General features: G+C 45.8%; 6 protein-coding genes across 16 annotated transcripts in view; 4 read left to right on the top strand and 2 right to left on the bottom strand.

Annotated features, from left to right (window-relative positions):
* Nucleotides 1–25772, bottom strand: part of RILPL1 (Rab interacting lysosomal protein like 1) — a 42740-nt gene extending 16968 nt beyond the window's left edge. For 2 of the 7 annotated variants that reach the window (XM_035016845.1, XM_035016846.1), the window contains exons 1-4: nucleotides 25274–25760; nucleotides 18872–19022; nucleotides 3829–3947; nucleotides 2958–3179 (exon numbers count right to left, since the gene is read on the bottom strand). In XM_035016845.1, coding sequence (XP_034872736.1) covers nucleotides 2958–3179; nucleotides 3829–3947; nucleotides 18872–19022; nucleotides 25274–25582 — 801 coding nt within the window. In that variant the 5' untranslated portion in view covers nucleotides 25583–25760. Of the gene's footprint in view, nucleotides 1–2957; nucleotides 3180–3828; nucleotides 3948–18871; nucleotides 19023–25273 lie in introns of all 7 variants that reach the window. The other 5 variants (XM_035016844.1, XM_035016842.1, XM_035016848.1 and 2 more) reach the window with 4 other exon arrangements.
* A 22877-nt stretch (nucleotides 25773–48649) lies between these two features.
* Nucleotides 48650–58954, top strand: TMED2 (transmembrane p24 trafficking protein 2). 2 transcript variants are annotated; one of them, XM_035016857.1, is made up of 5 exons: nucleotides 48650–48929; nucleotides 50406–50598; nucleotides 51001–51021; nucleotides 53823–53930; nucleotides 57427–58954. In XM_035016857.1, exons 1-5 carry the CDS (start codon nucleotides 48750–48752, stop codon nucleotides 57549–57551), a joined length of 627 nt encoding a protein of 208 aa, XP_034872748.1. In that variant the 5' UTR covers nucleotides 48650–48749; the 3' UTR covers nucleotides 57552–58954. The 2 variants fall into 2 exon arrangements, with proteins under 2 accessions (XP_034872748.1, XP_034872749.1); XM_035016858.1 differs by lacking the exon at nucleotides 51001–51021 and having other exon boundaries at nucleotides 48653–48929.
* Nucleotides 58955–60524: 1570 nt separating this feature from the next.
* On the top strand, nucleotides 60525–74506 carry DDX55 (DEAD-box helicase 55). Of its 3 annotated transcripts, none has more exons than XM_035016835.1 (14): nucleotides 60526–60708; nucleotides 63048–63098; nucleotides 63192–63278; nucleotides 64139–64230; nucleotides 64309–64371; nucleotides 67194–67343; nucleotides 67906–68095; nucleotides 69285–69367; nucleotides 70145–70276; nucleotides 71253–71345; nucleotides 72204–72318; nucleotides 72778–72946; nucleotides 73250–73542; nucleotides 73759–74506. In XM_035016835.1, the coding sequence occupies exons 1-14, from the start codon at nucleotides 60601–60603 to the stop codon at nucleotides 73933–73935; spliced, it is 1803 nt and encodes a 600-aa protein (XP_034872726.1). In that variant the 5' UTR covers nucleotides 60526–60600; the 3' UTR covers nucleotides 73936–74506. The 3 variants fall into 3 exon arrangements, with proteins under 3 accessions (XP_034872727.1, XP_034872726.1, XP_034872728.1); XM_035016837.1 differs by lacking the exon at nucleotides 60526–60708 and adding an exon at nucleotides 60731–62800 and having other exon boundaries at nucleotides 73759–74046; XM_035016836.1 differs by lacking the exon at nucleotides 71253–71345 and having other exon boundaries at nucleotides 60525–60708; nucleotides 73759–74046.
* On the bottom strand, nucleotides 72184–84793 carry EIF2B1 (eukaryotic translation initiation factor 2B subunit alpha). Of its 2 annotated transcripts, none has more exons than XM_035016853.1 (10): nucleotides 84651–84793; nucleotides 83033–83134; nucleotides 81649–81785; nucleotides 81423–81539; nucleotides 79528–79640; nucleotides 78895–78963; nucleotides 77638–77713; nucleotides 76448–76573; nucleotides 75480–75692; nucleotides 72184–72270 (listed from the first exon to the last, which is right to left on the bottom strand). In XM_035016853.1, exons 1-9 carry the CDS (start codon nucleotides 84661–84663, stop codon nucleotides 75528–75530), a joined length of 918 nt encoding a protein of 305 aa, XP_034872744.1. In that variant the 5' UTR covers nucleotides 84664–84793; the 3' UTR covers nucleotides 72184–72270; nucleotides 75480–75527. The 2 variants fall into 2 exon arrangements, with proteins under 2 accessions (XP_034872744.1, XP_034872745.1); XM_035016854.1 differs by lacking the exon at nucleotides 72184–72270 and adding an exon at nucleotides 74618–75068.
* A 73-nt stretch (nucleotides 84794–84866) lies between these two features.
* On the top strand, nucleotides 84867–111407 carry GTF2H3 (general transcription factor IIH subunit 3). Its single transcript, XM_035016852.1, has 13 exons — nucleotides 84867–84952; nucleotides 87635–87714; nucleotides 97566–97672; nucleotides 99503–99669; nucleotides 102207–102269; nucleotides 103547–103576; nucleotides 103724–103752; nucleotides 105866–105940; nucleotides 107179–107232; nucleotides 110268–110336; nucleotides 110713–110848; nucleotides 110956–110992; nucleotides 111078–111407. The coding sequence occupies exons 1-13, from the start codon at nucleotides 84940–84942 to the stop codon at nucleotides 111145–111147; spliced, it is 930 nt and encodes a 309-aa protein (XP_034872743.1). The 5' UTR covers nucleotides 84867–84939; the 3' UTR covers nucleotides 111148–111407.
* Nucleotides 111408–116192: 4785 nt separating this feature from the next.
* On the top strand, nucleotides 116193–139180 carry TCTN2 (tectonic family member 2). Its single transcript, XM_035016859.1, has 18 exons — nucleotides 116193–116363; nucleotides 116508–116615; nucleotides 117097–117185; nucleotides 118006–118201; nucleotides 121490–121590; nucleotides 124194–124390; nucleotides 124855–124981; nucleotides 125764–125905; nucleotides 127136–127201; nucleotides 127963–128097; nucleotides 128352–128429; nucleotides 130926–131006; nucleotides 131823–131934; nucleotides 134428–134534; nucleotides 137155–137308; nucleotides 138054–138179; nucleotides 138330–138418; nucleotides 138650–139180. The coding sequence occupies exons 1-18, from the start codon at nucleotides 116282–116284 to the stop codon at nucleotides 138751–138753; spliced, it is 2094 nt and encodes a 697-aa protein (XP_034872750.1). The 5' UTR covers nucleotides 116193–116281; the 3' UTR covers nucleotides 138754–139180.
* The last annotated feature ends 805 nt before the right edge of the window (nucleotides 139181–139985 follow it).

The following is a 139985-nucleotide window of genomic DNA, read 5'->3' as shown; positions in this document are numbered from 1 at the left end:
ACCTGCCCTGCCCTCGCTTCCCACTGAGAATTCATTGTGCCCTCCTCCAATCCCACGGCCCTTGATCCCAGCCACACTATTTGATCTACTGAACCAAGTCAAGCTCATTCCCCTCACTTATCAGACAGGAAGCTGAGCACCAAAATGATGCATGAGCCCCAGGTCACACAGCTGCAGGTGGAAAGCCACCATGGCCTGCGGCTTCCCTGTTTGAGTGACAAGCACCTTGAACTCCACCCAGCTCTGAGGGCGGGAGTCAAACCCAGCAAAGGCGCCCTGAGGTTGGGAACAGACTCTGCAAAGCAGCTCAGTGGGTTAATTGTAACTGCTACCTGACTTTACTCCTCCATTTCTGTGCCCCCCCGCCCTCCTCTTTCCAGCAAGAGAAACTGAAACAGACAGGCAGGCGGGCCAAGGAGGTATGACATGTCCCTGTCCTTGTTGCTAAGTAGAGTGTTGTGGCTGGGGTAGTGTCCTCAGGACCTGGGTTTCAACCGAGCCCCTACTGCCCAGGAGCAGACAGGCCTGCGTTCTCATGGGGCACAAGAGGTTGGAAGGGGTACACCAGGGGAGGAGAGGAGTAACTGTGCCAAGCTGCCTAGCGGCTGTTTTTGGCAGCTGCCTCATCCCCTGCATCCCACTGCCATAGATTTGGGTCAGCCCTTGACTTTCTTGCCTGGATTATTGCAAAGGGCTCCCAACAGCCATGTTCTGCCATCAGCAACCTCCTTGTTCAAACTGTCCTCCATAAACTCAGAGCCGATCCCATTACTCCCCTGCCGAAGCCTGTGGAGGGATCCACATTCCGCATGGCCCAGAGCTGCGTGTGTGGCATTCCGGGCACTGTAGGCAACAGCTGCGTCTCTGCCTGCCCTGCATCTGTTTCCGTACTTCTCGGGGCTGAGTCCTTGCAGCTGTCCTCTGGAGAAACTCCCCTAGCCCCACTCTCAGCACACGAGGCATGGATGGGCACCACGAGGGGTAGCCATATGACTCAGGAATGGACACCATGCATATTCTAGACCTCAGGCCACCGTGACTGGTTCAGTGATGGGCTGAGGAGAGGGTTTCCTGAGACTTGCTGGGAATTTGGGAAAGAGGCAACTTCTTTTCACTGGGGTTGCAAAGCTGATAAGAGTACCAAGGGCCACGATATGGCATAGCCTACCTGAGAACACCAACACAGAGGAAAGCAAAGCTGAGACATCTGATAGCATCATTTGGGCACCTGGAACCAGCTATACCTGAAGCCATTCTTAACTCAAAAGTTTTTAGCTATACAACCAAAAATTCTTTTTTTAAATCCTTAAACCCATTTTAATTTAGGCTTCTGTCATTTTTGGCCAAAAACTAGCCCTAACCTCTCCCTTTTAAGACTTCGTTCCCTTACCTCCCTAACTGTATCCCAGGTTCCTGTCCTTCAGAGAACCTAGAAGTGTCTGGCCTGAAAGATTCCTACTGACTGTGCTGGCACTTGGACCAACCTGATGGTGAGCTCATCTGTCTTACCTCCCCGACCTGTAACCAGGAAACTAGCACAGTGCCTGCAAACTGGAAACAGTCAATAAATATTTGCTGGAAGAAAGAGTAAGCCCCGACCTCTTCCCTAAGAGTCCACTATGCTTTTCTGAAGCAGCATATCCATCATCTTCATCTACCTCTCAAAATCTTAGCATTGTGAACACTGACATCCAGCTGAAGGGACAGCTCTTCCATGAAACTGCACACCACCCCCATCAGGATTAACTGTTCTACTTCTGCGTTGCTGGCACCCACCCCTGGGGGGCACATCTTTGGGGGAGACACCTCTGGCACCCCATGTCGCAGCCCTGGGCCCATGTGGATTTTCGCTACAGCTGTGGTGTAGTCCCACCCATGCGGATGGGGCCCCGCCTCAAGCACACACTGCATGTTTTCCCACTCATGCCCTGAGATCTGCTCTGTAAGTTCCACCCAGGAATATCAGGGAGATAACACCCCCGGGGGCTACCCTCAGCTACTGGGGGCAGGTGCAGGCAGATAAATTTATGTTCCAAGCCTTTCTCCTCCAGAAAGACGGTTCTGGGACATGATCTATGTGCTTCTCAGAGGTCCCAGCAGGACTGAGCTCCCACCGCAGCCCCAATAACACACACTCAAATTCACTTTTCCTTCTCCCCTGTCTCACGCCTCTGATCTCCTGCCCATTTTCCTTTTCTCAAGCTCTGCTTCAAGGGAACCCAGACGAAGACAATCTCTTACCACTAAGACAGTCCCCTCCCACCTTAAGTGTGATGCCACTTGGAGGTGCCCAAGTCTGTCTCCTACACTGGGTTGTAAGCTCTTTGAAGCTCCACAGTACTCAGCACAGTGCTCTCAGGTAGAAGACCAAACTCCACTCTGTGGCCTACCTGGCCCGCAGGACTGACCCCTACCTATCTCTCTGACCTCACTCAGACCTTCTTCCTCCTCCTCCCCCTGCATACCAGCCACCCTCGCCTTCTTACCCTTTCTCGATTCCATTGCAATTTCTCCTGCCACAGGGCCTTTGCATGTGCCACCCCCCTGCCTGGAACTCACTCTCCATTCACTTGTTTCCTCTCATTCTTTTAGTCACTTCCTTCGAAAAGTTCTGACTCCTCCAGATGATTGTGGCAGCTGACACTTTAAATGAACTAACTCATTTAGTTCTCATAATAATCTGGCGCTAAGTACTATTATTATTCCCATTTTAGACTCGAAGAAACTGAGCCACAGAAAGGCTAAATAACTTATCCAAGGTCATGGAGGTAGTAACAGGCTAGACTGAACTGAAGCAGACCAGCTCTAGCATCCACAGTTAGCTACACACCATAGCTCCTCCCAGGTTCCTCCCATTTCCCTCAAGCGTAATGGGGAAAGCAAGGCAGCCTTGCCCACCTCAAGCCAGCTCACAGACCTACCTTCCCATCTGCTTCAGTGGCTGGCTTCCCACTTACCTCGGGCTCCTCCCCTCCATTCTGGCTGAGTTCGCCCTGCAGCCTCTCTCGCAGCTTCCCGAGCTCTGCCCGTAGGCTGCCCATCTCCTGTTCCTTGGTTTGCAGATCTGCCTCTAGTTCTACCTTCTGTTCAATCAGGGCCTTCCCCTGGGCCTCCACCACTGTGACACGGTGCCGGAGGTCATGGTTGATCTTCATCAACCGGGTCTGCTGTTGTTGCAGCTGGAGAAAGAGGAAGGCCATTTATGGGGCTGCCACATACAGTAGCTCATGTTGTGTACTACACAAGGGCAAATCCTCTACAGGCGTGCCATCATATTGAAGACATCCTCACTCGTTTGAAGTTTGTTCATATTCTTACAACTGTTGATGCCAGAGATGGGCAATTTGTATATTTACTATGATAATTTTATGACAGATGGAAGGTAAGTGTTTTGTCAGTATATCATGATGATTTCCCAACAGATGGAAGTAACATGCCTTAAGAAAGGGGTATCTTTCTAATTCAGGTGGAGACACCGTATGGGTTCCTGGAGCAGCCTGAACCATGCTGGCCTGCTCATAGAGGGGCACGAAGAGGGTGGGCTGGAGGAAGCCTCAGGGTCAGAACAAAGCCAGGCTGGGCCTCGGCAGCTCCCGAGGGCGTGGGAGCAGCAGGTCACCAGGCAGTGCCACGTTCCCTCCTGCTGTTACAATGCGGACCCGGCTGAGGGTCCTCCCCACAGCTGCGGCCTCAGGCAGGACCCCCGCCCCACAGAGCCCCCAGCATGAGCCCAAGGGAGAAAAGGGGAACCGCCTGCGGGGAGGATCCAGTCTCCCGTTGTATCGGCTGGCCGGGAGGGTGGACATGGGGTAAGGGCTCGTCACTTACAGCCTCCACATCCTCATTCTTCAGACCGAGCTCCCTGTCCTTGGCACGGATCTCGTCGCGTTGCTTGTCCACCACCTCCTTCAGCTTCTTCATCACTTGCCGCTCACGCTCTGACATGCCTGGGGTGGGGCGAGCGAGACCAGCAGGTGAGCCTCCCCCTCCGCCTCCCTGGCTTAACCCACCTGCAGCTTCCTACGGAGATGCCGAGATGCTGCTGGCCCCGAGCCTTCTCCGTGCCCCGTTCCCCGGAGCCAGCGCCTGCTTCCTGTCCCTGGGTCCCTCCGAGCTCATCCCCACCTCAGGACGCCGGGCTGGCATGTTCCTCTCTTCCAACGTCTGGACTGGCTCCCCTCGTTGTTCAGGCCTCAGCTCAACCGTCCCCTCCCCACAGAGGCCCTTCCTTCCCTGCCCCCCTCAACGACCCTCCCACCCCGTCTACTACCTTCACCTCACTTGTTACAACTACCGTCTCACAGGTCTTATCATCTAACAAAAGATGATTCAGAGCAGAGGTTCTGAGCGCACACACCGGGCTCTCCCATTTATGGTCTGCGTGGCTTCAGACCAGCCTCTCTGTGCCTCAGTTTCCATATCTACAAGATGGGAATAACAGAACCCTACCCCATACGGCTGCTGTGAGGATTGATTGAGTGAATACACAGGAAGCATATGGAAGATGATGCCTGGCACAGAGCCAAGGAGTGGTGTCTGTTACTTGCTTGTTCATCCTCTGTCCCTCCTGCCCCCGGCCCCCAAGTATACTGTCGGCCCCAGGAGGCAGGGCCTTGACTGACCTACTCACTGTGTACTGCCTTGGCTAGCACAGTGCCTGGCACACGGTAGGTGCTTGCTAAGCGGGCCCGGCACACGGTAGGTGCTTGCTCAGTGGTCTGGTGAGTTAGTGAACTGTGCTAGTTTTACATGTGGCTGATATAGCAAATGACCAACCAAATCTGATAGCTTAACACATCAGAAATTTTTTTTCTCATAGTTCTGGAAGCCAGAAGTTTAAAATCAGTCCAAAGTCAAGATGTTGCCAGAGCTGTGCTCCCTCTGGAGGTTTTAGGGGAGAATGAGTCCTTTCCTCTTCCAGCTTCTGGTGGCTGCTAGTGTTCCTTGGCTTGTGGCCTCATCACTCCAGTCCTTGCCTCCGTGGTCCCATGGCCTCCTCCTCTTCTGTCTGTCAGACCTCTCTGTGCCCCCCTCTTATAAAGACACCTTGATTGCATTTAGGACCCGAAAAATTCAGGATAACCTCCCCATCTCAAGATCTTAAATGAAATCACATCTGTAAAGATTTTACCGTATAAGGCAACATCCACAGGTTTCAGGGATTAGGGCCTGATATTATGGGGGACCATTATTCGGCCCCCTCCAGGCACTGGGGCAGACAGCTAATCCTTGCTTCCCAGGAGCAGTGGTGGTCAGGCTCAACCACAGGCTAACCTGGTTCTCCTGTGTTCGGGGGGCACGTGGCTGATGGACCAGGTGTCTGAGAAGAGTAGTTTCTTCTGTGTGTGACCCCTCTACCGTTCTCCCGACATGACTCCCTCGTCCAAGTTGCTCCATCCCATCTGAATCTCTCCTCTCCCCTGTCCTAGATATTCCCAAGCAGGTGGTCACCACCAAGAACAAGCATTTGTGTGTCCAGAACGGTGTGTGATGCTGCCGGGCCACAAACCCAGATAAGACGTGGGTCCCTGCCCTTGAAGAGTCCGAGATTTTATGTGACAGGCACAAACGCGGATGTCCCAGAGGGCGGCCATGCTGCCCCAACCGTCTGTATGTTAGGGTTCCCACATGGGAGACGCTCCAGGCTGATGGAACGGGGACCGACTCCCCCCCCAGACATGCACATTCCCAGAGCGCAACTCACTCCCGCTAAGCCCATGAAGGACAAACTGCTTTACATCCCTGACCCTATTTTATTTTATTTATTTATTTATTTTTTTTTAAGATTTTACTATTTATTTGACAGAGAGAGACACAGCGAGAGAGGGAACACAAGCAGGGGGAGTGGGAGAGGGAGAAGCAGGCCTCCCGCGGAGCAGGGAGCCCGATGTGGGGCTCGATCCCAGGACCCTGGGATCAGGACCTGAGCCGAAGGCAGACGCTTAACGACTGAGCCACCCAGGCGCCCCTCCCTGACTCTATTTTAGTGTCGTTTCCAGCCACTGGGAATGGGTATTATTACTGTTGGTTTTTTGTGTTTTTTTTAAAGATTTTATTTATTTATTTGAGAGAGAGACTGAGAGAGCGAGCACATGAGAGGGGGGAGGGTCAGGAGGGTCAGAGGGGGAAGCAGACTCCCCGCCGAGCAGGGAGCCCGACGCAGGACTCGATCCCGGGACTCCAGGATCATGACCTGAGTCGAAGGCAGTCGCTTAACCAACTGAGCCACCCAGGCGCCCCTATTACTGTTGGTTTTTAACATCTGTCCCATCTTACAGAACCAGAAAACTGAGGCCCAGAGACAGACTCGTTCAAAGACATACAGCCAAGTGCTGGCAGAGCCAGGACTCCAACCCTGGTTTTCAGACTCTTACGTCCCATGTCCTTTCCCTGATGCCACACTGCCTTCCCACTGCAGGACAAGACTCAGAGGCTCTGCTAAGGTCACTAGAAAGTGTCACCATGGGGCAGACTCTAGTCCATACTTTCTCTGACGGGCCCACCTGCTTGGAGCGCCCTCACATCTTTTTGCACATATGTGCATGCACACATGCACACGCATACACACACACATGCAGTGTTCATGGAGCGTCTGCTGTGTACTTGGCACTGACCTAGAATCACTGGGATCGTGATGGTCAATAAATGAAACACATTTTTGCTCTGACTGACTCACAGACATCAGACAGAGATGGTGTCGTTACAGACCGAGATAAGTGACAGGGCAGATGTAACAGGGCCTGTAGAACATCTCGAGGGGACCCACTGGAGAGGGGACCCACTGGAGACGGTGGGAGCAGAAAGCCCTCTCACAAGAGCCATTTACACTGAGACCTGAAGGACCAGAGGGTGGGCAGGTGACGAGGATAAGCATTGCAGGCGAGCACCAGCAGGTGCAGAGACCCTGGGGGAAGACACTGCGAGTCTGGAGAGCTGAAGCACAATACTGGTGGCCAAAGCTAGTAGCCAAAGCACAGCGGGCCAGGGGCGGCGGGAGCTTGAGCCGCAAGCAAGCCTAGACCACGTGGGACCTCAATGGCCAGGAAGGAGGTTGGATTTTCGCCTAAAGAGGCAATAAGAGCCTCAGGATTCTGTAGGGCCTGCAGGAAGCAGAAGGAGGGAGACCAGGGAGACCAGGGAGGGGGAGCCAGAGAAGAAAGGTTGCCGGAGGGCAGGTGTGCAGGATGCAAATGAGACAGGCCAGAGGGAAAGGAATTATAACAAAGACGCTGATGGCCAAGTGACCCGGGAGGCTCCAGAGAGTAAGAGAAAGATGAGCTGGAACGTCTAGGTTCTGGTTCCGACACAACATGTAACTACTGGCTTTTTTTTTTTTTTTTTTTTTTTTAGATTTTATTTATTTATTTGAGAGAGCATGAGAAGGGAGACAGTCAGAGGGTGAAGCAGACTCCCCGCTGAGCAGGGAGCCCGATGTGGGACTCGATCCCAGGACTCCAGGATCACGACCTGAGCCGAAGGCAGTCACTTAACCAACTGAACCACCCAGGCGCCCCTAACTACTGGCTTTTAAAGCAACATTAACCTCTCTGAGACTTCACGTGTTCATCTGCACGTTTTCTACCTTCCTACCTCTCCAACAAGGCTGTGCATACAAAGTGCAGGAGGAAATCACACAAGCCGGTGAAACAGAATCCTTTCCTACGGGCGGGCCTGGGACCGAGACCAGCACTCAGCCTCCTCCTTGACCTGCCGGGGCGTCCTAAGTGATGCGGCTGAGAGGCGCAGAGGTGCCAGGCCGGGCTGGGGTGGGGAGGGGAAGCAGGGATGGAAAGAAGGGGCAGGCATCCCGACAGAATGGCTAGAACGGAAAGTCCTGAGTGCTGAGTGCTGGGGAGCAGGTGGGGCCGCGGGAGCGCGCGTGCATCGCTGCTCGGAGCGGCTTCGGGACGTGGGCGTTACCGACCACGGCTGATGCACATGCCGTAGGCACCAGCAGCCGCCTCCCGGGTATGCGCCCGACAGGTGCAGGGCGGCTCCATAAACGGCTGCACAGCCAGACACTAGGAGGCTAATCGAGGCTGAGACACGCTGGTGAGTGAAGAAGGAAAGTGACAATGTCTACGGCACAAGACGCGTACAAAAACGTGCACGGGAGCTTTAGGCGGAACAGCCCCAGCCTGGAAACAACTGAAATGCCCATTAATAGAAGACAGAGAGAAAGCGGTGTACTAGCGTGCAGAGGACTACAACACAGCAGGAAGGACAAGCCACGAGCTCCGCGTGGAGCTCACAAAGTCGGTGACTTCTCAGGCTCTCCTCCTCCTTCAGCGCGGCGTCAGCCTAGAAGCTGCAGGCCGCCCCCCGCCGTACCCCTGGTGGGGTGTCACAAGGCCATCTGGAGGTCCTGGGCATGGGCGCGTGCCCCTAACATCCCTCAGCCACTGCTGCAAGGCAGGGCCTGGGCTCTGCCGGCGGGACAAGAGGACACCCTGGAACTTGACCTGAGCCGAAGGCAGTCTCCCGGAAAGGCGTTCCTCAGACACATGTGCATGTGCACGCGTGTATACACGTATGTGTGCATGCATGCTGGGGCTGAAGTCAGGTGGCAGCAGAATCTGAAAAAGCCACGAACACGTTGCTGTTTGCTCTCTGAGCACCTGTCCTGCTACAGGCTCTGGGCCAGGGCGTCAAGGGCTGAGCTCATTTAATCCTTGGTGGTGGCAAGTTGTGGGGACAGATTCCGCTCCTGGAGAAACTGGGTGGGAAGAACGGTGTGGGGGATGGGGGAGTGTGGGTCCGGAGAAAAGAAACCTGGATCCGTAACCCAGCTAGCTCGTTCACCTTGGGGGCGCCCGGGCTTTAACCCGAGGCTGGAGAACAAAGTGGTCAAGAGCTTGGGGTCTGAAGCCAGATTTCCTGGACTCATTCCCTGCTTTGCCATTTATCTTCCGTTGACCTTGGGCCCATTTTCTCCCTTGCAAGGTGGGATCATGGGCAGCCCCGACCTGAGGCCGGGGGGGGGGGCTCTTGTGAGGTTAGAGGGGTTAATCTATGTAAAGTGCTCACAACAGGCCTCAGTGTTAGCTGCCATTTTATCCACAAAATGGAAATGTTAGTCCTCCTTGTTCCAAAGGTTGCTGCTCAGATAAAGTCCAAGAGTCATTACAAAAGTGCCTGGAGAACTTAAAAGAAGGTGGTATGTTTTTAACAGACCCACAGACCTTGTTAAAAGCTGGAAGAGGGCTGAGGAAATGTAGCCACCTGGCAATTTAGGATTCCTGGATCTAGATTTAAAGGTGCATTTGAGCAAGTGCAGGAAGAAACAAGTCCAAGGTTGGTCACAGGAGCAAAGAAATGGTTAAACACACAAGGACCTTCCTTCCACACCACGGATAACCGGCCAAAAGGCTGAGATACAACGGTTAAGTCAAAAAGGCAAGCGACAAAGTCACAGCAGTACTATTCATAACGGCCCAAAGGTGGAAAGAGCCCGAATGTCCATCAATAGCTGAATGGATAAACCAATTGTGGTCTATCTACACGATGGAATATTAACCACCCATACAGAAGAATGACTGACACCTGCTATAATGTGATTAACCTTGAAAACAGGAAGCTAAGTGAGAGAGGCCAGACATAAAAGGCCACACGGTGTATGATTCCATTTACAGGACATGTCCAGAATACAGACAGAAAGAGACTGGTGGCTGCCGGAGGCTGGGGGAACAGACAGGTGGGTGGACTGGGGACTGACCACTGATGGGTGCGGGGTCTCCTTCGGGGGCAGTGAAAATATACTGGAACCAAACAGAGGTGATGGTTGCCTAATGGTGTGAGTAAATTATGTACTAAATGCTGCTGAACTGTATATTTAAAAATTGTTCCTCTTATGTTATGTGAATTTCACCTCAATTTTTTAAAAAAGGCAACCCAAAGAACACATAATTTTAATTTGTAAAAAAAAAAAAAAAAGGCAAGTGACAATCCATACGGCACAATCCCTTTAATTTGAAAAACTAAATACATGTTTCCCTGCAATGTCTGAATTGCAGCAGCTTTGGCTCATTAAAAAAAAAAAACAAACAGGCATGGACTCCGTATGTAGATGCATAAAAAGGGATGGTTTTACCTCTGCTAAGTGCCGTGAGAATGAGGCAGAGGGAATTCTCATGCATTTCTTGAGTTTTGTTACAATCTTTCACGGTATCAATGCATGCATTAGGTTATTATTATTTTTTTAAAGATTTTATTTATTTATTTGAGAGAGAGAATGAGATAGAGAGAGCATGAGATGGGGGAGGATCAGAGGGAGAAGCAGACTCCCCGCTGAGCAGGGAGCCTGATGCGGGACTTGATCCTGGGACTCCAGGATCATGACCTGAGCCGAAGGCAGTCGCTTAACCAACTGAGCCACCCAGGCGCCCTAGGTTATTTTTTTTAAGACCAAACAACCACCACCCACATACCCATACTGTCTGCACCCCTTGATCACTAAAGACAAAAATGTCCCAAGAAGACTGAGCCACTTGCCCCAAACCTCACTGCTCGTCAGTAGCCATGTGGGGGGAGCTGCAATGCAGGTGTCCTGATACCAGACCGATGTGCTCTTGACCCCATCAGAACCAGAAAGGTGCCTTCCATACGGGATGAGGACGAAAAGGACAGCTAACATTTACTGAGCGCCTGCCGCAGGCAGTGACGGGGCTGAGTGCTTGTGGCGGGGACGATTATGGTGCGCCAATGCCCTTGGGTCCCTATGTCCACCCGCACCCCTTTTCAATGTGCCTTCGCCACTGACCAGGCACTGGGGGCCACTAGGCTGGCGGGCTCGAAGGGCAGGAAAGTTAGTGTCACACTCCAGAGCTCACAGCCCTCCGGAGGCTCTGCCCAAGTCCCACCCTTGCTGCGTGCTTCCCCCCACTTCCCTATCCTACTTCCTCGACCCCCCAACGGTCTCCTCTGGGGGTGCTCCCTTCAGAAATCACGGGCACAGGAATCCTGACATCAGAGTCTCCTTCTAGAAGAATCTGATCTACACTGTACTTAGCTCCTTTTATCCTCGGAATGCCTTCTGCAATGGGATTCCTGTTGTCCCCACTGTAGAACCAAAGCAACCCGAGGTATTCAAAGGCTGGTAGACTCACGCCAGGCCACACGGCTGGTCAGTGGCGCTACGGGACTCAAACGCAGGCAGTCTTGGCTGCAGAGCCCCCCACTCTTGCAAACCACTGCCACACTGCTGGCCTCCCACGGCCCACGATCCTTATGTTATCGGCAAGTGGACTGGGTAGAAGAGCATTCCCCCAAACTTAGGTCCGTCTGGAACCTCAGAATGTGATCTTGTGTGAAAACAGGGTCCCTGCAGGTAAGATGAGGTCATGCTGCGTGAGGGTGGGCCCCACATCCTAACACTGGTGTCCTCATAAGAGAAAGGAGAGGGCGCTTCAGAACAGAGGAGGCCAGAGACACTGTGACTGTGGTGAGGCTGGGGGGGGGGACACAGCCGTAAGTCAAGGAACCCCGGGTGCTCCAGCAGCTGAACAAAGCAAGGCAGGATCCTCCCCTAGAGCCTTTGGACCGAGCGCAGCCCTGAGGACACCTTGATTTTGGACTTCTGGCCTCCAGATCTGTGAGCGAGCACATTTCTGTGGCTTTAAGCCCCCCAGTTTGGGGTGCTTTGTTACATTAGCCCGAGAAAACTACTCCAGCCAGCTTATGGAGGAAGGCCCAGCGAGGGCGCGCAGCCGGTTTTTTTATGGAGCTAAAATTCATACCAGTCACTCTTGGCTTCCATGTACGGTTCGACGGGTAGCACAAAATCAACGTCACTGCCCTCAGGGACGTGCCTTACTGGACAGCTGCGAGGCTGATGCTGTATATACTTTCTCTCAACGATCCTGGGAGTCCGGAGTTGCCGTTCCCATGTCACGGGTGAGGAACCTGAGGGTGGGAACGGTCGGTCCCCCTTCCCCAGGTGACCCAGCTGGGAAGGGTGGGGCTGGGACTTGAACTCAGGTGCGCCTCACTCCACTGCACGTTCTCCTTACAGAGGGCTGCTCCATCCAGCAGTCCCTGAGAACACACTGCCTTGTATTTTTCGGGACACTGCAGTTCTAGGCTGCCCTTCAGAAAGTGGTTATGGGGTCAGTCTTCCTCCTGACTTCCGGTGACAAAGCTGTTTGTCTGGAGCCCGAGAACTGTTTCCAGATCCTACGCCTGCGTGTCCCCGGTCCAATGGCTTCGATCCCTGTAATTCATCTCCACGGGCACTAAGGAGTAGCGTTTCTCGTTGCCCTCCAGCAGACAAGGCGGATTTCCAAAAACAAGGGACAGAGGCGTGCTTTTCAACCTGGAGACTTCCAGGGAGCAGGAGACAGCAGAGTGTTGAGGTGGCTCTGAGTGCAGTGCCCCCGTGCCCCATATTGGTCTGTTAATCACTGCTGCACGTAGGGTCGGCTCCCCTAAATAGGCTTTCCCATCCCACTCACGCCACATCTCACAACGGCGCCCCTAAATCTGCAGTCAGCCCCTAGGCCTTGCCATGCTGCTCACGGTGGTGCCTGGCACACAGTCCAACTTCGCAGGCTCCACCTCCCCAAAGGGACCCCTGTGCCCGACGTCTGTTCCTCTCGCAGGTGGAAGAAATGCTTTGTCTTTGCTGTGTTCCCATGGTTTCCCGTGCAAAATAAAAATAACCGTGAAAGGCATGCCTGGCATCTGCCTGGTCTCTCCACTCGGGGCGGGGAAGGGGGTTGGTGCTGCCTGGAAAGCCCAGGCCTCCCCGAGCTAACCCTTTGGGAGCCGGACCCACGCTAGATGCCAGTTAAGTGTGTCAGATGGTGCCCGTGTGGGCTGTTTCATGGTAAGCCAGCAGGGATGTGGAGAGCCGAGGCAAAGCTCTCCCACACGGGGTGAGCTGCACGCACACAGATGCCTTGATGTGCAGAGGAGCGGCCCTGGGCATTTGGGGCCACGGCCTGCGGCCCCCGAGGCCCCTGTGGTGGCACCAGGGCCGGCAAGGGAGGTCCCCGGTCCCCCTCAGAGGCCTCACGGTGCCCTGCAGAAGCCCCACGCGCAGAAAGATGGCTGTGGCTTCTTCAAGAAATCCAACGTAGTTCCCCTACGACCCGGCAATTCAACTCCCAGGTCTACACCCCAAAGCACCGAAAACACACGTCTGCACAAAAACTTGGAATGTTCATAGCAGCACTATTCACAATGGCCAAACGCTGGAAACAACCCAAGTGTCCATCAACAGATGAATGGATAAACAAAAAACAGGGGCCCGTCCGCATCATGGGACGTTGTTTGGCCACAAAAATGAATGACGCACTGACGCACTGCTACAATGTGGATGAGCCTTGAGGACGCCCGTTCGGTGGAAGACGAGACACAGAAGGCCACGTTAGCCGAGTCCACGTCCACAAAATGTCCAGAGCAGGCAAATCTCCAGAGGCAGAGAGTAAGTCAGAGGTTGCTTGTGGCTGGGGGTGGGATGAAGTGGGAGGGGTTGGCAGTGGTAGTTAAAAGGATACAGTGTCTCTTTTTTTTTTTTTTGAAGATTTTATTTATTTGTCAGAGAGTGAGCACAAGCAGGGGGGAGTGGCAGGCGGAGGGAGAAGCAGACTCCCCGCTGAGCAGGGAGCCTGATGCAGGACTCAATCCCAGGACCCTGGGATCATGACTCGAGCAGAAGGCAGACGCTCAACGACTGAGCCACCCAGGTGCCCCATGGTGTCTCTTTTTAAGGTGACAAAAACATTCTAAAATTGTGGTGCTGGCTGCACAACTCCGAATCTACTAAAAGCCACTGAAAGGTAGACTCTAAGTGGGCGAATCGACATCTCCATGAAGCTGTTACAAAACAAATAGTAGCAAATGTTTCTCTAGTGCTTACTAGATAAGCACTTGACATGTATTAACTCATTTAATCCTCATAATAATATTCACATTTTACAAATGAGGAAATCAATCTACGTAAAGGTCATTAATCTGGCCACAGGTGGAATCCAGTGGAGCTCAGATTCGGACTCAGGCAATCTGGCCTCTGAGTTCATGGTCTTAACTCCTATGCTCTACTGGCTTCATGTTCTTTTTAAAAAATTAATTAATTAATTAATTAGTTTACTTAGAGAGAGTGCACGCATAAGTGGGGGGGAGGGGCAGAGGGAGAGGTAGAGAGAGAACACTAAGCTGACTCCATGCCCGGCACAGAGCCCAATGCGGCTTGATCTCAGGACCTTGAGATCATGACCTGAGCTAAACTCAAGAGTCGGACACTTAACTCACTGAGCCACTGAGCCATGCCTTACTGTTCCTAAAAGAAAGAAACAGATCTATACAGATAGGGAAATTCTGCAAGATACAGTAAGCGAAAGAAATCAAGGTGCGCTATATCCAACGTGGCATCCCGGACTGGATCCTGGAACAGAAAAAGGACATTCACCTAAAATCTGGTGAAATCCAGATAAATTCTGGGGGTTGGTTAATAGTATCATACCAATGTGGGTTCCTTAGTTGTGACCCATGACCGTGGTAACATGTCCCTATTAGGGGATACTGCGAGGGGCACTGTGGGAACCTTCTGTACTATCTTTGTAACTTTTTTGTAAATCTAAAATTATTCCAAAATAAAAATGTATCTTTTTTTTTTTTAAAGATTTTATTTATTTGCGAGAGAGAGAATGAGAGACAGAGAGCACGAGAGGGAGGAGGGTCAGAGGGAGAAGCAGACTCCCCGCTGAGCAGGGAGCCCAATGCGGGACTCGATCCAGGGACTCCAGGATCATGACCTGAGCTGAAGGCAGTCGCTTAAGCGACTGAGCCACCCAGGCGCCCAATAAAAATGTATCTTAAAACAGTAAAACAAAAACAAAACACCCAACAACCAAGGTGCCTAACTGTCTAGAATATGTTACCATTTGTGAGGAAGCGGAAAAGGATATTCTCCTCCTTCATTGGGTAACTATGTACATTTGAAGTGCATAGAAAATCTGCAGAGAGAGTAAGGGGTTTCCTGCTCTAGGCAGACTGCTTGGGAACAGGAATCAGGAGAGGAAGGGAGACCAAGTTTTTCACCATTAACACTTTTGCGTTGTCTGATTAAAAAAATAATAATATGCGTGCATTTTTTTTTTTTACTTTGGAAAATGATTTTTCTTTTTTTCTAGGAAGTAAAACATTGGAAAAACTGCCATCCGTGTCCTCAAGTCTTGAGGCTGGACACTGGGGCTTCAGTTGTAGAACTCCTCAGGCTCAGGTCTCCTTTGACAGGAAATGTTAACCAAGGCGCCCAAGCAATTTTCTGCTATTCAGCTTTCCAGCTGTATGCCATTTTTTAGCGAAGAAACTCAAATTTTACCTCCACCTCTGTCTAGTTCTGGGGCCCCCTGGGCAGGTGTTCCATATGTGCAACCATCTTCATCTGCTTATGCCCACCTGCTGGAGAAGGATCATCCCTCTAGACGGTCTGTCTGCCTTGCATCTCCCTGGGCTCACTGGGCCAGGAGCTGCGGGGCTGGGGCTGGCCTCTCCTCCCCTCACACATGGACGTGGACATGGCTCTACTAACCTACTGATCATATTCTTGATATTTACTGGTTTTTTTTCCTGCTTATTCTATCAATCACTAAGAGAAACATGTTAAAATCTACCACTATGATTGTGGATATGTTTTTATTTCTGCCCACTTTTTAAATTAGTATATGTAAAGTGTACAATTTGGTGGGTTTTAATATGTTCACAAAGTTGTGCAACCATCACTGCTATGTTTTCTTCACCCCCAAAAGAAACCTCATACCCATTAGCCATCACTCCTCCTTCCTCACCTCCTTCCAGCCCCTGGCACCCCACTAATCTACTTTCTGTCTATAGATCTGCCTACTCTGGACATATTTCTGTTCACTTTTGCTTTATAAACTTTGAGGACAAGTTATTAGGTGTGCAGAAATTGCAAATCCATTTTCCTGATAAATGGAACTTTTTTCATTACAGAGTGATCTTGGCCTTAAAGTCTATTTTCTTTTGTAAAGTCTTACATTCATATAACCACACCAGCTTTCTTTTGGTTAGTGTTTGCACGGTCTATCTTTTCTCAGCCTTTTACTTTCAACCTTTACGAGAGGTCTCTTAGAAACAACATGTAGTTGAATTTTTAAACTCTTTTTTGATAGTCTTTATCTAGAACTTTTAGTCCATTTACATCTAATATAACCTCCAGTATAACTGGTTTAAATCTCCCATCCTATAATCTACTCCTTTTCTGCTTTGTTATACTTGTTCTGCTTGTTTTTTGCCTCCATTCAAGGGACTGAGTGTGTACCATTATGCCATCAAGGTACTGTAATGTGATAATATATATTTATATATAATAAAATAATTATATATAATACACATAATTGAAAATATGTAATATATATATTTTGGTCTTTGACCTCCATTCTTGGCACAGAGTTCCTAAAACTCTTGTGATTTCCTAATAGAGGTGAGAGGAGTGTCTTTTGTTGTCATTACAAGCCCCTTTCCATCATACCTGAGTTTATGATAATGAGGTGACTCTTGGTGGTCCCCCTAGAGAGCTTCAGGATGGGGTCTGGTTGCCAGAAAACCAACCACGTGATTCGTGATTAGAGGGTTAGAACTTTCAGCCCTAACCCCTCACCTCTGGGCGAGGGAAGAAGGAGCTGGAGGTTGAGCTAATCACCAAAGGCCAATGATTTAATCATTCGTGCCTACATAACGGAACCTCCATTAGTCTCTGGGGTTCAGGGAGCTTCCAGTTGATGAATAAATATATCCATGTGCACAAAGGGTGGTGGCGTGCCCCAACTCCACTGGGACAGAAATCTCTGAGCTTGGAACCCTTCCAGAGACCTCACCCAATGTACCTTTCTTCATCTGGCCGTTCATCTGTATTCTTTATAATATCCTCTGTATCCTTTGTAAGCCAGTAATCGTGTTTCTCTGAGTTTTATGAGCCATTCCAGAAAGTATTCAGCTTGTTGCAGGGTGGGGGTATGTGTGGGAACCTCTGACTTTGTAGCCAAGTTAGACAGAAGTGAGTATCCTGGGGACCCATTACCTGCCAACTGACACCTGAAGTCAGGGCAGTCTCGTTGGACTGATCCCTTAACCTGTGGAGCCTGATGCTAACTCCAGGGTAGACAGTGTCATAACTGGATTAAATTATTGGTGCCTGGAGAGTTGGAAAATTGGTTGATGGGGGGGGGGGACTGCGCACAGTTGGTATCAGTGTGTTGTAATCAGAAAAATAGTTTTCCTTTAGCCAAGCTCTTCTGCCATCATGGAATGGAGATTCAGGCCCTAGCATGTGCCTCTCAGCCTCCAACCTGGCAGTCCAAGCGCCAGGCCGTCAGTGATAAATGAGTTTACAAAGCGTCAATGAATGAGCGGTGTTCTGTCCGGAATCATTAGCGCTTGGGCACTAGAATATCACAGTGGCCCATTTGGTGGCCCCAGATCAAGGGGTCCCAGAGAGAAACGAGCCTTTCTTCAGGGGGCTGATTTCAGCCAACCTGAGCTCCAGTCCTGACTTCGCCACTAGCTTGCTGTGTGACCCTGGGCACCTCGCTGCACCTCCCTCAGCCTCATTTTTTCTCATCTGTTCGATAGGGAGGCTGGACTAGGTAACCAAAAGCTCAGTAATAATAGCTAACACTTGCTGTGTGTACGTACCAGGTACTATTCTAAGCGATCTGCAGATATTAATTCATCGAATCCTCACCACAAACTTATGAGCAACCTACGGTTACTTCTCTCACTTTTACTCGGGGAGCAACTTAGGCACACAAAGGTCAAGTGACTTGATCAAGGTCACTTAGGAGGTAAGTATTGGGTTAGGATTCACACCTGGGCAGTCTGGCTCTGGAGCCAATGCTTACAACCACTAAGACTTCTGCATCCATTGCCCAGATCACATGCCAACAAAGGAAACCCAAGGAAAACAGAATTCCAGCACTTGGATCAAAATTTCCTCTTTTCTCAGGCCCTACAGTCCTTATTAGGGTGCTACTTTAGTCTCACAGAAGTGTAACTATGGTTCTGAACTTCAGCCTCCATGCAAGCCCATCTCTCACCCCATCCAGGAGGAGGGGGCTTGTGTGGAGACCCAGGGAGTTTCTTCCAACAGAAGAGAGAGGTCTGAGATTCCCGGAGCAAGAGGCAGCCTCTGATTGGGAAGGAGGCTGTGGGGGACAACAGAGCTGATACAGCCCATAGGGCCCACACCAAATCCCATCTCTGTTTTTGCTTTCCCAAAACCAGCAGAGGGCCTAGAGTGAACGTTCTAGATAACTGTTTGCAGGATGAATGACAGTTCGGGGGCTCCAGGGCCATTCCGATCTGGCTTACTATCCTGGGTTGCTCATTGTTCAATGCATGCCTCTGGCAGGAGTCAATCTCTTCCCAGCACACTTAGAATAAAATCCAAACCCTGCTCTCTAAGGGGTATGTGATCTGACCCCTCTGACCTCATCTTTAACCACCTTTGGCCTCGATCATCTTGTCCCGTTATACTGGCCTTCCCTGGCTTTCTATAAAACTCATGCCCCAGGGCCTTTGAACTTGCTTCTCTCCCAAGATACGTGGCTCACTCCATCACTTCATTAGGGCTCAAATGTCACCTTGTCAGAGAGGCCTTCCTTGATCACTGTATCTAAAGAAGCCCCGCCCCCCCACACCTCCATCATACCCCCCAGTTTGGGTTCTTCCAGAGCACTGGTCGCCGTCCGGAACCATGCCATCTATCTGTTTACACATCCATCATCCTGCTCCTCCACGCTAGAACCTAAGCTTCACGAGGGCTTTGTCCTGTCCACTGCATGTCCCCCGTGCCTATGATCACCGCGGGAGCAGCCTTCTCCCGACCTCCCAGGCCGGCCCCTCCCCTTACCTTCGTGCTTCTGGAACTCCTCCTCAGAGAAGCTGGTATCTTTGTGCGAGAGGTTGGTCATGAGCTGCTTGTTCTCCTCCTGCAGCTGGGCGATCTGAGAAAGGAGGTCCTGCGCCTCCCCCCGCCACACGTCCTCCACCAGCTCCAACTCCTGCGAAGGCGACGGGCCGGCGTGGGGTCACAGCTGCCCAGGCAGCAGCCTCATATCCACCACCCCCCACCCTCGGCAGCGGCTCGGGCCTGCCAGGGCTCCCCCTGAGGGCAGGCGCACCGAGAACAGGGCCACCACTAGGCCACACGGCAACTCTGCAAGAAACAGAAGGTGCCCTTATTCTGGGCAAGGCCTGCATTTGTGCTTTAGGACTCGGCCGGGTTTAGAATGGCCTCAAGAGCCGCAACTGTACCTCATGACTATCTAGACGGAGAGAGCACGCGGATGAGCAGCCCTGCACCACGGGGACCCTGACATTCCCAACCTCTCTGGGGAGGTCACGGCCCTGAGCTGTGGACAGACCCTGAGTCAGGACCCACCTGTCTCCAAGGGACCAAGGGGCAGCAAAGACCCCGGGGATGCCACCTGGCCCAGTGCTCCTTATATGTCTGATACTGGCATCTCTTCAAGGGATCTTGGGCAACCAATTCACTTTACAACTCTGAGCCTCAGTTTCCCTTAGCCGGGGAGCCAAATATAAAGATTCAAGGGGCTGATGTGTGGATAACTAAGATTAGTCTATTAAAATCATTTTGTGGATGGCTGTAATCAAAGAAACAGAAAGATTGACAAGGATGTGAAAAAATGGGAAGCCTCAGGCCCTGCTGGTACAACCACCGTGGGAAACAGCCCGGCAGCCCCTTAGTAAGTTAAACAATTACCACGTGACCAGCAATTCCAATCCAAGGATCTGCCCAAGAGAAATGAAAACACAACGTCCACACAAAAATCTGTATGTGAGTGTTCACAGCGGCATCATCCACAAGAGCCAACACATAGAAACCACCCAGATGTCCGTCAACTGACGAACAACGTGGATCAACCTTGAAAACATGATGCTAAGTGAAAGTAGGCCGCACAGTGCATGACTCCACTGATGGGAAATATCCAGAACAGGGAAACCCATAGACACAGAAAGCAGATGGGCGCTTGTCTAGGGCTGGAGGGTTGGTGGGGGAATGAGGAGTGACTGCTCATTGGGTATGGGTTTTCTTTCCCAAGTAATGAAAATGTCTAAAATTGGTTCTGGGGGCTCCTGGGTTGCTCCGTCGGTGAAGCTTTTGCTGTCAGCTCAGGTCCTGATCCCAAGGTCCTGGGATCGAGCCCCGCGTCGGGCTCCCTGCTCCGCGGGAAGCCTGCTTCTCCCTCTCCCCCTGCTCGTGCTCTCTTTCTCACTCTCCCTCAAATAAATAAATAAAATCTTTAAAAAAATAAAAATAAAAACAATTCTGGTGGAAGTTACACAACTGTTGAATAGACCAAAAACCACTGAATTAGACACTTTAAATGGGTGAACTATATGGTATGCGAATCATATTCAATAAAGCTGTAACCAAAAAAAAGATCTTTTGTAAAACCAGAAACTAAACATAGCACAATCGCTGTTGCGGGGACACAATGCTGGTTTAAAAAGCAAAGATACTGGGGCCTGTTGACCCAAGTTTGAATCCTGTCTCCGCCACATAGTAGCTGATCCCGGAGAAGTTACTCGACCTTTGGGTGCCTCGGAAATGTGGAAAATAGTGTGATATCTACCTCTGAGGGCTGTCATGAGGCTGATGTCAATGTCTGGAAGAGTGCCCAGCACCCAGAAAGTGCTGAAGATGTGTTTGCTGGTTTCTGTTCCTCCTACAGGCTGTCACCAGCTGGCCCAAGTGGCCGGATAAACACGGCCTCCGTTCATCTTTTAAATACATCCCTAAATCCCCATCTCCTTTGTCAGGAAGCCTGCCGCAGCAGGGAAGTGAGAGGTAATAACTAAGTATTCACCCAGCTGGTTCAAGGTCACCAGGCGAGGTGAAGGACAGGGCCAGACGGCAGACTGAGGGAGCAGGCATGGGGCCTTCCCATGCGCAGGTGTGGGCTGGAAGCAGAGGGAGGCTCTCCCATGCTCTCTCTCTGCTCCCACCTGGCGCAGGCTGAGCACAGAGGCCCCCGGGGGCAATGGTCAAGTGTACCTGACTGTGCATCCCGCTCCCTGGGTTGGGGAGAGTCTCCTGGGTTATCCTGGGGGGCCCAATGTAATCACAAGGGTCCTCCTCGGTGAAAGAGGGAGGGAGGGGGGTCAGAGTGGGAGACAATGTGTTGACAGAAGCAGAGGTCAGAGTTAGAGATCCGGTTGTCTGCCGGCTGTGAGGATGGAGGAAGGGGCCAAAACGCGAGGCGTGCAGGTGGCCTCCGGAAGCTGGAAAAGGCAAGGAAGTGGATTCTCCCCTAGAGCTGCCAGAAGGAATGAATTTCCTGACATCTTGATTTTAACCCACTGAAACCCATGTGTGATTTTTGACCTCCAGAATTTTATGCAGTATTATCCATATTGATATGACCCATAAATATCCAACTCTGTATTATCATAATAAATTCGTGTTACTTCCAGCCAGTAAGTTGTGGTAACTTGTCAGGGCAGCAATAGGAGATGAATACAGACTTTAACCATCAGCGTTTTTTTCCCCCCTTTCCTAAAGGGGGTGGGAGGGGGTATGGTTTTTGCCTCTGAGCTGACCACGGCGAATTTAATCTAGCCTCCATACCAGCTAAAAGGCTTTTCCAGGAAATCACCCCTGATTGATTACTTCCTTTGCCATCTTGAAATTCCATATGCTGGCCTACAAGGCCCAGTATAATCAGACCCCTGCATCTCCCTGATCTCACTTCCCACCTCTATTCCTTACTCGCTCTGTTCTAGCCACATGGGCCTTCTTTGTGTTGTTTTTTGACAGAGAGAGCGAGCGAGCAAATGAGCACAAGCAGGGGGAGCAACAGAGGGAGAGGGAGAAGCAGATTCTCCACTGAGCAGGGAGCCCAATTCGGGGCTGGATCCCAGGACCCTGGGATCATGACCTGAGCCGAAGGCAGACGCTTAATGACTGAGCCACCCAGGTGCCCCCTCCATTGTGTTCCTTGAACACACCCATTCCTACCTCAGGGCCTTTGCACTTGCAGTGGCATCTGCCTTGAATGCCCCACCCCACCTCACCCACACTTGATTCGGATCTCAGCTCAGATGTCACCTCCTCTGGGAAGCCTTCCTGACTGCTCCATCTATATTAGATCCCCATCCTGGCCAGTCTCTTTCATATCGCCCTGTTTTATTTTCTTCATGTCACTTATTATAAGCTAAAAATTTAAAAACTTAAAAAAAAAATCTCCTCACACTAGAACTGCACCATCCAACAGAGTAGCCACAAGCCACATGGGGCTGCTGAGCACTTGTTAAATATGCACCAGATTTCAAAGACATAGGGGAAAAAAATGCAAAATACTTCTTTTTTTAAAAATTTTTGGGGTAACTATGTGAGGTGATGGATGGTAACTAACTTTACTGTGGTGATCACTTCACAATATACACAAATATCAAATCATGATGCTGTACACCTAAAACTAATACAATGTCATGTATTAATCAGATCTCAATAAAAAAAATTTTTTTTATTGTGTGCTATTATCATCCCCATTTTACGTTGATTACATATAGAAATAGTATTTTGCATAGGTGGGGTTTGATAGGATATGTTATTAAAATTAACCTCGTCTGTGTCTTTTTATTAATAGAGAGACAAGCCACATAATTTTTCTATGGGACAGCACTGCAGTAGAAAGTCAGGCCCATGAGGGCAAAAACCTCATCTGTTGTGGTCACTGCTGTCTCCCCAGTGCCTAGAACAGTAGGTGCTCAATAAACACATGTGTTGAATGAGTAAATGAACAATATACACTGTTAACATTATAGACAACTGTATCTGCATAGCCATCACTTTCTAATCCTATTTGTATTTTCCTGTCTTCCCAGTTACCCACCCACTGCCTGAGATGAGGATCCAGCTTCCCCTGTCTCTGCACTGCCCACGTCACCCAGGAGGGCACCTTGCATGCCGTGGCCCATCCACAGGGTTGCAGACTGAGTAAGCAGATCGAACATGTTAAGACTGTGGCCTGAGTCTGTGTGATGAGCAGAACTGACTGAGTTTGGGGGTGTGCTTGGGGGAAGGGTTGGTGGAAGACCGGGTGCATGCTTTACTGGAGCCACGTGTGCTGAGAGAGAAAAGAGTGTGTGGGGGGGGCAGGCAAAGGAAGGAAGGAGGAATGAACAGACAAACCGATAAGACCAAGGACATGCTCAGAAGATTTTTGTGGAAATAGCACCGTGAAGAGCCTTTGAGATTACAAGTAAAAAAAAAATCAGATGAGTCTCTATTGATCCTAAGAATACAGAGAAAAGGGGACCAGGGCTGGGATGGGAAAAGGGTTTTGTCCTCTGATTTATGAGAAATCATCCTCAGTGTTTACAACAAGCCCCGGCTCTGAGCACGCTGGGGTTTACTTCCTGGCTGATAGCGTTCCAGAAGTGACAAGTGCAGCTGGTTGGGAATTCCATCTGACTCCAGGCCTAGTGGCCTCCGATGGCTCCCAAGGGTGTCTCCCAGCCCAGTTGCTGCAGAACTCAAACGCCAAGGGTGGGGACACAGGTGCCAGGACTTCTGAGTGACCTGGGCTAAGCTCCTAGGCCCCGGTTAATAAGAGGCAGCCACATGACAGGATTTCAAAGATCCCTTCCCCCAACTCTCTAAGAGAGATGGGGGGGGTGAGGGTGTGGGGTAGGAGGAGCGGTGCCGGAGATGGGGGTAGGGTCTCTATGAACACCTCCCTGAAAGCCTCTCCAGGACTAAGGACAACAGTTAACACTTGTAAGGCCCTCATAATGGGCCAGACTCTGTCCCAAACCAACCCTTTCCACCACAACCCCATGAGATGTGTGCTATTATCATCCCCATTTTACAGCTGAGGAAACAGGCACTGAGAAGCGAGGTGACTTGCCTAAGATCACACCATGGCAAGGTTTGAAACCAGGCCGTGTAGCTCCAAAGTCCCTGCTCTGGGGAATTTGACATTAATTACAGGGCCGGGGCATTTTCAAGCTCTCAGTGTGATCTTGGAAATGTTGCCTAACACTTGGGAGCCTGAGTTTCTTTCTTGACCTCAGGGCATAAGGACCTGTGAGGACAAACACCGTCAAACCTCACAAACACTAGTGCTCTTAACCACTCACAGCTCTGCCCCCAGATTAAGACACAGCCACCGATAGGGCTATTTTCCTTGAAACACAATAGGTTATGGCTTGCCAGGGAGGTTCAGAGAGGCCAAGTGTATTTCCTGAGGCCACACAGCAAGCCAGAGCCCACTCAGGCACCCTGATTCCTCCAAGGAAAGGCGTTTCCTCCTATTCTCTGTCCAAAGGGTCTGACAGAATCTTCCTCGGGCTGAGGTTGGGGCAGGAAACCACACATCTCCCACTTCCTTTTCCCCAGGCACCTTGTCTAGACTCCCAGCCCAGTAGAGACGCCCTGATTCATGTTCTTGGAGGGATTCTTGTTCATAGGGCAGAGGCTTAGCTTTAAAGCTGCCCCAAACCATGTCCATCCCCCAAATCAGGGAAGAAGCACTAGAGTTACCTCTATTGGGGCTGGGATTCTCTCAGCACTAATGTGGGACAAATTCCACCCCCCCCCAATTTTCTTCATCTGTAAAATGAAGATAGTTCCTGCCTCACAGAGTTCTGTGAAGATTAAAGATAAAACCAAGGAGAGAAAAGCACTTCAGGTTATTAAACTAGAAGAAACCCTGGGAAACAATTTGCAAATAGAATTCCAGAGATTGGGGGGTCAATGAGCTCCGTGGCTGGAGGTCATATCCCCTTTGCTCTGGGGGGTTTTGGGGTGAGAAGAAGAGAGGGGCTTGATGTCAGATCTTCTTGGGTAACACTGAAGGGCAGAGGGCTTATTTCATTTCTGGAATATAATATTACCTAAGCACTTTAGATATATCCCACTTAATTCTTATAAGGTGGGTCTTACTACTATCATTATCTGACATGCGAGGAAATAAAGCACAGAGAGGATGAGTAACTTAACTAAGGTCACACCGCTATTACATGGTAAAGGTAGGACTGGAACTCAGGTCTGACTCCAAAGAACTGCCCTTAATCTCTGAAGCGGTATATGCCAGAGAGCGCTGGCTGGACAAAAGAGGGCCGGGGGCCTCCCTCCCTTCGTCTTTCACCCCCAGTCGGGTCCCTTCTCATCTAGTCCCTGCACACACACAGCGTGCACCTACAGCTGCCCGACGCTGAAGGGCCCTTGGGTCCCAGCGGCCCCATTCCCCGGATGGGCAGACTGAGGCCGCTCGCTGCCCACCTTCTGGTGCTTGCGCTCCTTCTCGATGCGGTCCATCCTTTCCAGACGCAGGCGGTCCAGCTCCAGGCGCAGCTCGTCCAGCTCAGGCGCGACGTGGTGGCGGCTGACCAGCACCTCCAGGATCTCCAGGACACGCACGACCTTGGGCATGAGGCGCGCGATGGCCTCGCAGCCGTGCTGGTCGATGACCCGCTCGAACTCGTGGCCCACGAGCGACGCGATGTCGTACACGTCCATGACGGTCAGCTCCGCCACGTTCTTCTCCAGCGCCGACTCGGCCGCCAGCGACGACCCCCGGTCCTCCTCCATGGCGCCCCGCCCGGCCTCTCCCCCACCCCGCAAACTAGTGCAACTCCCAAACTTGCCGCTGCCGAGGGCAGCGCCGGGCCGGGCCCACCTCGCGCCGCCGCCGGCGGTCCGCGCTCAGCCGGCCCTCGGACGAGGGCGCACCGGGCGGCCGGCCGGCGTCCGCATGGGCGGGGGCGGCGGACCGCGAGCCGGAGGGCGGCGCGCGGGGGGCGAGTCTCGGCGCGCGGCTCGGCCCGGAGCCTGCTCCCGGGCGGGGGGGGGAGGAGGAGGAGGAGGAGGAGGCGGCGGCGGCGGCGGCGGCGAGGAAGGCGCGCGTGCGCAGGCCCGCGGCGCCTCCCAAGTTGGGAATCCGAGTTGGGCGCAATGGAGGCGCGGGGTCTAGCCGGAGAGCGGGCCCTGTCGCCCTCGGAAACAGTTCTCGCCCGAGGGGCGCCCCCGCGCCCGCGCCCGGGGAAGGAAGGGCGGCCGCGGCTCCTCCAGGAAACTTTGGTGGCGGCGGCGAGACCGGCTGACCGGCTCCCCCCGCGTGGATGCCGCGCGCCCCGCCCCGATCCCGGCCTGGCGAGGGGCGCGCCCGGCTTCCGCCGCCCGAGGGCGCCCGGGCCCCCGCGGGCCCCGCACCGCGACCCGCAGACTAGGCGGCCCCCCCACCTCCCACCCCCGCCGGGCCTTCCTCCTCGCCGCCCCCTCCTCCGGCCCGGTCCTGGCTCCTCCTCTCCCGGTCCCGCCGGGGAGGGGTCGAGGCTAGCCCGGAGGGGAGGGGGCGGAGGCGGTGGGTGGTGGGGGGCACGCTGGTCTCTGGACGCCTCGCCGAGCCGAGGGGCAGCGTCTGCGTTGGAGAGGAATGGAGGGGTCGCGAGGTGGGCTCGGGGATGGGGCCCATGCGGGGGAGAGAGCGAGGACCAGCCCCCCGCACCCCCACCCCCCAGCCCGCAGACCCCGTCACCGGCGGACCTGGTGGCGCCGGGCCCTGCGTTCCAGTACAGCGGCCCGAGAGGGGCACAAGGAAGGGTGGAGGGGTCCCCTGCCCCCGAAGCCGCCGGGCTGCCCCGCCCGCAGAGCCACGTCCTTTAGCAGTTCCTTGTGACATAAACAGCGCTTCACAGAGGAGGTGAGGCCGGGCTTTGGATCTCGGCACCGCGAGTTTTCTTGTCCAAGCCCCCTGTCCTTTTGACCTGGCTAAACGCCCTAGGCCATCCGACACCCCGCCCCCAGCAGAGTCTTTCCAGAACCCACCAAGTCCTCCCACGCTTCCCACGCGCCACGCAGGGTTTAGGGACCCTCCTCTGCATTCCCACAGTCCGCTGCCTTCTCCCACGGAACTGCCCCTCGCACGCTGGTGACACAGACGCCTCCCCCATGAGACTGGGAGCTCCTTGAAGGCATAAAAAAAAAAAAACTTTAATGCTCTTATAGCCCTAAAGCCCCCACCAACCTGGCACATACTGATAAAAAAAAAAATTAAGTTGAAAATGTATTGGACATCTATTTCATATTTAATTCTAAGTGCTTTACAAATAAATATTGCCTCATTTAATCTGTACTGTATCGGTTCTCAGAGCGTGGCCTAATGACCACTGGGGGTCTCCAATACCCAGAGGGTCTCCGTGAGGTGGTCCCTTTCGCCAGCTTTATATCAGTAGGAGGCAAGATGTTCTTGGCATATTTAACGCAGAACAGCATCTCACAGTAAGATTGAACGTGCAGAAGCAGATGTGAGGATCCTGCTCTCTTCCAATGAGCTAGACATTAAGGAGATTTGCGAAAATGCAAAACAACACCACTGTTCTCAGTGTTTTGTTTGTTTGGGAGCATAGTTACTTGTATTAAAAATAGCATGTTGGGCGCCTGGGTGGCTCAGTTGGTTAAGCGACTGCCTTCGGCTCAGGTCATGATCCCAGGGTCCTAGGATCGAGTCCCGCATCAGGCTCCTGGCTCAGCGGGGAGCCTGCTTCTCCCTCTGACCCTATCCCCTCTCATGCTGTTTCTCTCTCTCTCTCAAATAAATAAATAAATAATTTTAAAAAAATAGCATGTTAAAATGTAATGTATCTGCTTTTGAATTAACAAATATTTTAAAAAAACATCAGTTTAAATTTCTAGTTACAGTAGATATCCATAGATAGAACACACTTAACGAAATCTCTTTAGAGTCTTCAATAGTTTTTGAGAGTGCCCTTGGAGAAGGCTCTCTGAGACCGGGAGGTTTGAGAACAGCTGCGTCACCACATCCTAAAGAGTATTATTATCCCACTTTTACAAATGAGGAAACTGAGTCATGGAGTGCTCAAATAGCTTGCCCAAGGCCGAGCAGCTGGTAAGTGCTAAAACCAGAGGTCAGATCTGTGCACAGCAACCTAATGAGGTGGACATGTGATTATCCCCATCCTAAATCAAGGCCAGTGAGAAATAGGGGCATTTGCTTCCTGTAGCTAATATACCAAGTTGCCACAAACTTGGTGACTTAAAACAATAGAAATGTATTCTCTGACAGTTCAAGAGGCCGGAAGTCTGGAATCAAGGTGTTGGCAGGACCGGGCTCGCTCTGAAAACTCTTGGGAGGATCCTGCCTTGTCTCTTCCAGACTCGGGGATCCTTAGTTTGTGGCCACATCACTCCAGGTTCTGCCTCTGTCTTCAGGTGGCCTTCTCCATGTGTGTCTTCTCTTCTGTGTCTCTTATAAGAACACCTGTCATTGGGGGGGCGCCTGGGTGGCTCAGTTGGTTAAGCGACTGCCTTCGGCTCAGGTCATGATCCTGGAGTCCCGGGACCGAGTCCCGCATCGGGCTCCCTGCTCAACAGGGAGTCTGCTTCTCCCTCTGACCCTTCCCCTTCTCATGCTCTCTCTCTCTATCTCATTCTCTCTCTCAAATAATTAAATAAAATCTTAAAAAAAAAAAAAGAACACCTGTCTTTGGATTTAGAGCCCATCTGCACAATCCATGATGATCTAATCTCAAGATCCTTAACTTAATCACACCTGCAAAGACTCTTTTTTCAAAGAAGGTCTCCAGTTCCGTGATTGGGACAAGGAAGTATCTTTTGGGGCAGGGTGGCACCATCCAACCCACTGCAGGAGGTTAATTAACTCGCTTAAGTTCCCACAGCTGGGAGGGATGGAGCTGAACCCAGTGGGTGCCCATGTTGAACGAAGGAATAAATAATGAATTCCCAGATAGGGGCAGTTTTGCCCTCAAGGCAGCAAAGATGTAATTAGCATTGTTGGCTGAGAGGGACAATGACTGCGGATCTGGAGAGCCGGCCTGAAGCCTGACCTTAAGACCAGGGCAGGAAAGGGTGGGGAGGAGGAGGGAGACAGAAGTCTGAGGTGACCGCAAATGGTGAGCCCAAGTGCTTAGGAGAATGGCTAGTCTTAAGTAAGGAGAGGCAGTCAAGTCCAGAGCTCTAACCCTGGTGCAGTCACTTACCAGGTGTGTGAGCTTGGGCAAGCCAAATGACCTTCGGGGCCTCAACTTCCCACTCTGTTAAGTGGGATCACCAAGGGTAATTGTTATTATTAAATGAATCAACATATGTGCTGGCCTCACCCGGTGCGATAGAACAGTTAGTTTTGGGACGCCTGGGTGGCTCAGTCGTTAAGCGTCTGCCTTCAGCTCAGGTCATGATCCCAGGGTCCTGGGATTGAGTCCCGCATCAGGCTCCCCGCTCTGAGGGGAGCCTGCTTCTCCCTCTGCCTCTGCCTCTCTCTATCATGAATAAATAAATAAAATCTTTAAAAGAACAGTTAGTTTCTATCATCATCACCATCGTCGTTGAAGATAACTGGAGGAGATATCTGGTTTGGGTGTAGACGTCACTGTCTAGTTCACGATTGGAAATGTGGACCTGGGACTCAGGACCAGAGCAATGATAAGACCTCTACTGACATTCATTCATTCAATAAGTATTTAGCTCTTTGTATATGCCAGGTAGTATGCTAACCCTGTGGGATGTGGCGATGTGCAAAAGACAGGATTGCTGCTCTTGTGGGGAACAGACAGGAAACAAGTAAAACCAAAAATAAACTAATTTCAGATAGAACAAGAAAGGGTTGAAAAAGGAGAGGAGAATCAAGAAATTAGTGTGTCTCAGAAACCAGGTGTGTTAGCACGATTCATTTGGAAAAAGAGTCCCACACACTGTATTCTTTCAACTATAAATATTTTATTTTATTTTATTATTTTTTTAAAGATTTTATTTATTTGACAGAGAGAGCACAAGCAGAGGGAGAGAGAGGGAGAAGCAGGTTCCCTGCTGAGCAAGGAGCCTGATGTGGGACTCGATCCTAGGACCCTGGGATCATGACCTGAGCTGGAGGCAGACGCTTAACCGACTGAGCCACCCAGACGCCACCTGAGTTTTAAATATTGGCAGTCAAGTCAACATTTCAAAAAATACTCTGCAAGCCAATTATGAGTCTCCAGTTTTCAGCTTCTGGTAATTGGAGCTCTGCACACAAATGTAACTTCTTTTTTTTTTTTTAAGATTTTATTTGTTTATTTGACAGAGAGAGAGCAAGCACAAGCATGGGGAGAGGCAGGCAGAGGGAGAGGGAGAAACAGGCTCCCCGCTGAGCAAGGAGCCCAAATCAGAGCTCGATTCCAGGACCCTGGGATCATGACCCGGGCCGAAGGCAGCTGCTTAACCGACTGAGCCACCCAGGCATCCCTCAAGTGTAAATATTTTAATCTGTATTTCTGAAACATACTGAAACCATGTATCCATACTACTATCACCCTTGAGAAAGTTAATTTCTTCTTATCAAATATCCACACTGTTCAAAATGTCAATTGTCTCATCAATTTATTTCTTTGCAGTTTTTATTTAACTCAAGATCCAAATAGCATTCACATATTGCAATTAGTTGATATGTCCCTTATTCTCTCTCTTTTTTAAGATTTTATTTATTTATTTGAGAGAGAGAATGAGAGAGAGAGAGAGAGAGAGAGAGAGAGAGAGAGAGAGCATGAGCGGGGGAGGGGCAGAGGGAGAAGTAGACTCCCTGCCGAGCAGAGAGCCCGATGAGGGACTTGATCCTGGGACTCCAGGATCATGACCTGAGCCGAAGTCAGTCGCTTAACCAACTGAGCCAACCAGGCTCCCTCCCTTATTTTCTTTTAATCCTCCATCTTCTTTTTTCTCCTTCCCCTGAAATTTCTTTTTTTTTTTAAAGATTTATTTATTTTAGAGAGAGAGTGGAGGGGAGGGACAGATGGACTCATTTTTTTTTTTAAGATTTATGTATTTGACAGAGAGAGACACAGTGAGAGAGGGAACACAAGCAGGGGGAGTGGGCGAGGGAGAAGCAGGCTTCCCGCTGAGCAGGGAGCCCGATGCAGGGCTCAATCCCAGGACCCTGAGATCATGACCTGAGCTGAAGGCAGACCTTAACCGACTGAGCCACCCAGGCACCCCAGATGGACTCATTTTTAATGTTTATTTAGATATGAATCACATGCAATAATGTTCACCTTTTTCAATGTGTACAATCCAGTGGTTCTTAGTACGTTTACAGGGATCTGTGGCCTTCACCGCTCTCTAATTTCAGAACATTCTCAACAACCTCCCCCTAAAACCTTGTTCCCATTAGCAGTCTCTCTCCATTCCCTCCTGCCCCTGGCCCCTGGCAGCCACTCGTCGGCTTTCTGGGTCCATAGATGTGTCTGTTCTGAACATTTCATATACCATGTGGCCTTTTGTGCCTGGCTTCTTTCACTCAGCATAATGTTTTGAAGGTTTATCCGTGTTGTGGCCGGATGTAATTCCTCTCCGTAGCCTAATAATCTCCTATTGTACCGATGGACCACATTCTGTGTATCCATTCATCCACCGGCAGACTTTTGGGGTGTTTCTACCTTCCCTGTTGTTTTGCCTGTGGAAAAATGGTAATTTTCTTCTGGAAGCTCAGATCACTTCGTAGAAACGTTTCCTCCTCGCCCAACTCCTTGTTTCTGGGAGATGAACCAGGCTCCAGAGGAGGGTAGGAAGGAAAAGGGCAAAGGGCTTTATCTGCCCAGGGAGCTCACAGCCATCGGCACTTTCTGCGGGCCAGGTGAGGCAGGCAGCCCTGCACCCTCCAAAGCCTGCTTTCTGTCTGTAGATTTGCTTCTTCTGGTCATTTCAGATAAGTGGAATCAGACGCTATGGGAGGGGAGAAGAGAAAGCCACAAACCACGTATGTGAGGCCCAGGGGAGGAATAGGCTCTGTTTGTGTGTGAGTCAGCAGACTGACACGGGACTGGATGGGGAACGGTGTGGAATGAAGTTAAAGAGGGCACCAGGGATTGATTGACTGTGGGGTCAAATTCATATCGGATGTAGTGGGGATGTTATGTGACATCCAGCAAGTCATTGCCTCTGACTCTGTCTCGGTCTTTTCATCAGTAAAATGGGAGTAGTGTTAATCCCGTCTCCCTCTAGGAGGTTTGTGGAGATTAAATGAGTGAAGCTATGTTTAATGTTTAGAACGGAGGCTGGCTCATGGTAAGGGCTACACTAACGTTAACTGTTGCTATTCTTACTGTCCAGGTGGTGCTACTCTTGTTACCACTGAAACATCCCATTCCGAGCAATGGCATCATGAAATCAAAGCTGACGTCTGGCTGTGGTGTGAGGAGCTATTAGACGAATTAGGAATTAGGGCCACCAAGTCCCTTCAATTCTTTTTTTTTAAGATTTTATTTATTTATTTTTGAGAGATAGAGAGTGGGGGGGGCAGAGGGAGAGGGAGACAGAGAATCTCAAGCAGGCTCCATGCTTGGTGTGGAGCCTGATGCGGGGCTCGATTTCACGACCCTGAGATCACAACCTGAGCCGAAATGAAGAGTCGGACGTTCAACTGACGGAGCCACCCAGGCGCCCCTCTTCTCCCTTCTAATCTCTTTTCTGCACAGCAGAAATTTTGCACAGCCAGTAAGTAAGTTTGCATTTTATCCCGCCAGGTATCAACGCCAGGCTACAATAAAGCCCAGAGCCCTTACTGTGGCCGACCCAGACTTTCATAGTCTGATCTATGTCTACTTCATCTCACACATAAACACCCGCCACCTGCTATTCCTTGAGGTCTCCTGTGTGCCACAGTGCATCTCCAAACTCAAATCTCTGGTGAGAGCGTCCAAAGTGATCAGCTGGTGTCACAGCCCAATCCCGGAGATCAGGGAAGGCAAACATTTAACTTTTTCAGCTCCTGTAGAAGGAACAGAATTCTACTTTCAGGGCGCCTGGGTGGCTCAGTCGTTAAGCATCTGCCTTCGGCTCAGGTCATGATCCCAGGGTCCTGGAATCGAGCCCCGCATCGGGCCCCCTGCTCTGCGGGAAGCCTGCTTCTCCCTCTCCTGCTCCCCCTGCTTGTGTTCCCTCTCTCACTGTGTCTCGCGCTGTCAAAAAAAGAATTCTACTTTCACCAGGAGTCACCCGGGGATGGACTGCCTTGCCCACGCTTGGAAAGGCAGCTCAGATGCTGAGCAGGAAACAACACACGACTCTCGCTGAGGCAGGGGTGCAAATGTGGGCCAGAGCTGAATGGCTGGGAAACACCAGGGCATTCCAGGTCACTCGAGGGCCCTTTCCTCTGTCCATCTGGTCAGCACCTAAATCCCCTCTCAATAACTCGGAATTTAAAGACTTATGGGCCTATTGAACTGTCTATGAATAAAATGATACAATGTGAATTGCTCTAAAATAGCCCACTAGGAGGGTGGAATGGTTGGAAATGTGGATGCAATGAAGACTGGCCATTCTGTTAATAATTGTTGAAGCTGGGTACATGGAAGTTCATTATACGTTCTCCCTCCTTCTGTGTTATTAGAGAATTTTCATAAGAAAACAGCTTTTAAAAGAAAGCAGACTGGGGGCTAAAAGAGTAGCAAAGTGGGGCGCCCGGCTGGCTCAGTCAGTAGAGTATGTGACTCTTGATCTTGGGGTTGTGAGGTCAAGCCCCACCTAAGGCCAAGAGCTTACTTTAAAATAATAATAATAATAAAATAAAAGGAATGGCAAAGTATTAGCTTGCCTGTGATCATCACACCTCTTGCTTCAGCCATAGGTGGGACAAGAGAGATCCGATGCCACTAAGAGGAACAGAAGATCTGGAGTGGGGAGAGAGGGCGAGTGGGTGCTGGGGACCACCCACAGGTAGGGGCAGATGTTTCCTGTCTCTATGAGTCCTTTGGGCTGGGCACATGGCAGAGAGAAGCAGTGATTATGTGGAAGGAGAAGTCACTGCTTCCTGGAAAATCAGGCCACAGGGTCCTGAGAAACCACATTAGGGCTCGAGAGGCAACTTGGGGACAGTTGAGTATAGCTTCCCTGTCCTGCTGCCATAGACAGTGCAATGGACCAAATGCCTGTATCCCCCCAAGTTCATGTGTTGAAATCCTGCCCCCCAAGGTAATGGTATTAGGTGTTATTAGTGCTTTTATAAAAGAGGCCTGAGTGTTCCCTTGCCCTTCCGCCTTGTGAAATCTAGGAACAAGGGAAGGGTGTTCTCACCCGACCCCAATCTGCCAGAATCTTAATCTTGGACTGCCAGACTTCAGAACTGTGAGAAATAAATTTCTTTTGTTGAAAAAGAACCCAATCTATGGTATTTTTGTTATAACAACCCACGCTGACTAGGACAGACTACAGTTTTATGAGCATTCCTATTTTGGGGGAGTCTGAGTGATCTCCCACACAACTCTGCTTTACTTGCCCTGTTCCTTGAGCTCGATCCCAAGGGCTGATAACCTGAAAGAGCCTCACACCCCCTCCTCCACCCACATCACCCTCCTGACTTCCCATGGTTGCTGTTCTGGTTTCTCATCCCTCGTTCTCCTCCTCCTCCTCCTTCTTTGATGGACTTGAGATGATCATGGACAATTCTGATGTCACCATTGTATCTAAACCCTGGTGATGTCACATGAGACTCATGGTCTCTTTTGCATTGATTCTGCTTGATAGTCGACCTCCCCCTAAGGGCATTGGATAGAGGTTTATACTCAGGCTCCCCAAATCCATCTTGGAAAACAGGATGATCAAACCCTAGCAACAAGATTCTTTAAAGTGCATTTAGCACCCTCTCCGAATTTCAATACCTGTTTCTACCTGAAGGGAGGTTACCTGGAAATGGTAGTCTGGGCAGATTTTCTATCATGTTAAATTGACCTAGTAGTGTTTCTTTGCTTCAAGGGTCTCATCCAATGCTTGGGCTTTTAATTAAACAGAATGTTGGGGTGCCTGGGTGGCTCATTCGGTTAAGCGTCTGCCTTCAGTTCAGGTCATGATCTCAGGGTCCTGGGATTGAGCCCCACATTGGGCTCCCTGTTCAACGGGGAGTCTGTTTCTCCCTCTGCCCCTCCCCCCTTGCTTATGTGCTCTCTCTCTCTCAGATAAAAATTTTTTTAACCAAACTTTTTATAGGGGCACCTGGGTGGCTCAGTCGTTAAGCGTCTGCTTTCGGCTCAGGTCATGATCCCAGGGTCCTGGGATCGAGCCCCACATCGGGCTCCTTGCTCAGCGGGGAGCCTGCTTCTCCCTCTCCCCCTCCCCCGCTTGTGTTCCCTCTCTCACCGTCTCTCTCTGTCAAATAAATAAATAAAATCTTAAAAAAAAAACTTTTTATAAATATGTATAAACAAATTTATTTATTTTATGTATTTTATATTTATACATTATTTTATGTATTTTATATTTATAATATATTATATTTTATACATAAAATAACAAATTTTAAAAATTCGTTAAAATTTTAACAAAAATTCTATTTTTTAACAAATTAAAGAAAATGTTTAAAGAAAAAATAGTAACCAAGCAGAAAACCACCTATTGCCTTTGTATGGGTTCCTTAGAAACAGAGCCCGAGGCAAAGTTTATGAGCTAATGCTTTGTTGGAGGGTATGGTACCAGAGAAGCAAGAGTGAGGGAAGAGAAGTAAGGCAGAAAAGGAGGGAGAACAGATTCAAGGTGGAATATTACCAAGGTTGGCCTGGCTTCACGAGAACACTCACGCTGGTTGCTCAGTGTCCTGGGACGTCCCTCTCCTGGGATGAAACCACAGGCTCTCATACTGTCCATTGCACCGAGTGTAGTACTGGGCATACAGGGTGGGGGTACACAGGGGACACTGAGCTCCTTACCTGCCTGCTCCTGTGTGACTCTCTTGACTCCTCCCTATGGGGCATTAACCTCCCCCCATTTCTAGGTGGAACCCCTCTAGTCAGGTGGGTCCTGGGTGCTGAGGCAATGGCAGCCTTTGTCCGTGTGAGCATCTGAGGCCGTCAGAGATGTTAGGAGCTGAGGGGCCTGCAGCCCTGTGTACAGCTTTGCAAACGTGGGAACAGCGTGAGCAGGGGCTGATGCTGCTCGTGCTGGGAAGCAAGGCAAGTATCCCGGGTGGGTTGAACAGAGCTGGGTCTGTCATACCCACCGTTCCACCATTGACAAAATTATGTGCTTAGTAGAATTCCCCCCATTTCATTTCCCCTCCCAGGTAGCTACTGTTGACATTTTGCTCCATGCTCTTCCTGGTTTTTGCCCCCCTGAGAATATGCACATTACATTTATCTAAACATGCATTTACTTTTTAAATGGAAGCATGACGTATATATTAGTATGCGATTTGTTTTATTCACTTCATAATACCCTATAATTATCTTTCCAGCTCAGCATATATAGACCTACCTTCTTCTTCTTCTTCCACTTTTCCTTCTTCCCCTTCTTCTTCCTCTCCTTCTTCTTCTTCTTTTTTTTTTTTATAGATTTATTTATTTATTTATTTGACAGAGAGAGAGACAGTGAGAGAGGGAACACAAGCAGGGGGAGTGGGAGAGGGAGAAGCAGGCTTCCCACCGAGCAGGGAGCCCGATGCGGGGCTCGATCCCAGGACCCTGGGATCATGACCTGAGCCGAAGGCAGACGCTTAACGACTGAGCCACCCAGGCGCCCCTTCTTCTTCTTTTTTAAGTAGGCTCCACACCCAAATTGGGCCTTGAACTCACAACCCTGAGATCAAGAGTCAGACACTCTACTGACTGAGCCAGCCAGGCGCCCCTTATTTATTATTATTATTATTTTTACAAATAAATCTGAATCCTAATAGGTTTTAGCTCATCACATATATATTTTAGTAGCATAAGTTCTAATTTTGTGTTTTGTTTTATTTTGTTTTAATTTTGATTACAGCATAGTTAACATACGGCGTTATGTTAGTTTCTGGTGTACAGTATAGTGATTCAACAATTTTATACATTACTCAGTGCTCATCATGATAAGTGCATTCTTAATCCTCATTACATATTTCCCCCATCGCCGCCCCCCCCCGCCCCGTAATCATCAGTTTGGTCTCCATAGTTAAGAGTCTGTTTTTTGGTTTGTCTTTTTTTTCCTTTGTTCATTTGTTTTGTTACTTAAATTCCACATATCAATGAAATCATATGGTATTTGTCTTCTTTGACTGACTTAAATCACTTAGCGTTATATCCTGTAGATCTATTCATGTTGTTGCAAACAGCAAGATTTCCTTTTTTTTTTTTTATGGTTGAGCAATATTCCATTGTATATTTATACCACATCTCCTTTATTCATTCATCAATCGATGGACTCTGGGGCTGCTTCCATATCTTTGGCTATTGTAAATAATGCTACAATAAACATAGGGGTGCATATATCTTTTGAATTAGTGTTCTTGAATTCTTTGGGTAATAGTCATTAGTGCAATTGTTGGATCATAAGGTAGTTCTATTTTTAACTTTTTGAGGAACCTCCATACTGTCTTCCACAGTGGCTGCACCAGTCTGCATTCCCACCAACAGTGCACGGGCGTTCCTTTTTCTCCATATCCTCGCCGACAACTGTTGTATATTGTGTTTTTGATTTTAGCCATTCCTCAGTCCTTTTTTTTTTTTTAATAGATAATACCTGCTTCATTTAAAAAAAATGATTGTATAGTTTTTTGGCTTAAGGATGTACTGTAATTTACCTGATCATTTCTCCCTTGATAGACATTGGCAGGATTTTCTGGTTTGTGCTCTTTTAAACAATGTTGCTGTGCAAATGGACACAATTTTTGGTGTTTTCAACTTGACAAGAAGTGAGTGGCCAAAACATGTTGAATCCTCATCTGCTCAGCACCTCCATTCCTGCCTACAAATTGGGGGTACGGAGGGAGACTGGAGGCCACAGCTCACCATGGCAGACGGCAAAACCCCAGGGTGCTTGCTGTGTGCTGGTGGTTACCCCCTGCAGCCCTGCATCTTTCTAAAAGGCAATTTTGCCCATGCCATTTTCTGACTTAAATCCTTTGCATGATTCCCATTGTTCTTTGGGGGCTGGGGCAAGGGGTGCCTAGCCCTTCTTTATTCTCCACATTTCTTTTCTTTCCTTTTCTTTTCTTTTAAGATTCTGTTTATTCATTTGAGAGAGAGAGCAGGAGCAGGGGGAGGGGCAGAAGGACAAGCAGACTCCTTGCTGAGCACAGAGCGTGATCCCAGGACCCCCGAGATCATGACCTGAGCTGAAGTCAGAAGCTTAACCATCTGAGCTACCACCCAGGTGCCCCTTTATTCTCCACTTTTCAAGGACACGAGTCCCTTTCCAGGTTTCAAATTTGCCAAGGCCAAAACCCTCAGACAATGCTGTTAAGAGTATTTGAGGAAATCACTCTGGAAAAGAGGCCGCGTCTACTAAACCTGAACAGACACCTGCCCTGCAGTTCCACGTCTAGGTTCATGCCTGCAGAAATGTCCATATTCTCTACTCAAAATCATCCCTCACAGGAGGGAAGCTGGATGCACTTTTTTGGGGTCCAGCTTCTTTCCTCAGTATAATGGGGTTGTTTTTTTTTTTTAAGATTTTATTTATGGGGTGCCTGGGTGGCTCAGTTGGTTGAGGGACTGCCTTCGGCTCAGGTCATGATCCTGGAGTCCCGGGGTCAAGTCCTGCATTGGGCTCCCTGCTCAGGGGGGAGTCTGCTTCTCCCTCTCCCCCTCCTCCCTCTCATGCTCTCTGTCTCTCATTCTCTCTCTCTCAAATAAATAAATAAAATCTTAAAAAAAAATTAAAAAAAAGATTTTATTTATTTATTTGACAGAGAGAGAGAGTGCACAAGCAGGGGGAGTGTCAGGAAGAGGCAGAGGGAGAAGCAGACTCCCAGCTGAGCAAGGAGCCTGATGTGGGACTCCATCCCAGGACCCTGGGATCATGACCTGAGCTGAAGGCAGACGCTTAACCACACCCAGGCGCCCTGTTAAGTGTATGTTTAATTTTTTTTTTAAAGATTTTATTTATTAATTTGACAGAGAGAGAGAGGGAGAGCAGGAACACAAGCAGGGGGAGTGGGAGAGGGAGAAGCAGGCTTCCCGCCGAGCAAGGAGCCCGATGCGAGGCTTGATCCCAGGACCCTGGGATCATGACCTGAGCCGAAGGCAGACGCTTAACGACTGAGCCACCCAGGCGCCCCATGTATGTTTAATTTTTTCAAGAAACACTTAACTGTTTTCCCAAATGGTCGTGCCATTTTCCCTTCCTACCAGCCGTGATGAAGTAGGACAGGCTGAGCCTTTGTGATTTTACCAATGTCTCTGGGTGATTCTGCTGCTCACCCAAGTTGAGAACCATTGGCTTAGAGGATGGTGAAATTGGAGGGGGGGCTTTTTGTTCAGGAGGTGACATTGGAGCCGAGACTTGGCTAAAGTGAGGGAGGAAGCCAAGGGAAAACAGGGGGGAGGGTGGTTTCAGGCAGAGGAAACTGGAAGTGCCGAGGCTTTGAATCAGGAGTGTGCCTGCCACGGTGCAGGGCTGGCAAGGGGGTCTGTGGGCTTAATCGGCTTTGCAAGGGAAGTGCCCTAATAGACATCCAGCGCGGAGGGTGGGGCCCCCACGGAATGATTTTGGGAGCCACTGGCGTTTTTGAGCAGAAGCACGACATGATTTTGTAGCAGAGGAAACTGAGGCTCAGAGAGGTGAATTAACTTGCCGCAGGTCACACAGTAAGTGGCTGAACTGAGGTTCAGGCCAGGTCTGTCCACAGCCAGAGAGCATGTTATTGACCTCTGTGCTCCCTTTGAGCTGTCTTTGGTGTCCAATAAATACATAAAAAGCAGAAGTTTGGAAAATGCCAATGTCCTCCAGCCAAAGAGCACCAAGAACACACTATGGTTAGGCCAGTTGGATTTAATACTCATTGCAGCGCGGGAGAACGCACACCCCGGGGGGGACTGTGGGGCGTCTCAGTAAGAGAACTTCGGGGCGTTAGAAGAACTGTATGTAGCGTTTGCGCTTTGGTTGGGTGATTCTGGGGAAAATTTAAGGATTGAGGAGTTTAGCGCATGCTGTCAGGAAGCAGGGATAATCCTAGGACTCGAGCCCTTAAATCTTACCTAGACAGAGGACAGACTAGAGCCAGGGAGAGGCTGTAATTGGTCAAGAAGCAGCTGTTACTCCTCTTAGCCAAGAGAGGGAGATGTTTGGTATTTCATGGCCTGGACCATGCTCATGTTTTGTCTTATTTCGTCATGTCACAAGATGGCCTTGTCTGATGTTGATGTTCTGTGAAACTGTTCTTTACGGGAAAGTGCAAAGGCCAGCTGACCGTGCCGGCCAGCTCCTGGATGGCGGGCACTGTTCTCCTCTCTCGGCTATTTCTAGATGACACCTCGGAGGATGAAAGCTTCCCCGTGGGTATGTTTGTCTTAAACAACTTTATTGAGATATGGTTCACATGTCATGAAAATCCACCCGTTTAAAGGGAACAGTCCCATGATTTTCAGTATATTCACAGATACGTGCAACCATCTCTACTGTCAAGTTCCAGAACATTTTCATTGCTCCAAGCGGAAACCCCATGAGCAGTGACTCCCCGTTTCCTCCCTCCTCTGCACCATAGCCCGAGGTGACCACTAATGCACTCTCGGTTTCCATGGACTTCAGTATTTTGGATATTTCATGTAAATGGAACCATAGAATATTTGGTCTTTTGGGACCAGCTTGAGCCTCCTCTCTTCAAGGTCCATCCACGTTGTAGCAGGTGTCAGGCCTTTGTTCCTTTTTATGGCTGAATCATAGTCCATTGTATGGTTGGACCACCTTTTGTTTATCCCTTCGTCAGTTGAGGGACTTTTGAGTAGGGACTGTGGTAAAAACAGTACTTCCCTCTGAAAGCTCAGAGCATTTCGTAGGAACCTCTGTCTCCTCACAGAACTCCTTGTTTCTGGGAGATGAAACCAGGCTCCAGAAGAGGGTGGGACGGAAGGGGGGAAAGGGCTTCATCCAGGCTGGAAGTTCACAGCCATGGAGAACCTGCTGTGTGCCAGGAGGAGGAGCTCTGGGAATGCACAGAGAAATTAGGGCAGCAGTCCCTGCCCTCAATGAACTCGGAGTCCAGTGAGTGGAGAGGGTACACGTGTTGTTCCCCTCCTCCAGGATCCCCAGGATTTTCTAATCTTCTTCAGGGGAACCACGCCTCCCCTGCTCCCTGGTTCCCGGGAAGGAGAAACCCAGGCCTGACCAATCTGCTTTATTCAACCCGTGGGCCTAGTGGTTGGCCCACAGATGGGCATCGGCCTCAGACAGCCCAGTGAGATTCCATGACACTTTTCCCGGACCTCTCACAAAAGGTAATTTTTTGTTGGGTTCATTGCTTTTCCTATGAGGTTGCTGAGAAAGTAGGCCAGAAGCCTGGGGCTGCCGGTGGCCATACTGCGGTTGTCTGGGGAGAGTCAGCCTGAGGAAGAAGGCAAGAGAAGGAAAGCAGGGCTCAGACATGGAGTCTGCAAAGCAGAGAGCAAGCAGCCTTCCTGAGGAGACATTACTCCATTTTACAGGTGAGAAACCAAAGACACTCCCAGAAAGGAATTGAGTGTGAGCCTCTTAATGAGTGACAGGGCTGAGAATTATATTTCTAGGGGCACCCAGCTGGCTCAGTGCATAGAACATGTGACTCTTGATCTCGGGGTTTAAGTTCAAGCCTCATGTTGGGTGTAGAGACTACTTAAAAATAAAATCTTAAAAAAAAAGAGAGAAAGAGAATTATATTTCTAGACCATAACCTAGTCTTTGAAAACAGAGTCTTTCCTTACATACTGTTCAAAATGTCTAAACCATGCTGCCAATAATTGACCTAAATGATTTTAAAGCATTTATAGCATTGAGCCCGATTATCATTAGCATCTCCAAATAGACATGGGGAAAATTTCTGTAGTTGTATTGCCTCTTATTTTGGATTTCCAGAGTTTGTCAAAAAGTCCGCCACAACTCAAACCGACTTAAGCAAATAGTTACATAAATAGGAAATCCAGAATGTGGACTTCAGGCACAGCTGGATCCAGGGGCTTAGTGATAGCACTGTCATCTGACTTCTGTTGTCCTCTGCCCCTGAGCTTTGGGTTACCATAATGTTGACATTACTTTCATGCAGGTTATCTACCCATGGAGGCAAAGGTGGTCTCCAGGACCTGTGGGGTTACATACTGCCAATAACTTTAGAAAATTCAATGAATTTTCATTGCATATCCTTGGCTCAGTTTGGGACACATTCCTACCCTTGGTACAATCACTGTACTTATGGACATGAAAATTGCTGACTGGTCAAGCACAGAGTCAGAGGGTGGGGACAGTCCACCAGAGCGGTGTTGGGTAAGATAGGGGGGAAAGGAATCCTCAATGAACCAGTGAAGTTCTCTTACAGAAGGGAGAATAGATGTTGAGCAGACCCCCCTCCCCATGTTTAAAAAAATCAATGTTTAGTCTGAGACCAGGAAGTTGGTAGTACTTCCTCACACTGTAGAAATGAAGGCATCTAATCAAGTTGATATTAAAAATGTTCTCTTTTTAATACTTCAATTTCATTTTTATGACCTGGACTATCCTTTTCTTTTCACTTAATTTCCCAAATCTTTAAGTATTGTTCTTCCCTGCTTCACTAATATCCTCACCGCTGGGTTCTATCATCAAGAATGGCCCTCTTCTATTCTGTAGCATTTTCTACTTGGATTACCCCTTTCCTCTAATTAATTACTTCTAGGTAATGTGCACGCAGAATCTATCACAGGGGCCCAGGGTCATGTGGCCAAGCCTTCACATTCACTGGCAGCCTCACATTTAAACTTTTCTTTTCTTCTCTCTTTCTTGTAATCTCTGCCCAAGATGGGGCTCAAACTCATGACCCTGAGATCAAGATTCATGTGCTCTACTGAACTAACTGAGGCAGCCAGACACCCCTAGACTTTTCATTTTTACAGATGCTAATTTCACATTTGGTTTATAATTCAGGACAGGAGTTTGTATCAGTCAGAAAACAAAACCATTCTAGATCTTTCCAACAGAAAGGTTTGTTTGTTTTTTTGTTTTATCTCTTTAAAAAGAGATTTTTTTAATTCCTATGTTAATCCCCATACATTACATCATTAGTTTTAGATGTAGTGTTCCATGATTCATTGTTTGTGCATAACACCCAGTGCTCCATGCAGAACGTGCCCTCCTCAATACCCACCACCAGGCTAACCCATCCTCCCACCTCCCTCCCCTCTAGAACTCTCAGTTTGTTTTTCAGAGTCCATCGTCTCTCATGGTTTGTCTCCTCCTCTGATTTCCCCCCCTTCATTCTTCCCCTCCTGCTACCTTCTTCTTTTTCTTCTTTTTAAAAAGAGCTTTTTATCTTTAAGTAATCTCTATACCCAATTTGGGGCTCTCACAACCCTGAGATCACACTTTAAAAGGGTGAGTCCGCTCTTTTCCTCCCTGGCTGCTTGTAGCTCGGCCGCCATCATGAACACACAGCAACGATCCAGACCAAGAAGTTCATGACCAACTGACTACTTCAACCGAAATAAATGGTCATGGATGTTCTTCACCCTGGAAAGACAACGATACCTAAGACAGAAATTCGGGAAAAACTAGCCAAAATGTATAAGACCACATCAGATGTCATCTTTGTATTTGGATTCAGAGCCAATTTTGGCGGTGGTGTTGCAGGATCATTGAGTGGGGCGGTCAAGAAAGAATTCTTGAGATCTTTTAAGGTGCAACTTAGTAAGTTTGTTTACGCAGCAGGAGGACAGGACCCATGGGCAGAAAAAGCTGCACTTTCGCTGTATGAAGCTGGTGGTTATATGATTTGTGCTCAAGCAAGAGGGGATGGGCAGGTATTATTAGATCATAAATGTCTTCTCTGAATTTCTACTCATAAAACTACTTTTGTTAAGATTTCTCTGATGCTCATCATTCAGTTTGATATGAACTGTCTGTGAGAGGTACAGGCAGTCATGAGACCCTGTAAGAATGTGGCAACCAGCACATATTTGATCCTTGTCAAAACCATGCAGGTTATAGGTCAGCCTTCTGGGCTGAAGGTGAACATCTTTTCTGCTTCTATCTCTGACCGAAGGCAAGACAACTGGCTGTGGCATGATTTATGAGTCCTTGGATTACGCAAAGAAAAATGAACCTCAACATAGACTTGCAAGACATGACCTGTATGAGAAGAAAAAGATGTCAAGAAAATAGTGAAAGGAACATGAGGACAGAATGAAGAAAGTCGGGGGGACTGCAAAAGCCAGGGTTGGTGTGGGCAAACAGTGAGCTGGAGATTGGACAACAGAAGTTCAAGATTCTGTAGTGACTTGATCTGTGGTGATGGAGCAGATTTTTCATGAGAGAGGTAATAAACTAAGAACTTTTCTGTGGAAAAAAAGGGTGATTTTTTAAAAAAGATTTTATTTATTTATTTGACAGAGACAGAGATAGCGAGAGCGGGAACACAAGCAGCGGGAGTGGGAGAAGGAGAAGCAGGCTTCCCGAGGAGCAGGGAGCCCGATGCGGGGCTCGATCCCAGGACCCTGGGATCATGACCTGAGCCGAAGACAGACGCCTAACGACTGAGCCACCTAGGTGCCCAAAAAGGGTGATTTCATGGTATGTGAATTATATACCAATAAAGCTGGAAAGAAGGAAAGAAGGAAGGGAGGGAGGAAAGATCTGTTTTTTATTGCACCTCACTGACTCCTGACAACCACCTGGTAGGTTCTGGGCCAGACCCCAGCTGAGAGATTCATTCATCATTCATCGTATTATTACTAAGTACCTGCAATGTGCCAACCGTGGGCTGTGTCGAATGTATTCATGCACACTAAGGCACACAAGCATATGCCAGTCTGCGCCGAGGACCCTAAATGCGCCCATTTCCTGTGGGTGACCTGGCAAGTCCCTAGAGCCTGTCTTCAGATACTGAAATAATGTTGAAAGATGCTTCATGAGTAATATATGAGAGTGGTGCTGTAGGAAAAAGGAACTATGCCAGGCAGTTGACAGTGATTTTATGATGATACTGTGATTATAGTTACTTTTCTGATTTTTAGAAAGCACAGTTAATTACTTTTATAATATAAAAAAATAAATTTCCGGAGGACTTCTGGCTGCATTTTTGGTTTGGCCACCATTGTGTTGTCCAACATTGGAGTTAACTGTATTTGTTTATTTTTAATTTTTTTTTAAAGATTTTTATTTATTTATTTGACAGAGAGAGAGAGCAAGAGAGAGAGCACACAAGCAGGGGGAGTGGTAGGCAGAGGGAGAGGGAGAAGCAGGCTCACCGATGAGCAGGGAGCCCGATGTGGGGCTCCATCCCAGGACCCTGAGGTCATGACTTGAGCCGAAGGCAGATGCTTAACCGACTGAGCCACCCAGACGCCCAGTTAACTGTATTTAGATACAGCATCTATGCTCCAATTTGCCACAGTCCTCCCCTCTCCCTATTGCCTTCAGCGGGTGCCATCTCTCAGTCACATAAACTGCCTGATCCCTGAAGGCATTTGAATTTGGGTCCCCTGATTTATATAGTAAAATCCCCACAATATACGATTCATTGTGGTCCACCAAGATGATAAATGTCCACATTTTAAGTTCCCGATAAGTGGATTTAGAATATTGAATCAGTTTGAAAATGAAAGTTAACATATTTAATTTCTGGGTAAAAACAGAATTGTTCTTGGCACTTTTCTATGGAGTTCAGTTGCTTGGGAAGTCCAAAAGGCTGTTTCCATCAGATTAATTCAGTTAAGTAGGAAGCTACTTGTAGGTATTATCATCAGAAAGAAATTTAATACAGGGAAATGGAGCACATAAGTGGGTTAGTGAGGCTGGAGAAACAGGCTCTAGGCTCCTAGAATAATACTACAGAACTGACCTGCCAGGAGAACCAGGGCCTTCGCCACAGTGTGGACAGTGGGGAATCAGGGGACTATTACGAGAACACTTGAGTTCAGTAACACAGTGTGATGGCAAGGAAGCTTCCTTCGCTGTAACTGAGCACCTCTTTTTTTTTTTTTTTTTTAAAGATTTTATTTATTTATTTGAGAGAGAGAGAATGAGAGACAGCATGAGAGGGAGGAGGGTCAGAGGGAGAAGCAGACTCCCCGCCAAGCAGGGAGCCCGATGCGGGACTCGATCCCGGGACTCCAGGATCATGACCTGAGCCGAAGGCAGTCGCCCAACCAACTGAGCCACCCAGGCACCCTGAGCACCTATTTCTTGACACCTGAAGCGGGAAACTGGATTTTGGGCCACTACTGCCCCCTATTGCTTGATAGTCTTTAAAAAAGGGGAAAAAAAGGAAATAATCCCTCAAATTTGGGGAGCACCTTCACATACACCGTGTCATCTGGTCCTCATGATAACAAGCAAGGCACGTGGTGTCATCATCCCCTCTTTACAGGTGAGGAGACTGAAGCTCAAAGTTGATGGAACATAATTAAGGTCACACAGCTATGTGCAAAGCTGAAGTAACCACCCAGGGCTCCTCATCCCCAGGCCAGGGCAATGAACTCAACTCGTATGTCATGAGTGAGGTCTTTTGTGGCCCTGTGAGCACAGCATACATGTGCCAAGGCTGGTGGCTCACAAGGGTTGCAGACTGGTAAATAACCGTAATTCAGTTGCACAAATCTGCATCGAAAGCACAGAGCATGGGGCTTGTACGTGGCAGAGGTATGTCTAGGGACATTCTAGAGAAGAAAAGAGGTGACATTTGAGTTGGGTTTTGAGGGATGAGTAGAATTATGTCTGGAAGCAAAATGCAGAGAATCGTCCTAGCGGCTGGCAAGAGCTAAGGGGGCCTGATGTGGCAGCAACACTTTGGGGAACTAAGAGAATTCTAGTTTTGGAGGATTTGAACAAGGTAGAAAAATATTTTTGTAGTTGAAGTGTTATATACATACAGCAAAATAAGGTACATCAGTTTTAAGTCTAGATCTTCTTGTTTAAAAAAATAATATGTAAACACTAGGCGAAGATATTAAACTTTTCCAACATCCCAGGAGGTTCCCTTGTGCCCCTTCCCAGTCTATATCCATCTCCATCCTTCCCCGTAGGTTTCTGTGGGATGAGGGTGCTTCCCAAGGGGTAAGTGCTTTCCCTGCTCAATACCGTCTGCCAAGTAACCAAACAGTATTGGATGGCAGGCAGGTAATTCGTTCAATGGCCAGAGAAGGCAGAAGGCGAGCTCAGGCTCTGAAGGAACCTTCTGCCATTAGGACTCATGGTCAGGGTTTCTGGGGTTAGGGTGGAAGGGGCTGGCATGGAAGTTGACTTGAGGGTTTTTCCCAGAAGGGGTAGGAAGATTCTCTGAATCAGAGGATATTATTTCTTCCCTTAAATGGGCACAGTGGGATGTGTCAGCAAGCTGGTAAGTGGGTTTCTGGTTTTAACAACTAGAAGTGGGGTGCCTGGCTGGCTCAGTCCATGAAGCATGGGACACGTGATCTCAAGGTTATGAGTTCCAGCCCCACCTTGGGTATGTAGCGTTTGCTTAAAAAATAAAATCTTGGGGCATCTGGGTGGCTCAGTTGGTTAGGCAACTGCCTTTGGCTCAGGTCATGATCTCAGGGTCCTGGGATCGAGCCCCGCATCGGGCTCCCTGCTCGGGGGAAGCCTGCCTCTCCCTTTCCCACTGCTCTTGCTTGTGTTCCCTCTCTTGCTCTCTGTCAAATAAATAAATAAAAATCTTAAAAAAAAAAAAAAAAGAAAAGCTTAAGGGGCACCTGGGTGGCTCAGTTGGTTGAGCGTCTGCCTTTAGCTCATGATCTCCCGGTCCCAGGACCCCGCCCCCCCCCCCCCCCCCCCCCCCCCCGTCAGGTTCCCTGCTCAGCAGTGAATCTGTTTCTCTCTCTCCCTCTCTCCCTCAGCCCCCTTGGGCTCTCTCTCTCTCAAATAAAATTAAAGAAAAAAATCTTAAAAAACAACAACAAAACAATTAGATGGTAATGATCCCGAGGTCTTCTGGAGGGTTACCAGGCATCTGAATTGGATCAAACCGGTGGAAAACTGGGTAATTGGAGACCGGTTTGGAGCTTGTTAGCGAGTTTCTGGTGTCAAGGGGAGGCCAACAGAAAATCTCAAAGCCCTTGGGGTGAGCCCCCTGTCTCCTCTTATATCTTTTTTTTTTTTTTTTTTTAAGATTTTATTTATTTATTTGGCAGAGAGAGACAGCGAGAGAGGGAACACAAGCAGGGGGAGCGGCAGGCAGAGGGAGGAGCAAGGAGCCCGACGCGGGGCTCGATCCCAGGACGCGGGGCTCGATCCCAGCACACTGGGATCAGGACCTGAGCCGAAAGCAGATGCTTAACGACTGAGCGGGCCAACGAGCTGGGGGGGAGGGAGAGAGAGAAAGAAAATCTCAAGCAGACTCCCTGCTTAGCGCGGAGCCCCACCCGGGTCTCGGTCTCGACCCTAAGATCGTGACCTGAGCGGAGATCAAGAGTCCCACACCTAACTGAGCCACCCAGGCGCCCCTCTCCTTTTACTTCTTACTGCCTCTAAACCTTCACCATCTCTTTGGACAGTCTTAGGGAGTCGCACTGGGCGCCGGAGGTTTCTTGATACCGTCGCTTTCTCCTGTGGTCCACGTGAAATTTAGGTTGCGCACGAGAGAGGAGGGAGGTGGGGACAACGACGTTTGGCCCCTCAGAGCCACCGTCCAGGCTCGGGTTGGGCGGAGCCCCCGTGTCCCTCGGCGGCCGCCGTGCGTCCGTTACGTGGCAGCTGCCGGCGCCCGCCAATCCACGGCGCCCGCATCAGCCCCCTCGGGCGGCGCAGCCGGAAGAGGCGGAGCTGAGGCAGCGGCGGCTGAGGAGGCAGCGGTGGCGGCGGCGGCGGCTCTGGAGGCCGCGGTCCCGGTCCTGGCTTCGGCCCCAGCCCCACCATGGTGACGCTCGCTGAGCTGTTGGTGCTCCTGGCTGCTCTTCTGGCCACGGCCTCGGGCTACTTCGTCAGCATCGACGCGCACGCCGAGGAGTGCTTCTTCGAGCGGGTCACCTCGGGCACCAAGATGGGCCTCATCTTTGAGGTGGCCGAGGGCGGCTTCCTGGACATCGACGTGGAGGTGCGGGCACGCTGCCCGGGGCCCAGGCGGGGTCGCGGGGCCGTTCGGGGGTTGGCGGCGCTGGGGCCCGCGCGGCGCCTGCGGGGGCGCGGGGCGTGGAGGCCGCTGTCCGAGTGCTGGGAGGGGCCCGGGCCGCCGTCCGGCCCACGTCCGCGGGACCCCCTAACGGCTCTTTCAGCCGCGGCCCGCCCGGGTTCCGTGCCTCAGGATCCCGTGCGGATACAGAGCCTTGCTTCGTCGCGTTGGGTTCTCAGCTTGAACGGCGGGCTCCGGTGGAACCTGTCGCCGAGCTTTGTCGGCCAGGCGCCGCGTGTCAGCCCGGGGCCCAGAAGGCACTTAGATGTTGAGGTTAGCCGACGGCAGGTCTCCGCTGGGTCTGCAGCTGCACTTCGTCGTGTTACGGATTAACGTTGGGGCACGACGTGGAAACTTCAGAAAAAGTAAAGCGAAAGGCCGGGCAGATATTTGCGTTGTGCTTTTCTTTATTTTTCATAGAAAAAGGCTGAGCTTAAGTTTAACCTATTTTTATGCAAACCTCCAGATACCTCCTTGAGCCATCTCTGACTAGGGAAGAGGTGGAGTTGGGTCGTTCAGTTTAGGGGTAATGATTGCAGATGAAGTATCTGGAGAAAACAGGAATTTATTTTGAGAGACTAGCAGTTCCTAAATTTCCTGCTCTGTCTTTTTTTAAAGCAGATGATTTCGCCTTTATTTTTAATTATTTTTTTAGGAAACCAGATGTAATTAATACTTAAATTCACTGTTAACGTGATTAATTGGGTTCAAGAATTTTCCATTTGACAATGAACAGCAGAGTTGGGCACCAATTACACAGTCCCAAGTGAAGTCCAAAGATAAGGGGATAATGGAAGGAGTGACTGGTAAAACTAGTTAAGACTTTAGAGATAAACTATTCCGGTCTCCCAGGTTTTGCAGGTGACAGGCTTTATAAGAACTAAGTTAGTTAACCAAGGCCTAACAGTTGATTTTTAGCAGATGGATGAGAACATGGGTCTCTTAGTTTCCAGTCTGGTCTTTTTTTCTCAAGCCTTCTGGTATCTCAGATAAAGCAGATTCCTTCACTGGTTTGCAGCAATCAATTAAGAAAACCCAAAAGTGGAGCTTGCTCAAATTCCTTAGCTTTAAAGATTTTTTTTTCATGTTTTGATATTAATAGTTTGCATGTGTTTTGGTGTTAGAAGGCCGTTTGGAGACAATGTGTAAGGTACTATTTCTGTTTCTGAGGGGTTCATGCTTAAGTTGGGTAAATGAAACATGTAGTCTGGATTGGAAGATGTTCTGGAGAGCCATCTAGTCCAGCCTTGTTTCATAAGTGGGAGAACTGCAGCCCAAAGAGATTACTGTCATTAAGTGAAAATTACATTTTCTTCGCGAATATCCTATTGCCAGTAGACAGCACCTGCGAAGAGTATGATTTTAAATCTTTTGTGATGTGCATTTCTTTCCTGCCTCCAGATTACAGGGCCTGATAATAAAGGAATTTATAAAGGAGACCGAGAGTCCAGTGGGAAATACACATTTGCTGCTCACATGGATGGAACATACAAGTTTTGTTTCAGCAACAGGATGTCTACCATGACTCCAAAGATAGTGATGTTCACCATTGATATTGGGGAGGCTCCCAAAGGACAAGACATGGAAACAGAAGGTGAGATGAACATTCGGAAGATTTACATTCTGTTTCAAGAATTAATATTGGGTACATTGTTATTTATCTGAATAGAGTGTTTATTTTGATTTCTTATTGTACCTTGATTCACTGTCTTTAAAACCAAAAACTTCTGTGATACATTTTATTTCTCCAGGATTCCTAATTAGCAAAAGTAAGTTTCTGGAAGTTTATATTTGTTTTAGTTCTTTATAGTTGCCTCTTCTGGCAACTTTTTGTAGTCAGTCTGTGCTTTTGTAAGAATGTAGGTTACGTGTGTTTTAGGTTGTTTGTTGTGTTGATTTGCTAATCCTGGTATATACATCATTGTTTGCTCATTTATACATGGGTGGTTGAGTTAAACTTTATTTTTGTGTGTTTATATCTTACACTTTTCTTTAGGTGGTGGAGATACCTGGGATGGTAGGTGGATTGCTTTTTGACAGCATCCTGTCTTGCGTATTTTTCTTTGCTGCTAATTCCTGCTTTCCTTCTTTCTAACCTCAGTTTGTTAGCATGAGAGTGTTTTTTTCTCTTAATTAAAAACAGACCCCTACAACTAATTAGAGTTTTAGAGTGATTGTTTTTATTTGGTTGACGAGAAGTATAGGTTAGGTCATTTTAAATGAATGGCAGTGGAAATACAGTGATTGACATCTTCGTAGTAACATCATACTTTGTTTCCTTTAAATGAATGCTGAGGGTGGAAGGATTCAACTGTAACTGGAGGAGTAAAAGTCTTAAACATAGCTAATGGCAAATGATGCTGTTCACCTTGTAAGAAGTATTTTGGTGGCTTGTTTTTTAACCATTATTGAAGTTTTGTAACTTGAAACTTGGTTGGATGTGAAATGCAGTTGTAGAAGCTGTCTCCAGAGATGGTGACAAAAGCTCTTTCAGCCATATGTTGTAGTTCAGTTAACTTTTATTTCTCCACTGACCAGCAGTAAACCCTGAACCCAGTCTTCTGGATAAATTGCTTACCAAGAACCAGCACATTTGGATTGGGGCATTGCGGGGGTGGGAGGGGTTGTACAGCGTACGTCAGGATTTGTGGAAACTAGCAGTTCAATGCATTTCCTAGTATTAACGTGATAATATTTGTCCTAGATATTAAGCAGTTAGTAGAGTACTTACGTCATAAAGAAGTATTTGTTAAGTTTGAAATCTAGAATTTAGAGAATCCTACTACTTAGTAATTCCTGTACTTGTTTTTCGGGGCCATTTACAGTGTAGGACTTGGCTAACTCAAGGAGAATTCGGAGTTTTGAAGGGGTTTGTGCTTGTTCATTTTCTGGAAATTAGTCCTTTCTAAATAGTTAGAAAACGTTGGCTGATGAATGTGACTCTTGAATTATTCCTAAACCTTTTTTTTTTTTTAAGATTTTATGTATTTGACAGAGAGAGCACAAGTAGGCAGAGCAGCAGGCAGAGGCAGAGGGAGAAGCAGGCTCCCCACTGAGTGGGGAGCCCGATGCAGGACTCGATCCCAGGACCCTGGGATCATGACCTGAGCCGAAGGCAGACGCTTAACGACTGAGCCACCCAGGCACCCTATTCTTAAACCTTTAATATTTAAAATTCTTGCTTTTGTTTGCTAAAGTCAGTGAATGGAAGCTCTGAAATCAGACTGTATTCTAAAGCAGTGGTCCTCAAGTGAGGATAGTGTTTGCCCCCAAGAGGACATTTGACAATATCTGGAGACTTTTTTTTAAGTAGGCTCCACGTCCATTGTGGGGCTTGAACTCACGACCCTGAGATCAAGAGTCGCATGCTCTACTTAATCCATCTAGGCGCCCCTATCAGGAGACATTTTTGGTTCTCATGGCTGGATGGAAGATCCTAAAATGTACTGGACAACCCCCCACAACGCAGAATTATCTGGTTGAAAATGTCAACAATGGGGGCACCTGGGTGGCTCCGTCGTTAAGCGTCTGCCTTCGGCTCAGGTCATGATTCCAGGGTCCTGGGATCGAGCCCCGCATCGGGCTCCCTGCTCAGCCGGAAGCCTGCTTCTCCCTCTCCCACTCCCCCTGCTTGTGTTCCCCTCTCTCGCTGTGTCTCTCTCTGTCAAATAAATAAAATCTTTAAAAAAAAAAAAAAAAAAAGAAAATGTCAACAATGCCATCCTGAGAGACCCTGCTCCTAAGGTTTCATGTCATGCTCAGGGTTTCCCGAATGAAGCCAGTGAGGGATGATTTGAGATTCTAGGGCGCCTGGGTGGCTCAGTTGGTTAAAAGACTGCCTTCAGCTCAGGTCATAATCCCGGAGTCCTGGAATCGAGTCCCGCATCGGGCTCCTTGCTCGGCAGGGAGTCTGCTTCTTCCTCTGACCCTACCCCCTCTTGTGCTCTCTCTCTCTCAAATAAATAAAAAAAAAAAAGATTTGAGATTCTAGCCTAACTAACTTAACATGGGTAGGGGCCCTCTAATGGGAATCTTCCCTTGTGGTAGATAATTTTTTCCTAACTGTGTGTTCATTGTCATAACATAGCACTGTCTAGAAGCATACACTTACTCTTCAGAACTGTTAGTTCACCTTGTCTTCATTTTTGGCTAAAAAGAATACCTGATTTTAAACCTTGTGCAACTGAGAGCTTGTCTTCTCACTTATAATGCCTGCCATTCCCCACTGTAGTGAAATTACTGCTTTGATTTCCATAGAAGAATGTTTGAATTTTGGTGTGGGTTTTTTCAAGAATGTCTTGGGTTTTTGTCTGCTCAGCTTCATTGAGATTAAAAGTCTGTTTTGAGGCTGCTCTTAAATTAACATTAGAGTTATATGATTTTAAAGCATAGGTTTTGATTTTAGTTAAATATTGTTATTTATAGGATTATTGTTAGGAATTTTGTTTGTTTTATATTTTGTGTTCTCTTTTTTTTCCCTCCTCAGTCTTTTTTTCTTCTCTAGTTAGTCAATACAGTGAACTTAGCAGCAATTCATTAGAGGAAATTTCTTAGGATTAATTGTTTTCCTTTAGTTAGTAAGTGTTGTATAGTATGTTTTCCACCCTGAAAGAGCTTTCTGTTCTGGGAATGGACGTTAAAAAAATGCTTTGAGAATTAAATTGTCATCAGTAGTCCAACATGATGTCTGAGCCATTTCTAAACAGCTTCTTTTATATGTCTTCTCTGAGAATATTTTGAGGAATACTGCTTTATATGTATTTTTTCAAAAGGAAATTGCCAAATACATGCTGATCTGTTCTTAACATTTTTCTGTAGCTCACCAGAACAAGCTAGAAGAAATGATTAATGAGCTAGCAGTGGCGATGACAGCTGTAAAGCATGAACAGGAGTACATGGAAGTTCGGGAGAGAATACACAGAGCGAGTAAGTTAATGCTGTAACTTTGCAGCAGTGTCTGGTGGCCATGAAATCCTGAAGGTGTATTACCCAACAGCTTGCTTGAATTTTCCTCATTTGGGTATTTTACAAACATTATTATACTAAAGCATTAACTTGAAAAAGTACCTCTGCAGAGATATTTTTTGAGTACGTGTTTGTAGAGCTTTGTACTAGTCTAGTTTTTCATTGGGACCATTCATCTAAACTGAAAAATGCTGTTAAGATTTAGCATGAGCTTTTAAGAGTTTTTTTAAAAAAAATCTATGGTCAGCTAAGGAATAAACTAATAGTTTTCTCAAAGCGGAAAGGACAAATATAAAGTGGTTGGTTTTTAATCATAAAGTTGACATTTCTGTGCCAATGTATTAATATTATATGCTGAGATTTAGCTTTTTTTCCTAAAATGGAAGGTTTATGTTAGTTAAAATAGAGAGCACTACAACATGAATCTAAGCAGTCACCAGGTGAAGCTCAGCTTGGGTTCCTGAGTTTGTAAACTGGGAATGGGGAATGTATTTATCTGAGGAAACAGTGACTGGAATCCCATGGTAGGTTGCAAAAGCCTGTCTAGCCCATGATATGGCTAGTATTATGCTTTTGCATGTAAAATTAAGAGGTACCATACTGACACAGAGCAGATATCATATTTTAGATCCAGGTCCACACCTGTGGTTCAGTGTTTTTCATCCTCCAAATAGTTCTTGGGGCTAGATCTCACGGGAGCAAGCTCATCTGCGAATGCAAAGTGGTTGAAGTCAGGAGTCTTTGTTCCGAGGTTGGGCTAGAAAGCAGAGAGAAGAGTGACTCCCGAGAGAGAGGCACAGGCTGAACCTCTTCAAGATGTGGTTTGTGTTCTCCCTACCCTCTTACATCTCTTGCCATGGATGGAAATAAGCCTTTAGGACCTAGAGCACACACCTTGCCTTTTGGTGGGAGAGTGATGAGTGAACACAACAGATTAGAGAAGTGAGAGCCCCTGTTCTCACTGTTTAGGGGTGCAGTGGGCGTGAGGTAGACCAAGGCTTGTATACGTGCACTGTTGCCTCTTCCACTATGATTCCTTCTCCTCTTGGCCTCCACTGGTAATCTCTTTACCCTCTCGGATCGCCACCTTCCCCCCTCACCTGGCCAAGACCCCTCTGTTGATTACCTTGCTCTCCACTGGCCCAGCCCATTCTGAGATGAGAAGGGCACTGAGCAGAGTCTTGAGGGCCAAGAGCTTACACTGCTTTTCATTTTTAACCAGTTCAGACCAGATGGCTTTAAAGGTATAGGAGGTTCTTGGGAGCACAGCAGTCAGAGGAACACCTGTCTTCCGGTCTTCGGGGGCATCCAGCCTTACTCTTTTGCACTTAATTTGAGTGGAGATGCTCCTGTATTTGTTTCACAGACAAATAGAATTTTAGGCATCCTGTTTGTTTTTGCAAATCAAATAGTTCTCACAATGTTTGTTTTTTGTACATCTTCCTACAGCACTTAATCCATAGAGGTGAACATAATGAGACATTTTTTCTTCCTTTACTCCAGTGTTGTGGTTATACTGTGTTACTTCTAGACATGGCTAATGTGTGAATAGTATGAGGACAGTGTCTTATATACACACTTTTCCAGGTAAAGTGAAGGGAGAGAGAAATACTTCTTTTTACATGATTGCTTAATAATTTTGAAGTGTTTACTTAGTCATTCCCTTTTCAGGCACAAATCTTAAAATGCTAGTCCTTCACAGTTATGCTGGATACTGGTTACCAAGTTTTCAGCAGAAGTAAACTTCATGCCATGGGCTTAGTATGAAAAATTTCAGCTTTGGTGATTTTTTAAATTTTTTAAGCTTTGTGATTTTTGGGGTTCTAATTAATATTCTTGGCCATGTGTCTCTTCTTACTCTGGGGAAAAAAGTCACATTTTTTGGTAACTGCAAGTTACCTTTTTGGGAACATGTTAATTGCTTTTCACTTCTTTTTGAGTGGTTATTAATCCAGTAGCTATTATAAGCTAGTTATTGTTCTACAAATGATATACATATATCTAAAAATATGGCACTCACTTATTCAGCTGATTAATATTGTTACTATATTGCTGGTTGTAATTGTTTTTAATATTGGCCATTGGTAGAAAAATCGGAAACTACCTAGTAATTTTAAAAAGTTAAGGCTGTAGAGTTTGATCAGAAATTTGAAAGAATGTCGGGGCACCTGGGTGGCTCAGTCGTTAAGCGTCTGCCTTCGGCTCAGGTCATGATTCCGGGGTCCTGGGATTGAGCCCCTCATCATGCTCCCTGCTCAGCCAGGAGCCTGCTTCTCCCTCTCCCACTCTCCCTGCTTGTGTTCCCTCTTTGGCTGTGTCTCTCTCTGTCAGATAAATAAAATCTAAAAAAAAAAAAAAAAAAAGAAATTTGAAAGAATGTGACATGGATAGAGTGGTCATGGCTGTTGCTTTAAGAATCAGATCCTTAGCTTAAGAGTGGGATAGATCATGAGACTGGTTCCAGTTTGGTAGTAACTGCCAGTATTGGTGCATGAAACTGAGAAACCTCTTCCATGTAGAACAGCTGCCAAATACATAGTAGGTGCCCAATATTTGTTGAATAAATGTTTAAGGAAAAAGCCACTTAGATTGACACATTTTGACTAGGTAGGTAGTGCTTTGGATAACTGTATGATCTTGAAATAATCTCTCCATTTTTTTAAGTCAATTTTCTGATTCAGCAAAAAATTATAATGTAGGAATATTTTAAGATTTTTTTAAAAATTTATTTGACAGAGAGAGACACAGCGAGAGAGGGAACACAAGCAAGGGGGAGTGGGAGAGGGAGAAGCAGGCTTCCTGCTGAGCAGGGAGCCCGATGCGGGGCTCGATCCCAGGACCCTGGGATCACAACCCGAGCCGAAGGCAGACACCTAATGACTGAGCCACCCAGGCGCCCCTAATGTAGGAATATTTTAATGTGAGGGAGAAAGAAGGTTGTATTGGGTTTTAACCCTAGAGATTGAAGTCACTTGGGCAGTTGGGCAAGTCACTTTTCCTTTCTGCTCCCCATACACAAGCAGAGCAGCCTTGATCATACTCCATGAATCTTTTTTTTTTTTTTTTAAGATTTTATTTATTTATCAGAGAGAGAGCACAAGCAGAGGGAGCAGCAGGCAGAGGGAGAAGCAGGTTCCCTGCTGAGCAAGGAGCCTGATGCGGGGTTTGATCCCAGGACCCCGGGATCATGACCTGAGCCGAAGGCAGATGCTTAACCGACTGAGCCACCCAGGTGTCCTGATCATACTCCATGAATCTTTAAGGTCCCATTTAAAGCTAAAATTTTCGGCTTCTAAGTTTGTTGAGTTGCTTCTGAACAAGACAAAAGTATTTAGAGTACTTTGGTGTGCAAAATACTACTTACATAGAGTAAAGACTAGGATGATTTATGATGCTTATGCTTTTTTTTGTTTTGTTTTGTTTTGGTTAAATTTTGTTTGTTTGTCTGTCCTCACAGTCAACGACAACACAAACAGCAGAGTGGTCCTTTGGTCCTTCTTTGAAGCTCTTGTTCTAGTTGCCATGACATTGGGACAGATCTACTACCTGAAGAGATTTTTTGAAGTCCGGAGGGTTGTTTAAAAAGCCTTTTCCTGATGATCTCAAAATCATAATTCACTGTTTACCAAACATCTTGGTGATAATAATGTCATTAGTTTCTACATTTTTATTTTTGAAACTGTACATTCACAGCTTATGTTTCTTTGTGATTAATAGATATTGGGGGAAAACACCTTTTTAGGAAAGTTAGAGTGAAAATTTGACACTTGATTGGCATAATTTCTTATTTGAATTCTGCATCCATTATACAGATCTGTCCAACACTGTAAATGAAATACAGGCATATAGTTCCGATTATATCTTCTTTCCTTTTGTTTTCATGATGAAGTGCAGCTCAGAAAAGTACTTCATGGATAGTACTTCACTTAAATGACTGCATTCTTTGGATCTCTTATCCTACAGTTCAAGTCACTAAAGATTCTTTTTGTTGAGTCCTTATGAGAAACAACTGTCTGAATCTTGATATTTTCTACCCAGCCTACTGGCAGAACTCTGACTGGAGTGTTACCAGGTTGGTACTTTTATACTTGTCTATCTTGTTTTTGCTTTAAAGATAAGACTTAACCCAACCACATTTCCCCTTCTAAATTTGTGTTTTGAACCTTGGGACTCAGTCACCTCCAGTTAAATTAATGACACAAGCAGCTAATAGCCATTTTTTGGTTTCTGCCTCACCTTGTAAGCAGTCTCTACTAAAGCCAGTTCTCTGGGTGTTTCAGCCAATGGTAGCTCTTTCCTTTCTATGCTGGCACATCCACTTTCTCTGCTCTTGGCATGTGTAGGAAGTGTGCATTCATACAATTGGAAAAATCTGGATTACTGATGCCAAAGGGTTAAAGCCTCTTGGATTTCATTGCAATGATATACAGCCACTATTTTATTTTTGATCAGTGGCATTTTGGCCACTGTTTAATTAGGGTACTGGACATCACTGTCAGTACTAGGATTTTGTTTTTGTTTTTCTTGGGTCTTTTTTGGCACATGTGAATTTTGTTTTGTATAAAATGAAACGACTTTCTCTTGGTCTCTGATGATGGGTTTAACATTAAAGGAGCATCTGGTTGTGGTGTGGGGGTGATCCAGGATTATGTTGTGACTGATGTATATTAGTTACTTGTACACTTTTTTTGGATCTTTGCAAGGGGAAAACTACAAGTAACGAGTTTTATATAATTAATTTAAATTTGTTACAGGTTTTCATGTTCAGGATAAACAATTTTTCAACTTTGGGTGAAAATGCTTGCAACAGTTTAAGGTGACTGTATTTTACCTTAAGACAACTGTTGCAATGCCAAATTTTTTTTTTTTTTTTTTGGGTGTGTGTGAAAACACTTCAAAATTGAATTAAAAGATGTACATTTAAAATTGGTTGTGTATCTAATCTGCCCCAGGTTCAGTAAATAAACAATTCTTTTTAAAAACAATATTCTGTGTTTCATATTAATGATTAATTCACATTTGTTAAATATCAACTTTCTATTCATATTTGAAATGAGACATGTCCGTGTTTTCTGAGTTACTATGCCCGTTATAGATGTCTGTCACTTTGTATGTCTGTAAACTTGAGGACAGTGAGTAGGAACCCAATATTAGTTTTCCTTGTGTGGTTTCTTTGGATGATTCAGTGTTAACATCTTAAGTATTTTTTTTTTTTCATTTGGAAAAAAAGTTGAGTTATACTCAACTGCCGGGTTTATGGATGTGGGAAGTAAGTTTAGGAGAGATTCAGTGATTTGTGCAAGGCCCTCAGGTAAGACAGGTGGAATCAGAAATTAGATCTCTGCTTTTAGAAACCGTTGCTCTTCCTCTATTACACTAAGGGCCTGCTAGTAATAAAATAAACTATTATTTGTTGAACATTGTGGAATGTACTGGCACTGTGCTAAGTGCTATATGCAGTCTGTCTCATTTATTCCTCAAAACAGCCCTTACCTTGGGTGCTATTATAATCATTTTGGAAATAGGGAAACAGGCTTGGAAAGCATCCAAGGGTCCAAAAACTAGTTAAGTAGAGCCCCAAACGCGAATGCAAGTATGGTCTTTCCCTCTGCCTTTACTTTCAGAACTGTGGAAGTCCCATGTTATAACAGTTGTCAAAGGTATTTTGAAGTGTGATCCTGTTTCAGTGGAAACGTTGCCTCAGGCTTTTTGTTTCACTTCATTTAGTTTGTGATGACTGGAATCTGTATGAGTACTACTCCCATTTATCCATCCTAAAAATATTTGAGTGAGTGCTGTGTTGCTGCCAGTTGCAGCCGCTGGGTTAAAGAAATTAAAGAAAAATCCCCATTGTCGTGGGGTTTACCTTTTAGTGGGGAAGGCGAACCTACTATGCCAATTGATCTGCATATTAATGGTAAGTGCAATGGAGGAAAAGTGAGGCAGTGTGAGCGGTTTTAGTGATTAGGAAAGGAAGGCCTCACTGAGATGACATTTCTAAGTACGGAGCCCAGCATGTACCAGGCGGTGAGTGAAAACTGCTGAACGAATGTGTGCGTGGACAAATGAGCGGCCCCGGCCCATGGTGAACCCAGGAACGGGAAGATCATGTTCTCGTTTGGGGCTCTAACTTTCTCGGAAGTAAACCAACATTTATTGTGTACCGGGCCCTGGGGCCCGACCATCACCCGATTTCGCATATCCGTTGACCTGGGGCTCCGGGCCCGGGGTACATTTCTGTCCATTCCCGCCAGACCCACCTGTGCCTCGGCCGGGACGCGGTCTTGTGCTGCCCCCTGCCTCTGATGGGCGCAGAAAGCCCGCGAGCCGGAGCAGAATGCCTCCGCCGAAATGCCTGCTCTCGGTGGGAAGGCGCCCGAGCCAGGGTGGCTGCGCAGGACCGACGGAACTGCTCGGGCCTGGGCCCCGCCGCCCACTTTCACTGCCGGGCGGTCAGCTTTTCCAGCTTCGGCAACGAGGACCCTTTCCCCGCCCTCCGGAACTCCGCTGCTAGAGCGCGGTTGCCGGCGGTCCCGCGGGTGGCCGGAAGCGGAAGTGCTCGCGGGCGGCGCCCGGTGGCGTCCGGGTGGCGTCCAGGCGGCGGCGGCGGCGCTGCCAGAGGGGGCGAGCCATGGAGCACGTGACGGAGGGCTCCTGGGAGTCGCTGCCGATTCGGCTGCACCCGCTGGTGCTGGGTGCGCTGCGGGAGCTGGGCTTCCCGTACATGACGCCGGTGCAGGTACCCGGCGCTGCCGGGCGGGGAAGGGTCCTCCGTGCGCCGGGGCGGGGTGGGGGGGTCAGGCGGGGCAGGGAGGCTCCGAGCCTGGGACTTCTGCCGCGTCTTCAGGCTGCCCACCCTGGTTAATGACCCCGGCGGGCGGGGGGCCCTGACCTCCGCGCCCCCTCCGCCTGTGAGTCCTGGCGCCCAAGTGCCCGCTGCATCCGGCCCTGCCCCTCTAGCTATGAGATCTCGGCCAGGTGACTTAACCTCTCTGTGCTGTTTTCTTCTTACCTGTCTCGTAGGGTTGCTGTGAGACTGGGAGCTCAGTAAATATTACCTGCCGCTGTTACTATGTGGGCCAAGTGAAGGGTTCTCGCCCAATTTATTCATTTATTCAAAAGATACTTGTTGAGGACATATTGTGTATCAGGTTTTCTAGGCTCTGGGGATTTTGTAGTGTTGGTCCCCAAGCAGGGGCCTTATTTTCTAATGCAGGGGAGGGAGAAAGGAGTAGAAGAATACGGTAATTTCAGTCGGTGATAAGTGTCACTAAAGAACTAAAACACAACGATGTGACAGTGACAGAGGTTAAGGTGGTGTGTTAGGGAACGCCCCTCCGAAGGTCACTGAGCTGATACGGGAATGATTGAAGAGCTGGCTGTGGGGTGATTGGGGCAGGATATGCCAGCAGGGAGAGATGCCAGTGCAAATGTCCTGGGGCTAGAGGTGACCTGGGAGGAACAGAAAAAAGGCCTTTGGCAGGAGCATCAGGCGTAGTGTAAGAGATGAGCAAAGTAGGGTCCACATTGGGCAGGGTCTTGGAGGAGTTTGTATTCTTTTTAAATGCAGTGGGAAGCCATCTTAATGGGAAACTATGTATGAAGGGAAGGGAGGTGACTGCTGTGTGGAGAATGGACTTCAAAGGTCAGGGGGCCAGTGTCAAGTGAGGAGAGGTGGCAACTTGGAGTAGAGAGGTAGCAGTAGATGCTGAGAAGTGAAGTTCGAGAGAGGGCTTGGGTTGTTGGGGGGCCAGATATAGGGGTTACCAAAGAGAGGAATCTAAAGGGAGTCCGAGGTGGTTGTCTTCAGCAGCTGGGTGGATGGCGGTACCGTTTACTGAGATGGGGAAGGCAGGGAGAGGTAACATGTTTCCGAGGGAAATTCAAGAGTTACTGAGTTGAGATGCCCATGAGGTCCTCAGGAAAGATGAGGAGGAAGCTGGAGATGAAAGTTGGGAGTGCTGGGAACCCTGCCTTGGGACTGTAGTGCAGGGAGACCCAGTCCCTGCCGTCGATGTTGGTAATCAGGGGCTGTGCCGGCCACTGTGGGAGTCAGTAGACACCTGCGGCTCTTGAACACTTGAAATATGGTGAGTCCAAATTGAGATGTTCTCCAACTGTAAAAGGTACAATGGATTTTGAAGACTTAGTATAAAAATAAGGAATGGAACATATCTCATTAATTAATTTTTAAAAATCCGTTACATGTTGAAGTGACAATAGTTTGGATCTCCTGGGTTAAATAAAACACATTAGTAAAATTCATTTTATGTCTTTACTTTTAATGTGGCTACTGGAAAATTTAAAGCCATGTATGTGGGTCACATCACGTTCCTTTTGGACAACAGTCTAGAGCAGAGTTTCTCCATCTCGGCACTCTTGATATTCTGGACTGGCAAGTAGTCTGTGGTGGGGAACTGCCCTGGGCACGGTCAGCTGTTTAATAGCATCCCTGGCCTCTACCTGCTACATGCCAGTAGCACACCCTCCCCGCTGTGGGTTTTGACAACCAGAAACATCTCTAGGCATTGCTGCATGTATCTCGAGGGCATAGGAATCATCCAGGTTGAGAACCACTTGCATAGAGGTTGCTAGAAAAGAGCTACATGTGCTGTGATGGGTGAGCTCAGGCTCTGAGGACCAGGAGTGGCGTCCTGAAGGGGATGACCTCAAAGCTGAGACCTGAGTCTGCTTTTCACAAGATCTGGAGGTCCCCTGCAGTGTTTAAAATGAGAGGGTTTATTGGAGTCATTGTTTTTTGATAGGAGAGCTGGAAGGGACCCTAAAACTCAGTGTCTTCAAATACTTCCTGGTCCAGAGAGGAAAAGGAGGTGAGGCAGGGCTAGTATTCAGGACTCCCGAATCCCAGCTCAGCTCGCTGTCCCCTCCACACTGTGTAGACACTGCTGCTGTGTTGCCTCTGAGCCCATCTCCCTGGGGTGTCTTGGGGTGACTGTAAGAGTCTACATTGTGGTGGGGTCCCTTGTGACCCAGGCCGCCCACTGTGTTCCTAGGTCCTTGGGCCACTTCCATGGAGCCTGGCATTCTCTAACCTGGGCTTTGCATCTCTTTCTCTAGTCTGCAACCATCCCCCTGTTCATGAAAAACAAAGATGTCGCTGCAGAGGCGGTGAGTACCTCATGGAAATGCAGCTTGTCCCCCTGTTTTCCCTCCAGAATGAACTGTGAGGAAAAGCAAACCAAATTTTCTCCGTCTTGGCAGGTCACAGGTAGTGGCAAAACGCTCGCTTTTGTCATCCCCATCCTGGAAATTCTTCTGAGAAGGGAAGAGAAGTTAAAAAAGAATCAGGTGAGGATAGCTAAGTGGCTTATTTTCACTTAGTCATTGTGTAGAGTTCACAATTCAAAGAAGCTGGTCAAAAGATTGAAAAAAAAAATCTATCCTCCTTGCTTGTAGATACTGTATTTCTGGATTTGCTTGCTTGTTAAAATTTATCTGTGGCTCCCTAGATCAGTACTTACTGTGTTTTCTCACTCATTCACGGATTTGTGCAGAGAAGCAAAGAATCGGAGTCACCTGCTGTGCACGTTCCCAGCTGAGTCTGAACAGGGCAATGCTCTGCCTTCTTGTTTTAGCTCTCAGGCTGTAAACAGGCGTCCTTCTCACAGTTTACCCCTATGATTTTTGCATTCTTGCTGGTGATTTCAGTGTTTAAAATGGCCTCAAGTGTAGAGCTGAAGCACTGTCTAGTGTTCCTGAGCACCAGAAGGCTGGGATGGCCCTTTTGGAGAAAACAAGTAGGCGAGATATGCTTCATTCAGGCAAGAGTTAATAGTGTGACCGGCAGCAAATTCAGTATTGATAAATCAACTACATATTATTCACGGTGTCTTTAGACAGAAGCACACATAAAACCGGCTTCTGTATTGATTGATTCATTGACAAAACATGACCCGAGGCTCGCCGGAACCTGACCCAGCATTTCCCCCAGAGGCAGCGTTTCAGTATTTTCGAAACCCGTGTTTGTCAATAATGAGAACTGGCTGTGATCCAGCGCAGTCACTGATAAGCACTGGGACTGGTGCTGAACAAGCCCAGAAGTGCTGTTCCCCTGGGAACTTGGCTCTCTGAGGTGCTCGGTCCTGGCGTGTGGGTTCAGCTCTGCGGGCCCACTCGGCTCATTATTTCCTTTCCCTGCACATGGGCAGGTTGGGGCGATCATCATCACACCCACACGGGAGCTGGCTATTCAAATAGATGAAGTCCTGGCACATTTCACGAAGCCCTTCCCACAGTTCAGGTGAGTTGGATGCAGTGCCCCTGTTAGCCACGGGCTGTTACTTTGCCTGACCTGCTGAAGACCTGTTTCTTGTTTTAGCCAGATTCTCTGGATCGGAGGCAGGAATCCTGGAGAAGATGTTGCAAGGTTTAAGGAACAAGGGTAAGTTTGCTTGCTTCTGCTCCTTTCCTTGCTTGTTTTTGGCACAGAACCCAAGAGGAAGTGATATCTGGTCTAGGCCTAATGGGGAGCACTCCCTTCGTCAATCCCCTCTCCCCGAAAGGTTTTATTCTCCAGGCCACCCTCCCATTTTGCCTGCTGGCTCCTTCTCGTCCTGATGGGCATTTCCCCTTCAGTGAGTCTCACCTTGCAGAGGAGAAGGGAGTCAGGGGGTGGCCCTCCTTCTCTCCCCAGGCTGACTGTATGGGACTTAGGGCCCTTGCTTTTCTCACTCGGGGCTCTCTAAGTGGTCTCATCTCACTCCTGGTGGTCCCCGACCTCACCCCGAGTCCCAGACCTGCAGGTAGCTGCTTGTCTGCCTGGCATCTCCTGGGCATTTCCCGGCTATTGCAAACATGTCTGGAATGGGTGTTTTTTACCCCAAATGTGCATGTCATCTGGAGTTTCTCAGTCATCTGTCCACCCATGTGCTTCTTCTGAAGTCTGGGAGTTGGCCTTGATGCCTCACTGTCCCTTCTGTCCCCGCCCCCGTTAACCATCACTGAATCATTTACATTTTCTCTCCAGAGCACACATCTCTAGCCCTTTGATTTTCTCCCTCGCCCCCTCTCCCACTCTGATCTAGACCACCCCGTCTCTCCTGGGCTCCTGCAATAGCGTTCTCTCCTATGTGTTTCTACTCTTGCCTTCTTATAATCCACTGCCCACAGAGCAACCCAAGTGGCCTTTTCAGAATGCCAGCCTGATCATGTCACTCATTGAAAACTCTTTATTGGCTTCTGCTGGCCTTTAGGAAGGATCCTGATGTTCGTACAGGGCTTGCCAGGCCACCATTCTCCACTGCCGCTGCTTTCTCACGCCTCTGCTGCCACACAGACCCAACTTTCCTCTAGAGCACTGCGTGGGCTAGGCTCCTCGTGTCCTCAGGCAGGCCCAGTGGTCAGGGCGCTGTCTGTCCTGCAGCGTTGCAGCTTCAGAGCCTCACACGGTGCTGAGCACACACACGTGTTTAATAAACAGATGGGTATTTGAATACATGGTGGCCATCAGCCCTTTGGATTTTTTTCAGTCCCACCATCAATAAGGTTTATTATGAGCAGTGATAGGTTTTGTGCCCAATTTGTTAGAGAATCTTAATAAAGAGAACTGTTTCTATTGAGCATTTGCCGTGTTCCAGCTATCCTGTGAGATGCTTTTTAGCAGGGGTCACAAAGTCAAGTTCTGCAGGGGTCAGAGCTGTGAAAGGGCGGGGGTGGGGATGGATGAGTAGGAACTGCCCAGTACGTGGCCAAATACTTATCTCTAGCTGATAGTTGCCTTGAGGGATTCTGGGCTCAGTATTGTCAGATACTGAATTTTTAAAAAAGAATATGGAATTCCAGATTTTTATGTGTTAGTTCCAGACTTCTTTTAACCATTGACATGTAATTCACATTAAAAAAACAAACAGAAAACAACTTCTTGGGAAGCCTGGCTGGTTCAGTCAGTGGAGCATGCAACTCTTGATCTTGGGATTGTGGATTTGAACCCCACAGTGGTGTAGAGCTTACTTAAAAATAAAATTTAAGGGGCGCCTGGGTGGCTCAGTTGGTTAAGCAACTGCCTTCGGCTCAGGTCATGATCCTGGAGTCCCGGGATCGAGTCCTGCATTGGGCTCCCTGCTCAGCGAGGAGCCTGCTTCTCCCTCTGACCCTACCCCCTCTCATGTACTCTCTCTCATTCTCGCTCTCTCAAATGAATAAATAAATCTTTAAAAAAAAAAAAAATTTTAAGGGGCGCCTAGGTGGCTCAGTTGGTTAAGTGTCTGCCTTCGGCTCAGGTCTAGGTCATGATCCCAGAGTCCTGGGATTGATCCCCGCATTGGGGTCCCTGCTCAGTGGGGAATCTGCTTCTCCCTCTGCTGCTTCCCCTGCTTGTTCTCTCTCTGCTCTCTGCCAAATAAGTAAATAAATAAATAAAATCTTAAATAAAAAAATAAATAAAATCTTAAAAAAAAAAATCCTTCTAAAAAAATTTAAAAACTCCAAAAAACAAAAGAACCAACTTCTTGCAGGTCAGCCAGTGTGTAGGGGCTGTATTTGGCCTTTTGTCCGTGGCTGTGATCTTTAACATAAAATTCTCTCTAAATCTGTTAACGTTCTCATTTTTTTTTTTTTAAAGATTTTATTTATTTATTTGACAGAGACAGAGATAGCGAGAGCAGGAACACAAGCAGGGGGAGTGGGAGAGGGAGAAACAGGCTTCCTGCTGGGCAGGGAGCCTGATGCGGGCGCTCGATCCCAGGACCTGGGATCATGACCTGAGCCGAAGGCAGATGCTTAACGACTGAGCCACCCAGGCGCCCAACATTCTCATTTTATAGACGAGTTACCTGGGGCCTAAAGTGGTTCAATAACTTGTTCTAGGTCAGGGGTCAGCAAACCTTTTCTGTAAAGGAACAGATGGTAAATATTTTAGGTTTGTGGACCACATGGTTTGTCACAGGTATTCAGCTCCACTGTTGGGGTGTGAAAGCCACCACAGACAATGCATGAACGGATGGGCATGGTTGTGTGCAGGCCAGATGTGGCCAGCGGTCCAGCGTGTGCTGACCCCGCCCTGGCTCTTGGCCTGGAATCCGTCTGCCTCCCTCATGGCCCTCACTTTTCTGCCCTGAGTCCTGTCTCCTCACTCATGGCTGTATTTCCCTTTACTGGAACTTAGATGACTTGGGGTGGGGGGGCGGTTTACAAAACTTGGTATTTGGAATCACAGATATTCCCTAGATCCAGAGAGTGTGGTAAATGTTGATTGTGTTTTCAAAGTGGGAACATCGTTGTGGCCACTCCAGGCCGCCTGGAGGACATGTTTCGGAGGAAGGCGGAGGGCTTGGATCTGGCCAGCTGTGTGAGGTCCCTCGATGTCCTGGTGTTGGACGAAGCAGACAGACTTCTGGACATGGGGTTTGAGGCAAGGTACTGAACTATGGGCTTCATTGGCTTTGGGTGATACTGGAGAAAAGGAGAGCAAAGTGGAATTCCTTTACCACTTTATGACTGCCTTTCTTGGCCTCATTTGAATTTCAAATCATTAGGTTGTTAAATTCTAGCACACAATTTAAGTTCCAATTCTACTTCTTAAGATGCATTTTCCTTCATGATTTCTTTGAAAGTTTGTGTGTGTGTGTTTTGAATAGCTTTATTGGGAAATTCATATATCATACAATTCAGCTACTTAAAATGTATAGGTCAATGGTTCTTAGTCCCCAAAAGTTATTTGTCTTCATTCTCTTAATTGCCCCACATGATAAAAGTATAATTATGTGTTCATATTGGAGAAAACTTGGAAAAACGAGAGTATAAAGAAATAAAAATAAATAAATAAAAATTGCTCATAATCTCATCCTCTGGTTAACGTCTACTGTAAATACTGTGACGGCTTTTTTCCTAATCTTTTAAATATCTGTTTAGTATCATAAAGTGGTATTTGTTGATGACGCTGATAAACGAGGGATTAAGTTTGAGCCCTCTTTTTTAGCATAAACACCATCCTGGAGTTTTTGCCAAAGCAGAGGAGAACAGGCCTTTTCTCTGCCACTCAGACGCAGGAAGTGGAGAGCCTGGTGCGAGCGGGGCTCCGGAACCCTGTACGGATTTCGGTGAAGGAGAAGGGCGTAGCGGCCAGCAGCACTCAGAAAACTCCTTCCCGCCTGGAGAACTACTACATGGTGTGCACTGATCTCCTTGCTGATTCCTGCGGGTCGGTCATAATGCTGACTGGGGTCTACTGGACAGCGTGGTGTTGAAATCCGGCAGGCTCACCTGAGTTGGGGGGCCTTTCTCATTGCTGGCGTTTCTGGGCTGGGCTGGTGAAGTCAGGAGCCCGGCCTTTCCCAGGCAGAGGGAGGGGTCCGTAGGTAGTGTGCGTGGCTGAGTGGGTGCCAGAGCAGCACTGCCCAGGACAGAAAGCCCAGGTACACATCTTGGCTTTGTCCCTTACTAATTGAACTGGATGCACTTACCTGTACATAGGGGGCTCCAGTACTACCCACTTCATAGGTTGTGGTGAGGACTGATTGATGAATACAGATTAGGCCAGTGCTTAGTACCTAGTAAGTACTAATAAATGTTAGCTTTGGACGTCCACCTGGCTCTGCCGTTTTGTATTCATTTCAGTGATTGCATTTAGAGAGATCTGAGTGTGTGAGAAGAAATTCCAAATTGAGAATTTGGTTTTGGTAAAAATAGGGGGCATGCATACAGATGGGTTTAGATGTCTCCCATTTAGGGGCCTGAATGGAGTGCTTGATTATATTAAGAGAGACTGGAGTCTCTCTCTGTGGAGGTCTTTCAAATTTTGTACATTCTCTTCTGGAAACCTGGTTTCATCTTAGAGCAGTGATTTCTGAACATGGAGATGTAACAGTCTCCTCGGAGTTCCTAAATAATATGGGTTCTTGGGTCCAATCCTAGACCTACTGAATTTGTATGCTGTGCCCAAGAATCTGCATTAAAAAAAAAAAATCTACCCTGGAGGGACACCTGGCTGGCTCAGTCTGGAGAGCGTGCAACTCTTGATCTTGGGGTCATGAGTTCAAGCCCCATGTTGGGTGTAGAACTTACTTAAAAAAAAAAATCCACCCTGGATATAGCTGGTGTGGTCCCTGTCCGTATACTGGGATTTGGGGACGATTGCATTAGATGACTGTGCGTCTCTTCGTTACATGACTCTGTGACTTGAATGTGTCAGCAGCACATGCTGATACCCATTCTGAGCTAGGTAGACCAATTAGCATGTGTTCTATCAGTGGAGGAAATCAGATTCCTTAACATTTAAGGCTGAAACTGGAAACAGCTAAAGAGATTATTATCGTCAATAAGTTTTTTTTTTAATTGGTTTTCCTTTTTACTTTGCAGGTATGTAAGGCAGATGAGAAATTTAACCAGCTGGTACATTTTCTTCGAAATCATAAGCAAGAAAAGCACCTGATCTTCTTCAGGTAATCCTTCTGGATGTTGTGGTAGGAGAATCGGGGGCTCAGCCACATCCAGAATGTACAGATGCATGTAGCCCTAAGGTTTGGAATTCTCTCAGGAATGTGTTTGGCTGCAAGTAACTGAAAACCCAACTTTTGTGGCTCAAGCGGGAGGAGTTATTTTTCTCCTGTAGAAAGAAGGCCAGAGGTTAGGCAGGTCCTGACATTGGGTTATGTCTCCCCAGTGTCCAGGTCAGTATTTCTGCGACTGTCTTGGCCTTTTGTTCATGTCTGTCCCTTCCTGGTTTGAAGATGGCCACTGTCATGCCTCTTGCCCCGTCTGCACTGAAACAGAAAGGAGGAAAGGCAGGGGGAGGGGAAGGGCATTCTTCACATCAGAAGAGCAGAAAGCTTTCCCAGAAGCCCCGCTTCCCCAGCTGACTCAGGCTTTCATTTCAGGGGCCAAAGGTGAGTCACTGGGCAGCTGCTCCCCTCCAGAGAGGCAGAGGAAATGCGTGCGTAGCTGTCCCAGCCTCTGCCGTAGAGGGAGGCAAGGGAGGAAGTGGCTGGGCATGGCCTTGAAGCAGCCAGCCCCGTGGCTGCACGGTGGGGTTTTGTCCTGGTGTCCGAACCCCAGGAGGATTTCAGATACAGAGCTTAGGGTGGATGATGTCAGTAGCCATTCTCCCAGAGAGGATCGGTCGGGTCCTCTCCGCTGCATCTGGTGCTTGCCGCCTCCCTCCCCCAGCAGTAGGGGACCCAGGTGGCCAGCGACTCTGAGCCCGCTGTCCCCTCTCGCAGCACCTGCGCCTGTGTGGAATACTATGGAAAGGCTCTGGAGGCCCTGGTGAAGAGTGTGAAGATCATGTGCATTCACGGGAAGATGAAACACAAGCGCAATAAAATCTTCATGGAGTTCCGCAAACTGCAAAGGTGAGTTAGCTGCCTCGGAGCTCACTGTATGCTTTGGCAGGTCCCTCTGCGTCTCAGCCCTCACACGGGCTGTGTTCTCTGCTTAGAACCCTTGTTCTCCTCTGCCCAGTTACCACACCTGCTCTGTGTGGCCCCGGGGGGCCCTGTCCCCGGCCTGACCCCGTCATCCCTAGTTATCACCAGCTTCCCTGCAAGATCGTAAGCTCTGTAAGAACAGGGACCTGTGTGTTGTGTTCACTCCTGGGTTCCCCAGCGCCTGGCCCAGGGGGTTTTGATACCTATTGGTTGAACGGGTGGAGGGTGTGGATGGGAGCGATTCATTGAAGTCTCGTAGGTTGTCGTCTGGTCACTACACAGTTGGGAGCTCACATCTCTCAGTGGCCATAATTAATTCTGCATGTAGAAGTAACATTTTTCTGCTTTTCTAAGAGCCTCCTGGCTGTGTTGTTAAAAGCACTCTTGTAGACAGAGTGATAGAATGGATTGTTACACCTCAGGATTAGACTCACTACAGTTTTTGGTTTGTTTTAAAGAAAAGTATGCTAATTTAAAAAATTCTTCCCTGGTCTCCTCCCTACCTCCTGTTTTCTTTTTTTTTAAAGATTTGTTTATTTGACAGAGACCTAGCGAGAGAGGGAACACAAGCAGGGGGAGTGGAAGAGGGAGAAGCAGGCTTCCCGCCGAGCAGGGAGCCCGATGTGGGGCTTGATCCCAGGACCCCGGGATCATGACCTGAGCTGAAGGCAGACGCTTTAACAGCTGAGCCACCAGGCACCCCTACCTGTTTTTGTTGGGAATTTGTAAAGTCCTAGATATCCTTAGGAAAAAAAGCCAAAATGTGATTCCTAACTGCTTGCGTCTGTGAGAGGTTTGGAACCTGTGCATTACTGTCGTCCTCCTCATCAGGGCTGGGAAAGACTGGCGGTGATGACGTTGGTGGCCCCCTTGCTCAGAACGGTGTTTTTTCATTTTCTAGTGGGATTTTAGTGTGCACGGATGTCATGGCCCGAGGAATAGACATTCCTGAAGTAAACTGGGTTTTGCAGTACGACCCTCCCAGCAGTGCAAGGTACTGAGTGACGGAATGTGACCCTCACTGTCAGGAATCTGGCCCCACGAATTCTGAGGAAGATATGCATAGTGATGTTCATCAAAACATTACTTTAAATAGCAAAAATGGATGAACAGGTGAACCGTCAATTGGTGTGTGAAAATAGTGATGCCATAGTATGCAATTTGTTATTTTCACATGATTTTTTTTTTTTTAAACAATGGCTTAATTTTTTTAAAGATTTTATTTATATGACAGAGAGAAAGGGAGACAGAGATAGCGAGAGCACAAGCAGGGGGAGCGGCAGGCAGAGGCAGAGGGAGAAGCAGGCTCCCCCGCTGATCCCAGGACCCCGGGATCATGACCTGAGCCGAAGGCAGATGCTTAACCGACTGAGCCACCCAGGCGCCCCTCCACATGCTTTTTAAAACTCTTGCACAAGTGCATCTGATAGATGCTTAAAGGAAAGTAATACATGACACTGTATATGAAAGTCTTACTCTCCCATAGCAAACATATATTCCTCATAAATGCTTCCAAACACGGGAAAATGTGGGGGAATAGACTTCCTGAGCGGTAATGATCATTACAGGCCACTTTTCTTTTCTATACTTTTTCTATGCTTTTGTCTCCCAGTTTTCTACTAGGACTGTGTTTTACCTGTGTCATCAAATAGGCATTCATGTAAGAGTTTTCTGGTTCACATTAAGTGTCTTGCAGACCCCTACCTGGTTTGCGGTCCATATTTAACTGCCAGTTCTTGTGTTGTGACCCTGGTGAGGGGCAGGGTTGGGCTGAGCCGTGGAGTCTGGCAGCCCTGGGCCCCCGCTCCGCGTACTCTCACATGGTGATCGTGGTCCCGTCCTCCATTCTCAGTGCCTTCGTACATCGCTGTGGTCGTACAGCCCGCATCGGCCACGGCGGCAGTGCGCTCGTCTTCCTCCTTCCCATGGAAGAGTCCTATATCAGTTTCCTTGAAATTAACCAAAAAGTAAGTGGTTTCCTTTTTTCATATAGCATGCCCAGCGACAGGATACTTGGTAGGGTTCTTTTCCAGCAAGCGGTCCGGAACTTAGAGGAGGGGTTGCACACTCTCAGGGGCCAGGTAGTGATGTAAGGGCAGGAGCTAGCTGGCCTCACGGCTGTGGGGAGGCACCAGCCCCATTCAGGGTGGCAGCCACTGCTCAGCTCCAGCCAGTGTCAGTATACTTGGGAACCCAGACCTAGTGTTGGATACTTTCCAACCAGAAATCAGGATTGTTATGTAAAATTGATTTTAAACTTTCCTTAAAAAAAATGTCAGGCCAACTTGGGAATTTGGGCTTCAGTCAGTGTCTCTGATTAAAGATTACAATGAATTGTTTTGCCTTTGGTTTTGCACTGGCTCTGATGGGGTTTTGGAGGTGAGGGGATCCCAGACAGAGGAGGTGAGCATGTGGTCTGTGTGCAGTGCCCCCTGCAGGAGATGAGACTCCAGAAAAACACAGGAGACCTCCTTCCAAAGCTCAAGTCCATGGCCTTGGCCGACAGAGCTGTGTTTGAAAAGGGCATGAAAGCCTTTGTGTCCTACGTCCAGGCTTATGTGAAGCACGAATGCAACCTCATCTTCAGATTAAAGGGTAAGGTGCACTTCACGTGATTGTCTCCTTAAACACCTACAGCCTTACAAGTAGTGCAGGTGTGAAACTGCTTTGTCTTAGAAAGATGTTAGGCATATGTCAGGGTTAGTATAGTCTCCCTAGGGTTTGTGTAGACAGAACAGACTCGTTGCCGAGTATTCCTTTTTGGTAAAAATGTAATTCTTTTAATTCTAATTAAAATGAACCCATTAGATCATTCGGCTGGCCAGCAGCCGTCTTCCTTGGGTTGGTGCCCATGACTCTATTTTGGGTGTGCTAACTCTGCCGTTTTGGTTGAATCAGATCTTGATTTTGCTCGACTTGCTCGAGGGTTTGCCCTGCTAAGGATGCCAAAGATGCCGGAGCTGAGGGGGAGGCAGTTTCCAGATTTCGCGCCTGCGGATGTTAACACAGACACCATCCCATTTAAAGATAAAGTTAGAGAGAAGCAGAGGCAGAAACTCCTGGAGCAACAAAGAAAAGAGAAAAGAGAAAATGAAGGGAGAAAAAAATTCATAAAAAATAAAGCTTGGTCAAAGCAGAAGGCCAAAAAGGAGAAGAAGAAAAAGATGAATGAAAAAAGGAAGAGGGAAGAGGTACCGTTTTTATTACTTGAACACTCAGCTGAGAATTCTGAATGAGTTTTATCAAAATAGTGTCTAGTAGTGGGGAGCGCGTGGGGCTCTCGTATTCTGTATTCTGTTGGGCCTCGGGTGGGAGCATGATGGGTTTGTGGAAGCTGATCTGAGTGTGTTGTTGCTGTGAGAACACGTCCCTGAGAAATTTGGTGTTTTGTCGCTCTCTGCACTTAGGGTTGTGATATTGAAGACGAGGACATGGAGGAACTTCTCAATGACACGAGGCTCTTGAAAAAGTTTAAGAAAGGGAAAATTACTGAAGAAGAATTTGAGAAGGGGTTGTTTTCGAGTGGCAAGAGAACAGTCCCGACAGCAGATCTGGGGATCCCTGATTCGGAAGAGGACTGCTGACATTGGCCCCGGGGCACACACAAGTGCAGGGATTATGATGAGTGGCCTGCACCCCGCGCCCCGCATGGTGCCGCGTGCTTTCATCGTGTGCCATACTGCAGCCGGTGCCCGAGCGAGCCGTGTTCACACTGGGGATGGGGCGGGGGGGGGGGGGGGGGCACACTTCACACTCATGACTGTTATGAAAACCACACCAGCCTTTAAGGCCAATGGAAGAGTGTAAGACTGAGTGTAAATAACAGGTCAGTATTTATTCTGATGGGTCACATCTTAATTAAAGCTCATTTTTCTGTGGCTATTTTATACTTACTTTCTAACATAAAGACACTGAGGTATACTTGAGTTTTGGCTTTTTAAGTTTCCTAGTGTTTTCAGGCAGCTGACCTTCGTGGGTGTCCTTACCCCTGGACTTGAGTTCTTCCTCGAGGAACTGCACAGAACACCTGCGTGGGGCAGCTGCTATTGCTGGGGTTTTCTTCTTTTCGAAGAATCGTCTCCACCACAGTTTTGGGAGGGGGGTGGGGGGAGGAAGCAAGTCATATTCTAGGGAAAAAAACCTATGTGTCGAATAAACTACTTCCTTCCAATTGTCCTGAGTGTGTGAATGTGGCTGCAGTGTCTTCGCCAAGATGGCCAATCCCTTTGGGCCTCGGGTAGCGCTCAATACTCATACAACACCATATCAAAATCTTTCATGTAATTTATTTGAAAAGATGGCTGAGTTTGTCCCCAAGTACAATTTTTAAAAAGCTGTTCAGGGATCAAACACGTTTAAAGGAAATTCACATCTTCCACAGATGCAGACTTTCAAGTTTACAGATGTTCTGGAAGGTCTTCGTATGTGTGAGCCACGGAGGCTACTCCTGCTAAATGTTGTTTCTACCTTCCTTGGGTTTTCTGGGTGGTTTCCAGTCCCATCTGTCCCAATTTCGAGGAGGGGATGGCGGCCCCAGGCTCGTGGTCACCACTGGAAGCCTGATGTGACTTCAATCCGGGTTTCCAGCCTCTCATAAGGCACCGTTTGTAACGTGTCCTGGGCGCCTGTATGTTCCTGCAGGGGCACCTGGCTGCAGGTAGGAATGCCTGCTTTTGCAGGCCTGCATCTCTTTAATCGATGCTTTTGGCAAATCAGTCTGGAGTGCAGGGAAGAAGGGAGGTGGGCTTGGGCATGGCTTTCATTGGTTAAGTAGCCAATAATCTAACTTGTATTTCTGGAAACTGGAAAGTGTCTAGAAACCATAAACGCAATTCAGGTTGGGTTTTAGGGAAACCATGAACACATTTTAGATGGGGCTGAAATGGATAAAAAAAATTTTCCAAGTCTTAAGGTTTAAGTCCTTCGTCCCTAAGTCTTCATTAAAAAAAAAAAAAAAATTCAGTTTTAGGGGCATCTGGCTGGCTCAGTCAGTGGAGCACGGGACTCTTGATCTCAGGGTTGTGAGTTCGAGCCCCACTTACGGTAGAGATTACTTAAAAATAGAAGCTTTAAAGAAAAAAAAAATTTAGTATGTCCTGGCTCACGGAGGGGTCAAGAGGCTACTCACCCTGCCCCACGTGCAACAGCTGTGCGCCCGCAGGAAGGGATTCAGTGGCTACAGATACAGCTTGATGAGCTCGTCGCTGACTGCTGAGGGCGTCAACACCCCCAGGTCTGTAAACAGCAGTGTTATTAAGGAAGGGGAGGTGTAGTCGACCCATGGGTGCTCCTCTTTGAGATCCTGTTTGGTCTGCATAGTCTTCAGGGTATCTGCCTTATACTGAGGAGACAGGAAGCACGTGTTGGTTTTCCCCACACACCCCGGGCTCAGAAGTGGTGTGGGCTTGGGCTGAGCAATCAGTGTGCTACTAGCTACTACCTGCAAGTGTTCCCTGCATGGGGGAAGCCAGCCGGGCAGGACGCTGGCGAGGAGGGCGGAGGGCGGAGGGCGGAGGGCAGCGCGGCGGAGCCAGAGGATGGCGGCCTACCGGCCAAAAACCCAAACCCCGTCTCCCCTGACTGGTGTGCTGGATTCACAGCTCCAAACCTCTCGAGATAACAATTTCGAGTCTTTATAGAGAGCTTACTGTGTGCCAGACACGTGCCAAGCTTTTCTTCTGGATTATCTCAGAGCTGTCATAATGCTCAAAATACACTTCCATCTCATTTTACAGGTGGCTGAAGTTCAGAGCATAAAATGAGAGCATCTGCCCCAGGCCACGTGGTTAGTAAGCGGTGGGGATGGGGGCTGAGCCCAGAGAGTTGGCTCCAAAGCTTGGACTGAACCATCAGCTTTCCCTGCGTCCTCGCAAGCCCCCTCTCATGCCTAAGAGAGACTGAGAGATTGAAGTTCTGGGGACAAATGGGACTCTCCGAGTCTTGAGCTCAGCCAACAATTGATCTTTGTGTCCCAAGTGTTGGAGAAACTAGTGATGGGAGGGGAGTAACCTACTGAAATATTCTTACACGGCTTCTTCCCAAAGGTTTCAGTTTAGACTCAAATACCCCTTCAAATATGTAAAAAAAAACTCTTGCCTTAAACTTATTTGGGACATCCTGCTGGTTTAGTGGGAAGAGTCGTACAAACTTGAAACTTTCTGCAACGACATAAAAAGGCTTGTTCTGGGCTTTGGCGCACACGGCCATCTGGTTGGTTCCAATCTGGAGAGTCAGAGAAAAAGTAGAAGGATGAGATCTTACAGCATAGTCGAAAGCGTGTGAGTGAACATAATATGTGTAAGTCTGGCTTTGGAATTAGGATCTTTTAAAAAAGATGACAGAATAGACTTTTCTCTAAAGATACACAAATGGCCAATATACACATGCTCAAAAGATGCTCAAGATCCTCGTCATTTGGCAAACACAAGTCAAAACCACAATGAGATACTACTTCACACCTACTAGTATGGCTATAATTAAAAAACCAAAATAACAAGTGTTGGCAAGGATGTAGAGAGACTGGAATGCTTGTACAGTGTTGAGGAGAACGGAAAAGAGTGCAGCTACTATGGAAAAGTCTGGTGGGTCCTCGGAATTATCAAGTGACCCAGAAATTCCACTCAGGAACGTACCCATGGGAACTGCGAACAGGAACTCAAATAGATAACTCTGCACCCATGTTTGTAGTAGCATTATTTACAAGAGCCGAAACGTAGAAACGACTCAAGTGGACAGGAGTCGGTGGACAAACCAATGTGCTCTCTGCGCACAATGGAATGTGATTCAGCCGTAAAAAGGGATGATGTGTGGACACCTGCTACAACAAAGATGGGCTCCGAGAACGTCGTCGTGCTGCGTGAAATCACGCCCCTGAATTGTACACGTGAACACCGAATGTTATGTATATTTCACCATGCAAAAAAACAAATGATCATGAAATTTTTCCGTGTTAAGCAAGGAATAGAGAAATTTTAACACCACACTATATTGATGTCAAATATGCCCAATTAAAAAAAAACCAACAATCAAACCCAATTCCAGTTAAAACAGTTTTTGAGAAAAGATAAACTGCATTCTCATGATTCACATAGATCAAAGAAATGTGACCAAAATTTGGCCACTACAGTGGCCTCTGGGGACTGGGAGACAATTTGCTGCGACGGTGAGGTCCAGAGGCCACGCGGGGCTGGATGAGCGAACCGTAACATCTCCTGGTACCGCCAGGATGTGGGTCAGCGACCCCTCCCCGCCTGGAGCGAGGAGCTGTGGGGAACTGACGTTCTTACCTTGTTGATAATGCCCCCATTTTCAACAACTCCTTCAGCACCAACTATGACAAGATCCACTTTCTCCATGATATAGCTAAAGAAATTAAAAAAAAAATTATGCTCTTTTCTTGGCTCTTACGAGTAGCAGCATCACCTGCAAAGATTAATACTCCATTTTCACCACCGAAAGTTCCTCTCCTCACTTTCTTCAAAAGAGAGCACTTAACCCATGAGACCACCCCGGGCACTGTTGGCGGCTTTGCCAGCAGGAGCATGAAAACGCACTGTGATCACAACCCCCCAGTGAATGTGCCCTCCACACAGCCGCCCAGCACACGTACGCGTACAGGTGTGGTGACCGACGCGAGGGTTTCGTGACCCGGTATTTATCCTCACTACGTGTGGTACACTCTATTTTCTGATCTACTTCAATACAAGAAACAAAAATTTAAGAACCTGTTGTGATCCGAAGTTGGAAGAAATGTTATGTAATTCAACAATCTTTCAGCTAGGGTGAAGGCCAATTTACCTCTGAAAATGAGCAATTAAGTAGAATTCTTCAAAATGCTTTCTTTTGAACGCATTCCTAATTTCGTTAATCATCTGCCTTATGTGTTTGGTTTTTTTTTTCCCCCTTGAGGGACTTTTAGTCCTGTTTTCTTTTGTGAGGTACACTGAATTCACAGAACGTGCGTCCTCAGTTTTAGAAGCGAAGTTGCATGAGTAAGTCAAAGAATCCCAGAGTGCCACTGAGGACGGCCCATGCCTTCCGCTGAGGATGGAGCACTGATTACGTGTGCTGACTCTAACCCGGCTTTTGCACCTTGCTCTTAAAATGCACCATAAGGGACTCTGGGTGGCTCTGCTTGTCTGCCTTCAGCTCAGGTCATGATCCCAGCGTCCTGGGATCGAGTCCCACATCGAGCGCCTTGCTCAGCAGGGAGCCTGCTTCTCCCTCTGCCTGCCGCTCCCCCTGCTTGTGCTCTCTCTCTCCCTGACAAATAAATAAGATCTTTAAAAAAAAGATAAAATGCACCATAAGACTACATAAATGACTCCCATTCTCTGCAACACTCTACAGCTTGTCTCCTGCATATACCATCAAGACCTTTTCACGAGCTTGCTGGTTTAATGCAGCCATCAATTCGGATGCAGAACATTACCCAGGGCAGTTTTATGAATGGGATTCCAACCTCCAATCGGAAACCCTGCTCCAAGCCAACCCTGGGAGTGGGTGACGACAAGTAACGGTGCTCAGGGAAGATGGAAGCTTACCCAACAGCAGCATCCAGGACCACGGTGACAGGGACGTTGAGGTGGTAGAGAGCTCTGGCCATTTTCTTACTGGAAAATGACATTTTGAGAATGTTAGAGAAAGTCCAAGAAAGTCCCGTAGTGGCATATGATGAGTCATTTAATTTGGACAATGGTAAATCACATTAGCCTGAAACTCAGTTCATACTCAGGGATTAAGGGGCGTGTCCCAAGACTCTGGAATAAGGAAACAAGAATTTGGGTTCTTTAGAAGAAACTATGTGTTTCAGGAAAACTATATTCTTGGGGACTCTGGGTAGGAGATGCAAATTCAGCAAAAAAGGAGACCGTTTTTTTCTTTCATTATCTTCTGGATGGAGATGTGAATTATCTACTCCTTGATAAAAATCTTTCCATTGACATATCTATTGCTGTTCCCCTGATTTAACTCCTAAAGAAACACCCTAGATCCTGTACGGTGGCCTACTGCCACTTCACAGAGAATTTTCTTCGGGGGCAGGAAAAGGCACAAAGGCAAGGCTGAGTAACTGGCCAGTCGCGGGCCATGTTCTGGGGCTTCCTACCCAGGGCCTAATCCTTCGTTTGCTCTTTAAAATGACTGCTGGGCCCAGAACCAAATGGAATGATACTTGCCCCGATAAGTCAGGCTGTGACTCTGTGATGTACACACTGAAACGCTTCTTGGCCACCACTGCTGCCTCCAAAACTCTCAGGACCACTCTGGAGTAGGCGTGAGTTAATATTTTCTGCGGACCAAGAAAGCTTCGTCAGAAGGGAAAGCTTCGCAGCGATCACGCGCACCCTCTGCCACGCTAATGCCTGTTCTCGGTACCCCCAGGCTTCTTGCTATGCTGTCTCACAAATCAGCTGCAATCAGAAGCAAGATCCTTGATGGCCCATCTGTTCTGGGTCACCTCCTCCCACAGCCAATGCAGGAGTGGAATCCCCACGTGGTGTTGCTCGCAAGATGCAAAAGCCTATGTGAAGGCTCTGTCCGGCTCCTTCGGGCTGGCTTTCCTAGTTCTAAGACGTGGTGTTGCACACTCAGGCCCGCGGCACACGGCAGGCTGCAGCAGAGGACAGACCGAGCTCCAGCTGTTGTCGCACGGTCCCACTGCTGCCAGATGATCTCATTTTTCTCTTGAAAATCCAAGACAGAAGTGTTGGCTAACTAATTTTTTAAAATCTGTAAACACCATTTGGGGGTAAACACAACCCATCTGCAGGCCAGATCCAATGGGCAGAGACACTCACTTCAGCTCTGTTCTAATGAACAGACTACGTGGATCTGTATAATGCAAAATGGATGGACAGAGCGCCCTGGCTCCTTTCTGGGCCTCGCCTGGAAGCTTGTCAGCGATGCAGATTCTCAGCCGCCCCAAGACCTGCTGAATCAGAATCAGCAGTGAGTAAGATCCCAGGTGGTTCGTCTGCAGGTTCCAATGTGGGCAGCTCTGCCCTGAATTCAGCCTAAAGTCAGCACTGATGCAGGTGGGCATTAACACACTCACATACACCAGAGCATGTGAAACCTGCAGAATGCTGAGCGCGGGAGTCTGGTGGAAGCAGAAGGCCTCATCGAGAGGCGGTCTTAATCTTGCCTCCATGTGGCCCAAAGTGGCTTTGTTCGCAACTGGCTTTTGTACAAGTTCCGCTCACATCTATTATGTCATTTCGTGAAGAACACACTTCAAAGGTTGGGAAGGGGATAATAACACAGAGGACAAGATTTCAGAGTCAAAACGCAAGTAAAGAATTTTATGGTCCGTGAAGGCTTGGATGGCAGAAGAGGGACACCATGGGAGAGACATCATAAAAGTTTTACTGCCCCTTTGCTGGGGGACTGGCTTAACCTGCAGCTCCCATCCTCACTTCACCTAGAAACCCTTGGCAGTTCTGCGTCTATGAAATAGCACTGGAAATGAAATTAAAGACAACATCCCAGCCCAGCGCTGACCTTCACTGGGAAGACAGTCAGTATGAACCAGTGCCAGCAGCTGGTAGGTGTTGATTTAATTTCAATTTAGTATGTACCCGATAATGAAAACACTTCTTTGGTAAAGACATCTTATTAAACAATGAACCATCCATGCTGTCCCAGTGGTTTTTTCTCTTCCTGTTTATTTTATTTTATTTAAAGTTTATTTATTGTTTTTAAGTAATCTCTACACCCAACGTGGGGCTCAAACTCACGACCCAGAGATCAAGATTCCCACTCCCTTCTGACCAAGCCAGCCAGGTGCCCCTCTTGGCCTGTTTAATGTGACAACCTCCGTAGTAACATCTACACATCTGTATAGTGCTTACTATGTGCCAGGTATAGTACAGAGTCTTTAGATCATCTCAATACCTCTTTCCACAAAAACCTGATGAGGTAGGTGCTGTTATCACCTTTATTTAACAAATGAGAAAACTGCAGCACAGAGAGGTTAAGTAACTTGTCCAAGGTAACACAGCGAGTAAGTGGCAAAGGAGTCTAAGTCCAAAGTCCTTGCTCCCAATTACTACACGTGAGAAAATCTACTCACCGCCCCATCTTTGATGAAAGTATGGCACAGATCTGCAATTTTATTTCTCGATTGGGATGTTCTCCTGAGAAAAAGTTCTCCCCGCTCAATCATGATCTTTTTACATTTAGAGTAATCCTAGGAAGAAAAGAGCAAAATGAGGGGTAAAGCTGAGATCCAGGTAAAGCTGAGAATACCTGCAGCCCGACACAGAAGTAGAAAGTAACCCAAGGAGGGCAGGGCTTACAGAGTATTCCAGGGAAGTCAGGCTGATGAAGCGCAGGAAGAGCTTCCCGCCGGAGGACACGGCCACAGAGGAGTCCACGTCACACAGGGTTTCTATGGCACGGGTGAGATTCGCTCGCAGGCCCTGGATCGTCTCCCCTGGATGGATCACATGAGGAATGCGGTGTTCAGGTTAGTATCACAGCCCCTTGGTGGGTCTGTGATTCATAGATTTATGCAATCAGTGTTTACTGCATGCATCCTGTATGCAGAGGCACATCAGTGAGCAGACAGGGTCCCTGCTCTGATGGGACTCCCCTTCTAGTGGAAGCAGCAGACAATACACAAGCACACAAAGAAATACACAAGTTACAGACTGAATGAGGACAGAAAGCAGCAGAATGATGAGAAACGTGGGGCTACTTTAGACAGAGCTAACAGGGATGGCCTCTGGAGTGGAGGCCATTTAAACTGAGATCTGAGTAAGAAAGGATCCAACCACGTAAAGACCCAGTGGGACCTGAGATGGGAACAAACTTGACATGACAGAGAGAGGCCACCACGGCTGAAGCACAGTTTAGTGAGGGACGGCATGGAAGGAAATTAAGCAGAAGTGGCAGATGAGGTCAGAGAGGCGGTGTAGGCAAGACTTAGGTGTTTGGGTGTTATTGTAGGTCCAATGGGAAGACAATGAAGGTTATCTTAGAGACACATGTCTTTAGGCCAGCCCTTCGGATCAAAGAAGGCATTATTACTATTATTTTTATTGTTATTTTGCTTATAAAAGACGTATGCTCAACCAAGAAACTTATATTTACGATGCCTGAATGAGTAGGCGATCACAATGAATGACGCTAATACTAGAATTCTGGAACACTCTGTAGCAACTGCACAAATTCTGGCACAAGACAGAAGCTCAATAAACACAAAGCTGAACTATTGCTATAATTTAAGCTTCATGGTTAGCTTGATATATAACATGGTCACTCTTGATTCAAAGTTTATTTCACTTATGAAAGGGGACCCATTTAATGATAACTGGTGGGCTCTTTGCAAATTAAAATGAAGACTGAAATGAAGGAGAAGTTGAACTTGGAGCATTACCTTAAGTAGGCCCTCACGCAGTCTCACTTTCTACACTTCTTTTTTTTTTAAGATTTTATTTATTTATTTGACAGAGAGAGAGACAGAGCATGCACATGTGCACAAGTAGGGGGGAGGGGCAAAGGGAGAGGGAGAAGCAAACTCCCTACTGAGCAGGGACCCGATTGGGGACTCGATCCTAGGACCCTGGGATCATGACCTGAGCCAAAGGCAGACGCTTCACTGACTGAGCCACCCAGACGCCCCAACTTTCTACGCTTCTGACAGTTACTAGAGGAGTGTTCGAATATGACCCTCTTCACCTTGATCTCTCTTCAAGAACTCCAGCAAAGTCCGGATGGCAGCTACTGCTGAGGCCATGTCAGGATTTTCTTTCATCTGAGACTTAAAGTATTCAATTAACTCTGGGGAGGGAAAAAAAGTGATTCATCAAACTCATTTAGCAGGATATAAGACCAGAGAGTTTTCAATGACTGCTAACCTTAAGAAATAAACTAATTTTATTTATTTATTTATTTTTATTTTCAAAGATTTTATTCATCCATTTATTAGAGAACGAGCGAGAGAGAAACAGCATGAGAGGGGGGAGGGTCAGAGGGAGAAGCAGGCTCCCCGCCGAGCCAGGAGCCCGATGCGGGACTTGATCCCAGGACTCCGGGATCATGACCTGAGCCAAAGGCAGTCGCTCAACCGACTGAGCCACCCAGGTGCCCCTTATTTATTTATTTTTAAGATTTTATTTATTTGAGAGAGAGAGATAGAGAGGGCGTGCACACACACACACACACACACATGAAAGGGCAAGCAGAGGGAGAAGCAGACCCTGGTGAGTGGGGAGCCCAATGCGGGGCTCGATCCCAGGACCCTGAGATTATGACCTGAGCCAAATGCAGATGCTTAACAGACTGAGCCACCCAAGCACCCCAGAAGCAAACTAATTTTAAAAATACTTTCTTTTCAGGGTGTTTGGCTTCAGGGGCATTATAAATGTTGATGGGAATAGGGATGACACCACTTTAGCATTTACCGGCTGTCTTTCTCATTTTTGAAAAAGCTACCTGTGCACAAAAGGCATAAAATTTAAGCACCACCACATGATAGTGGAAGGTCATCCTCCCTCTTATCCTTGACTACAAGTCTTGGGAGAATCCCAGAGTCAATCACTTTAATCAATTTTCCCCCCACCTGTCCAGACAGTCTGTGCCAATTCAAGCCTGTTCACCTACTTACATAGTACATGTATATGCAGAGATCCATCCCTTTCTTTTTTTTTTTTTTTTTAAAGATTTTATTTATGTATTTGACAGAGAGAGACACAGCGAGAGAGGGAACACAAGCAGGGGTTAGTGGGAGAGGGAGAAGCAGGTCTCCCGCTGAGCAGGGAGCCCGATGCGGGGCTCGATCTCAGGACCCTGGGATCACGTTAAGGCAGACGCTTAACGACTGAGTCACCCGCCCCTCTTTTTTTTTTTTTTTAAATGAGAAGTATCATATATGTTAGTTTGCCCTTCTGTTTCACTTAATAAAACACCCTGATAACCATACTAGATGAGCACATCAAACACGTCTTTTAAAAAAAAATTCTAGTACCAGATCCAATAAGGCGGGGAATCTTACTCATACTTCACATATGAAGGAATCACGACCGCCGAGATCTGCACACCTGGTCTAAATCTCCCTTTTTTGGAGGAGGGCGCTGTAAAGCGCTGGGACAGGAAGGCCTGGGGATACCCTCAGGACCCATTCCCTGGATACAGGGACCGCGAGAGGGATCGAGTCGCCCCGAGAAGCAGCACATCCAGTCCAGCAGCCGAAACTTGGAAAGTGACTTCTGGCCGAGCCCAGCCTGGGCGTGCCAGATGGAGGGACCCCCGTGCGGCTCCGCTTTAGGCCCAGCAGGCCCGTCCCGTCCCGACTTACCGCTGCTGTCCATTGTGTTCTCCGGATCGCGCAGCCCGAGGGGACCGGGACAGCCCGCGCTGCCTGCACGGGTCCCACGACCACTGGGTTCGCAGCCACAGAGACTGACAGCACGCAGCGCGGCTCCACACTCCACTTCCGGCGCCTTGGGGGCGGGGCCGTGGGTACGGCGCGCGGCCTGGGCCAAGCCGCCTGCGGGTCACTCGGCAGCGCCGGAAGTCGGGGCGCGCAGGATCCGGGAGGAGCGCTTGACTGCTTGCTACCTGGCCGTCGGGGGATCCTGGCCGCCATGGTGTCAGACGGTGAGGGCTGTGCGGGGAGGGACCCCCGACCCCGGGACTGGGCGGACTGGGCCTGGCCAGGACCCCCCAGTTGGAGCATTATTTTGGGGGGCTGGGGCAACCTGTTTGGTCTTTAGAGGAGTAGCAAATGTGTTCATTTGTTCAGTAAATAGTTTTGAATGGCCTGTGTGTCAGGCGTTGTTTTATGCTCTGGGGAATACGGCAGAGAACACGGCATTCAGGGTCCTTCGTGCAGGTTACAGTCTAGGACGCGAGGCAGACATCAGGCAAGTAAATCAGAACAATTTTGAAGGGTGACAAGAGCTGTGAAGACAGGATACTGGGATGCTGCACTTCGTTGTGATTAGGGGATGATCATGGAGGAGCTACTTTAGAGAAGAGTCCAGGTACTGAAAGTGAGTCTTGAACGACTGCAAAGGCCCTGTGGCAAGTTGAGCCACTGTATTACACTAAGACAGAAATGGGGGACTTGAGGGTAGAGGAAGGTGGAGAGACCTTCATTCATAAATTAAACTACCAGTTATAGAGTCTGATGCCTTTTTTTTTCTTTTCAAGATTTTATTTATTTGAGAGAGAGCCCGTGCGCAGGAGCGGGGTGGGGGAGAGGGAGAAGCAGACACCCCGGTGAGGAGGGACCCTGACTCCAGGCTCGATCCCAGGACCCTGAGATCATGACCTGAGCCAAAGGCAGATGCTTAACCGACTGAGCCACCCAGGCGCCCTAAGCCTGATGTCTTAAAGGAAGAAAAAAGAGACCAGGGTGGTGGGAGTGAAGTGAACTAGAGGGATAAGAGCAGAAGCTTAGGCAGATGCTTGGCCTTTGTGGGCCATGATAAAGAGGTTGAACTTTTTTTTTTTTTAAGATTTTATTTATTTATTTGACAGACTCCGCGAGAGAGGAAACACAAGCAGGGGGAGTGGGAGAGGAAGAAGCAGACTCTCCGCGGAGCAGGGAGCCCTATGCGGGGCTCGATCCCAGGACTCTGGGATCATGACCTGAGCCGAAGGCAGATGCTTAACGACTGAGCCACCCAGGCGCCCCGCTGCCAGTCTTAGTTGATTTTAGCAACTGTTAAATGTTTAAAAAAAAAAAAAAAGGAGAGGGTCCATGTCATAATTGATGGAAGATGGCAGTAATATTTCCCTCAGTAGTTTGTTGTCAGCATGGAAGGGGATTATAGGATTACATATGCCAGTGGCTGATGTAAAGGAGGCTGACATTGGTGTTCTCTCAAATGGGGGAGCCAGGACCTGTTGGAAGACCTGGGGAGGGTTTTTGGAAGAAAGAGGTAGCATTGGCTTGGGGCTTTGTAGAGTAAATAGGATTTGGATGTGTGAGCAGAAATCGATGATGGAGTGGGGATTATCCTGAAGTAGGAGATGGAACTGCTGGAAGGAAAGTACGGGGGCAGGAAAGACATTATTGCTTTTTGCTATTAAAGGAGCATCCTGGGGTTTTCGTAACAGCTGTACATAAGGGTTCTCATGTTTGTCACCTCAGTTAGAATTTATAGACTTCCTCGAGAGCTTGAACCCAGTATCCCCAGCACCTAACACTGGTATTTAGTGTAAATGTTTGTTGAATGAATCAATGTGTTGTTAGCCTGTTTAGTTGTGTCCAACTTTGGAGAGTAGCCTATTCCTTTTCACGGTAAAATATTTACATAGCAATTGCTTTTCCGTCTTTGGTCTTCACCTTTTAAAAAGTGGTTCCTAGGGGCGCCTGGGTGGCTCAGTCGTTAAGCGTCTGCCTTCGGCTCAGGTTGTGATCCCAGGGTCCTGGGATTGGGCCCCGCATCGGGCTCTCTGCTCCACGGGAAGCCTGCTTCTCCCTCTCCCACGCCCCCTGCTTGTGTTCCCTCTCTCGCTGTGTCTCTCTGTCAAATAAATAAATAAAATCTTAAAAAAAAAAAAAAAAGTGGTTCCTAATCACTGTTGGCCTTGCTGCTAGGTGATTTGATGGATTTGAGGTCAAACTGGTTCCTGTGTCTCCCTTCAGCCTCCCTGTGCCTGAAATTCTACTGCTGTTGAATATTAACTGGTTAATCAGTGGGTTGTGTCCTTGACTGGACATTTAAAATGTGAATATTTTGGGTGCATTTAACAGGTATTTATTGAGCATCTACTACGTGCTAGGCAGTTGTGCCAGGAGCAGAAGATAAGCAATGACAAGACAGAGAAGAATCCCCCCTCATGGAGCTTACGTACTAATGCACGAAAGATGTAGGGGGACAGAAAGCTGGCAAGAGCCTGCTACGGGCCCACAGAGCTTTAAATCATTAAAAGCACTTGACCTTTGGGGCGCCTGGGTGGCTCAGTTGGTTAAGCAGCTGCCTTCGGCTCAGGTCGTGATCCCAGAGTCCTGGGATCAAGCCCCACATTGGGCTCCTTGCTCAGCAGGGAGCCTGCTTCTCCCCTGCCTGCCGTTCCCCCTGCTTGTGCTTGCTCTCTGTCTCTCTCTCTCAGTCTGGTTCTCTCTGTGTCAAATAAATAAAGAAAATCTTTAAAAAAATAAAAAAAAAATAAAAGCACTTGACCTTTGATTAATTTCATGATTATAGGATGATAAACGTGTAAAGGCGTGTGGTGGTGCTTGCTATGGGTTTAATTTACAAATTGGGAATGTTGGCTTGGATACGCTTTCATGAGGCTAATGTGTTTATTTTTTGTTAATATTTTCAGAAGATGAATTGAATCTTCTAGTTATCGTAGTTGATACCAACCCAATTTGGTGGGGAAAGCAAGCATTAAAGGAATCTCAGGTAAGATTGCTTGAGGAGGACTGTGGATAATTCTGGTTTAACTGTGTGTTTATATTGCTTTTTTAAAAATCAGCTTCATTTAAAAAAATCAGCTTTATTAAGGCATATTTTATATACCATAAAATTCATCCTTTATAATGTACAATTCAATGCTTCTTTAGTAAAAATCACAATAAAAGAGTGTAACCATCACTGTAATTTCATTTTATTTATTTTTAATTTTTTTGTGTTTAAGAATCATTTAATTGAAACTCAGAGTACACTTTTGTAAAGAATAATCAGAGAAAGCACCCATGATGGAGAAACAATGATATTCAGGGCAAAACTACATTTCTTTTTTTTAATTTCTTTTTATTTTTTTTATTTTATTATGTAATGTTAGTCACCATACAGTACATCATTAGTTTTTGATGTAGTGATTCACGATTCATTGTTTTCGTTTAACACGCAGTGCTCCATGCAGTACGTGCCCTCCTTAATACCCATCACCGCGCTAACCCATTCCCCCACCTACCTCCCCTCTAAAACCCTCAGTTTGTTTTTCAGAGTCCATAGTCTCTCATGGTTCATCTCTCCCTCCAATTTCCCCCCTTCATTTTTCCCTTCCTTCTCCTAATGTCCTCCATGCTATTCCTTACGTTCCACAAATAAGTGAAACCATATGATAATTGACTTTCTCTGCTTGACTTATTTCACTTAGCCTAATCTCCTCCAGTCCCATCCATGTTGATGTAAAAGTTGGGTATTCATCCTTTCTGATGGCTGAGTAATATTCCATGGTATATATGAACCACATCTTTTTTATCCATTTGTCTCTTGAAGGGCATGTTGGCTCATTCCACAGTTTGGCTATTGCAGACACTGCTACTAAAAACTTTGGGGTGCATATGGCCCTTCTTTTCACTACATCTGTGTCTTTGGGGTAAATACCCAGTAGTGCAATTGCTGGGTCATAGGGTGGCTCTATTTTTAAATTTCTGAGGTACCTCCACACTTTTCCAAAGTGGCTCTACCAACTTGCATTCCCACCAACAGTGTAAGAGGGTTCCCCTTTCTCCACAACCTCTCCAACATTTGTTGTTTCTTGCCTTGTCAATTTTTGCCATTCTAACTGGTGTAAGGTGGTATCTCAGTGTGGTTTTGATTTGGATTTCCCTGATGGCTAATGATGATGACCATTTTTTCATGTGTCCGTTAGCCATTTGTATGTCTTCTTTGGAGAAGTGTCTGTTCATGTCTTCTGCCCATTTTTTGACTTGATTATTTGTTTTTTTGGTGTTGAGTTTGAGAAGTTCTTTATAAATCTTGGATACCAGACCTTTATCTGTAGTGTTGTTTGCAAATATCTTCTCCCATTCTGTGGGTTGCCTCTTTGTTTTGTTGACTGTTTCCTTTGCTGTGCAGAAGCTTTTTATCTTGATGAAGTCCCAAAAGTTCATTTTTGCTTTTGTTTCACTAGCCTTTGGATCTGTATTTTGAAAGAAGTTGTTGTGGCCAATGTCAAAGAGGTTGCTGCCCATGTTCTCCTCTAGGATTTTGATGGATTCCTGTCTCTCATTGAGGTCTTTCATCCATTTTGAGTTTATCTTTGTGAATGGTGTTAGAGAATGGTCAAGTTTCATTCTTCTGCATGTGGCTGTCCAATTTTCCCAGCACCACTTATTGAAGACTGTCTTTTTTCCATTGCATATTTTTTCCTGCTTTGTCGAAGATTATTTGGCCGTAGAGTTGAGGGTCCCTATCTGGGTTCTCTCTTCTGTTCCATTGGTCTATGTGTCTGTTTTTGTGCCAGTACCATGCTGTCTTGGTGATCACTGCTTTATAAGATAGCTTGAAATCGGGCAATGTGATGCCCCCAGCTTTGTTTTTCTTTTTCAACATTTCCTTGGCAATTCGGGGTCCTTTCTGATTCCATACAAATTTCAGGATTTTTTGTTCCAGCACTTTGAAAAATGTCATTGGAATTTTGATCGTGATGGCATTGAAGGTATAGATTGCTCTGGGTAGCATAGGCATTTTAACAATGTTTATTCTTCCGATCCATGAGCATGGAATGTTTTTCTATCTTTTTGTGTCTTCTTCAATTTCTTTCCTGAGTGTTCTGTAGTTCCTAGAGTATAGATCCTTACCTCTTTGGTTAGATTTATTCCGGTATCTTATGGTTTTTGGTGCTATTGTAAATGGAATCGTTTCTCTAATTTCTCTTTCTACAGTTGCATTGTTAGTGTATAAGAAAGCAACTAATTTCTGTGCTTTGATTTTGTGTCCTGCCACATTACTGAATTGCTGTATGAGTTCTAGTAATTTGGGGGTGGATTCTTTTGGATTTTCCACATAAAGTATCATGTCATCTGCGAAAAGAGAGTTTGACTTCTTCTTTGCCAATTTGAATACCTTTTATTTCTTTTTGTTGTCTGATTGCTGTTGCTAGGACTTCTAGTACTATGTTGAACAATAGTGGTGAGAGTGGGCGTCCTTGACGTGTTCCTGATCTTAAGGGAAAGGCTCTCAGCTTTTCCTCATTGAGGATGATATCCGCTGTGGGTTTTTCATAGATGGATTTTATGAACTTGAGGAATGTTCCCTCTATCCCTATACTCTGAAGAGTCTTAATCAGGAAAGGATGCTGTATTTTGTCCAGTGCTTTTTCTGCATCAATTGAGAGGACCATATGGTTCTTCTCTCTTCTCTTATTAATGTGTTCTATCACATTGATTGATTTGCGAATGTTGAACTACCCTTGCATCCCGGGGATAAATCCCGCTTGGTCGTGGTGGATGATCCTTTAAATGTATTGTTGGATCCTATTAGCTAGGATTTTGTTGAGAATTTTGGAATCCATATTCATCAGGGATATCGGTCTGAAATTCTCCTTTTTGATGGGGTCCTTTGCCTGGTTTGGGGATTAAGGTAATGCTGGCCTCATAGAATGAGTCTGGAAGCTTTCCTTCTGTTTCTCTATTTTGAAATAGCTTCAAGAGAATAGATATTATCTCTTCTTTGAAAGTTTGATAGAATTCCCCAGGGAATCCATCAGACCCTGGACTCTTGTTTTTTGGGAGGTTTTTGATCAGTTTCAATCTCGTTACTGGTTATTGGCCTATTCAGGTTGTCACTTTCTTCATGTTTCAGTCTTGGGAGTTTATAGGTTTCCAGGAAGGCATCCATTTCATCCAGATTGCTCAGTTTATTGGCATATAGTTGTTGATAATAATTTCTAATAATTGTTTCTATTTCCTTGGTGTTAGTCGTGATCTCTCCCCTTTCATTCATAATTTTATTAATTTGGGTCCTTTCTCTTTTCTTTTGGATAAGTCTGGCCAGTGGTTTAACGATCTTATTAATTCTTTCAAAGAACCAGCTTCTAGTTTCGTTGATCTGATCTACTGTGTTTCTGGTTTCTAATTCATTGATCTCTGCTCTAATCTTAATTATTTTTCTTCTAATGCATGGCTTAGGCATCGTTTGTTGATTTTTCTCTAGTTCTTTAAGGTGTAGAGTTGGTGAATTCGGGATTTTTCTATTTTTTTGAGTGAGGCTTGGATGGCTATGTATTTCCCCCTTAGGACTGCCTTGCAATTTCTTTTTTTTTTTTTTTAAAGATTTTATTTATTTATTTGAGAGAGAGAGAGAGCACATGAGAGGGGGAGGGTCAGAGGGAGAAGCAGACTCCCCGCTGAGCAGGGAGCCCGATGCGGGACTCGATCCCAGGACTCTAGGATCATGACCTGAGCCGAAGGCAGTCACTTAACCAACTGAGCCACCCAGGCGCCCTGCAATTTCATTTTAGAACATTTCTATCACCCTAGAAAGTTCCCTCATGCCTGTTCAGTCACTGCTTCTACCCCCTAGTTGCAGGCAACCACTGATCTGCTTTCTGCCTCTATATTGCCTTTTCTGGACATTTAATATGGTCCACGACATAGGTAGTCCTTTAAAAAAAAATCTATTTTGGGGCGCCTGGGTGGCTCAGTTGGTTAAGCGACTGCCTTCGGCTCAGGTCATGATCCTGGAGTCCCTGGATCGAGTCCCGCATCGGGCTCCCTGCTTGGCAGGGAGACTGCTTCTGCCTCTGACCCTCCCCCCTCTCATGTGCTCTCTCTCTCTCATTCTCTCAGTCTCAAATAAATAAATAAATAAATCTTAAAAAAAAAATAAATAAAAATCTATTTTGAGGGGCGCCTGGGTGGCTCAGATGGTTAAGTGTCTGCCTTCGGCTCGGGTCATGATCCCAGGATCCTGGGATCAAGCCCTGCATCGGGCTCCCTGCTGAGCGGGGAGCCTGCTTCTCCCTCTGCCTCTGCCTCTGCCTCTGCCTCTGCCTCTGCCTCTGCCTGTTGCTCCCCCTGCTTGTACTCTCTCTCTGTGTCAAATAAAAAATAAAAAATCTTTTTTTTTGTTTTTTGTTTTATTTATTTATTCATGAGAGTCAGAGAGAGAGAGAGAGGCAGAGGCAGAGGGAGAAGCAGGCTCCCCACCTAGCATGGAGCCCGATGCGGGACTTGATCCAGGACCCCGGGATCATGACCTGAGCCGAAGGCAGACGCTTAACCATCTGAGCCACCCAGGCGCCCAAAAAATAAAAAATCTTAAAAAAAATCTATTTTGAAATGTTTTATTTTGAAATAATTATAGACACCTAGGAAATTGTAAAAAAAAAAAAAAATGGTAACAGAGAGGTCCCATGTACCCTTGCCCCAGCTTCTCCCAGTGGTAGCATCTCGTGTACCTAGAGTCCAATAGCGAAACCAGGAAATTGACATCAGTACGCTCTTGAGACCTTACTTAGATCACAGCAGTTTTACTTGCACTCGTGCATACGTGTGGTTCTGTGCTGTCTTATCACATGTATACATTTATGTAACCATCACCACGGTCAAATCAGAGAACCATTCCATCACACGCAGGAGCTCCTTAGTGCTCCCTTTATAGATGCTACCCCTTTGTAGCCAGTCCCTGGTCCTGAACCGTGGTAGATACTGATCTACTACTGTTCTCCAGCGCTTTAGTTCTGTAAATAGTTCATAAAGTGCTTTTGAGGTTTTTTTTTCACTCAACAGAATGCCCTTGATTGTTTCAGGTTGTTTCATGTATCAGTTTGTCCTTTCTATTGCCAGGTGGTATTCCAGGGTATGAGATACCACAGTTTGTTCCTTCACTCACATGGGAAAGCTCTACATTTGCATTGTTTTTTTCAGTTGGCTGTTACGTAAAAGGCTGCTCTGAAAATCTGTATAGACATTTTTGTGTGGATAGAGGTTTTCATTTCTGTGGGATAAGCATCCAGGATTGCAACTGCTAGAACATACGTCCTGTGTTTGGCTTTATAAGAAACTGCTACACTGTTCTCTAGAATGGATTTACATTCCCCCCAGCAAAGTGTAAGAGATGCAGTCTCTCCCTCCCCTCATTCGATGCTGACATGTTTTTATACTAGCTGTTTTCACAGGTGTGTAATGATTCCTTATTATGGTCTTGATTGCATTTCCTCAGTAGCTGGTGATGTTACACGGCTCCTCATAGGCTTGTTGCCCATACAGATAAGCGTCCTGAGATGTCTTTGCATGTCATGTGTCCATTTTCTAGTTGGATTGTTGGGTTATGTTTAACTATTGAGTTTTGAGATTTCTTTATGTATTCGAGATATAAGCTCTTTGTCAGATATTTTGTTTGCAAGTATTTTCTCCCCGTCTTTAGCTTGTCTTTTCATCCTCTTCTGGCGATCTTTCACGGAGCAGAAGGTCTTTAATTTTGATCAAGTCCAGTTTCTCGATATTTAAAAAATACAGCCTGTGCTTTTGGTGCTGTAAGAATTCTCAATCTTGCTCTACATCATAAAGATTTTCACCGGTGTCTTCTGTGAAAAGTTTTACATTTAAATCCACAATCCAGGGACACCCGGCTGGCTCAGTCAGTAGAGCCTGTGACTCTTGATCTCGGGGTTGTGAGTTTGAGCCCCACATTGGGTGTAGAGATTACTTAAAAATAAAATCTTAAAAAAAATCCACAATCAATTTTGAGTTAATTTTTAAAAAAGATTTTATTTGTTTATTTTTAGAGAGAAAGCATTCAGGGGTAGGGACAGAGGGACAGGGAGAGAGAGAGTCTTAAGCAGACTCCATGGGGCTTGATCTCACAACCCTGAGATTACGACCCCAGCTGAAACCAAGAGTCAGTCGCGCAACCAACTGCACCCAGGTGCCCCCATTTTGAGTTAATTTTTTAATAAGCTGTGAAATTTAGATTGAGGTTCATTATTTTGCCTGTGGATAATCCAATTGCTTCAGCACCATTTTTGAAAAGATTACTCTTTCTCCACTGAATGGCTTTTGCAGCCTTGTCAAAAATCACTTGGGTATACATGTGTGGGTTTATTTCTGGGTGCTCTTTCTCTTCCCTTGATCTATTTCTGTGTCTCTCCCTCTACCAGTACCACAGAGTCTTGATTACAATAGCTAGATAGTAAGTCTTGGACTCCAGCAGGCTGATTACTCCAACTTTATTCTTCTTTCTCAAAATTGTTTTTTAAACTATTCTTGTTCCTTTGCCTTTCCATATAAATTTTAGAATGAACTTGTCTATGTCTATAAAAGATCTTATTAGAATCTTGATAGGAATTATGTTAAACCTGTTTATCAATTTGAGGATATACTCAACATAGCCTTGCTATGTCTCTATTATGTTAGGTCTTCCAATCTATAAATACAGTACATCTCTCCATTTATTTAGGTCTTGATTTTTTTCTTTTTTTTTTTTTTTTGATCTTGATTTCTTTCATTAGCATTTTATATATTTTTTAACATTTTTTAAAAAAGATTTTTTAAAATTTATTTGACAGAGAGAGGGAGAGAGCACAAGCAGGGGGAGCGGCAGAGGGAGAGGGAGAAGCAGGCTTCCCGCTGAGCAAGGAGCCTGATGCGGGGCCCGATCCCAGGACCCCGGGATCATGACCCGAGCCAAAGGCAGACGCTTAACCAACTGAGCCACTCAGGTGCCCTGGTGTTTTATATTTTTTATCAGAAAAGTCCTGTATAGGGACGCTTAGGTGGTACAATTCTCCAGTGAAATTGGGCCTGGAGTTTGCTTTTTGGGGAAGTTTTAAACTATGAATTAATTTTTTTTAATAGTTACTAAACTATTTGAATGATATTTTTCATATTGGGCGAGTTTTGGTTATAGGTAGTATTTCGATCTTGTTTTTTTCCACTTAGCGTAATGTTTTTGAGGTTCATCCATGTTGTAGCATGTATTGGTGGTTCCTCTTTATTACTGAATAGTATTTTATTGTATGGATATACTTCTTATTTATCTATTCATGGACATTTGGATTGTTTCTACTTTTTGACTATTACGAATAATGCTGATAATTCTCAAACAAGTCTTTGTGTGGACATACATTTGCATTTCTCTTGAGTAGATGCCTGTGAGTTGGATTGCTGGGCCACATGGTAGGTTTAAATTTAACTTTAAAATGCTGCCAGACTTAAAAAGTGGGTATGCCATTTTCCATTCCCTTGAGCCGTGTGTGAGAGTTCCAGCATCTTCACATCCTTGCCAACACCTGTCTGTCTTTTTTGTTATAGTCATTCTAGTAAGTAGGTAGTGGTATCTCATTGTGGTTTTAATTTGCATTTCTTTAATAACTAGTATATATAGATAGATATTTTATATATCTATTATGTATGTAGTATGTGCTTATAGGCTGTCCTTTTATTTTCTTAGTTGAAAAGCACATTCAGTTATTACACCCAACTTTTAAATTGGGCTGTTTGTTTTCTTATTACTGAGTTATAAGAACTCTTTATATATTCTTTATATATTCTGAATACAAGTCTTTTTTCAAATATATGATTTACTATTTTGTCCTGGTCTATGACTTTATGGCTTGTCTCTTCATTTTCTTAATGGTGTCTTGTTTAAAATCAAGGGGCGCATGGCCAGCTCAGTCAGTAGAGCATGTGACTCTTAATATCAGGGTCATGAGTGCAAGCCACACATGGGGCATAGAACCTACTTAAAAAAAAAAAAGCAAAAGAAAAGTCAAAGTTAAAATAGCTTTATCAAGATATAATTGACATGCAGTGCACAACACATATTTGAAGGGTTCGGTTTAATATGTTTGTTTTTTTTTAAGATTTTTAAAATTTATTTATTTGAGACAGAGAATGAGAGAGAAAGAGCACATGAGAGGGGGGAGGGTCAGAGGCAGAAGCAGGCTCCCTGGCCGAGCAGGGAGCCCGATGCGGGACTCGATCCAGGGACTCCAGGATCATGACCTGAGCCGAAGGCAGTCGCTTAACCAACTGAGCCACCCAGGCGCCCTGATATGTTTTCATATATGTATACATTCGTGAAATTATCACTGCAATCAAAATAATGAGCGTATAAATCTGTCACCCCCAGACGTTTGTTCACGTTCCTTTGTAATTTATTCTACCCACTTCTCTCTGCTTGTCCCCACCCCCAGGCAACCACTGATCAGTTTTATCATTATAGATTAGTTTGCATTTTCTGGAATTTTATATAAATGGAATCAAACAGTATGTAGTGGGATTACTTTTGGTCTGGTTTCTTTACTTAGCATAATTATTTTGAGATTTGTCCATGTTGTTACAGTAATTCATTCCTTTTATTGTTGAATAGTATTCCATTTTATAGATAGAACAGCACATCACTGCATATTACCCTGGTACTCTCCAAGAATACTGTTTTATTTTGAACTCTCATCAGTGGTATATGAGAATGCCTTTTTTTTTTTTTTTTGAACCCACACGAGATGTTCTCTTTCCTTATTTTATGTTTTGCCAATATCATGTACCATAAAAGCTATCTCAATTTGTTTTTATTTATTTATTTATTTATTAAAAAGATTTTATTTATTTATTTGACAGAGAGAGACAGTGAGAGAGGGAACACAGGCAGAGGGAGTGGGAGAGGGAGAAGCAGGCCCCCTGCAGAGCAAGAAGCCCGATGCGGGGCCCAATCCCAGGACCCTGGGATCATGACCTGAGCCGAAGGCAGACACTTAACGACTGAGCCACGCAGGCTCCCCTCACTTTGCTTTTAGTGTATTTGATGACCCCTTGTATTTTTCCCTTGGGGCATTGCCCATTTTCCTCTTTTTTTTTTTTTTTAAACTGATTGTGGACACTCTTTATATTAGAAGGTTAACCTTTTGCCTGTCACGTGTTGGTATTATATTTTCCGTTTGTAATTTGCCTTTCACTTTTGTTTACAGTCATTTTTTTGCCATATAGAAATTTTAATAGGTTTGGTTTATGTTTTTTTTTTTATAAAGTGGAATTTATCAGTGTTTTATTTGCTGCCAGAAGTATCCTTTTCTTTAAGAGAAACATGCTTTATTCCAGGATTATAAAAATATCCACTTATATTTTTTAGTAATATTAGTACTTATGAGAATGTAAGCTCCACGAAAGAAGGGATCTTTGCCTGACACATAACACACATAACAGGGGCTTAGCATACTTAGTGAGTGAACGAATTGAAAACTTGTACAAATCACCAATTTAATCAGTATGTATTAATCACCTACTCTGTTTGTAGTAATAATTTGCTAGTAATTTTATCACAGAATATGTGACATGTTTGCTTTCCTTAAATGTTTGCAGAAAATATTTGTGGAATAATGCAGAAATCATCTCATATAAATAAAATTAGAAAACTAGTTTTCAAGTGTTTTTGCTTATGGCCTTGGAGGAGGGAGCTCCTGAGCAAATATTTAGCAGTGAATAATGGTCTACAATTTAAAGGAAATCCCTATCATTTCAAGACCTAACCTAGTTATTTGGATAGCTACTTCACCTTTTCTAATGTTTTCTGTTTTTCAACAGTTTACTTTATCAAAATGCATAGATGCTGTGATGGTACTGGGAAATTCTCATTTATTCATGAATCGTTCCAACAAACTTGCTGTGATAGCAAGTCACATTCAAGAAAGGTATGACCTTAGTGATTACCTGTTTGGTGCTTAACATTTGTGAGGTTTTTATGCCAGTCAGCATGTACTATTCCTTTTCTGTGTTGCAGAATTTTTTTTAATGTAACATTGAGCAAGACTAACAGCATCAAGAATCAGTACATGTACATTTTGATAGAAATGAATATTGGAAACCTCATTAGCTGGTATCTAATAGATTTGCATCTCGTGCACCTGTAACTTACCCAGGTTCAACCATATGCTAGGCAAAAAACAGGGAGAATTATCAAGCAAGGCTGGCAGCTCCTATCACTGTTCTTTGCGTGAGTCTGCCCCAGGGGGGCAGGTGAAATGGGCAGTGTGATTCTGCTTTCTTTCAGCCAGTTGTGGGCCCTGCGAATTTCTCAGGGTGTAAGGTTTTGCTGCTCTGGGTGTGATTCTGGTGTTTCTAGATAAGGGTTTTTTCTTGTTAATTGGGTTTTAACCCAAGCCAACTACTCCATCTGGTGCTCAGCTGAAGAAACAGTGACTTTTTCCAACATGGGTGTAAACACTGGCTGGGTTAGAGTCTCTTCAGGATGGGTGCATAGGTTTGCAGCTGCTTTGCAAACATGACCATGTATATGGTACATATTTTAACCATATTTACTTTTCATATATATGCTGACCACAGAATCATATTCTTCATGTAAGACATGGCTCTTCTATGTCTTGATTAAATGTCACATCTTGGTAGAAGTGACTCTTGTGTACCAGTGTATTTCATATGAGGTCAGTGGATAGTTCTCAAATTTCTCATTTCTTAGGGCTGCTCTCTTTGGTGTGTTGAAAGAGCCTATGGGCCCCCAGGTAAGTGCTCCTGCTCCCATGATCACCATACATTTTTCTGAGTTGGATGAAAAAGATGACACCGATTTGGTTAAGACATCAAAAGAAAAACTATAAAAAGCAAAGTATTCCAACTTTTAGAAAAATCAGATATGTGTTTTTACAGGAGTACTATAAAAATCATGAAGCACTAGGAGAATCTTTTCAGGGACCCTTGGAGCAGATTTTTATTAGATAAATATACCTCAAATAATAAACTGGTCGTAAGTTAGAATTTGGTATGACTCTCTTCCCAGTTGGCATCTGAGAAAGTAGAATGAGAATGACTGTGAAGCATTTCAAGAGACTGGGACCCAGCACATGCATTATTTCCTCTCATTTGTTAGAAAACAGTGGGATCATCAAAACATTCTCTGGTGGTAGACTCATGTTTGCCAATTTGCCTGTTTTATACATTTCTTTTTTTTTTTTTAAAGATTTTATTTATTTATTTGACCGAGAGAGCACAAGTAGGCAGAGAGGCAGGCAGAGGGAGAGGGAGAAGCAGGCTCTCTGCTGAGCAGGGAGCCCGACGTGGGGCTTGATCCCAGGACCCTGGGATCATGACCTGAGCCGAAGGCAGCCGCTTAACTGACTGAGCCACCCAGGTGCCCCTGTTTTATACATTTCTTTTTTTTCTTTTTTTAAAAGATTTTATTTATTTATTTGACAGAGAGAGCGATAGCGAGAGAGGGAACACAAGCAGGGGGAGTGGGAGAGGGAGAAGCAGGCCTCCCGCGGAACAGGGAGCCCGATGTGGGACTCGATCCCAGGACCCTGGGATCATGACCTGAGCCGAAGGCAGACGCTCAACGACTGAGCCACCCAGGCGCCCCTGTTTTATACATTTCTTAAAAATGAAATTTATTATAGAGTCTTGTGAGGCAGAATTGGTGTGGTTGGTTGGTTGCTGAATTTCATCTGAATGTTGAGTGAGGACAGAGTCCTGGTGTAATTCAGTGTTTTCTCCCCCCACTGTTTCAGTCGATTCTTATATCCTGGAAAAAATGGCAGACTTGGAGACTTTTTTGGAGAGCCTGGCAACCCTTCTTCTGAATTCAGCCCCTCAGGGAGCAAGGATGGGAAATACGAGTTGTTCACAGCGGCGAATGAAGTTATTGCTGAAGAGATTAAAGATCTCATGACCAAGAGTAACAGCTTTCTTTCTCCATTATTGTTATTTTACAATTGCAGTTGCATGTGGTGGTCCTTGAGGCTTTAAGTCCAGAGATTTGGGGCTCTTGGGAGTATTTACTTGTGTTCTCTCTCTTTTCTTTTGTAAAATCATTTTCCTCAAGGCCTGTGCCTTGTTTGCCTGCCTTGCCAGCATTTCACGCTGTCCACCAGCCTCTACTTCTTGAATCAGACTCTCAGCATCTCAGGATATCCTTTTGACTTGTTTTCCTCTGTTTTTGGACCATTCTTCCATTTCTGACTTTTCTTTCATCTTGTCCCATAAAAAATAGGTTTTTTAATTCCGCACATTATTTTATTTTTTCTTCCTCTGTATGTTTTCATCCACTCATGTTTAATTATCATTTCTATGTGAACACTTCCCAGTCTTTGTCTCTAATCCAGCCTTTCTTTCACCAAATGTCTCCACGTAGGTGTCCCACAGTGTGGCTAACGCGCCCCAGACCAGTTTCCTTATCTTTCCCTCCCAGCTACACACCATTTCCACTCCTAGTTTCTGACACGCCCATCCACCTACTTTTTCAAATTCAGAGCTTTCATTTTTGACCCCTTTCTGCTCACATTCAACATCTAATCAGCTATGATGTCCTATTAGTTTAGCCTTAGAAGTACCTCCAAAATCTGACCTCTAATATCTCATCTAGCTCAACCCAGCACCGTTGGTCTTTTGGGCTGGATAATTCTTTGTTGTGGGGACTGTCTTATGCTTTGGAGGATACTTAGCAGCATCCTGGCCTAGACCCATTAGATATCATAACATTCCTCAGTTGTGACAACCAAATATATCTCAGACTTTGCCACATATCCCCTGCAGGGCACAGCTGCCCAGGTGGAGAACTGTTGCTCTGGATCATTGGAACAGCTTCTGCCCGCTGACTCCTGTCTGTCCCCATTCAGGTCTTTCCTTAACTCTTTCACAGTTAATCTTCCTAAAAATCTGAGCTGCTGTTTCTTTTTTTTTTTAAAGATTTTATTTATTTGACAGAGAGAGATACAGCGAGAGGAGGAACACAAGCAGGGGGAGGGGGAGAGCAGGCTTCCCGCAGAGCAAGGAGCCCGATGCGGGGCTCGATCCCAGGACCCTGGGACTATGACCTGAGCCGAAGGCAGATGCTTAACGACTGAGCCACCCAGGCGCCCCTGAGCTGCTGTTTCCTGGCTTAAAGACTACGACTGGTTCCCTGTTGCCTGTAGACTGTCGTTTTTAAACTGTAGCCTCTATCAGAGTTACCTGGAAAAGAAAGGCAACTCTTTAGAGACAGGAAGTGGTTAGTGGTTTCTCGGGGTTGGGGGAGGAGTGCTTGGAATGGGCCCAAGTGATCTTTTAGGGTAAAGGAAATGTTCTAAAATTGGGTTGTGGTAATCGTTTACAACTCTCTAAATTTGCTTAAAAAACATTGAATTGTTTACTTAAAAGGATTGAATTTTATGATCTGTCAGTTATACCCCGATAAAGCTGGTAAAAATCACCTGGAGGGCTTATTAAAACAAAATGCTGGGTTCCACTCTGTAGTTTCTGATTTAGCAGGTCTAGGGTGGTCCCAAGAACCTGTGTTTCTCTTAAGTTCCCAGGTAATGCTCTTATACTTGGTTCTAGAATCATACTTTGAGAATCATGGGCCTCCAGGGTAAAGTCCCAACTTCTCAGTATGGTGTTCAAGACCTTTCGTGGTCTCACCTCACCCATGGGTGGAAGTATTTGTGGTCCTGGACCAGCTGCAGGCCCCATTCGCACCAGATGTCAATCTGGGCTCTCCACCATCTTGAGCTGCTTGACATTTTCACTCAAGGCTTAAAACAAGTTGCTAGCTTTGTCCCTGCTTGCCACAGCCAGAGGGCTTCTTCCAGCCCCATTTCCATTAGCGGGGCAGCTCTCTGAGGGGCATGAGACAGAGGCAGTGGCGGGAAGGAGGGCAGAGAGGCTCAGAGCAGGCAGTTGCACGTGACCTCTTGTACCACTTAGATCTCCAACAAACCTGAACCTTTCCAGATAACACCAGGATATTTTTTTACTGTGGTAGAATATACATGATGCAGACTGGCTCAGTCAGTGGAGCATGTGACTCCAATCTCAGGGTTGTAAGTTGAGCCTCACATTGGGTGTAGAGATTACTTAAAAATAAAATCTTTAGGGGCACCTGGGTGGCTCAGTCGTTAAGCGTCTGCTTTCGGCTCAGGTCATGATCCCAGGGTCCTGGGATCGAGCCCCGCATCGGGCTCCCTGCTCTGCAGGAAGCCTGCTTCTCCCTCTCCCACTCCCCCTGCTTGTGTTCCCTCTCTCACTGTGTCTCTTTGTCAAATAAATGAATAAAATCTTTAAAAAAAAAATTGCTTATTTAAGCATTACTGAGAACAGATGGCTATCTTATGTTTTTAAACCTGGTTTGGAAGTATCAGCTGATTTTATTCATGAAGAAGAATGCTTTGCTTTAAAAATGATCTTAGTTCAGGAAAATACCTAAAAACTTTCTTTAACTTTTTTTTTTTTTTGCAGGTGACATAAAGGGTCATCATACAGAAACGCTGCTGGCAGGATCCCTCGCCAAAGCTCTTTGCTGTATCCTTGGTGTTCTAGTTACTCAGAAGGTGGCTTCTGAATATCTTAACTTGTGATAATTTTTAGAACTTTGGGTGTCCATATTAAGGAAAATCATGAATATTCTAAAGTGGGTAACCAAAAAATAGTTTATCTTGGCTTTGGAATATTTTTAAGATAAGCTGTAAAAATTAAAAATTAGAAATGTAAAGAAGGGCGCCTGGGTGGCTCAGTTGGTTAAGCGACTGCCTTCGGCTCAGATCATGATCCTGGAGTCCCGGGATCGAGTCCCGCATCGGGCTCCCTGCTCGGCAGGGAGTCTGCTTCTCCCTCTGACCCTCCTCCCTCTCATGCTCTCTGTCTCTCATTCTCTCTCTCGTAAATAAAAAAAAAAAAAAAAAAAAGAAATGTAAAGAAAACTCTGGTTTCTCTAGTATGTCCTTCTGCTCACAACAAATTCTTCAGGATGCTTGTATCTTGCTTTGACAAATTGGGGAGGGTGTGTTTGTTTTTTCCACCTTCCTTAAGTTAGGAGCAGTGTGTTTGGTATTTATAAAAGCCATTTACTGATCCTGAGGGTTAATAAATGAATGGTTTCTCCAGAGGCCCACAGGTTATTTGCACTTAACATAGAGTGAACAACACTGTTCTAAGCATGTTGATGTTGTCTGTCTGTGTGATGTTCTCCTAGTCTTTAAAAAAAAAAGATTTATTTACTTGAGAGAGAGCATAGAGAGAGAGAGACAGGGAGAAGCAGACTCCCTGCTGAACAAAGAGCCTGACGTGGGGCTCATTCCCAGGACCCTGAGATCATGACCTGAGCTGGAGGCAGATGCTTAACCGACTGAGCCACCCAGGCGCCCCTGTATTCTCCCTGTCTTGTGTAATTTAATTTCTTTGTTTTGGAAAGTATTGAGTGAGCCCTGTGCCCTAGACTTTGGGGATGCCTGGTCATCTGTGTGTGGTTTTCACATTTGTTATCTGGCTTATCGATTTACCTGTCATCCCAGTATTCAAATCTAGGATGTGGTGGATAATCACAGAAGGATAAATCATGGTAATTTTAATTTTCTGGGACAGAGATCATGTTTTGATCAGGTTACAAAGCTCAGTTGATTGCAGTTGGTAATTGGAAACCCCCAATTACTCTTGTGTGTTTATCAGGGGAAATAGAGCATTTCTTTTTTCAGCTAGGTGGATACTGGATTTATTTAAAATTTGAGGTTATTTTTCTGTTTACTATAAATCTTCATGAAATTAAATAATATTTTAAAATTCCTTAATGCTAAAAAAATTAGACATTCATAGAATGAACAAGGAGGTTAAAGGTAGGTGTCTGTGGTTTTTTGTGAGATCTAGAATCCTTATTTTACTGCTATAATTTTGGTGGACTGTTTAAAAATATTGGGAATAAAACCTGATAATATGTTTAATAAGATTCAGTTAAATCGTAATCTGTCTTTATCTCTTTATAGATAATCAGGAAATGAAATCAAGGATTTTGGTAAGATTAAAAAAATCAGTACTATTTTTATATACCAACTATAACCAATTAGAAAGCATAATGGGAAGTAACACCCATTTATAATAAATACGAGTATCCAGAATAAATTAACAAGCAATGTGTAAAATTGATTATGATGAAAAACAAATTTTGAGAGACAGAATTGAAAGAATGGCCATATTTTATTCTTAGATGTCAGTTTTTCCGAAGTTAAACTGTAAATTCAATGCAATCTCAGAATTTTTTTTTAAAGATTTTATTTATTTAGAGCGTGCATGTCACGGGGGTGGGGTGGGGGAAGGGGAGAGGGCGGTGAACAGAGGAAGAGGGACTCTGAAGCCGACTCCACGCCAAGTGCTTTAAGAAATTCAACAGTAAGGGGTGCCTGGCTTGCTCAGTTGGTAGACTGTGTGACTCTTGATCTCAGGGTAGTAAAGTTCGAGCTCCATGTTGGGTGTGGAGATTACTTAAAATCTTAAAAAAAAATTTTTTTTTTTCAATAGCTCAGTGAGAATAGCCAGGTGCTTTCTGAAAGAGAATAATAAGCAGGAACTTGCTGTTAGGCCTCAAAACACATTGCAAAGCTACAATAATAGTGTGGTTCTGGGGCAGTAGTAGGCCCAGAGTAAATAGGGAAGACTAGACTCCAGAAATAAAATCAGGTCCACAGAGGAGTTTGACTTGTGGAAAGGAAGCACTTAAGTTAGTGGGAAGAAAATGAATGATCAGTTAAAGGTGCTGGGCCAATTGGTTGGCCATCTGGGGGAAAACAAAGTTAGATCTCATTGCTCACACCTAAATAATTCTAGTAAAGGTCAGACATGTCACTGGAAAAGTTCAAGTCATAAAAGTGCTGAAAGAAAATACCTGTTTATAATCTCAAGTTGGAGAGGACCTTGCTGAGCATGATGTGAAGCTTAAGACCTCAAGAAAATCAAATCCCCAAAACAAGGATGAAAGAGAAGCTATTAGGAAAAATATTTTCAGCATAGCTACCTGACAGAGGATTAATTTAGTAGTTCTAAAATGAAAAAGAGCTCTTATCAATTAAATTTTATTTTTTTATCTTACTCATTTATTTTTTTAAGTAGGCTCCATGCTGGCCGTGGAGCCCAATTCGGGGCTTGAAGTCATGACCCTGAGATCAAGACCTGAGTTGAGATCAAGAGTCGGACACTTAACCAGCTGAACCACCCAGGCACCCTGCTCTTACCAATTAAATTTTAAAAGCTAAGGTTTACTCTAAAGAAATAGGTAGAAAACATAAGCAGCCTGCAAATGCTAACTGCAAATAACCAGTTAGCATTTGAAAATACATGCAGCCTTACTAGTAAGCAAAGAAATAGAAACATCCAGTAACAGGGTTTTCATTGTGTGCTTCTTGCTCAGCACAAATGGGCAGTTTGCAGCGCTGATGGCAGGGTTGGGGATGGCTTATTCTCTTGCACTGCCAACGGGAGGGTGAATCGGTACAACTTTTTTGGAGGAACGTTTGGTAACCTCTGTCAGGAGGTATACTTCAGCAATCTCCCTGATTATTTTAGGAGCTAGTCAGAGAGTTGTGTCAAGCATATATGAGAATGTTCACCAGAGCATTGTCTAAAACAGGATTGGAAGCCGCTGCAGTTTCCTCTATAGATAATTGGCTCAGCAGTGGACTCTATGAAGTTAGCCCAAAGGATGATACACATCCAAATTCACTGATACAAGATTCCCCACTCCCCCAGATACTGTGGAACCAGAAAGCAAGTTGCAGCAGCGCCTGGCTGGCTCAATGGGTAGAGCATGTGACTCTTGATCTCAGGGTCGCGAATTTGAGCCCCACGTTGGGTGCAGAGTTTACTTAAAAAAAAAAAAAAATCAGGTTGCAGAGCACTAGATAATCATCCCGGGGTGTGTCTGTGCACGCACCCACCTAGCTGTTGCCTGGAACTATTAACAGGGACTATCTCTTGGAGGGTAGGGACTGGGGAGGTTCTTGCCGCCGTCTTTACGCCGTACGTATTAGTTAAGAGCAGTAACCGGGCAGGCAGATTAGGGAAGCTGCGCTGGTTGTGTCTGCAGGGAGACCTCGGCTATGCCTGCGAGGTGTTCATGCGGATATGATTTTTAGGTGATCAAGGCTGCAGAAGACAGCGCGCTGCAGTATATGAACTTCATGAATGTCATCTTTGCAGCACAGAAGCAGGTGAATTGGGAGCCTCCTTTTTTTTTTTTAGTTTTAATTTGAATTCCAGCATAGTTAACATACAGTGTTATATTAGTGTCAGGTGTGCAATATCGTGATCCAACACTCCCATGCGTCACCTGGTGCTCATCACGACACGTGTGCTCCTTAGTCCCCACCACCTGTTTCCCCCACCCCCCTCCCCTTTGGTGACCATCAGTGTGTTCTCTGTAGTTAAGAGCTTGTTTCTTGGGTTGCCTCTCTCTCTCTCTCTCTCTCTCTCTCTCTCTCTTTCCCCCCTTGGGAGCATTCTTTTAGAAAATATTTGTTTCATAATGAATTTTATTTTTTGAATGACCTACATACAGAGATATTTTGACTAACTGGCCTTATCAGTGGATGAAGAATCTGGAATTCATATTTTGTACTAGTCATTTCTCAATTTTGGGTCCCCAGAAAAAGGTACACTGAAACACAGTTTTGCCTATGGTTTCATGGTATTAGTGTAACCCCGTTTAGCACATCCTTGGACCTCAGGCTAAGAGTCCCTAGTTTACAGTTTTGCTGTGTGCCTTGCCTCAATTCCTCTATCTCTTTGCTTTAGGGAGGTCTTATCAAGAATTGATATTTTTTACTTTGCAGATAATTGAATGAATTTACACTAACTCAAATGAATTATCACTAATACATTTTCTTTGATATGGTTAAAGAATAAACTTTCTTAAAACTTAAGTGTCGGGGCGCCTGGGTGGCTCAGATGGTTAAGCGTCTGCCTTCGGCTCAGGTCACGATCCCAGGTTCCCGGGATCAAGTCCCGCATCGGGCTCCCTGCTCAGCGGGGAGCCTGCTTCTCCCTCTGCCTCTCTCTCTCTCTGTCTCTGTCTCTTATGAATAAATAAATAAAAACTTTAATAAAAAAAACCTTAAGTTTTAACCCCAAATGCTGCCATATTCATGCCTAACAGTCTCTGTGTCGTAGCAGCAGCATGATGTAGTGAAAAGACCACGGGCTTTGGGGACAGACAGACTGGGGTTGACAGCACTGCCCCTCCCTCCCCCTGGCTCTGTGGCCACAGCCTGGCCAAGGCGTGGGTGCTTCAGCTGCAAAATGCAGATTGAATATCTGCTTTGCAGAGTTATTCTGCATATCAAATAAGCTGTTTTAGGAATAGTCTAAAAAAAAAATAGCACATAGTAGGTTCCCAGTGTAAGTCATTATTTTTATTATTCCTATAATGTTTTCGGAATGTTCATTTCAGAATATTTTGATCGATGCCTGTGTTTTAGACTCGGATTCAGGACTCCTCCAACAGGTACGTGTTCAGTGGAAGTGTGGTAGTGGTGGTCTGGGGAGCATGGTGTGTTCTCTTTATTGTTAAATGTCTGTCACCAACGTTCACACATTTTTAGGAATTAGCCTGTGTGAGGCTGTCGCTTAGAGCACTAACATCTCTCTGGTCCTTATTTTTTTATTGAAGTAAGTTGACACACAATGTCACATTAGTTTCAGGTGTACAACTCTCTGGTTCCTTCAAAATTTTTATTTACGTTTTACATAATGATTGATGCTGTAAAAGTGAGTCACGTATTGACATGAATTCAAGCAACACGGGAAAGTATTTTTTAAAGGGGTAAAAAATCCCTTCAAATCCTATCATCTTAAAATTACCGTTGCTAATATTAGGTGAACAGCGTAACAGATCTCTATAGGTATAGATGGAAGAATGGATCGCTAAGCAGAGAGTTTAATAAAGATAGGATTGTACCCCAGATCTGTGCTGTCCTATATGATAGTTATATGGCCATTGAGCTCTTGAAATGAGTCTGGTGAATTGAGGTATACTGTTAAGTGTAAAACACACACTGAATTTCAAAGACTTAATATGAAGAACAGAATGTAAAATAAAGATTTTTATATTGATTACATATTAAGCTGATAATACTTTGGATATACTGAGTTAAATAAAATGTTATTAAAATTAATTTTATCTTTTTTTTTTCCTTTTTTTATGCGGCTAGAAAATTTTAAGTTTCACATGTTGCCCATATTTTATTTCTGTTGGACAGCACTGTTAGATGTTGCTTTTCAGTCAAATATATGAAACTGCAATCTAATGTAACCAAAAAGGGGAAAAAAGAAACAAATAAGACTGAAGAAATTGCTGAACTTTTGATAAATGTTTTTTTCGACCACAAGAAATATTCTTTGCTAAAAGATCAGTTAAAAGCACAAAACTGGAAAATGCTGAGTTTAGGATACTGCCGAGGACACAGAGTGGGAAGGGGAGATATGATTAGAAAGTATACTAACGTCAGAGGTTCCAAATTGTCCTATTTCTTAAGCTTGATGGTAGATACATGGTGTTCATTTTATTTAAACCATACTTACATGTTATGTATATATACTCTTGCACATATGGTTATATTTTAGAATTAAAAAATCAAAAATGTTGAATACATTTTTTAACTGCACATTTCACTCTACACAGTGTCTGCTAACTCCTAGAAGATCTTGGCTGTACCCTGAGTTTAAATGCTCTGCCTCCCCGACCCTCACATCGCTATGTCTGGGCCAGATGCAGGCTCTCTGTGTTCCAGACTTGCATAGTCAGCTGCTCAGGCAGCATCTCCCCTTGGACATCCAGAAGCATCTCCACTTTAACTTGTCTGAAGCAGAACTCCTTATTTTTTCCATGTTGCCTCCCAGGGGCCTCCCCATCGCAGCAAGTGGCAGCTCAGTTCATCAGCCAAAAATCCAAGCCAAAATCCTGACTCTGCCTTGTTTCTTCTCTTTCTCCCTTTCCAACCCATTAGCCAATCCTTTTGACTTGATCTTTGAAATAGTCCCTGAATCCCACCATATGTCTTCTCCTTCGTTGCTACCCCTCAAGTGGAGGATTGTAGTATCTGTTAACTGGTCTCTGTTTCTACGCTTACCCCGCCCACTGAAGTCCGTTCTCAAGACAGTCAGAATGAAGCTTTCAAAATATAAATCAGATCTTGTCACTCACCTGCTTAAAACCCTCGCATGGCATCTCCTCACACATAGACTAAAACCCAGATTTCTGCCATGGCCGTCTGTACCCCCCGCACAATATGGTTTCTGGGTATCTCTTTGTCCCCATGGAATCTCCCTCTTTACTCCACCCACACTGGGCTCCTTGCTTTAAAACTACAGGCCTGCCACCGCCTAAGGGTGTCTGTGTTTGCTGTTTCCTCTGCTTCTAAGGCTTCTCCTCAGATATTTGCTTGGTTTACTCCCTGCCCTCATTTGGGTCTCTGCTTCTGTGTCACCTCCTCAGAGAAGCCTTCCCTGACCATCCAGTGTCACTCCCTGTCCCCTTACCCAACTTCATTTGTCTTCATAGAAGTGATCATAACCTCTGACGTTATTTCAGCATTTACTTAACTGATTGACTCTCTGTCTTTCCCCCGCTTGCACCCGAGTGTCCATCAGTGGATGAACGGAGTTAAATAAGTTGTGGTATAACCATACGATAGAATATTATTTGGTCATAAAAAGGAATAAAGTACTGATCTTGCCACAATGTAGATAAACCTTGAAAACATGATGCTAAGGGAAAATTGTACGAGCCCATTTATCTGAAATGTCCAGAATAGGCCAATCCATGGAGATAGACCGTGGGTCACTGGTAGCCTAGGAGTAGGGGGTTGGGAATAACTGCTAATAGGTATGAGGTTTCTTTTTTTTTTTTTAAAGATATTATTTATTTGACAGAGAGAACACAAGCAGAGGGAGACAGGGAGAAGCAGGCTCCCTGCTGATGAGCAAGGAGCCTGATGTGGGACTCGATCCCAGGACCCTGGGATCATGACCCAGGCCGAAGGCAGCCGCTTAACTGACTGAGCCACCCAGGCGTCCCTGAGGTTTCTTTTTGGGGTGAGGAAATGTTCTGGAACTAGATAGTGCAGTTGCACAACTCTGAAGACAGTAAAAAGTAGTGAAGCCCACACTTTAAAGGGTGAATTTTATGGCCTGAGCATAATCTCAAAGCTGTTGTTAAAAATATAATGAAACTGAGTAAACGTGGCTGGAATAAAAATTTCATCAGTAGTAAACACAGAGGAGAAAGGGCATGTACTGTGCTCACTAAGGTCTTCAAAGGGTGGAAGAGTGTGGTGCCTGTGGCAGAAATAGTTGAACACCTTGAGAGGTAGCAGGAAGTTTCTGGTCCTCACGCACCCTTGGGAAACCGTGCCCTTTTGATTGGCACCGTCATATCCCCCTCTCCTTTGGAGACCTGAAGCATTGCTGGTGAGAATTACATCTCTCTGGAAAAGGTAAACGAGTGCCAGTTTGGCAGAGAGCCCTTTGGATGTCTTGCAGGCTTGTGACATCACGGGGGGACTGTACTTGAAGGTGCCTCAGATGCCGTCCCTTCTGCAGTATTTACTGGTAAGGAACCTAACACCTTGCGTCTGGGTGAGCCCCTCTCCGCCCCCCGGGGAATGAAGGGGAGCACAATGGCTGATGCTAGTAAGTGGGAGGAGTAGATGGGTGTTAGAAGTGGACACTTCGGGTCGTCTTCGAAGGGAGCTGCATACAGACTGTTGGAGGACTGTTCAGACAGTCCTACAACAGCTTGGGGAGGTGCTCCGTAACTGCTGAATGAATAACGCAATTCTTGATGGACTTCTAAGGAAAATCCTAATTTATTATTCACCTTAGTGATCACTGGCTAATATCTGATACCTGTGTTGTAACTTCTGATTATTTTTCCCCATGTTTTAAATAAAATTTCCTTGCCTCCTTTTTTTTTTTTTTTTTAAAGTGGGTTTTTCTTCCTGATCAAGATCAAAGATCTCAGTTAATCCTCCCACCCCCCGTTCATGTGGACTACCGGGCAGCTTGCTTCTGCCATCGAAATCTCATTGAAATTGGCTATGTCTGTTCTGTGTGCTTGTCAAGTAAGTTCAAGTGCAGACTTTTCTGTGTTGGGGGCGGGGGTGGCAGAAAATAAGTCAACTGGGCGGTTTTTTTCAACATCCTGTTTGTTTGTTTTTCATATTTACAGTATTCTGCAGTTTCAGTCCTATCTGTACCACGTGCGAGTAAGTATCCCTGGGCTGGTGTGGCTGGCTCACGCGGGAGAGATTCAGAGCTCCTAAGAGGGTCTTCCTCTCTGTGTCGTTACAGGACAGCCTTTAAGATTTCTCTGCCTCCTGTGCTGAAGGCCAAGAAAAAGAAACTGAAAGTGTCCGTGTGATCATACAATCCCCCCAGTCTTTTAGAGCCTATTAATAGAAATTGTATGGTGGAATGTTAGGAGGCCCTGAAAAAAATACAGTGCGTGTGGGATAATTTTGAATGAAGTTCCTTACAGGAAAGATTTCTAGACCATTATCCTCATGCTGTGCTTTTGGGAGACTGCTTTATTTGAGGGGGTCATTCTATGCAATCTTTTCTGACTGGTTTTTGTCCACAGAGGGAGAAGAAAGCACAAATTAGTTAGTGACTTTTTTTTTTTTTTTTTTAATGAGATGCTCATTTTGCCAGTCAGCCTGGCCTGACTCATTGTAGGCTTTTGACTTTGTAGCTGAGTCTGGGTTCTGCCTGTGAAATGTACAACCGGTGAAATTTGAGCGCAGTTTTGGAAAAAGCAACCACGCAGTAATGGCATTAATCCACATAGACCATCTTCCTTGAATCAACAGCTGACTTTGACGATAGTCCTGTAAATATAATGCTTATTGTCTAAGTTGAGATTTAGCTTTGGATACTAGCAGATAGTTTTGCTTTTGTCGGACATCACTGCGCGTTCGGACATAGTCATCCACATAATAACTGTCTGTCGCTGCATAAGTACAAAGTCTGATCTTGAGTGAGGAGAGAGGGTGCAGTACTCTGGCAATGACTTTCTCTTCAGAGATAGTTGGGTGAAGAGCTTATGTGTGAAAGCCGGTGTCTGGGTTTGGAGGGGGAATTTCTTGGTGGAGAATGGATTCTTTTTTTTTTTTTTTAAAGATTTATTTATTTGACAGAGAGAGACAGTGAGAGAGGGAACACAAGCAGGGGGAGTGGGAGAGGGAGAAGCAGGCTTCCCGCCGAGCAGGGAGCCCGATGTGGGACTTGATCCCAGGACCCTGGGACCATGACCTGAGCCGAAGGCAGACGCTTAACGACTGAGCCACCCAGGTGCCCCAGGAGAATGGATTCTTTACGGTTCAGTACTGTCCCCCAGATAGAATTCTTTAATTTTGTAATGAGGAAAAAAAAGCATTAATGTTGGAGAACTGTTCTCTAGAACAAGTGCGATAGGTTCAAAAGAAAAATTATCTGTAATTTCAACAAGAAAAAACTTATTTTTCTATGTAACCTTGAGGTTATTAGAAGTCTTTTCAAATTCCATCACAGAAGAGTTTTCAGGAATGGTGGCTGGTTTGGTTTGGTTTTAAACGTATATTGACAAAAACCCATTTGTGTACACAATTTTGTATGTAAGTAAGATTTTAATTTTCTCTTTCTACCATCTCAGAAGCTGAGTCTCATTTAAGTAATTTGGTATTTGGCTAGATGATTTCAGGTAGATTTTGTACTTTGGATTTATAATTTTGTTAAATTCACACAGGTTTTGGTTATAATTTGGCAAATATTTGTTAATCCTTGAGTTTGAGAATCTTATTTGTCTTTTAGAAATAATATTTAATATTTCACAGCCTAAGTGTAATGGAAATCACTGTTTTAAGTCTAGGAAGTCATCAGATATCTAAAAGATGAAGAATTTCAAAGAAGCTGATCAAGTTCATGTTACAATTTTTTTGTTTGAGATGTTTTGTGTACTGGCTTAATTCTGCTTAGGTTTTATTTTTAACTGTTGTGTTTATGGTTTATATAAATTTTTATAATAAAATAATTTAAATTTTCACATTTGCTTAAGTTATTTTCTCTTATTCATTGTTTATTTCATGCTAATTCAACTTACCTTCAAGTTTGTACTTCACCTGGATTTGGTCAAATGTCAATTTTTTATTCAACTCTGGAGAACTTTTATTTTTTTAAGTAAGCTTTATGCCTAGTGTGGGGCTTGAACTCACAATCCCAAGATCAAGAGTCACATGCTCTACTCAATGAGCCAGCCAGGTGCCCTGAAGAACTTTAATTTAAAATCTTGCTAAAACTATATATGAAAATATTATTACAAATACTGCATAATAATAGATTGGTATGAAGTATTTAATACAAAGTTTCTAAGTATGAGACTATTAGAAGAAAGATTTGATGTTTGCTTGTAATTTTATACTGGAGCAAGGTTAGCAAAATTTTAAATATTTGGTATTTTCATTGGATAAAGCAAGCTAGTATAATGTATGTTTTGATGTCATAAAAGTAGGACATTTATTATCTCATAAGAGTTAATTTTAAAACCATGAAATTATTCTCTTATAAATAGATAGCTGTGACTATCCAGTCTGCTTTCTAAAGGTGGTCCCTTGGGCTACCTTCTGTAGGTAAGTCCACAAAAAGATTCCTGCTCCCTTGCTTTTTTAAAAAAAAGTTATTTTGGGGGCGCCTGGGTGGCTCAGTCGTTAGGTGTCTGCCTTCGGCTCAGGTCATGATCCCAGCGTCCTGGGATTGAGCCCTGCATTGGGCTCCCTGCTCAGCAGGAAGCCTGCTTCTCCCTCTCCCGCTCCCCCTGCTTGTGTTCCCTCTCTCGCTGTCTCTCCGTCAAGTGAATGGATAAAATCTTAAAAAAAAAAAAAGTTATTTTGTTTTTCAAGTAATCCAAACATGATTTGTAAGGCTGTTAGTAATTCCTGGAAGAGTGCATGGAATGCTTCCAGCAGTAATGGAGAAGAGAGTAAATATACCAATGACATTTTTATATGAGAAGTACAGTATTTAAAAATCAGGGCTTTTCATTAATAGTTGAATTACATTTTATGCCTACGTTTTATATTAATAGAATTGATTACAGATCATTTTAAGAACAGTTTTCTAATTAATAATGTCATTGTACCTCACAAATGACATTTTTTTTACTTTGAACCCCCCCCCCCCTTTTTAACTGTAATGCCCTAGAATTCCGCAGTTCATTCCACTACTGGCTAAGTAGCTTAATGCAACCAAAAGCAGAAAATAAAAACATACTTTTAATAAGTACTATTTTTTCTGATTAGAACAGAAAACGATTGCATGCTTTTTAAAGAAAAGAAAGTACATAAACCTGGGGGGGGGGGGGAGAGAAAACCTGCCTTAATCATTCCTCCACCACCCACCCAGAATTGGGAGGGTTAGAGAATCCCTATCTGGTGCATTTCTTCCTTTCTCTTTCTTTCTTTTTTTAGATTTATTTATTTATTTTAGAGAGAGCAGGGGGAGGGGCAGAGGGAGAGAGAATCTCAAGCAGACTCCCTGCTGAGGGAGGAGACTGGCGCAGGGCTTCATCCCATGCATGACCTCAAGATCATGACCTGAGCGGAAAACAAGAGTTGGACTCAACCGACTGAGCCACCCAGGTGCCCCCGGTGCATTTCTTTACCGTAGCAGGATGTCGCAGCTGGAAGAATTGACAGGTTTATCTGTTGTTTGGTAAGGAAGGACTTTTCAACTGACCTAAAACAAAAATGTTCTTATTTTGAGTGTCTGATGAGTGATATTTGCCAATACAGGTAACTGTGGTACTAACGATGCCTACCTACAGTATGTGACAACATGGCAATAATGTTAAGGTCTAGGAAAATAGAACTCAGTGAGGATAAAGATCTGTAGTTTATTTATTTATTTAAAGATTTTATTTATTTATTTGACAGAGCGAGAGAAGCAACACAAGCAGGGGGAGTGGGAGAGGGAGAAGCAGGCTTCCCGCTGAGCAGGGAGCCCGACGTAGGGCTCGATTCCAGGACCCCGGGATCATGACCTGAGCCACCCAGGCACCCCAAGATCTGTAGTATATTTAAAACACCCCCACGAACATTTGTGTTTGCCTAAGTTACTTTCTCATGTTTCCCCTAGATGTAAAAGCATTTTGACCCAGGGATTACAAGTAATTCAAGACAACGATTTTGACCCAGGGATTACAAGTAATTCAAGATAACGATTTTCCTCAATGAAAATGCTTCTTACTCTCTTGTTAAGGAATAGTAAATAACAGCAATGTGTCTGACAGCCCTCCTGTTAGTAACGTTCTCCTAGGCTTTAGTCCCAGATAGCAAGAGATATAAACACTCTGCAGTTCTCCTAGAGCTGATGTGCGGGGTGGTGGCCGGGATTTCCTGCCAGTCTTACACTGCACAAATCCCACGATTTTCCAAGAGTGTAAGAACAAAGTGAAGCTCGGTGCAAGGCCTTTGTAGAACCTCAGCTTTCATATTGCTTTCAGAATGTTAGGTTTGCTGATCACCTAATACGGCAAACATTTATTTGGCATTTGCTGTTGGCAGGTATCATGCAGACGTGCAGCTCCTCTCAGCTAACTGGCATACCATCCCTCTGAGAGCTAACAATGAGTGAACATTTATTGAGTGCCTACTGTATGCCAGGCGTTGGTCTAGACTCATTAGTATGTTAGTTCATTTAATCCCCACACAATCCTATCAGGGAGGGACTAATCTCTCCCTTCTTTGGATGAGGAAACTCAAGTTTGGAGAGGCTAGATGAGCTGCCCCAGGTCACTGAACCGCGGAAGGAGGGAGAAATCCCACAGCGACCTCAGAGCCTGCACGCCTCGACACGGAACTGTAATAAGGCGTGGAATGCTTTGAAGCTATTGACATAAGAATTCAGATACTTTGGCATCTGTCCTAACGCTGGGCAAAACGTTTTGTATTCTTTGATAAGATCTGCTTTCGGAGTGCTGACAGCTCTGTGCAGCTTTCTGCAGCTCTGTGCGGTAAAAACCACACAAACTCTTAAAAAAACACTGGGAGAAGGATAACAGTTCAGCAGCGCTACACAATTGCAGCACTGCAGCCTCACCCCCTTTTTGTCTTTCTCCCAAAGTCCCCATAAAAATCAAGTTCATTAAGGAGCGTGTTTAAGAAGCCAGTTCCCCTGGGCTCGCTCATGCAGTGTGACTGAGTTAACTCTAGGCTGGGGGAGCTCTTTAAACTGGACGCAGACTCTCACTTTTTCCTGATCCCTTGGGTTGCGATCGAGGGCCCAGGGCCTGTGGGCGGGGCCGGGTTGCTGGGGCCCGGGCCGGGGGCGGGCTCTCTCCTGCTGTCCGCCCAATCACCGCCCGCCGCTCTTCAGACCCGCGGCCGATTGGCGGTTGCCATAGCTCCGGTTGGCTTGACAGGATGGCGGCGGCGGGGCGGCGCGGGCCGGGTCTTCGGGTCCCGTGCTTCCCGGCTTCCAAGGCGGGCGGGATGCTGTGACGCGAGCCCCGCCAGGCCTCAGGCATGGGGTTGCCGCCGCCCTCCCCTCTGCTCTTGGGGCTCCTCCTTCTGCAGGGCGTCCTGAGGCCGCTGCGGGGGGACCTGGGTGTGTACCGCAGGACAGGGGCCTGCAGGCCGGGGGTGGGGGAGAGTGGGGGCTGGGGACGAGGCGTTTAAGGGGCCGGACTTGGGACTCCTCCCGGAGTCCTTGCAACTAGTAAGTCCGCCCTTCCCCTTCCTTCCCGCCTAGTTTTCATTCCTGCTTTCATCCACATGACCGGCCCCGCGGTCAGTGCGTCCCTGGTCGGAGGCACCGAGGATGTGACCGTGTCCCTGGCCCTGCTGCAGGACAAGGAAGGTAAGACGTCGGGCCCTTCCTTTGGGGTGGCGTTTTGGGGGGCGCAGGGCCAGGCCGCCCGAGGAGCCGGCGAGGTGGCATCGCAGGAGGTGGCGTCCCCGGGGTGCCCGGCCGCCGTCCCCTGCAAAGTCGCCATGGGAGCAGGGGTAGGGGGCTGCTGTGGACCAAAGAGGACCAACGGACAGGCTCAGGGATAGAAAGCTTGGGACAATAATGGCTAGCATTCACTGAGCTATCTGTCCCCTGTGCTTTATATGCATCCCCACATTTTCCTAGTAAGAACACTAATATCCTTTCATGCCATTTAACAAATGCAGACACTACAGTTCAGAGAGGTTGTCACTTTTCCGAAGTTGCACAGCTTGTGGTGGGCCCAGTCCTGGGCTTGGAAAAGGATTCCCTCCTAGGGAGCCTGATTCCAGCGTGCACACCCTTAGCTGCTGAGCAATACGGCCTTGCCTCCTAATCTTCTCTCCTAAAGGATTATTGCCGGTTCCAGCTTGTGGAGTGCTGACCAATGAGACAGAAGACTGGAGCTTGACTGTGACGCCCACTGTGATAAGGCCAGAGGTAAAAATGTTCTTGGTAGCACCTGCGGAGACCCACAGTTAGTGTTTCTGCAGTGCTCTCGTGGTTGGACATGATAGAGTTTTCTCTGGGCTTGGAACTACCATGAAACTGGGGGTTATCAGATCTACAGGCACCCGCCCAGCCCAGAGGTGCTAACGCTAGGGTCAGGGGTCCTTGGACGAGTTTCAAGAAGTTTGTGAACCTTCTGAAATGATCTGTAACATTATATGTGCATTTTGATGAGAGGGTTGGCAGCTTCCATCAGATTATCAGATGGACCTGTGACTCAAAAATCTTCATGAACCACTGACCTCACCCAGCTCTGAGCTTACGTGTAAGGATACTGAAGCCGGAAGAGATGAAATATCTTCCATTTAATAAATGTTTTATTGAGTGCCTAGTATGTGCAAGACACCAACTCTGGAGATAAAGGCTGAGAAAGGCAGACTTTACTTGCATCCCAGGAACTGGGGATTGTTCTCATTGACTTTTTGTGTGTGTATTTAATTTCTGCTGATATGCTGGTAGGAGATAAAGAAAGTAAAAAGACGTGGACACACTGAGTTAATTTACCAGACAGACCTGTGTTTAGTCTTCTCTATCCAAAAGTGGCTTGCTTTTCTGTTAAACTGAAGATAAGGAATCAGGGCTTGCAACAGGGTGGGATTGAACAGAACGATGTCATCTTTGTGTACAGTTCTCCTTTTGTAAAGTGAACTGAGGCTGATGTGTGATTTTATTGTGTTTTCCATTATGTGTTCTTAAAATGATTCACGCTGTGTTGAGTCACTTTAAAAGAGACAGCGTATTTTCCTTTCAGAATGCGTTGGATGTGACAGTGAGGTTGAAGAGGGGATGGCAAAGGTGTTCCTCTAATGAGATGGGTTCCTTCTCAGAGTCCCCGTGTGTGGTCCAGACTCTTCTGGTTTCAGCATCTCGCAATTCATCCTGTTTAGCCCATCTACTCATTCGAGCGGAAATTTATGCCAACTCTTCTTTGGCCCATAATGCATCAGGCAAGTAAAGTCTTTGATGGTAAAAACATTCATGCCAAACATTATCTGTTGGACTCAAAGCATGTGCCACGTGATCTGTGCGCTCTGCTCTTGAGTCAGTCTTGCTTTTCTAAACATACTTCCCTTTTGTTTAATTTTCTTATTTTAGAAATTTTCACTTTGTCCTATTTTACTTAATTAGGATCTATTTTATTTTACTCTAGTGTTTGTGTCCTTGTAGACTGCCTTCAAGGGAGAAAGTGAAGTTTGTTTCTGTGTATTGATTCTTGTGACCCCATCTTGAAACAAAACCAAAAACAAAAAAGCAAGGGAAAGATTAATGGAGGAGTTTACAAAACAAACAAGCAAAAAAACCCACAATAGATTTTCAGTGAAAGCTTTTGCCACCAGCTGCCTTTCCAGAGGCGGCTTCTTAATTTATGGAAGTGCGTGGCATTCTCTTGTTTAAAAACAACACACACACACACACACACACACACGCAAAACACACTGTTTACTATTCTATACCTTTTAAAATAAATTCCATATAAATGTAGGTTCGCCTCGTTCTTTTTAATAGCTGCATGGTATTCCATTGTGTGGAGAACCCTTGTTTACGTGACTGGCCTCTTCCTGCTGGAATTGAAGGCACTTCCAGCTCGTGATGTGTAACCAGCACTGTAGAAGACGTCACCGCGCACATGTGTGTTTAGACTCGAAAGTGGTATCGTGTCATTCTCCCTTTCCCGTGGCAGTGTTTTCAGAACAAGAGAATGTAGGGCGCCTGGGTGGCTCAGTTGGTTAAGCGACTGCCTTCGGCTCAGGTCATGATCCTGGAGTCCCTGGATCGAGTCCCGCATCGGGCTCCCTGCTCGGCAGGGAGCCTGCTTCTGCCTCTGACCCTCCCCCCTCTCATGTGCTCTCTCTCTCTCATTCTCTCTGTCTCAAAATAAATAAATAAAATCTTAAAAAAAAAAAAAAGAACAAGAGAATGTAGGTGTGCCGGTGGGTGGTGAGGGGTCTGCTCTGATAGGTGCCACCGCCATGCCCCCCGTCTCCTGCAACCAACTCCAGCATCTCTTGCCTTTCTGGTCATCTGGGATGAAGGGAGATGCGTTCCTCCTTAGTAGCAAAGGTCTGTCACTCTGAGACTCCCACACCGTCAGTTCCCTCATCACATGCCCTCCCTGTTGTCCTCCGTGTGATTTTGGAAGTGGAGGAGGATAGGGTAAGTTAAGATGGCGCCATTCAGCGGGCCACTCTGCCCTCAGTGTGCTGGCATGGAAGGGTCTCCAAGATAAATCGCCAGCTGTGGAAAGCAGATGCAGATGGGTGCCTACAGCCTGGAATGAGAATATATATTTATATGTGCATAAAGAAGTTCTGGAAGGCTATCGAGACGCCAACCATGTGAGACCATTTGGGAGAGTGGTGTGGGAACAGGAAGGGGCCAGCTGTGAGGACTTCACCGTGTACCTTTTTTTAGATCCTCTTGAATTCTTTGAACATGTGAATCTGTGACCTATTTAAAGGTTTAAAGTTTCGTTTCTAGAAGAAAAAACAATCTCTAATGTTTAAAATTCAAAACAAACCAACAAAATAATATCCAGTGGGGGCTTAAAAAAAAGTATGGGAGGGATTAATGGTAGCCCTACCATTCAAAGTGGTGGCTTTTTTTCTTTTAAAAAATGTTGTTTTGACTACATTTAGGTAATAAATAAAATTTCTTTTAAAAAATATTCACTACATTTAGGTAATATTTCAAAACGTCTTTGTACAAATAGCCAAACTTAGGAAAATTAGAGTATTTGTATACTGGTAATTATGAGATGTCTGCTCTGATCCCATGAAGGTATGAAACGTTTTGCACCCAGTCAGACAGAGCTCAGAACAAGAAAAAGGATAGAAGGACAGACAGGAGGCACATGGTATGCCTCGTAACAATGAAGCTAGCAAATGGCTGAGGAGACATAGATAGATACACAAACATCGATCTATATATCATATAGTAAAACCCTATTCTAAAATGCCTTGCTTCCATCCCATGGGTTTGATTGTGCTGATGGTCAGAGCCTTGCCTGGTAACATAGTCTGTTATTCAGACCTTCTCCTCATTTCTGATGCCATTGACATACTGGGGTTCTACTATACTATAGCATAGACTATGTAGTTAGAGGTTCTTTAGAGAACTTCAACTGTCATGTCATTGAAGTTAACTGTTACATAGAGTTTAAAGAAATAATCGCTGCAGGGGCTCCTGGGTGGCTCAGTCGTTAAGCGTCTGCCTTTGGCTCAGGTCATGATCCCAGGGTTCTGGGATCGAGCCCCGCATTGGGCTCCCTGCTCAGCGGGAAGCCTGCTTCTCCCTCTCCCACTGCCCCTGCTTGTGTTCCCTCTCTGGCTGTCTCTCTCTGTGTCAAATAAATAAAATCTTAAAAAAAAAAAAAAAAGAATCGCTACATAGTTTTTCAACATGTACCAAATCCTAGGGCAAAAATAAAATTCAGGGGGCGCTTGGGTGGCTCAGTTGGCTAAGCCACTCTTGATCTTGGCTCAGGTCTTGATCTCACAGTCGTGAGTTTGAGCCCTGCATTGGGCTCCACGCTGGGTGTGAAGCCTACTTAAAAAAAAAAAAGTAACATTCAGCAGACTGAAATTTTACCCAATAAATTATTGCAGAGAAACTGGAAACATTACTCTCTGGATTCTGAGTTAGGTTGAAATGGAATATAACATATTCCTTTTCCAATCCATGTAAAAATTAATTTCCTCCACACTTTCACACTTGAACCAGAATCAGGATGTGAAGAGTCGGGTCGGCAGTGCGGTAGGATATGAGGTTGAGCAGGTAGCGTGATTAGATATAATCTTGTGGCCATATGCCCCAGATAAGCTGTCTGAAATGTCACCGTAGTTTCGGTTTTATGCTGGAGGAGGTAATGAATTTGAAGGAGTCAATGCTTAATGTCAGCCGTGTTATGAAAGGGATTGTTCAGCATATTGAGAAATAAAATCAGTGCATTACATTTATCCCAACTAGTCAGTTTTAGTCACTTGATTATCTTTAAGATCAACCGTGACTTTCAGTTTATTATAACTGGCGTATTTTCCTATATTTGGGTTTTTGTGGGCGTAGTAGATAACAGGCCTCAGATAGGGTTTACGCATAGCTCAGGGATTCCTTAATGTGTCATATTTGGTCCTGGTGATTTGTAAAACAATGATTCAGCTTTCTTTTGTGTGTCCAAAACGTGGCAGTGCTTTGTCAGTGTTTCATAGCTGGACTTCTCTGTTGTTTTTACTTTTCAGAGAATGTGACTGTAATTCCCAACCAGGTGTATCAGCCCCTTGGTCCTTGTCCTTGTAATCTGACAGCCGGGGCCTGTGACGTTCGCTGCTGCTGTGACCAGGTGGGTATGTCCTTTCTGATCATGGGCACAAAAGTTCTGATACCCGAGAGCATGTGAAGAATACCAGCAGTTCTCCATCCACAGCTTTTTGAGGGACGGGCTTTGAAAACTGAGATTGTGTTCTGTGTTGCAGGTTGTTTTCAAATTGAGTATTTTCTTGTCTAGTCCCATCGGTCTAGTTTAGGGAAGGAAAAAATGGATCCCTTCCGATAAAATCAGGATTGAGATGATTATACTGAGAGGGTGGTGTTACTGTCTTATTGAGAAGCCTCCATGGAAAGGTAAAAAGGAAGGAAAAGACACTGTTTCAGTGATTTTTTTGGGAAATCTGTAGAGGTGCACAACCCTCATGACAACCCCATTTGAGAACGTTTCCATCACCTCAAAAAGAACCCTTTGTGCCCCTCTGCAGTCTCTCCCGTGCCCGCTGCTCATCCCAGGCCCCTCTTCATCTGCGCTCTGGCTCTATGGGTTGGACTGTTCCGGACACTGTGGATTCCGACAGCCTGTGGCCTTCTGTGTCTGGCTTCTCTCAGGCGGCATCTTGTTTTTAAGGGTTCCACGTTGTGGCAGGTTTCAGTGCTCTGTTCCTTTTTATGGCTGAGTCACATTCCATTGCAGGGATAGACCACAGATTGCCAATCCGTTTAGCAGATGATGGACATTTGGATTGCTTTCGCTTTTTGGCTGTGATGAATAAAGCTTCTGTGAACATTTGTGTGCAAGGGTTTGTTTGGACATGGGCTTCCGTTTCTCTTGGGTGTAGTACCTAGGAGTGGAACTGCTCTGGTCTATGGCAACTGTATGTTTAACCTTTTGAGGAACTGTTTTCCGAAGTGGCTGCACCGTTTTACATTCCCATCGACAGTGTGGAAGGGTTGTGATTTTTCCCATGTCCTCACCTACATTTGTTACAATAATCTTTTTGATTTTAGCCATCCTCCTGGGTGTGAAGTGGTATTTCACTGTGATTTTGATTTGCATTTCTGTAGTGGCAAATGATGTTGAACATCTTTTAATGTGCTTACTGGCCATTTGTATATCTTTGAAGAAATGTCTATTTAGTTTTTATTTTTTTTAAAGATTTTATTTATTCATTTGGGAGAGAGAGACAGAGAGAGCACAAGCAGGGGAGAGGCAGAGGGAGAGGCAGAAGCACACTCCCTGCTGAGCAGCAGGCCTGACGCGGGGCTCGATCCCAGGACCCTGGGATCATGACCTGAGCCGAAGGCAGACGCTTAACCATCTGAGCCACCCAGGCGCCCCAAGAAATATCTATTTACACCCTTTGCCCATTTTTTAATCGGGTTCTCTTTTTGTTGTTAAATTATAAGAGTTCATTGTGCCTTCTGGATACTAGTCCCAAATCAGGTATGGGATTTGCAACAAACATCCCCCACTGTGTAGGTCGTCCACTTTCTTGTAGATGGCATTTGAAGCCCAGAAGTTTTGTAATTTGATGAAGTCCGATGCGTCAATTTTTTCTTTTGTTGCCGGTGCTTTTGGTGTCTTATCTAGGAAACCGTTGCCTGATCCAGGTCAGATACGTATTTCTAATCCTTCTTTGCGACTTAAGAGCAATGAGAGATGCGAAAGAGGCACATTTACTGGGACCCCAGTCACTCCCATTTGCGGTTGAGCGCAATTATATCGTGGTTGGTTTCATAAAACAGAAAAGGGAAAAGTAGAAAGGAGAGCTTAGGGCCTTCATTTATATTGTAATTGTCATACTAACAATTGTACTTATAATAACAATTATATTTAATTTAAGAATACAGCACATGATAAATCAGTATCAGTAGAAATGTCAAGATGGTATTCTCTTCCTCTGTCTTCCAGACTGCAGTGCTGCACCCGGTTTCTAACTTCTTTTGTGTTTGTCGTATTTGGTATCGATGTACACGGCACCAAGCACTGGCCTTGCTTAGTCCTCTGGATCAGTGATGTCATCTCATAGCTGCTACTTACCACGTTAGACACGATCAGTTGTTTAATTTGAATTGTTCTTGTTTAAAATTTATTTTTCTACTGTCAGTAAACAAGGGATTCAGGGCATACTTTTAGCTCTCAATGCCATGTGAAACAGGGAGGAATATGGATGAATAACCAAGTACAGGAACCAAGTCACTTCTTGATGACATTAATTGGGTCGTGTTCTCATACGGACCTTAAGGATTCTTACAGAGTTCGTACTGTTTGCCCTGACTCGAAATGTCTTTAGGTTTCTCTGGGCTAGGGATTTGGATGGTGATGGCAATTAAAAAGAGAGGAGTTTACTCTGTTTTATTCCCCAGTTGGAGTCTATTCCATATTTTCTTCTCTTCATATTGTTTTCTTTCTTTCTTTTTTTTTTTTTTGTGGGCACATCTTACGTCTCGAGTAAGGATGTGGTTCCCTGGAAGGTTTGAAATTCCTGACCTGGAGGCTCATTATGGAATTGAGAGAAATTCTAGCAGGATTTTACTTCCTGTGAGCACAAAGCGCTCGTAGCCTGGACAGAGACTACGTTCCACGCCTCTTCAGCGGCGTCCTGCTCGCCTGAGAGCTGAGGGGCACCACAGAAGCTTCTGTCTGCTCACTGCTCCTCTGCGTTTCCTTTCAAGGAATGCTCGTCCGATCTAACAGAGCTGTTCAGAGAGGCCTGTTTCACCGGCGTTTTTGGAGGCGACGTCAATCCGGAGTTTGACCACCTGTGCTCCGTGCAGGAGACCCCCGGGGCCCCTGGCTGGTTCCCGTTCCTGTGTGTGCAGTCCTCGCCGGCCAACTCGCCCTTCCTGGGCTACTTCTACCACGGCTCCGTGTGCGTGTCCGGGCGCGGCCCACGGGTGCCCACGGCCTCTCGCGGGCCCAGGCCTGACCACCTCCGTTCGAGATTCGGCCCTAGATTTCTGTTAGCAAGTTTATTTTGCTTTAAGTATTTGAAAGAATTGGGCTTCACTGAAGAGAAATTGTTGATACCACAAACAGTTAATAGTGATCATCTGGGTTTGGGGAAGGAGTGCTGGGCTCCCGGGGTCTTGATTTTCTTTCTTGTACCTTCCCCTGATGTTGAAATTTTACACCTGTCTTCTTCTTATTATTATTGAAGTAGAATTCACGTAACATAAAATTAACCTCTAACTGCTTTCAAGTGTATACCTCTGTGGCTTTTAGTCCACGTATTATTTTTGTAATTAAAAAAGTAAAGCAAAAATTAAAAGAAGAATTGTTTTTAGCAGATAATAGCTGCGAGTATTAGTGGTAATCCTTCTCATTGATTTACAGTTCCCCTCGGCAGCACGCTTCCTTTGAAGTGCATCTGCATACTGATCTAAGAGACTTTTCAGACTTTGGTTACAAGCAAGGAGATCCGATCATGACTGTAGACAAGGCATATTTTACCATTCCGCAGGTAAGAATTTCAATTTTAATGTGCTAGGGGCCTTTGATATTTTTTCCCATCCTGTTGTTAATTGAATTTCTGCACTCAAAAAGTCTCATCCTAAGTTCCTTATTTTTCTCCTGTGGAATTTCCAGGCACTCAACTCTTTATGGTCTGTGGATTTTATTTTTAACAGCCTCTCTTAAATTAGCCACTGATTTTGCTAAATCTCAGAGTGAACTTAACAACCAAAGACATTCTATCAATTTCCATGGAACTACAATTATGCACTTCTGTTAGTTTAACAGCCGATTTCCAGTAAGCTATAAGTATATAGTTTAATATAATATTCCAGAACTTTGAAAATTATCTCAAGGCTGTGGAGTTTTATGTGATCTTTGTTTTTTTTTTTTAAGTCCAAAATCATATATCTGTGGGAAGAAAACATGGGAGTCTAAACCATCTCTCTTCGCTGTTCAAGGACTCCATTTTTATGGTTTTAACAAAAATCTGGTTGTCCCGAGGGAGAGAAAATGAAGTTGAATATAATCCTGTTTCTGCAAAGTAAATGGAGCAGGGAGTTTTCTTTGTTTTTGTTAAATACTTCTACTCCTCAACCAGTGGCTTCCAGACTTTGATTAGCAAATGATCTACATAGTCTATTTATGGGTCATCTAGTCAGTGAACTCGTTATTGAAACTAACCCAGCAGGAGGAGCAGGCTGCAGAAAGCAAGTCTGTATGGGACGCTGACCTGTATGTTCTGACTTGAAGAGAGGTCATAGCCCTGCTGGGATTTCCCCTTGCCCTCAGGTGTCCCTGGCTGGGCAGTGCATGCAGAACGCGCCGGTGGCATTCCTTCAGAATTTTGATGTTCGCTGCACCACTAGTTTGGAAGCATACCGAGAGCAAGATGGTATTATCAATGCGAAGATCAAGAATGGTGTGGTAGGAGGTATGGTACATTGGTTTGAGAAGAGAACGTGGGGCTCCTGGGTGGCTCATTCGGTGAAGCAACTGACTCTTGATTTCGGCTCAGGTCATGATCTCAGGGTCGTGGGATCGAGCCTTGCGTAGTTGTCGGGCTCTGCGCTCAGTGGGGAGTCTGCCTCTCAGCCTCTCTCTCTTCCTTTGCCCCTCCCCATGCGTGCTCTCTCTCTCTCCCTCAAATGAATAAATAAATCTTAAAAAAAAAGGAATACAGACATGAATGTCTACATAAACTGTGATCTCATGAGGATATAAATCACTTCTACTGGATCAACTTAAAATATCTGAACTGCCAATTGAGGAAAATGTTTTCTTCAGAAGAAGTCCAGTTCCATAGGGCAGCATGTTGATGCTAGTTCTTCTTTACAACTGGAGGTAAAACTCACATAACATAAAATTATGTTAAAGTGGACAGTTCAGTGACATCTAGGACCTTCACAGTGCTGTGTAACCACCCCCTCTGTTCAGTTCCAGAACATTTTCCTTCCCCTAAAGGAGACCCTATACCCTGGCCCCTAGCTGTCTCTATGGATTTGCTTGTTCTGGGCTTTCCATATAAGAGGAATCCTATAATAGGTGGTCTTTGTGTCTGGCTTCCTTCACTTAGCATCACGTTTGCAAAGTTCACCCACGCCGTGGCACGGACCAGAACTCCGCTCCTTTCTGTGGCTCGGTCCTAGTCCATCCTGTGAATAATTGTGCCACATATGTCAGCCGTTCATCCTTTGATGGGCATTTGGGTTGTTCCCCACGTTTGGCGGCTGTGATCGTGCTGCTGTGAACACTGGTGTGCACATGTCTGTTGGGCTCATGTTTGCATCTCTCTCGGCTGTCCACCCAGCAGTGGGGTTGCCAAGTCGCGTGGTGATTGACTTTCTGAGGAAGCACCAAACCGCTTCTAGAGTGAGCGCACCATCTTCCGTTCCCACTGGCAGTGTCCCGCATGTTTGTTCCTACAGGAGAGTAGCTCTCTGCATCTCTGTCACTGACTGGAATCTCCTCCTCAGCCTTTACCAGATGCCAAGGACAGTGGGGTTCCCACGGCTGGCATTTGGGGAGTGGGAGAGAGGTTGGTAGCTTGCACACAGGCTGGGCGCAGTTACCATAGTTGCCTGATAAACTTTCCCTTGAATAAGTAAACACGATCGTGTTGGCCCATGTCGTCCTCGGGAGGCTAACTTCTGTATCTTTTCAGGCATCGTTACACCAAAAGTGATCTATGAGGAAGCAGCCGACCCAGACCGATTCATCACCGGGACAGGTATTTGAATTAACGCTTTCATATGACCTCTACAGAAATATGTAGGTCATTTCTTATAAATAATACGCAGTCCTAGAGGAAAATAGATTTTTATGAAGAATTTAAGGCGGTTCACAACACTTAGAGTTTTGTCTGCTCCACATTTGGTTTGCTCCTTACTCCGTCTTGCCTTGCTTCTGAGAGTGGTATCTGCCCATCCGCACAGCCCTGAGTTCTGTGGGCTCCAGGGTCCCTGCTAGTTTTCAGGGCCTGTGGACCTTTTCTGAAATGTTGTTCAGGGAGCCAGCATGTAGGCTTCTTGCTCTCTTTTCTTCTCCTTTTTTTTTTTTTTTAATAACTAAACTTTGCAGTTTTGATGCAGCCAAACAAGTTATTCAGAGTTTGGCTAATAGTACCAGGACTTTTGTTGTGCATGAAGGATATTTGTGTTTCCTTACAATGTGTTGAAATTCTCAAATGTATTCATTCATCAGATCTTAGCAAAGTACCTACAACATAGCAGTGAGCTAGACATCAGGCCTCGGCTCCTATGGGGCTGACATTCTGTAGTCCTTCATCTTTGACAAATATTTGACCGAGCGTGTGCTGTGTATCGAGCTATGAGCCGCATTCTGGGGGTATGGAAATGGAAGGAAAGGGCAGACTTCACCCAGGACACTGTGATGCTCTCGAGGAGGGGGCCAGTGCTGACTTGGTGGGGCCAATAACAGACTTGAACCCAAGGAGGGTCGTTAATTTATGAAAGTATTTTTTATTTGCAGAAACACTTTTAAGCAATGAATCAGCCTCCAGAAACGTGAATGTGGAAGAACATTATATTTTCAGATGGAATAATAATACAATCAGCGAAATAAATGTCAAAATTATTAGAGCAGAAATTAATGCCCACCAGAAAGGTAACTTTGTTGAGGGCAGTGAGAATGTTTTCAGCTTAAAACATTTTTTTTTCTTTCTTTACGATTCTCATAATTATTACACATAAAACTAAGTCAGACTTGTTTCTTATTTGTATTTGTGATTTAATAGAAAACATTTTTTTCTTTTGCATGTCAAGATGTAATTATAAGGTAAAGAAAATAACACTATGAGGGATAATTTCTTTTCCTAGTGAAATGGTGCACATTATATTTTTATTTTGTTTTATTTCTAGGGAGCATGACACAGAGATTTACAGTAAAATTTTTAAGCTATAATAGTGGTGATGAAAAGGAATTTTCTGGGAATCCAGGTAAGACAGTGTATGTCAATTGCTGATCCTACAAACATATTTTAATTCAATTCTCTTGTGCTACAGTGATTATAACTCACTCTCTCCAATTTTAGTTTGTGACTCTAACCTTTCTCTTTCTCTTTTGTGACACTGTATTCTTTTTCTGATAACTTTTTTTTTTTTTTACCAGACGTGTTGTTAAGTGTAGTTGTAAATGCAAAACATTCTTTCTCTTTAGCTACTAGTCTTTTGAAAAAAAGATAATGCCAAATAATGTTGGTAAAATTAGCTTTTATAGAATTAAGAAGCTATAGATGATGGGTTCCTAACCTGGGGTTCTGTGGCGAGACTTCACAGGGACTGTGAACTTCCGGTCATGTTGTGCATTTTGTGATTATGTACAAATATAGCATCACCTGATTTGTTGTGTATTTGTTTGCTTCTTTAATTCACCGTTGCCTCCTCAGCACCTGGAACAGTAGGGAGGACTGCACGTCCAACATGCCAGCCGCTAGCCGCGCAATGTGGCCAATGGCATATGTGGAAATGGTAATATTTGGATATATTGAGTTGAATAAAATATATTATTCAAATTAACTTCATCTACTTTTTCTCTCTTTTTTTAATGGGGCTACCAGAAAAACATTTTTAAATGTCTAAAAAATTCTAAAAATGTGTCATATTTTAAAATCACATATGTGGTTTGCATTATATTTCTCTTTGGCAACACTGACTTGGACCATAGTAGGTGTCCAGTAAATATATGTTGGATAAACTATCATTGTTTTTTTAAAAACTTGTTTCTTCCTTTTACTACTCTTCATTAGGCAGTAAGTAACCATGAAGGAACAACTTTTTAAAGTTAAAGTAACTTTTTAGTTTGCGTGATTCTCAGTATTTGTATATGTTGATTTAATAATGCATTTTCCATTTTACTTATATATATATTTTTCTTTTAAATGAGATTTTAGTGTACTTGTTAATGTGGAATTTTGGATTTTATGGTTGGATTTCAAAGCAGCCTCCTGGAATTTAAGGGTTTTCACGTCATTATTTAATTTCACAGGATTTCTGAGAAACACCATCAGAATATGTGAAAAATGTTGACGCTCTTGTCAAAAAAGAATGAATTGATTACGAGCCAGAACCAGTCAGTCCGTGAGATAGTTTGTGTCTACGCAGCCATTCATTCTCTAGCACTTTCCAAGGCAGGAAGGGTTTTAGGAGGAGTACACTACATGGGCCCGATTCTCAAGGAATTAATTCTCTTACTTGGAAAGACGGCACCAGGTCATAGAGACAACAGAGAACAATACAAGATAATGAATAAATGTGTGCTGGACTCACGGACAGGCATTCTAGAACTTCAGAGAAGTGGAATGTTGACCGTTCACCTACACTTCCCATCCTTAAGGACCTGTGTGAAGTCTCTGGTTTGTGCAGGTTCTGATCTCAGTGCTGCAAGAAAAGCAGAGTCACAGTTCTGCCCTCGGCAAGTTTCTATTCTGGGCTGTGTGGAGGAGATTGTACCTTGGAAAGCAGATAGTGCGGGCTGGGAACAGGAATAACCTGGGGGCGGCCAGGGAGGCAGCAAGGAATGGGAGGTGTGGGTGGGCAGCGATGAACCCTGGTTCAATTCCGGCTGGTTCAGGAATGCTGAGCAGTTACGTGGGAAACACAAGCACTAGGCGTGAACCCTGATTGCATCTTGGTTTGTAAAAATGGCTCTAAAACATGTTTTTTTGGGGACACGTGGAAATAGAGGTATGAACTGGATATACTTTGATTATTGGGAATTATTCATTTTCTCAGGAGAAATATTGGTATCATGGTTATGTAGAAGGATATCCTTCATTTCAGGAGATGTATGTTAGAGCTTTTAGAGGTGAAGTGTCAAGTCTACAACTTATTTTCAAAAGGTCTTGCCCAAAATAAATATGTATGTATATGCTTATGTAATACAGAGAAGACCAATCTGGCTGGAAATTCACGGTTGTTGATTTTGGGTGGTATTCCTTTCAACTCTTGCGTACATGTGAACATTTTCATAGTAAAAAAGTGGAAGCAGTAAGGCAGGCTAATAGGAGAGAACGGGAATAGGACCTGAATCGTCCCGGGGTGGGACTGATTTACCAGAGTGTTCCATCGAAAGGTTACTTTGGTGTAAGTCTCCTTTCAAAGCGCCTGGGACCGACCAGCAGTAGTGATCATTCAGCAGTACTTAGTAACTGGCCTGCTTGGCGTTTGATTCCCTGGTGTGAGGGCCCTGGACTGACTCTTGCCTGCTCGTGTCTTTTCAGATTTTAATTTCAAAATTTATTTTAAAAAGTCACACAAAAAGCTTTGTTAAAAAAAAACAAAAAAGGAAAGAAGATGGTTTCTCTCAAGTGTATTCTGACAAAGCTTTGCCTGTATGTTTCCTTTCGTTGCATATTCCTCTTTTATACTATTTGATGAGGAGGGGTTGCTATGTTAGGTTAACTTTAGCTACCTCTCATTATTGTGTTTGTCTAGGTTACCAACTTGGCAAGCCTGTTCGAGCTCTAAATACCAACAGGATGAATAATGAGATGACTTTATACCTTTGGCAATCGGGTAATCTGGTTTGGTAATATGATTTGCTCTTTGATAAACTAGAATTGGAAATACTGCCTTATTTTGATTCTAATCAAGTAGTTAATCACTTTAAATTCTGGTTGGTTTATTTAGCTGGGGGTGAGGGTGGGGAGGGTGGAGGAGATCATGCTTCTACAGCTTTCTTTAGCTTGGTTTTAAATTGAACATTGTTTGCTCCTGAAGTGCTGGTTATTTATAAGAGAGATTTAAACATGGGGTTGGCTGGGGTGCCTGGGTGGCTTGGTCGAGCGTCTGACTCTCGATTTCAGCTATGATCTCAAGGTCATATCTCAGGGTCATGGGTTGGAGCCCTGAATCCAGCTCCGTGATCAGTGGGGAGTCTGCTGGAGATTCTCTCTCCCTCTGCCCCTCCTCCTGCTCACACTGGCGGCTCTCTCTCTCTCCAATAAACAAACAAAATCTTTAAATACGGGGCTGGCTGGAGAGTCTCTTGTCATTGTTGCCTGTAGCCCAGGATGCTGCTAATTGGAGATTCGACCATAACTTTGTTCCAAACAATGGAAAATCTTTGCCTTGGTGGTGAGTGCCCGCATCTGCCAGAAGGCATTAACTTTCATGTTCAGAATAAACCATTGATCCTGGGCCAGGTATTCTGATATAGAAAGGCGCCTTTGTTCAGCTTTGAAAGGATTAGAGTAACAATGACCTCAGTTCTTGAGAAAATTGGAAACTTTATTTCTACTGATTGTTTTCTGTTTTCCAAGAGAAACTTTGAAGTAAATCTTTACTTTCATTTAGCAAAAATGGTAAGAGGATAATCTTTTTATTTTCTAGCTGGAAGGGGTTTGTGTGCATCAGCAACTTTCAAACCCATTTTATTTGGAGAAAATGCACTATCTGGATGTCTTTTAGAAGTTGGGATCCATGAAAACTGTACTCAGCTCAGGTGAGCGTATCATTGGCGAATCTGCCTGTGTTTTGAGTGGTTTGTTTAAAATGAATTCACCCCATGAAAACTAAAGACAACATGAATGTGAAAAATTGCAGTCTGCATAACACACTTGTGTAAAGTGGTAGTGGACAAAAATTACAGTTTCTTTAGAACTGTTTCAGGGGCGCCTGGCTGGCTCCATCGGTTAAGCGTCTGACTAATGGTCTCAGCTCAGGTCTTGGTCTCAGGGTTGTGAGTTTGAGCCCAGTGTTGGGCTCTATATTGGGTATGGAGCCTACTTAAAAAAAAAAAAAAAAGAATTGAATTCTTTCTTGGGACTAGAGCCCTTTTATCCATGTTTATGCAGTTACTCTGCTAAAGTCTGTTCATTATTAGAACCCAATACTCTTAGAAGCGTAAAAAGGACAGGAGGCAGGGCACCTGGGTGGCTCAGTTGGTTAGGTGACTGCCTTCAGCTCAGGTCATGATCCTGGAGTCCCAGGATCGAGTCCCACATCGGGCTCCCTGCTCAGCAGGGAGTCTGCTTCTCCCTCTGACCCTCCCCCCTCTCATGTGCTCTCTCTCTCTCTCTCATTCTCTCTCTCAAATAAATAAATAAAATCTTTAAAAAAAAAAAAAGGACAGGAGGCAGATATAACTCGTGTGAATAACACTGAAAGAATACATAAGCCTTGGGGCGCCTGGGTGGCTCAGTCGGTTAAGCATCTGCTTTGGCTCAGGTCATGATCTCAGGGTCCTGGGATCGAGTCCTGTGTTGGGCTCCCTGCTCCGCGGGGAGTCTGCTTCTCCCTCTGCTGCTCCCCCTGCTTGTGCTTTTGCTCTCTCTCTCTCAAATAAATAAATAGAATCTTAAAAAAAAAAAGAATACATAAGCCTTGTTACATGGTGTATAAGGAACTTTGCACTTAATTGTCTGGGTGGCATTTGGAAGGTGTGTTTATGGATATGCATATGCATTCTTTTTTTTTTTTTTTAAATTGAGGTGAAATTCATGTAAGATAATTAACCATTTTAAAGTAAATAGTTCGGTGACATTTAGTGCATTCATGATGTTATACAACCACTACCCCTATTTAGTTCCAAAACATTTTCATCTCTGCAGAAGAAAACCTCTGCCCATTAACTATCCCTCCCCGTTCCCCCCTCGCCCAGCCCCTGGCAACCACCCATCTGTGTTCTGTCTCTAGGGATTGACCTATTCTGGACATTTCATATAAATGGAATCCTACAATAGGTGGCTTTTTGTGTCTAGCTGCTTCCACTCAGCTTAATGTTTTCGAGGTTTATGCGCGCTCTAGTAGGTGTCAGTGCTTTGTTCCCTTTCGTGGCTGAATCCTGTTCCACTGTACGGCTCTACCACGTCTTGTTGATCTGTTCATCCATTAAGGGACATCTGAGTTGTTTCCAGCTTTGGCTGTTGAACAATGCTGCCATGAACGTTCATGTGCCAGTTTTGGTTTGAGTCCCTGCTTTCAGTGATGTTGGGCGTATACCCAGGGTTATATAGTAACTAGATGTTTAATTTTTTGAGGAACGACCACATCGTTTTCAGTGGCTGCACCATTTTATATTCCTACCAGGAATATGAGACGGTTCCAATTTGTCCACATCCTCCCAACACTGGTTAGTTTCTGTTGTTTTGATAGTTGCCGTCCCAGTAGGTGTGAAGTGGTATCTCGTTGTGGTTTTTAATTGCATCCATTCTTACACCCATTTCATCTATAACACATCCTGAGTAGCGTGGTTCTTTTGGGAGCTGAGAAAAGATGGGGAGGCACTAAGCAGGGAAGTAGATTGCAGGTGTAAGTTACCCGCAAAGCTCTTGGTCGTGGGGAATAAGGCTGGAGTCTGCAGTCTCTCCCCTGAAGTTTATAAGATTTGTACCTGCCAAAGGCATCACCAGAAAGGAGGGATGCTAAGTTTCAGTTGTTTTTTTTTTTTTCTAAGAGAGGGAGAAGGAGAGAGAGAAGCCCACGCAGGCTGCAGTGTGGGACACAGCGCAGAGCTTGATCTCACAACGCTGAGATCACGACCTGAGCCAAAATCAGGAGTCAGATGCTCAATGACTGAATCACTCAGAAGCCCGCTAAGTTCTAATTTTTAATCTTCACTTAATCTTCTGGCGCAAAATTCTAGCTAAAATATTTAGGTTCCTTTTGCTCTTGGATCCTTCTGGCCTATAAATTTATCCTGGTAACTTGGTATGTGATCTACGCACCTCCCAAGTTTTATGACACTCAGTGGAGCCTGTAAACTACATGATACCAACATTTAAAATCCAAAGTAAACGACTGCTTCTGTATGTCTTCCCCTGGCGGCTCAGGTCCATCCTGGACGGGCCATGGAAGAGAACGCAGACGCCCAGCCAGCTTTTAATGCCACTCCCTCTGGCAGATTTTAGTTAGGCCCCCTGCAAGCACAACCTGGAAAGGACTTCAGGATGAGAGCCACTGGCCATGTGCTGAGAAATGTCTTACTCTCCTGCAGGGAGAATGCTGTCGAGCTGCTTGACTCATTAATACAAGCAACTCATGTTGCGACGAGAGGCAACTCTGATTACAACCATCCTAGTGACGACTGGCTCGAAATAATCCGTAAGTCACAGCTGCAAATGTGTGCTGCATGTACCTTGCTGCTAGGAGTGCACGGCGCTGGCCGTGCGTGGGAGCCCACGGGATGGGTCTTCCTCCTTTGCTGAGGCTCAACTGACGTTTGTTTAGAGGTTAGCTCTCTGGGCAGCAGGCTCTTCACATCCTTTACCTCTTCTTCATGATGCCTTTTGTGTTTTTTTTGTGCTTTTTTTTTTTTTTTTAAGAGGAAATCCACATGAAGTTCAGATTGCCCAGTTGTTTTATGAGCTAACAGCCTTTGTAAAAGGAGATCTAAATGAAGATTGAAGATTTTCAGTGCATTTCAATTTGCTTTGCTGTTTTCATTTGCAAGGAATATAGGCAATCGAGACCGGACTTTGTAATTTATAAAAGCAATGTTGTTAATTTAAAATAAGGTGATTGAAAAGATGATGCTGAGTGAAAGAAGCCAGACAGACATGACCCCAAACTGCACGGTGCCATGTGTATGAAAGGCCCAGATCGGGCGGATCTGTCGCCACAGAGAGCAGATGGGTGGTTGCCAGGGGCTGGCGCAGGTGGGAGCAAGTGAGGAGTGACCGCTGATGGATACAGGGTTTCTTTCTGGGGCAGTAAAAATGGAATTTGGTGATGGCTGCGTAGCTCTGAATATACTGAAAACTACTGAATTGTACACTTTAACTGGGTGAATTGTATGGTGTGTGAATTGTCTCTCAGGACAGCGGTTATAGCAGAAAGAAGTGCAGGGGTAGCAGATAAGGGTAGCAGGCCCCACCCAGGCCGGGTAGAAAGGCTGGAGTCCTGGGCCTTTGGGCGGAGGCATTTGCAGCGTCGCGCTGGCAGGGGATCGAGCGCGAGGAGGTGGGGTGCGCGAGGCCCAGGCAGTGGCCGTGAGCCACACTTCCTCGCCACAGCAGGCCTGGGGTCACCTTCCGATCTAAAACGTCCGTCTGGCCGCCACTGAGCTGTCGCTCACTCAGCTCGTCAGGGCAGAAGCTCGAGGGTTCAGTTGGTCGTGGCGGAGCTGGACCCCAGACCCAGGCTTCCAGCCTCTTTGCTGGCTCCCTGGCTGGCAAGTCAGGGGAGTCTTGAGTGTGGAAATGTGCCAACAGGACAGCTTCTGCTAGTGCTCTGATTAATGGCATTGTCTTCTGGGGCCAGAAAGAATTGGCTCTGCAGCATCTGCTGTCCTAAGTCCCCTCCTGTCACTGAGGATCCTGCTGTGCCCCTCCCCTCTGCCTGGCTGGTGGTAAGCAGCTTTTTGGATCCTGCTTTCCATACCACCTCCGGTCACTTACGCTCAGCAGCCTGGAATTCACACAGAGGACCACCCAGACATGTGCCTGTGCTCTCCTCACCCCTCGTGACTTGGTTTGGATCATTACGACACCCGGGTCCCCAGCCCTCTTTGGGCGGTGAGGGATCATGTAATATGTCTGTGGGCCGGAAGCGCCCCATATCACTCTCTGACTTTGGGAGGGGTCCTGGGGGCCATGGGGCTCTCAGGCTGTGATTCATTGATCCTCTTGTGCCCTGCGCTTAAGTCACTAGGCCCAGAGTTAGATCCTCATTTGGAGACAGAATCCAGAGGTTGGGGCTTGTCAACCCCTGGGCTTTGCCACGAGGCCAGCTGGATGGGCTGTGGCATGCCCGACGGATGGAGGGAATGAGTCAGTAAAGCACCTGAGAAGTAGAAAGAATGGGAGGTTTCAAGACGGAGAACCCAAGGTGGTTACGTAAGTCTGAAGTGATGACATTTTGCGACCTTCATGGTGAAGGCACTTGGCTTCTATGTTGTCTCTAAGCCAAAATCAACCCTGATCCTGGTTGATAAACAGAAGAGATGTCGAATGTGTGCATTGAGGAGGAGGAAGTTGGAAGTCATAAACTGTCACCAACTTTCAAGTCCCTCCAGTGTCCCCTCACAACATGCCACCCACCTCCTGTAGTTATTCATTTCTTATTCAGTTGTATTCTCTTCCCTTGTGTTACTCTATTGCTTCTTCACTGTTTAATCCATCCTAACTACAGTTGTTCGCATGGATTGTGAATGTCTTAGACGGCTTGTACTAGAGCAGCAAGAGCATGGACTCAGTCTCATGGTATTTTACTGCAGTTGGTTGGTATTTCTGCTAAAACTCTGGGGGAGCTTGGAGCTTGGGAACTGAATCAGGATGTCTGGTTTTATTATGTGGGTCTGGGATTTTAAAGTTCCGGTGACTGAACAGACCAGGAGACGTTTTGAACACAAGGGCTAGCGCAGGCACGGAGTGACGATACCGAGAGCCTGTTAGAGACGAGAGATGCCTTCATGTGATTCCTATCTCAAAACATTTCCCATTTCTTCCCCGTATCATGGCACTGTAGGAAAACTGCTATTATTCTTTCCAAAACGCACAACTTGATATTTCTTTTTTTTTTTAAAGATTTTATTTATTTGTCAGAGAGAAAGAGACAGCACAAGCAGGGAGAGCGACAGAGGCAGAGGGAGAAGCAGGCTTCCCGCTGAGCGGGGAGCCCAATGCGGCACTCGATCCCAGGACCTTGGGATCATGACCTGAGCTGAAGGCAGACGCTTAGCCGACTGAGCCACCCAGGCGTCCCTAACTTGATATTTCTATAGGTGCAGATGCCCCTGATACAGGTGCAGACCCTCCCGTCAGTGTGAACGGCATCTGCGTGGATATTCCTGCCCGGCTGCATATCCGCATCCTCATCTCGGATGCTGGTGCAGTGGAAGGGATTACTCAGCAGGAGATACTTGGCATAGAGACAAGGTATGATTGCATCTTGGGTAAGTGTAATTTAGAGAGAGTCAGTAGAGTTGCTGGTGCTCCAAAGAATAGGGAAATGCTAATGTGCAATCTGATTGTTTATGAATTGTAGTTATTAGCAACATGATTATGTGTATAAATGAAATGTGTTACAACTATGTGTATAATGGTAACTTGTTCTCACAGGTATTTATAAAGCTGTGTGTAAGGGATTCTGCATGGTGTCTCGAGGTACAAAGATGAAATCTGGGGGGGAATATAATAATCCATGCATACTGAGTAGGGAATACTGTGAGGAGGGGTTTCCCCAAGGGGAGGCTGGGGTGCAGTTGCCAGAAAAAGGGGACGGGGGGCTGGATAGGCAGAAACAACAGACGTTAACCACCAAACGGCTGGTAGCCCTCTTCTGAGAGTGATGTGGTGTGTGCGTACATGATGTGTATAGAGCACCTTCGTACTCTGCCCGGCACCTGGAAAACCCTCCAAGATGGCTAGTTGTTGCTGTTCTTCTTATTATATTGTTTGTTTTTGTAGCAGGGTGATCGGCCTGTGAGGTTCGCCATGCTACTCTCTCTCCCTGTGCATATGTTGGAAAGTTTACATCGTTCAAAGGGGGAAAAAGCACTAGTAGAATTTGAAGCTTCTTCAAGAGAATCCCAGTTTATATTGTTGCTGTTGGTTCCCTCATGCTCTTAACAGACTAGAAACGAATGGTGGATGTGTCACCTGCATAATCTTTTCCTCCCAGGTTCTCTACGGTGAACTGGCAATTCCAGTGTGGGCTTACTTGTGAGGATAAGGCCGATCTTTTCCCTGTCAGTGCATCTGTCCAGTTTATTAAGATACCTGCACGGTTACCCCGTCCACTGACAAGGTAATCCAGTTGATAACCTAGTTACCATTATTAGGAGGCAGAAAAACAGATACTTGAAAAGAAGAAGTTTATTTCTTTAATCAAGTTTGACACATTTCATCAAAAGCGTGCTTTGTTGTGCCTATTGTAATCTTCTAAAATGTTTCCTAGATTCCAGATCAATTTTACGGAGTATGACTGTAACAGAAATGAGGTGTGTTGGCCGCAACTTCTGTATCCATTGACCCGGTATTATCAAGGTAGGGTAAAGCAGATTTCTGGAAGGGTTATCATTATGTTTTGCCAATTAAAGTATTTTTAAAAAATATGTGTCACAGAAAACTTAAAACACATAGAAAGAGCTTTAAATGATTTACTAATAAGGTTGCCACTTAGGAGTGATCACTATTACTGTTTTGGTTTATTTCTACCTAATTACCAAAATAGTTAAGAAATAAGAATTGTGCTTCATTTGGTTCATTTTCTTGCAGGGGAGCCTTATTCTCAGTGCGTGGCCAAGGGCTTACTGTTGGTATCCTTCTTGATATTAGCTGCATTCCTCAGTAACCCCTGGACCAGAACATGCAAAGCTTGAAATTCATCTACCACCTGACTTCTCACAGACCACAGACTTTTGCTTCAGTGACTTGTCGTACTCCTGTGTGCCTCTCTGTAAAATTGTAATAAATGCAGTGCTTTATTTTTGTAAAATTTTTTTTAATTAAGTGCACTGTGAATTTAATTCACATATGTAACTATCTGGATGTGCAGAGCAATTCAGAATAGACATTCTCATCGTTGGATGAGACTGAGCAAAATGCACAAGAGGGTCAACTGTGTAAATAAATGTAATTAGAAGCTTTTGTGTACCACAAGTTACTAAAGTCACAGGAGTTTCGGGGTACGTATGTTATTCTTAGAAAGTTAGTATTTTCTCCAAATTTGTATGTATTTCTGATGAATTGTTTGGTTAATTTCCTCTATTCCAAAGAAAGAATTAAAAATTCTTAAAGCCTTAAAAATGTGTATACTATGAAGTGTATGTATTATTTTGTATATATACACAAAATAAATTGATGAGGGAAGATGTGGAGGCTGAGGGAGGGCAAGTTATATTGGGAGGAGAGTAAAACAAAACCAGGAGGGGAGGTCAGCAAAAGTATGATTAGGTACAGGAATCATAGACCCATGGATTTAAAATAAGCCGATTTTCAGTGAAGGATAGTTTTTCCTAGTTGAGGCTTGAGAGAAAATCCTCCTGTGGCTCCTTACGAGGGGACACACAGCATGATGCCGGGGGTTGGGAGGGAATGGATGTCTTCAACCATAGCCCAATCTTGGCCACATGGCAAATCTCTGCATTTTCTCTGTGCCCCAGACATATTTAGTCATGTTTCAGATGGATTTGGACACGGTCAGTAAACCTAATTTTGAAAAGTGACTGTCTTCCCTTTCACACTCTGATGGAATTCCTGGGGCTTCCTGACTTCCCGGACACATCCAATGTGTTGTTGCATTTTCCAGTGCAAATCTGTAAGCCCAGTTCCATTTTTTACTGATTCATATTAAACACGTAACTAACGACATAAAGAAGTTTCTCCCTCAATTACCTGTCTATGTACTGCATTGAGAAATACTGGATTCCTCCCCTTCTGCTTCTCTTTTTCTTTGATTTGGATCTTTATGGTCCAAGTGATTACACCCTATAGAAGGAGTAAAACAATTGTCCTTTGTCAAAGAAAAGGAAATACCCACTGATCAGTTAATTGTAGTGATTCAGAAAGTCTTTCTAGGGCAGTTAATATAACTAGCTCTGGAAAATTAAAA

Source organism: Mirounga leonina, unplaced genomic scaffold (assembly GCF_011800145.1).
Source record: "Mirounga leonina isolate KUSES-001 unplaced genomic scaffold, KU_Mleo_1.0 Mir_171, whole genome shotgun sequence".
Classification (NCBI taxonomy): domain Eukaryota; kingdom Metazoa; phylum Chordata; class Mammalia; order Carnivora; family Phocidae; genus Mirounga; species Mirounga leonina.
Note: the sequence above shows the minus strand (reverse complement) of the source record. Positions and strands in the feature narration are given on the sequence as shown.

What these genes read in the sequence shown, in the direction of transcription:
- GTF2H3 (XM_035016852.1), top strand. An exon ending in AAGCATTAAAGGAATCTCAG is followed by an intron (nt 87,715 to 97,565) that starts GTAAGATTGCTT and finishes GTTTTTCAACAG; the next exon opens with TTTACTTTATCAAAATGCAT. An exon ending in CCCTTCTGCAGTATTTACTG is followed by an intron (nt 110,337 to 110,712) that starts GTAAGGAACCTA and finishes TTTTTTTTAAAG; the next exon opens with TGGGTTTTTCTTCCTGATCA.
- EIF2B1 (XM_035016853.1), bottom strand. An exon ending in TGACTTCCCTGGAATACTCT is followed by an intron (nt 81,540 to 81,648) that starts GTAAGCCCTGCC and finishes TTTTCTTCCTAG; the next exon opens with GATTACTCTAAATGTAAAAA. An exon ending in GTCCTGGATGCTGCTGTTGG is followed by an intron (nt 77,714 to 78,894) that starts GTAAGCTTCCAT and finishes TAATTTCTTTAG; the next exon opens with CTATATCATGGAGAAAGTGG.
- TCTN2 (XM_035016859.1), top strand. Translation starts at nt 116,282, where the DNA reads ATGGGGTTGCCGCCGCCCTCCCCTCTGCTCTTGGGGCTCCTCCTTCTG. An exon ending in GCCGCTGCGGGGGGACCTGG is followed by an intron (nt 116,364 to 116,507) that starts GTGTGTACCGCA and finishes CTTCCCGCCTAG; the next exon opens with TTTTCATTCCTGCTTTCATC. An exon ending in TTTATACCTTTGGCAATCGG is followed by an intron (nt 131,007 to 131,822) that starts GTAATCTGGTTT and finishes TTTATTTTCTAG; the next exon opens with CTGGAAGGGGTTTGTGTGCA.
- DDX55 (XM_035016835.1), top strand. Translation starts at nt 60,601, where the DNA reads ATGGAGCACGTGACGGAGGGCTCCTGGGAGTCGCTGCCGATTCGGCTG. An exon ending in GAGTTCCGCAAACTGCAAAG is followed by an intron (nt 70,277 to 71,252) that starts GTGAGTTAGCTG and finishes TTCATTTTCTAG; the next exon opens with TGGGATTTTAGTGTGCACGG. An exon ending in AAAAAAGGAAGAGGGAAGAG is followed by an intron (nt 73,543 to 73,758) that starts GTACCGTTTTTA and finishes CTCTGCACTTAG; the next exon opens with GGTTGTGATATTGAAGACGA.
- TMED2 (XM_035016857.1), top strand. Translation starts at nt 48,750, where the DNA reads ATGGTGACGCTCGCTGAGCTGTTGGTGCTCCTGGCTGCTCTTCTGGCC. An exon ending in TCCTGGACATCGACGTGGAG is followed by an intron (nt 48,930 to 50,405) that starts GTGCGGGCACGC and finishes TCCTGCCTCCAG; the next exon opens with ATTACAGGGCCTGATAATAA. An exon ending in ACAAGACATGGAAACAGAAG is followed by an intron (nt 50,599 to 51,000) that starts GTGAGATGAACA and finishes ACTTTTCTTTAG; the next exon opens with GTGGTGGAGATACCTGGGAT.